Below are 131,881 nucleotides of genomic sequence, written 5' to 3'. Positions count from 1 at the left end.
CGCGAACATTCCGAGAGTAATTTAAATAACGCAACGTTCCAGGAACAATGGTCGAGTTCCGCAGAATAATTTAAATAACGCCAACATTCCGAGAACCATGGGAGATTTCCGCAGAGTAATTTAAATAACACCAAGATTCCGAGAACAATGGGAGAGTTCCGCAGAGTTATTTAAATAACGTCTACATTCCGAGAACAATTGGAGAGTTCCGCAGAGTTATTTAAATAACGCCAACATTCCGAGAACCATGGGAGATTTCAGCAGAGTATATTAAATAACGCCAACATTCCGAGAGTAATTTAAATAACGCCAAATAACGCCAACATTCCGAGAACAATTTAAATGACGCAAAGATTCCGAGAACAATGGGAGAGTTCCGAAGAGTATTTTAAATAGCGACAACATTCCGAGAACAATTTAAATATTGCCAACATTCCGAGAACAATGGGAGAGTTCTGCAGAGTAATTTAAATAATGCCAACATTCCGAGATTAATTTAAATAACGCCAACATTCTGAGAACAATGGGAGAGTTCCACAGAGTAATTTAAATAACGCCAACATTCCGAGAACAATTTAAATAACCCCAACATTCCTAGAAAAATGGGAGAGTTCCGCAGAGTATATTAAATAACACCAACATTCCGAGAACAATGGGAGAGTTCCGCAGAGTAATTTAAATAACGTCTACATTTTGAGAACAATGGGTGAGTTCCGCAGAGTAATTTAAATAGTGCCAACATTCAGAGAACAATTTAAATAATGTCAACATTCCGAGAACAAAGGGAGAGTTCCGCAGAGTAATTTAAATAACGCCAACATTCCGAGAACCATGGGAGATATCCGCAGAGTAATTTCAATAATGCCAACATTACGAGGACAATGGGAGAGTTCCACAGAGTAATTTAAATAACGTCAACATCCTGAGAACATTGGGAGAGGTCCGCAAAGTAATTTAAACAACACCAACATTCCGAGAACAATGGGAGAGTTCCGCAGAGTAATTTCAATAACGCCAACATTCCGAGAACAATGGGAGAGTTCTGCAGAGTAATTTAAATCACAATAACATTCCGAGAACAATGGGAGAGTTCTGCAGAGTAATTTAAATAACGTCAACATTACAAGAACAATGGGAGAGTTTCGCAGAGTAAATTAAATAATACCAACATTCCGAGAACAATGAAAGAGTTCCGTAGAGTAATTTAAATGACGCCAACATTCTGAGAACAATGAGAGTTCCGCAGAGTAATTTAAACAACAAGAACATTCTGAGAACAATGAAAGAGTTCCACAGAGTAATTTAAATAAGGGCAACATTCCGAGAACAATGGGAGAGTTCCGCAGAGTAATTTAAAGGGAACCTGTCACCTGAATTTGGCGGGACCAGTTTTCAGTCATATGGGCGGGGTTTTCGGGTGTTTGATTCACCCTTTCCTTACCCGCTGGCTGCAATATTGGATTGAAGTTCATTCTCTGTCCTCTGTAGTACAAGCCTGCGCAAGGCAAGATTGCCTTGTTCAGGCATGTACTACGGAGGACAGAGAATGAACTTCAATCCAATATTGCAGCCAGCATGCAGCCAGCGGGTAAGGAAAGGGTGAATCAAACACCCAAAAACCCCGCCCATATGACTAAAAACTGGTCCTGCCAAATTCAGGTAACAGATTCCCTTTAAATGATGCCAACATTCCGAGAACAATGGGAGAGTTCTGCAGAGTAACTGAAATAACGCCAACATTCCGAGAACAATGGGAGAGTTCCGCAGAGTAATTTGAATAACGCCAACATTCCGAGAACAATGGGAGAGTTCCGCAGAGTATTTTGAATATTGCCAACATTCTGAAAACAATGGAAGAGTTCCGCAGAGTAATTTAAATAACGCCAATATTCCGAGAACAATGAAAGAGTTCCGTAGAGTAATTTAAATACAGCCAACATTACAAGAACAATGGGAGAGTTCCACAGAGTAATTTAAATGACGCCATCATTCTGAGAACAATGAGAGTTCCGCAGAGTAATTTAAATAACAAGAACATTCTGAGAAAAATGGGATAGTTCCGCAGAGTAATTTAAATAACACCAACATTCTGAGAATAGGAGAGTTCCGCAGAGTAATTTTAAATAATGCCAACATTCCGAGAACAATGGGAGAGTTCCACAGAGTAATTTAAATGACGCCAACCTTCCGAGAACAATGGGAGAGTTCTGCAGAGTAATTTAAATAACATTCCGAGAACCATGGGAGATTTCCGCAGAGTAATTTCAATAAAGCCAACATTCCGAGAACAATGGGAGAGTTCCGCAGAGTAAATTGGATAACGCCAACATTACGAGGACAATGGGAGTGTTCCACAGAGTAGCTTAAATAACGTCAACATCCTGAGAACATTGGGAGAGGTCCGCAGAGTAATTTAAATCACAACAACATTCCAAGAACAATGGGAGAGTTCTGCTGAGTAATTTAAATCACAATAACATTCCGAGAACAATGGGAGAGTTCCGCAGAGTAATTTTAATAACGCCAACATTCCGAGAACAATGGGAGAGTTCTGCAGAGTAATTTAAATTACAATAAAATTCCGAGAACAATGGCAGAGTTCCATAGAGTAATTTAAATAACACCAATATTCCGAGAACAATGGGAGAGTTCCGCAGAGTAATTTCAATAACGCCAACATTCCGCAAACAATGGGAAAGTTCCGCAGAGTAATTTAAATAATGCCGACATTCCGAGAACAATGGGAGAGTTCCTCAGAGTAAATTGGATAACGCCAACATTACGAGGACAATGGGAGTGTTCCACAGAGTAGCTTAAATAACGTCAACATCCTGAGAACATTGGGAGAGGTCGGCAGAGTAATTTAAATCACAACAACATTCCAAGAACAATGGGAGAGTTCTGATGAGTAATTTAAATCACAACAACATTCTGAGAACAATGGGAGAGTTCCACAGAGTAATTTAAATAATGTCAACATTCCGAGAACAATGGGAGAGTTCTGCAGAGTAATTTAAATAAAACCAACATTTCAAGAACAATGGGAGAGTTGAGCAGCGTAATTTAAATAATGCCAACATTCCGAGAACAATGGGAGAGTTCCACAGAGTAATTTAAATCACAATAACATTCCGAGAACAATGGGAGAGTTCCGCAGAGTAATTTCAATAACGCCAACATTCCGAGAACAATGGGAGAGTTCTCCAGAGTCATTTAAATTTCAATAAAATTCCGAGAACAATGGCAGAGTTCCATAGAGTAATTTAAATAACACCAATATTCCGAGAACAATGGGACAGTTCCGCAGAGTAATTTAAATAACGCCAACATTCCGCAAACAATGGGAAAGTTCCACAGAGTAATTTAAATAACGCCAACATTCAGAGAACAATGGGAGAGTTCAGCAGAGTAATTTAAATAACGCCAACATTCCGAGAACAATGAGAGTTCCGCAGAATAATTTAAATAAGACCAACATTACGAGAACAATGGGAGAGTTCTGCAGAGTAATTTAAGTAAAGTCAACATTCCGACAACAATGGGAGAGTTCAGCAGAGTAATTTAAATAGTGCCAACATTCCGAGAACAAAGGGAGAGTTCCGCAGAGTAATTTCAATAACGCCAACATTCCGAGAGTAATTTAAATAACGCCAACATTCCGAGAACAATGGGAGAGTTCCGCAGAGTAATTTCAATAACGCCAACATTCCGAGAACAATTTAAATAACCCCAACATTCCGAGAACAATGGGAAAGTTCAGCAGAGTAATTTAAATAACGCCAACATTCCGAGAACAATTGAAATGACACCAACATTCCTAGAACAATGGGAGAGTTCCGCAGAGTAATTTAAATAGTGCCAACATTCCGAGAACAATTTAAATAACGCCAACATCCCGAGAACAATGGGACAGTTCCGCAGAGTATTTTAAATAACGCCAACATTCCGAGAAAAATGGGACAGTTCCGCAGAGTAATTTAAATAACGCCAACATTCCGAGAACAAAGGGAGAATTCCGCAGAGTAATTTAAATAACACCAAGATTCCGAGAACAATGGGAGAGTTCCGCAGAGTAATTTAAATAATGCAAACATTCCAAGAACAATGGGAGAGTTCCACAGAGTAATTTAAATAGCGCCAACATTCCGAGAAAAATTTAAATGACGCCAACATTCCGAGAACAATTTAAAAAACGCCAACATTACAAGAACAATGGGAGAGTTCCGCAGAGTAATTTAAATAGCGCCAACATTCCGAGAAAAATTTAAATGACGCCAACATTCCGAGAACAATGGGAGAGTTCCGCAGAGTAATTTAAATAGCGCCAACATTCCGAGAACAATGGGAGAGTTCCGCAGAGTAATTTAAATAGCGCCAACATTCCGAGAACAATGGGAGAGTTCCGCAGAGTAATTTAAATAATGCCAACATTCCGAGAACAATTTAAATAACCCCAACATTCCGACAACAATGGGAGAGTTCAGCAGAGTAATTTAAATAGCGCCAACATTCCGAGAACAATTTAAAAAACGCCAACATTACAAGAACAATGGGAGAGTTCCGCAGAGTAATTTAAATAGTGCCAACATTCCGAGAACAATTTAAATAATGCCAACATTCCGAGAACAATGGGACAGTTCCGCAGAGTATTTTAAATAGTGCCAACATTCCGAGAACAATTTAAATAATGCCAACATTCCGAGAACAATGGGAGAGCTCCGCAGAGAAATTTAAGTAACGCCAACATTCCAAGAACAATGGGAGAGTTCTGCAGAGTAATTTAAGTAATGTCAACATTCCGAGAGTAATTTAAATAAAGCCAACGTTCCAGGAACAATGGTCAAGTTCCGCAGAGTAATTGAAATAACGCCAACATTCCGAGAACAATGGCAGAGTTCCGCAGAGTAATTTAAATAGCGCCAACATTCTGAGAACAATTTAAATAATGCCAACATTCCGAGAACAATGGGAGAATTCCACAGAGTAATTTAAATAATGCCAACATTCTGAGAGTAATTTAAATAACGCCAACATTCCTAGAACAATGGGAGAGTTCAGCAGAGTAATTTAAATAACGCCAACATTCCGAGAACAATGGCAGAGTTCCATAGAGTAATTTAAATAACACCAACATTCCGAGAACAAAGGGAGAGTTCCACAGAGAAATTTAAGTAACGCCAACATTCCAAGAACAATGGGAGAGTTCTGCAGAGTAATTTAAATCACAATAACATTCCGAGAACAATGGGAGAGTTCTGCAGAGAATGGCAACATTCGGAGAAAAATGGGAGAGTTCTGCAGAGTAATTTAAATAAGACCAACATTCCGAGAACAATGGTCGAGTTCCGCAGAGTAATTGAAATAACGCCAACATTCCAAGAACAATGGGAGAGTTCTGCAGAGTAATTTAAATAACACCAACATTCCGAGAACAATGGGAGAGTTCCGCAGAGAAATTTAAATAGTGCCAACATTCCAAGAACAAAGGGAGAGTTCCGCAGAGTAATTTAAATAACGCCAACATTCCGAGAGTAATTTAAATAACGCCAACATTCCGAGAACAATGGCTGAGCTCCATAGAGTAATTTAAATAACACCAACATTCCGAGAACAATGGGAGAGTTCCGCAGAGTAATTGAAATAACGCCAACATTCCAAGAACAATGGGAGAGTTCCGCAGAGTAATTTAAATAGTGCCAACATTCCAAGAACAAAGGGAGAGTTCCGCAGAGTAATTTATATAACGCCAACATTCCAAGAGTAATTTAAATAACACCAACGTTCCAGGAACAATGGTCGAGTTCCGCAGAGTAATTTAAATAGCGCCAACATTCCAAGAACCATGGGAGATTTCCGCAGAGTAATTTCAATAACGCCAACATTCTGAGAGTAATTTAAATAACGCCAACATTCCGAGAACAATGTGAGAGTTCAGCAGAGTAATTTAAATAATGCCAAGATTCCGAGAACAATGGGAGAGTTCCGCAGAGTAATTTAAATAATGCAAACATTCTGAGAATAATGGGAGAGTTCCTGTCATGATCTCTGCAGGCAGAGATCATAGCAAGCCTATAGAGGGACAAGCTCTCGGAAGATGGAACTATACTGACCATGAACTAAGCCTGCCGCGCAACTAGAAATAGCCAGGTAGCATTTCCTATTTATCGCTAGATGCCCAGCACTGGCCTAAGACCTAAATAGCTAGCAGAGGGAAATATAAGACCTGGCTCACCTCTAGAGAAATATTCCAAAGAAGACAGTAGCCCCCCACATATAATGACGGTGAGTTCAGATGAAACAACAAACGCAGCAGGAAAATAGTCTTAGCAAATTTGAGGTCCGCTTACTAGATAGCAGAAGACAGATAGTATACTTTCATGGTCAGCAGAAAAACACTAACAAAACACCATCCAGAGATTACCTTAAACTCTGGCATTAACTCATAACGCCAGAGTAGCAATCCCTGATCAACGAGAGCTTTCCAGACACAGTAACAAAACTTCAGCTGTGAACTGGAACAAATAGGCAAAACAAAACATGGACAAAAGTCCAACTTATCTAGTAGTTGTCTAGAAGCAGGAACAAGCACTGAGAGGCATCAGATAACATTGTTGACCGGCAAGAAACCACCAGAGAAATGAGCTTAAATAGCGACACCCACTACTGATGGAACCAGGTGAAACAGGAAAGAGGATGACAAGTCCAATACCACAAGCGGCCACCGGGGGAGCCCAGAATCCAAATTCACAACAGTACCCCCCCCTCAAGGAGGGGGCACCGAACCCTCACCAGATCCACCAGGGCGACCAGGATGAGCCCTATGGAAGGCACGAACAAGATCAGAAGCATGAACATCAGATGCATTGACCCAAGAATTATCCTCCTGGCCGTAACCCTTCCAGTTGACCAGATACTGGAGTCTCCGTCTGGAAACACGAGAGTCCAAAATTTTCTCCACAACGTACTCCAACTCACCCTCAACCAACACCGGAGCAGGAGGCTCAACTGAAGGTACAACAGGTACCTCATACCTGCGCAATAACGACCGATGAAAAACGTTATGAATGGAAAAGGACGCAGGGAGGTCCAAACGGAAAGAAACAGGATTAAGAATCTCCAATATTCTATAAGGGCCGATGAACCGAGGTTTAAACTTAGGAGAAGAGACCCTCATAGGGACAAAACGAGAAGACAACCACACCAAATCTCCAACACAAAGCCGAGAACCAACACGACGATGACGGTTGGCAAAACGCTGAGTCTTCTCCTGGGACAACTTCAAATTGTCCATAACCTGCCCCCAGATGTGATGCAATCTCTCCACCACCGCATCCACTCCAGGACAATCCGAGGATTCCACCTGACCGGAGGAAAATCGAGGGTGAAACCCCGAATTACAGAAAAACGGGGACACCAAGGTGGAAGAGCTGGCCCGATTATTGAGGGCGAACTCTGCCAATGGCAAAAAAGCAACCCAATCATCCTGGTCAGCAGAGACAAAACACCTCAGATATGTCTCCAGGGTCTGATTAGTCCGCTCGGTCTGGCCATTAGTCTGAGGGTGAAAAGCAGATGAAAAAGACAAATCTATGCCCATCCGAGCACAGAATGCCCGCCAAAATCTAGACACAAATTGGGTACCTCTGTCAGAAACAATATTCTCAGGAATACCGTGCAATCGGACAACATTCTGAAAAAACAGAGGAACCAACTCAGAAGAAGAAGGCAACTTGGGCAGAGGAACCAAATGGACCATTTTAGAGAAACGGTCACAGACCACCCAGATGACAGACATCTTCTGGGAAACAGGCAGATCTGAAATAAAATCCATCGAGATGTGTGTCCAAGGCCTCTTAGGAATAGGCAAGGGCAACAGCAGTCCGCTAGCCCGAGAACTACAAGACTTGGCCCGAGCACAAACGTCACATGACTGCACAAAGACTCGCACATCTCGTGACAGGGAAGGCCACCAGAAGGATCTTGCCACCAAATCCCTGGTACCAAAAATTCCGGGATGACCTGCCAATGCAGAAGAATGTACCTCAGAGATGACTCTGCTGGTCCAATCATCCGGAACAAACAGTCTATCAGGCGGACAACGATCCGGTCTATCCGCCTGAAACTCTTGCAAGGACCGCCGCAGATCAGGAGAAACGGCCGACAAAATTACTCCCTCCCTAAGGATACCTGTGGGTTCAGAATTACCAGGAGAGTCCGGGTCAAAACTCCTAGAAAGGGCATCTGCCTTAACATTCTTAGAACCCGGTAGGTATGACACCACAAAATTAAAGCGAGAAAAAAATAAAGACCAGCGCGCCTGTCTAGGATTCAGGCGTCTGGCAGTCTCAAGATAAATCAAATTTTTGTGGTCAGTCAATACCACCACCTGATGCCTAGCCCCCTCGAGCCAATGGCGCCACTCCTCAAACGCCCACTTCATGGCCAAAAGCTCCCGATTCCCAACATCATAATTCCGCTCTGCGGGCGAAAATTTGCGAGAAAAGAAGGCACAAGGCCTAATGACGGAGCAGTCGGAACCTTTCTGCGACAACACTGCCCCAGCTCCGATCTCCGAAGCGTCAACCTCAACCTGAAAAGGCAGATTCACATCAGGCTGACGCAACACAGGGGCAGAGGCAAAACGGCGCTTAAGCTCCTGAAAGGCCTCTACAGCATGAGGGGACCAATTAGCAACATCAGCGCCTTGTCTGGTCAAATCAGTCAGTGGTTTAACGACATCCGAAAAACCAGCAATAAATCGGCGGTAAAAGTTGGCAAAGCCCAAAAATCTCTGAAGACCCTTAAGAGAGGAGGGCTGAGTCCAGTCACAAATAGCTTGCACCTTGACGGGATCCATCTCAATGGAAGAGGGAGAAAAAATATACCCCAAAAAGGAAATTTTCTGGACCCCAAAAACGCACTTAGACCCCTTCACACATAAAGAATTAGACCGCAGAACCTGAAAAACTCTCCTGACCTGCTGGACATGAGAGTCCCAGTCATCAGAAAAAATCAGAATATCATCCAGATATATTATCATAAATTTATCCAGAAAATCGCGGAAAATATCATGCATAAAAGACTGGAAAACTGAAGGGGCATTAGAAAGACCAAAAGGCATGACCAAATACTCAAAGTGGCCCTCGGGCGTATTAAATGCGGTCTTCCACTCATCCCCCTGCCTGATCCGCACCAAATTATACGCCCCACGAAGATCAATCTTAGAGAACCACTTAGCACCCTCTATACGAGCAAACAAATCAGTAAGCAATGGCAATGGGTATTGATACTTAACAGTGATCTTATTCAGAAGCCGATAATCAATACATGGTCTCAAAGAGCCGTCTTTTTTTGAGACAAAGAAAAACCCAGCTCCCAAGGGAGAAGAAGATGGACGAATATGTCCCTTTTCCAAAGACTCCTTTATATATTCCCGCATAGCAGCATGTTCCGGCACAGACAGATTAAACAAACGACCCTTTGGATATTTACAACCCGGTATCAAATCTATGGCACAATCGCACTCACGGTGCGGAGGTAACGACCCAAGCTTGGGTTCGTCAAAGACGTCTTGATAATCAGAGAGGAACTCAGGGACTTCAGAGGGAATGGACGACGAAATAGAAACCAAAGGTAAGTCCCCATGAATACCCTTACATCCCCAGCTCAACACAGACATTGCTCTCCAGTCCAAGACTGGGTTGTGAGACTGCAACCATGGCAATCCCAGTACCAAATCGTCATGTAAATTATACAGCACCAGGAAACGAATAATCTCCTGGTGATCCGGATTGATACGCATGGTTACTTGTGTCCAGTATTGTGGTTTATTATTAGCCAATGGGGTGGAGTCAATCCCCTTCAGAGGAATAAGAGTCTCCAAAGGCTCTAAATCAAAACCACAACGATTGGCAAAGGACCAATCCATAAGACTCAGAGCGGCGCCAGAGTCAACATAGGCGTCCGTGGCAATGGATGACAAAGAGCAAATCAGGGTTACAGACAAAATAAACTTAGACTGAATGGTGCCAATGGAAACAGACGTATCAAGCTTCTTTGTACGCCTAGAGCATGCTGATATAACATGAGTAGAATCCCCACAATAGAAACACAATCCATTCTTCCGTCTAAAATTCTGTCGCTCGCTCCTGGACAGAATTCTATCACACTGCATACTTTCTGGCGTCTTTTCCATAGACACCGCCAGATGGTGCACCGGTTTGCGCTCCCGCAGACGCCTATCAATCTGAATAGCCATTGTCATGGACTCATTCAGACCTGCAGGCACAGGGAACCCCACCATAACATCCTTAACGGCATCAGAGAGACCTTCTCTGAAAGTTGCCGCCAAGGCGCACTCATTCCACTGAGTAAGCACAGACCATTTACGGAATTTTTGGCAGAAAACTTCAGCTTCGTCTTGCCCCTGAGATAGTGCCATCAAAGTTTTTTCTGCCTGAAGTTCCAAATGAGGTTCCTCATAAAGCAAGCCCAAGGCCAGAAAAAACGCATCCACATCGCGTAACGCAGGATCCCCTGCTGGCAATGAGAAGGCCCAATCTTGAGGGTCACCCCTGAGCAAGGAAATCACAATCCTAACCTGCTGAGCAGGGTCTCCAGCTGAACGAGACTTCAGGGACAAATAAAGCTTACAATTATTTCGGAAATTCTGGAAGCTAGCTCTATTCCCTGTGAAGAACTCCGGCAAAGGAATTCTCGGCTCAGATACCGGAGCATGTACCACAAAATCTTGTAAATTTTGTACTTTCGTGATGAGATTATTCAAACCCGCAGTTACACTCTGGAGATCCATTATTGTCAGGTGCACACAGAGCCATACAGAGATTAGGAGGAGAGAGAGAAAAAAGACTGCAGCAAGGCAGACTGGAGGGAAAAAAAAAAAAAAAAAAAATTCCAGCAGACTTCTTATAACTCTCCTTTCTCAACCTGGGTCTTTAACACTTTATTGGCCGGTCAAACTGTCATGATCTCTGCAGGCAGAGATCATAGCAAGCCTATAGAGGGACAAGCTCTCGGAAGATGGAACTATACTGACCATGAACTAAGCCTGCCGCGCAACTAGAAATAGCCAGGTAGCATTTCCTATTTATCGCTAGATGCCCAGCACTGGCCTAAGACCTAAATAGCTAGCAGAGGGAAATATAAGACCTGGCTCACCTCTAGAGAAATATTCCAAAGAAGACAGTAGCCCCCCACATATAATGACGGTGAGTTCAGATGAAACAACAAACGCAGCAGGAAAATAGTCTTAGCAAATTTGAGGTCCGCTTACTAGATAGCAGAAGACAGATAGTATACTTTCATGGTCAGCAGAAAAACACTAACAAAACACCATCCAGAGATTACCTTAAACTCTGGCATTAACTCATAACGCCAGAGTAGCAATCCCTGATCAACGAGAGCTTTCCAGACACAGTAACAAAACTTCAGCTGTGAACTGGAACAAATAGGCAAAACAAAACATGGACAAAAGTCCAACTTATCTAGTAGTTGTCTAGAAGCAGGAACAAGCACTGAGAGGCATCAGATAACATTGTTGACCGGCAAGAAACCACCAGAGAAATGAGCTTAAATAGCGACACCCACTACTGATGGAACCAGGTGAAACAGGAAAGAGGATGACAAGTCCAATACCACAAGCGGCCACCGGGGGAGCCCAGAATCCAAATTCACAACAAGTTCCGCAGTGTAATTTAAATAACAATAACATTCCAAGAACAATGGGAAAGCTCCGCAGAGTAATGTAAATAACGCCAACATTCCAAGAACAATGGGAGAGCTCCGCAGAGTAATTTCAATAACGCCAACATTCTGAGAACAAAAGGAGAGTTCCACAGAGTAATTTAAATAATGCCCACATTCCGAGAACAATTTAAAAAACGCCAACATTACAAGAACAATGGGAGAGTTCCGCAGAGTAATTTAAATAGTGCCAACATTCCGAGAACAATTTAAATAATGCCAACATTCCGAGAACAATGGGACAGTTCCGCAGAGTATTTTAAATAGTGCCAACATTCCGAGAACAATGGGAGAGCTCCGCAGAGAAATTTAAGTAACGCCAACATTCCAAGAACAATGGGAGAGTTCTGCAGAGTAATTTAAGTAATGTCAACATTCCGAGAGTAATTTAAATAAAGCCAACGTTCCAGGAACAATGGTCAAGTTCCGCAGAGTAATTGAAATAACGCCAACATTCCGAGAACAATGGCAGAGTTCCATAGAGTAATTTAAATAACACCAACATTCCGAGAACAATGGGAGAGTTCCACAGAGAAATTTAAGTAACGCCAACATTCCAAGAACAATGGGAGAGTTCTGCAGAGTAATTTAAATCACAATAACATTCCGAGAACAATGGGAGAGTTCTGCAGAGAATGTCAACATTCGGAGAAAAATGGGAGAGTTCTGCAGAGTAATTTAAATAAGACCAACATTCCGAGAACAATGGTAGAGTTCTGCAGAGTAATTTAAGTAAAGTCAACATTCCGAGAGTAATTTAACGCCAACGTTCCAGGAACAATGGGAGAGTTCCGCAGAGAAATTTAAATAGTGCCAACATTCCAAGAACAAAGGGAGAGTTCCGCAGAGTAATTTAAATAACGCCAACATTCCGAGAGTAATTTAAATAACGCCAACATTCCGAGAACAATGGCTGAGTTCCATAGAGTAATTTAAATAACACCAACATTCCGAGAACAATGGGAGAGTTCCGCAGAGTAATTGAAATAACGCCAACATTCCAAGAACAATGGGAGAGTTCCGCAGAGTAATTTAAATAGTGCCAACATTCCAAGAACAAAGGGAGAGTTCCGCAGAGTAATTTAAATAACGCCAACATTCCAAGAGTAATTTAAATAACACCAACGTTCCAGGAACAATGGTCGAGTTCCGCAGAGTAATTTAAATAGCGCCAACATTCCAAGAACCATGGGAGATTTCCGCAGAGTAATTTCAATAACGCCAACATTCCGAGAACAATGGGAGAGTTCCGCAGAATAATTTGAATAACTCCAACATTCCGAGAGTAATTTGAATAACGCCAACATTCCGAGAACAATGGGAGAGTTCCGCAGAGTAATGTAAATAGCGCCAACATTCCGAGAACCATGGGAGAGTTCCGCAGAGTAATTTAAATAACGTCAACATTCCGAGAGTAATTTAAATAACGCCAACATTCCGAGAACAATGGGAGAGTTCCGCAGAGTATTTTAAATAACACCAACATTCTGAGAACATTGGGAAAGTTCCGCAGAGTAATTTAAATAACGCCAACATTCCGAGAACAATGGGAGAGTTCCACAGAGAAATTTAAATAACACCAACATTCCGAGAACAATGGGAGAGTTCCGCAGAGAAATTTAAATAGTGCTAACATTCCAAGAACAAAAGGAGAGTTCCGCAGAGTAATTTAAATAACGCCAACATTCCGAGAACAATGGCTGAGTTCCATAGAGTAATTTAAATAACACCAACATTCCGAGAACAATGGGAGAGTTCCGCAGAGTAATTTAAATAGTGCCAACATTCCAAGAACAAAGGGAGAGTTCCGCAGAGTAATTTAAATAACGCCAACATTCCGAGAACAATTTAAATAACCCCAACATTCCGAGAACAATGGGAGAGTTCCACAGAGTAATTTAAATAACGTCAACATCCTGAGAACATTGGGAGAGGTCCGCAAAGTAATTTAAATAACACCAACATTCCGAGAACAATGGGAGAGTTCCGCAGAGTAATTTCAATAACGCCAACATTCCGAGAACAATGGGAGAGTTCTGCAGAGTAATTTAAATCACAATAACATTCCGAGAACAATGGGAGAGTTCTGCAGAGCAATTTAAATAACGTCAACATTACAAGAACAATGGGAGAGTTTCGCAGAGTAAATTAAATAATACCAACATTCCGAAACAATGAAAGAGTTCCGTAGAGTAATTTAAATGACGCCAACATTCTGAGAACAATGAGAGTTCCGCAGAGTAATTTAAATAACAAGAACATTCTGAGAACAATGAGAGTTCCACAGAGTAATTTAAATAAGGGCAACATTCCGAGAACAATGGGAGAGTTCCGCAGAGTAATTTAAAGGGAACCTGTCACCTGAATTTGGCGGGACCAGTTTTCAGTCATATGGGCGGGGTTTTCGGGTGTTTGATTCACCCTTTCCTTACCCGCTGGCTGCAATATTGGATTGAAGTTCATTCTCTGTCCTCTGTAGTACAAGCCTGCGCAAGGCAAGATTGCCTTGTTCAGGCATGTACTACGGAGGACAGAGAATGAACTTCAATCCAATATTGCAGCCAGCATGCAGCCAGCGGGTAAGGAAAGGGTGAATCAAACACCCAAAAACCCCGCCCATATGACTAAAAACTGGTCCTGCCAAATTCAGGTAACAGATTCCCTTTAAATGATGCCAACATTCCGAGAACAATGGGAGAGTTCTGCAGAGTAACTGAAATAACGCCAACATTCCGAGAACAATGGGAGAGTTCCGCAGAGTAATTTGAATAACGCCAACATTCCGAGAACAATGGGAGAGTTCCGCAGAGTATTTTGAATATTGCCAACATTCTGAAAACAATGGAAGAGTTCCGCAGAGTAATTTAAATAACGCCAATATTCCGAGAACAATGGGAGAGTTCCAAAGAGTAATTTAAATAATGCCAACATTCCGAGAAAGGGAGAGTTCCACAGAGTAATTTAAATAACGCCAACATTCCAAGAACAATGGGAGAGTTCCGCACAGTAATTTAAATAATGCCAACATTCCGAAAACAATGGGAGAGTTTCGCAGAGTAAATTAAATACCAACATTCCGAGAACAATGAAAGAGTTCCGTAGAGTAATTTAAATACAGCCAACATTACAAGAACAATGGGAGAGTTCCACAGAGTAATTTAAATGACGCCATCATTCTGAGAACAATGAGAGTTCCGCAGAGTAATTTAAATAACAAGAACATTCTGAGAAAAATGGGATAGTTCCGCAGAGTAATTTAAATAACACCAACATTCTGAGAATAGGAGAGTTCCGCAGAGTAATTTTAAATAATGCCAACATTCCGAGAACAATGGGAGAGTTCCACAGAGTAATTTAAATGACGCCAACCTTCCGAGAACAATGGGAGAGTTCTGCAGAGTAATTTAAATAACATTCTGAGAACAATGGGATAGTTCCGCAGAGTAATGTAAATAACGCCAAAATTCCGAGAACAATGAAGGAGTTCCGCAGAGTAGTTTAAATAGCGCCAACATTCCGAGAACCATGGGAGATTTCCGCAGAGTAATTTAAATAACACCAAGATTCCAAGATCAATGGGAGAGTTCCGCAGAGAAATTTAAATAATTCCAACATTCCGAGAACAATGGGAGAGTTCCGCAGAGTAATATAAATAGTGCCAACATTCCGAAAACAATTTAAATAACGCCAACATTCTGAGAACAATGGGAGAGTTCCACAGAGTAATTTAAATAATGCGAACATTCTGAGAACCATGGGAGATTTCCAGAGCAATTTAAATAACGCCAAGATTCCGAGAACAATGGGATTGTTCCGCAGAGAAATTTAAATAATGCCAACATTTCGAGAACAATGGGAGAGATCTGCAGAGTAATTTAAATAGTGCCAACATTCCGAGAACAAAGGGAGAGTTCCGCAGAGTAATTTAAATAATGCGAACATTCAGAGAGTAATTTAAATAACGCAACGTTCCAGGAACAATGGTCGAGTTCCGCAGAATAATTTAAATAACGCCAACATTCCGAGAACCATGGGAGATTTCCGCAGAGTAATTTAAATAACGCCAAGATTCCGAGAACAATGGGAGAGTTCCGCAGAGTTATTTAAATAACGTCTACATTCCGAGAACAATTGGAGAGTTCCGCAGAGTTATTTAAATAACGCCAACATTCCGAGAACCATGGGAGATTTCAGCAGAGTATATTAAATAACGCCAACATTCCGAGAGTAATTTAAATAACGCCAAATAACGCCAACATTCCGAGAACAATTTAAATGACGCAAAGATTCCGAGAACAATGGGAGAGTTCCGAAAAGTATTTTAAATAGCGACAACATTCCGAGAACAATTTAAATATTGCCAACATTCCGAGAACAATGGGAGAGTTCTGCAGAGTAATTTAAATAATGCCAACATTCCGAGATTAATTTAAATAACGCCAACATTCTGAGAACAATGGGAGAGTTCCACAGAGTAATTTAAATAACGCCAACATTCCGAGAACAATTTAAATAACCCCAACATTCCTAGAAAAATGGGAGAGTTCCGCAGAGTATATTAAATAACACCAACATTCCGAGAACAATGGGAGAGTTCCGCAGAGTAATTTAAATAACGTCTACATTTTGAGAACAAAGGGAGAGTTCCGCAGAGTAATTTAAATAACGCCAACATTCCGAGAACCATGGGAGATATCCGCAGAGTAATTTCAATAATGCCAACATTACGAGGACAATGGGAGAGTTCCACAGAGTAATTTAAATAACGTCAACATCCTGAGAACATTGGGAGAGGTCCGCAAAGTAATTTAAATAACACCAACATTCCGAGAACAATGGGAGAGTTCCGCAGAGTAATTTCAATAACGCCAACATTCCGAGAACAATGGGAGAGTTCTGCAGAGTAATTTAAATCACAATAACATTCCGAGAACAATGGGAGAGTTCTGCAGAGTAATTTAAATAATGTCAACATTACAAGAACAATGGGAGAGTTCCGCAGAGTAATTTAAAGGGAACCTGTCACCTGAATTTGGCGGGACCAGTTTTCAGTCATATGGGCGGGTTTTTCGGGTGTTTGATTCACCCTTTCCTTACCCGCTGGCTGCAATATTGGATTGAAGTTCATTCTCTGTCCTCTGTAGTACAAGCCTGCGCAAGGCAAGATTGCCTTGTTCAGGCATGTACTACGGAGGACAGAGAATGAACTTCAATCCAATATTGCAGCCAGCATGCAGCCAGCGGGTAAGGAAAGGGTGAATCAAACACCCAAAAACCCATATGACTAAAAACTGGTCCTGCCAAATTCAGGTAACAGATTCCCTTTAAATGATGCCAACATTCCGAGAACAATGGGAGAGTTCTGCAGAGTAACTGAAATAACGCCAACATTCCGAGAACAATGGGAGAGTTCCGCAGAGTATTTTGAATATTGCCAACATTCTGAAAACAATGGAAGAGTTCCGCAGAGTAATTTAAATAACGCCAATATTCCGAGAACAATGGGAGAGTTCCAAAGAGTAATTTAAATAATGCCAACATTCCGAGAAAGGGAGAGTTCCGTAGAGTAATTTAAATAGTGCCAACATTCCGAGAACAATGGGAGAGTTCCAAAGAGTAATTTAAATAATGCCAACATTCCGAGAAAGGGAGAGTTCCGTAGAGTAATTTAAATAACGCCAACATTCCGAGACCAAAATGAGAGTTCCGCAGAGTAATTTAAATAACGCCAACATTCCGAGAGTAATTTAAATAACGCCAACGTTCCAGGAACAATGGTCGAGTTCCGCAGAGTAATTTAAATAACGCCAACATTCCAAGAACAATGGGAAAGTTCTGCAGAGTAATTTAAATAACACCAACATTCCGAGAACAATGGGAGAGTTCCGCAGAGAAATTTAAATAGTGCCAACATTCCAAGAACAAAGGGAGAGTTCCGCAGAGTAATTTAAATAACGCCAACATTCCGAGAGTAATTTAAATAACGCCAACATTCCGAGAACAATGGCTGAGTTCCATAGAGTAATTTAAATAACACCAACATTCCGAGAACAATGGGAGAGTTCCGCAGAGTAATTTAAATAGTGCCAACATTCCAAGAACAAAGGGAGAGTTCCACAGAGTAATTTAAATAATGCCAACATTCCGAGAGTAATTTAAATAACGCCAACATTCCGAGAACAATGGCTGAGTTCCATAGAGTAATTTAAATAACGCCAACATTCCGAGAACAATTTAAATAACCCCAACATTCCGAGAACAATGGGAGAGTTCAGCAGAGTAATTTAAATAACGCCAACATTCCGAGAACAATGGCTGAGTTCCATAGAGTAATTTAAATAACACCAACATTCCGAGAACAATGGGAGAGTTCCGCAGAGTAATTTCAATAACGCCAACATTCCGAGAACAATTGAAATGACGCCAACATTCCTAGAACAATGGGAGAGTTCCGCAGAGTAATTTAAATAGTGCCAACATCCCGAGAACAATGGGACAGTTCCGCAGAGTAATTTAAATAACGCCAACATTCCGAGAAAAATTGGACAGTTCCGCAGAGTAATTTAAATAACGCCAACATTCCGAGAACAAAGGGAGAATTCCGCAGAGTAATTTAAATAACGCCAAGATTCCGAGAACAATGGGAGAGTTCCGCAGAGTAATTTAAATAATGCAAACATTCCGAGAATAATGGGAGAGTTCTGCAGAGTAATTTAAATAACAATAACATTCCGAGAACAATGGGAAAGCTCTGCAGAGTAATTTAAATAATGCCAACATTTCAAGAACAATGGGAGAGCTCCGCAGAGTAATTTAAATAATGCCAACATTCCGAGAACAATTTAAAAAACGCCAACATTACAAGAACAATGAGAGAGTTCCGGTGGCAATTCACGACCAAATAGTGGCCTTACAGTCTAACAGCTCTAGTAATCTGTTCAGAAGTTAGAGGCATTTAGGTGGTAAAAATACACATTTTCATTTCTGTCATACCACTTTGCATTAATTCCTGTAAAGCACCTGAAGGGTTAATAAACTATCTGACAGCAGTTTTCAATATGTCTAGGGGTGTTGTTTTAAAAATGGTATCCCGTTTGGGGGTTTCCCAATATATTAGACCCCTAAAGTCACTTCAAACATGGATAAGTCCCTAAAAAAATAAATTTTGTAAATTTCCTTGAAAAAATGAAAAACTGCTGCTACATTTTTAAACCTCCTAAAATGCTAACAAAATAAAATAACATTTTAAAAATGGTGCTGATGTAAAGCCGACATGTGGGAAATGTTATTTATTAATGGTTTGCTGTGGTATGACCATCTGGATTAAAGGGATAATCATTCAAATTTAGAAAATTGCTAAAATTGCTAATTTTTTTTACATTTTTCTCAAATTTTTGTTATTTTTTTTTATAAATAAGCACAAAACATATTGATCTAAATTTACCATTATCATAAAGTATAATGTGTCATGAAAAAACAGTCTCAAAATCACTGGGATTTGTTGAAGCGTTGCGGAGTTATTACCACATAAAGTGACACTGGTCAGATTTAAAAAAATTGGCTCCGTCACTAAGGGGTTAAATAACGCCAACATTCCGAGAACCATGGGAGATTTCCGCAGAGTAATTTAAATAACGCCAACAACATTCCGAGAGTAATTTAAATAACGCCAATATTCCGAGAAAAATGGGAGAGTTCCGCAGTATAATTTAAATAACGCCAACATTCCGACAACAATTTAAATAACCCCAACATTCCGAGAACAATTGGAGAGTTCAGCAGAGTAATTTAAATAACGCCAACATTCCGAGAACAATTTAAATTTAATTAAATTTAAATCCTCAACTTGTGCACAGACCCTTAAGGCGCAGTGCAAAGCTCATTAGTGAAGTAGTGCCATATTACAGTGCAGATTTTTCTGCACTGGTTTGAGGGCGCCATATCACATTGGCAAAGCCCCCGAGGGGCCAGAACAGCAAAACCCCACAAGTGACCCCATTTTACAAACTAAACCTCTCAGTGGGTGCAGTGATTGTATTGACACCACAGGTGTCACAGAATTTTGGGCAGTGAATAATTTCCATTTTTTACCACCAGAAAATTTGTTAGCCTCAAATTTTACATTTTAATACTGGGAAAACAGTAAAAATGGCACCAAAATCTCTCCCACAATTTCTGCTGAATGTAAAAATACATACCCCATATGTGGCTGTATAGTATTCTTTAGCTATACTGAGAGACTCCTGGAGCGCAGATTTTCCTAGAATAGTTTGCAGACTCCATATGCAGTGCGAGAAAAGCAGAATCCCCCCTTGAGTGAGCCCAATTTGGAAATTATACCCCTTTGAGAATTTATCTACAGGTGTAGTGACAATTTTGAATCCATGGGTGTTTTCCAGAAACAAGCAGCAGTGGATGTTGCGGAGTGGAATTTGCAAACTGCCGTTGTAGTGACCAGTATGCTGTTGTATGTTGTAGTGACCAGTACATTATGCCCTGCCTGTGCTTCTAGAGGCATGCACCCATAAGTTAGGCGGGCTCTCACTTCAGAAATGCCAAATGTGGACGCAATATGTGGTTTAGTCACAATGTGGGGCTCAGAAGGGAGGGGGGTATTTGAATTTGGGAGTGGAGAATTTGGTGAATTTCTTTTGGTGGGTGAGGAGCCATTTAGCTTTTCCAGAGCCTTTGTAACATGGAAGCCCCTATATTTCCGATAACAGATGGCAGACCTGAGTGAGGGCTTGATTTTTAGTGGATTGATACACCAATAATTTATCCTGTATTATGGCCATATATTTGTACCATATGGTGCTTTTTAGGGTAAGCACATATGTATTAATTTCACTTTACCATTTTAGCTAATGTGTATATTATTTTTAATCTAATCACCACAGTCAGAGCCACATTTGGCATTCACTATTTTATTGTTGTCTTTAACTTAGTTTTAGTCCAAATTTTCCCTTCACTTCACTATATAGGTATGTATCTTAACACTTCACCTTTGTTTCCCTTTATTTATTTCCTTTAAAATCCCCATTCTTTATTTATCTTTGTCACTAATTTTAAGGCCGGGGTCACACTTGCGAGTGCAATGCGAGAAACTCGCATGAGACTCACATCAATACCCAGCACTGCCGGGGGCGTGGCCTATCTGCTCATGGAGTAGGTCGCACAGTGCGGGAGCTCCGTATGCAGGAACCTTAAAGCGGCTCTAACCTTCTCCCTCACAGCTCCTCCGCTCCAACAAACCGCCGGTGCCGGTACCTGGTTCAGTGGTGAGTGTATGGGCAAGTCTAAGACCGGCTCCTGCAACTCCTCCAGGCGCATCGTGGACTTTTTTGCGGCCTCTCCTCAGCCGCCCCGAAGTCCCAAGATGGCGCCGTCCTCTCCTAGGGCATCGCGTGCTGCGAGCAGAGCCTCGCAATCATCATCATCATCAGCGGCCGCTGCTGTGCTCCCAGATGCCCCTGTCACGGCGTCCCTTCTTAAAGGTATGCTGAGCGACCTTCGCTCTTCCTTAAAGGAGGATATGCGCTCCATGCTGGCGGATCTGAGGGGCGAAAATGGCGGAGCTGGTTGCTTCCCACAATGAGCTTTGGGAGGCACATGATAACCTTCACCTAATGGCTTCCAAAATGCACGCTAAGACTCTGGATTTAGAGGACAGATCCAGGAGAAATAACATTAAGCTTAGGGGCATAAAGGAGGCAGTTTTGGCGTCGGACCTGAAAGGCTTTCTCCAAGACTTTATACTTGCAGTCCTCCCACATCATGTAAAAACGGATATCGTAATTGATCGTATTCACCGTATTCCTAAGCCGCCGAACTTGGGACCCTCTGTTCCCAGGGACGTTCTGGCCCGCATCCATTTTTTTGAAATGAAGGAAGATTTCTTACAAGCATTGAGAGCCGGTCCTCCTCTACTGGATCCCTTCGCTAATATTGCAGTGTTTCCTGACTTGTCCCCGGGCACCCTGGCCTTACGCAAAGCGTTCTCTCCTTTTACTTCATTACTACGTGAAAAACGCATACTATACCGCTGGGGGTTTCCCACCAAACTTCTTATCCGGAAAGATGGCTCGATTACCACCTGTCTAACACCGACGCAGGCGGCGAAGGCTTTGTCTAAATGGGGCCTGGCGCCTCCTGGCTCCCCCTCATCTACGGCTTCTCCTGGATCTGAAAAGAATGGGAACGGCAGGCATCGCATTGACCCGGAGTGGAGGGTTGCTTGACGATCTCCGCTACAATTGTTCCTGCTCATATTCCCGCTTTTGAGAATTTTGTTTAATTTGTTTTTTGCTGAATGTCTATGGCTGGATTGACTGATTGTTGTTTTCTTATCTGGTCAGCTTCAGCATTTTGCCCCACAGGTGAACGGTTTTTTCTTCTTCACCTAAAGGACTCAGGTTTTTCCTGAATGGTTCTTTTTTTCTTGTTGATTATTTGTTTGTGGTGTCCTCCCTTAACCTTTACTCCCCCCCCCCATTGGTTATTTTTTTTCTTCTTTTACAGCTTCTTATATGTCAGAAGCGCCTAGTTGCCTGCATTGGAGGTTTCATACAGTGTGTTCATTTATATATGTTTTTAAATTTTGTCCATGAGTATTTCTTTATATTCCATTAAGGTTAATGGTTTAAACTCTCCGGGCAAGAGATCGGTTGTTTGGCGTCAATTAGCTAAGAGCCACCAGGACATTATATGTATCCAAGAAACGCATCTGGTTGAGCGTGATAATGGGAGAATGCATTCAGGTTTATACCCACACTAATTCTTTGCTAACGGCTCCACGAAAAAAGCTGGGGTGGCTATCTTCTTTAGCAAAGGTAACTCTTTTCAACTGATTCGCTGTGTGTCTGACCCCATGGGCAGATATGTTATAGTCTTGTGTCTGATTAACAATGCCCCTTACACTATTGCTTCTATCTACGCCCCTAACTCCGGTCAGTTAAAGTTTCTTAACGACTTTTTTCAAATTTTCGGCCCCATCCAACATGGTCATAAACTAGTAGCAGGAGATTTTAATGTCCCTATGTCTAAACATTTTGATTGCTCGGTTTCCTCTCACTCCAGAGGCGAGGCGAGTTCGCTCGTCAATTCTTACCACCTTCATGACATCTGGAGATATCTACATTGCAATGAGAGACTACACCTTTTTCTCGCCCCGTCACGGCTCTTATAGCAGAAATGACTATGTGCTGGTTGATGATGTTGCCCTCCCCCATTGCATTTCAGCATCTATAGGTAACATCACGTGGTCGGATCATGCCCCAGTGTCACTGTCTCTGAGAGACCCTCTGGCCATCAGACCTCCCTCGCAGTGGCGCCTCAACGACCATCTTTTGGCGGATTGTTCCAATTCGCAACTCATTGAGAAAGCTCTGCAAGAATTTTTTGCCACTAATGATTCTAATGAAGTAGCTGACGATACGCTGTGGTTCGCTCACAAGGCTGTGACTCGTGGTCTTTTCATTAAAGGGCCACTGTCACCCCCCCCCCCAGCCGTTATAAAGTAAAAGAGCCACCTTGTGCAGCAGTAATGCTGCAGTCTAACAAGGTGGCTCTTTTAGTTTTTGATTCATTTATTACCTCAATAAAGCGTTTTAAAAATTGGCCACACATACCAGATATTGTACCAGGAGGCGGTCCGAATCGTCCTCTATCAATCTTCCAACTGCCGTCACTCTTCTCTTCAGGGCCGATGGTACCCGCCTCCTTCGCGTTGTTGCTTCTTAAATCCGGCGCCTGCGCTGTGCGTGCCTGCCTGTGGCCTGCGCAGTGTTCTTTGTCAGTCACATCTCAGATGCCGGGTGCCTGACTGCGCCTGTGCGGGCAGTGCGGCCGCCCTGTTACTGAATCCCCGCCCCGCACTGTGTTATTCATTATGCACAGTGCGGGGCTGGCATTCCTGGGCATGCGCACTGCGCTGTTCAGGCGCTCCCCCATCTCGGACGCTCTCCCATCTCTGACGCTCCCCCGCCTTCCCAGGAACCCCAGCCCCGCACTGTGCATAATGAATAACACAGTGCGGGGCGGGGATTCAGTAACAGGGTGCAGTCAGGCACCCGGCATCTGAGATGTGACTGACAAAGAACACTGCGCAGGCCCCAGGCAGGCACGCACAGCGCAGGCGCCGGATTTAAGAAGCAACAACGCGAAGGAGGCGGGTACCATCGGCCCTGAAGAGAAGAGTGACGGCAGTTGGAAGATTGATAGATGACGATTCGGACCGCCTCCTGGTACAATATCTGGTATGTGTGGCCAATTTTTAAAACGCTTTATTGAGGTAATAAATGAATCAAAAACTAAAAGAGCCACCTTGTTAGACTGCAGCATTACTGCTGCACAAGGTGGCTCTTTTAGTTTATAACGGCTGGGGGGGGGGGGTGACAGTGGCCCTTTAAAATGGCTGCATTAGCCAAACGAAAGAACAACCTGGCTTTACAACTAGCTTTAAATGAAGTAACCCGCCTTGAAGCGGCCCATAAAGTATCTCAGACCCACATTCTACTTTCTGAGCTTACCAATGCCCGCCTTCGGGTTCGTCAGCTGCTTCTTCATAGAGCAGAGAATGGCCTGAAAAAAAGCCAAAGCTAAATTTTACTCTATGGGTGATCGTGCGGGGGCTATGTCGGCCAGACGTGTCAAAAAAGAGAAGTCCAATCTAAAATCCCATTCCTAATTAAACCTGACGGTTCCCGTATCTATAGCCCAATTTAGATTGCTGAGGAGTTCGCTTCATATTACCATGCCCTTTACAATCTTAAATTAGACCCGGATACCCCCCAACCTTCTCCGGACTTAATATCTGCTTTTCTGGCCAAGGCTAATCTCCCTGCGGTTAATGCGGAACAGTTGTCCTTTCTTAATGCCCCAATTGTAGAGTCCGAAATCTCGCAAATAATTAAAGAGGCTAAAAAACGTACATCCCCAGGACCAGATGGCTTTTCTTTTCCCTATTATGCCCAATTTTTCTCCATTCTTTCCCCCTTCCTTTTACATTTATTTAATTTTTGGTTGTCGGCCGGAAGTATCAAACCTGAAGGTTTGGAGGCCTCTATAGCAACGCTCCCTAAACCGGGGAAGGCCATGACCTTGCCTCGGAATTTTCGTCCTATCGCCCTTTTGAATTGTGATGTAAAGATATACGCTAAAATTTGGGCTAACAGACTACAAACTGTGCTTCCCTCACTTACTCACCCTGACCAAGTCGGGTTTGTTCCGGATAGGCAAACCAGAGATGGTACAAGACGGCTGGTAGACCTGTTGGATGTGGTGGAGAGGGGGAGCCTCCCCAGTGTATTCCTGTCTCTTGACACCTAAAAAGCTTTTGACAGGGTACACTGGGGATATATTGAACTAACTTTGGGAAGATTCGGTCTAACTGGTCGGATTTTTTCAGCTATTATGGCTTTGTATTCTAACCTGTGCGCCTAGCTGGCTTTAGGTCCCGTCTGTTCCCTATCTCTAATGGGACTCGCCAGGGCTGCCCCCTCTCATCTTTGCTCTGATTATGGAGCCTCTGGCCGCCATGGTCCGTCAATCCTCGGATGTGAAGGGTGTGATGGTGGGGAGCACCGAGCACAAGATAGGCCTATATGCGGATGACGTAGTATTGACGTGTTCTAGTCCTCTTGACTCCCTGAACGCAGTCTACTCGATCCTTAACCAGTTCTCTGCGGTTTCCTATTACAAACTCAATTTAACCAAATCCACAATTTTTCCCCTATTTCTTCCGGTCCCTCTTCAGTTGCAGATTCAATCTAGTTACTCTTTCATTTGGTCCCCTCTGGGCTTTTCCTATTCAGGCATTCAAATTACTAGGTTAGCGGATATTGTCCGCCTTAATTGTGAGACTCTCCTCCTGGACATCAAAAAATGTTTAGACCAACTCTCCACCTCCTCTTTGTCTTGGATGGCGAGAATTCAAACATCCAAAATGCTAATTTTACCCAAAATTATTTACCTATTCCGCTGCCTGCCCCTGTCCTTCCCCTCCAAATTTCTGTCTGCCTTTCAAACGCTCATTGACGGTTTTATTTGGAACAAAAAGCCTCATAGAATTAAATGCCAAATTATGTCTCTCCCTTACTCAGAAGGTGGGATGGGTGCCCCTAAGGTGCAGGCCTACTACAGGGCCGCAATCTTGGAACCTTTGAAACTGTGGTGGGAGGGGTCTTCCCCTCTCCCTTGGTTCATAATTGAAGCACACTATGCCCCCAAACACTCCCTTAAACTTCTTCTTGAGCTTCAGCTTCTCCAGATACCCTCGAGGGGTCTGTGTCTTGGAACAATGAAAACTGCTCTGAAACTTTGGTCGACCCTTAGCCCTACTCATTTTTCATTTTTGTTTCACGATGTTTCTCTGCATGCCTTGGAAATCGCGATAGGCAACATTTCTCTCACTTCTTGGAGGGCATGTGGCCTGCTGCGGGTGGCAGACCTCTATGGCTCGGAGGGTTTATTTCAATTCGCTGAGCTATGTGCTCGCTGCTCCCTGTCCCCCAGAGAGTTATTTAAATATTTCCAAGTGCGTAGTTTTTTGAGGCCTCGCAAATTGCTGGGCACTCCGCTTCTTTTACCAGAATCTCCGGCACATCGATTTTTTAGACCTGGTACTGTTTTATCCCACGGCATCTCTATACTATATAAATCGCTCCTGACTTGTGGTGCGTTGGACAAGCTTCCCTTCATGGTCTCCTGTGAGTCTTCCCTTGCCTTTGAGGCCTCTTGGGACGATTGGCATTATGCTATGACTCACCCTTCTAAATTTTCCTCATGCCTTGGGCATCTCAAGCAATATAAAAAGATTCAGCTCCAATGGTATATTACTCCCGTTAGATGGGCCAAATTTAATCACGCGTCCCCTCCACTTTGCTGGAAGGGCTGTAGTTCAATGGGTTCCCTTGCCCGTTTGGTGGAGCTGTCCGCGCATCCGAGCCTTTTGGAGCCAGGTTGAAGCCATTATTGCCGAGGTGATCCGTCTTCCTATTGTTTTGACAGGCCCCCTCGCAGTTCTCGGCATTTCCTTGCTAGACTTCCCTCCCCCCCTCCAGCCTATAATTTCTAATATCCTGGTGGCAGCCAGACTTTGTATTGCCAAATATTGGAAATCGCCCACTGTTCCCTCCAGGAGTGAACTTGTATCTAAAATTAACCTCCATTTTAGCTACGAAGCTATCACCGCTGACTGTCTTACAAACAAAAACAAGGTTCTATCATGGTGGGATTTATGGATCTCTTCGTCCTTTGCCTCTCCTCCTGTTTCGTCTCATGATTACTAATGTGGGTTCTTTGTTTTCTTGTTATTGATGCCTCTGTGGGTGTGACATTGTGGGCGCTGGCTTTATTACTCGCTAATTGCCATTTTATGCCCCCCCCCCCTTTCCCTTTTTTTTCATCTGTACCTTTCCTTCCCCCTTTATTTTTTTGTTTCCTTGGTTGGAAATGGTTTTCTTGTATGTCTTTTTCCGATATAATAAAAATTTTAATGGTTAAAAAAAAAAAATACCCAGCACCGCCGCCCGGAGCGTGCGGCTGCATGTATTTCTATGCAGCTGAACGCATTGCACTCGCGAGTGTGAACCTGGCCTAATACATTGCCAACTTTAGCAATATGGATTTACCAATTACCATTTGTTTGTTGCACTGTCTCTGCTTCACAGACAGTAACCATGAGCGACATTGAGTTTCCACGTGCGTCCTGTCTCCAGGAAGTAATAGAACACTAATGCTCACGCGATGATACACCAAGCCGAGATCACCCCCTCAACACGTGATAACATCAGGACCAGTGGCATTTCCATGGTAACGTAATCACTGCACTGCGTGTCACCATCTCACATATTTGTGGCATCACACAACCCGGAAATGTTAGCGATCTGTTGCATAACGTGTGGCCAGAAGTGATACATCGCGCTTGCAGTGCCTCGACCATAATTAAATTCCGGACCCACATGGAGCTCCTCAAAACACTAGTGGTTGTTGACACCTTAAATAAACCATCTGGCCAGCACCAAAACCACCCCAGAACAAAGAATTTCATTGCGAAACGTGCGTCAGGTGTGGTGGGTCCCCAGTTGTCTTCTACTAACCATGTACCATGTACTCTACTACTTAATAGTGCCTGTACTCCTTTGCATATTCTCTCTGTACATAACTGGCAACTCTGCATGTTACTTATAGCACTTTGTTACATGGCAATTTTGCCTTTTATTACTGTACTTAGATATTTAGGTATAGTCGCCAGTTTTTTATAAATACATTCTATATATGTCACTATATACGGTTAGTGTCGTGGTCTTTTTTTCTTATGTTGATTAGCAACAATTGTTGTACTCTTTGTGGCCGATGGCATTTTTATGCAATCCTAAAAAGATGGACACCGCTGACTCACAGGTCCTATGGCGTCCACAGTGCCTCCATCTGCCTCATTATAGGGAATCTTCTGCCAGAGGTTCCAACTGAATCACATATTTCAGAGACTTACATGGAAACTCTAGTGAAAGCACTCTACGCAGAGCGCCGGATAAATATGCGCCGAGCCTTACTGCGATCTTTGGGAGGCAGAATGGAAGAAACCAACAGCATGTGAATAATTGGTTTTATTTTTTGTGCCATTCCTAAGTGATTAGGCGACTTTATTCTTCGGATTGGTGCGATTACAGTGATAGTGCACCATCTTGGGTGTCAAGTCTAAGCATTCCTACATGAACAGTTTCCTGGAAAGTGGATTGGTCGTCGTGGGCCAGTTGAATGGCCACCAAAGTCTGCTGATCTGACCCCCTTAAACTTTCATCTTTGGGGTCATCTGAAGGCAATCGTCTATGCTGTGAAGATACGAGATGTGCAGCATCTGAAACAATGGATACTGGAAGCCTGTGCTAGCATTTCTTCTGCGGTGTTGCTATCAGTGTGTCAAGAGAGGGAGAAGAGGGTTACATTAACAATCCAACACAATGAGCAGCACTTTGAACACATTTTATAAGTGGTCATAAACTTGTAAATAACTCATAAAAGAATCAAGTTACGTTAAAACCAAGCATACCATTGTTTTTCTTGTGAAATTCTCAATTAGTTGGATGTGTCACATGACCCTCTTCCCATTGAAAAAAATAAAGTTGGATCCAAAATGTCCGACTTCAAAATGGCCACCACCCATCTTGAAAAGTTTTCCCCCTCCCATATACTAATGTGCCACAAACAGGAAGTTGATATCACCAACCATTCCCATTTTGTGTATCCATATAAATGGCCCACCCTGTAGTTTTTTTCTAGGTTTTGGCGCTTTTACACAAAAAAAATGTTATCGAAAAAAAATATTTTTACATCCCTTTATTCTGAGAGCTATAACTTGTTTTCTGCTGATGGAGCTGTACGACGGCTTTTTTTTTTTGCAGGACAAGATGTTGCTTTCAGTGGTACCATTCTTATTTATATTCGTCTTTTTGATTGTGTTTAATTGCACTTTTTGCTCAGCAGTATGATAAAAAATGAGACAAAAAGCAATGCTTTATTTTTTTTTACGGTATTCACTGAAGGAATTAACTAGTGGGACAGTTTTATAGAGTGGGTTTACGGACGCAGCAATACCAAATATGTGTACTTTTGTTATTTATATAAATAAATGTATTTACTGAAAGTGTGATTTTTCTTTATTTGGGGATTTTGTAAAAAATATTTAACACTTTTTAATATATATTTTTTACATTGTCCCATCACTGATCTGATGTTCTGCAATGCATCTGCACTGCAGAACATCATAGAAGCGACTGACAGGCAGGGAAGGAGGCGGTCTCAGTTCCTGCTCTCAGTAGGCACTGGGAAGCCACCTTCCCTGCAGGACACGGAAGGACCCTGCAGCCATTTTGGGACCGGAGGTCTCCATGGAGACCATCAGGATAACGTGATCGCATCGCGTTGTCCTGATGGAAGCGCGCAGGAAACTCATTCCCTGCGCGATGTGCATCTATGTCGCTGTCACTGACAGCGGCATCAGAGGGGTTAAATGCCCGCGATGGGCATTGCTATGGGGTGTCAGCTCTCACACAGAGCTGACACCCACACACGATTGCCTCGGCGCTCTGCGTGAGGCCACGCAATCGTGCCGCCGTACATATACTGCTCTTTGCGGGAACACAGCTCCCATCCCGCAGAGCAGTACATGAACAGCGCATGTCGGGAAGGGGTTAAACACATGTGCTCAATACAAAGAACTGGCACATTAGTTATTCATGTCAGGTACTTACAAGGGCCATTACATGTGGAAGAAAGGCAATCCCAGCATCTAAATAGGAAAGGCTTCCTTACAGTTAGAGCAGTCAGACTGTGGAATGCCCGACCACGAACTGTAGTAATGGCAGACACTATACTCTGCCTCATTGAAATTGCAACGCAAAGAAGGAAAAGAGGACGTGTGAAAATCACAAGGTCAATAAACATGCTGTTGATATGAAAATAATGAAAAAAAAAATGAATACCCATTTTCAAACAATCTTATTTATTCAGTATTGCATATGATTACCAGATGCCATTATATACCAAGTGGCATGCTATTAGTGAATAACAAACGTAGTCAGATAACGTGTTATCTGAGCATCGCTCAAATAATATATATATTAGTCCCTGCGACTGCATGTTTTACAGTTGTCTAACAATCACAACACATGGTATAGGCCATGCAGGCTGCTCACAATAGCATGAGTAACATGTGCTCTGGCATTGTTGTGTATCTTAAAAACTCAAGCGAAACAGTTGTACAACTAGTTCCCTGACCAAATTAATATAACCCTGAACTGATGATATTCGTGGAATGTAGACTAGAGGTATCCGGTTACCCCACACCATAATTACAAGAGTAGGACTGGTAGGACATTACCTTGTGAAGGTCGGTTTATGGCATTGCCACTTGGGTCTCCAAGCCAATCTCCAAATATCATTGCATCAACACCAAAATGAGACTCCTTGATGAAGAGGGTAGTCCTCCATTGCGATCTTGCTGTGCACCATGACAGCCTTGAAAAGTGTGTGTCTCCGTTAGGCGTATACTCCCAAAAGTGATGTACAGATGTACAGCAGAGAACGTTGACTCTGTTGGCACCAGTATAGTCTATGGTCAGCGCATACACCCGAATCCCATTTTGTGGGGGGTTTGGGCACAAGCTCCGACAGGCTGAATGAATATGGGCAAAAACGCAATGTGATGGGAGCCTAATACACCAGCCAAGTAGCCCATTAAGACCTATGCATTTTGTGGTGGTGTGTGCTTAAGCACTCCTGAAGAGGACCGTGCCAGGATGCTTGGGGTAAAACACCTGAGGCTGTTTATATGAGGCCTTCATCTAAGCCCAGCTTGGAGAATAATCTTCTGACATAAATGAAGAGCTGGGATTGTGGACTCAGTATTTCCATGCGCAACAAAAGACACAGACTGCTATTAAGTATACAGATTTACTTAATCTTTACATTTATGAAAATGATAGATTTACATTTGAGAAAATTCTCTACAAAGTAATAAAGAAAATAAAACCCAATGCCCAATTGTTGTACAGAAACAAAACTTCTGTAAAAATAAAGCAGTATATAGCTAAACACCTTAATCTTTTCACATTTCTTTGCTTGCAAATTGGAGGTAGATTTTCAATAAAGCAACACTGCTGCAGGGTGTGCAAAGGAGAAGATTGGAGAACATGTGACATACATTGCAATGGGTCAAATATATGCATTTTGGGTGGAAATAATGATTTAGAAGACAAGCGCTTGTTAGGTGAATGTTAGCTTGGTTGGGAGCCGATGACTGATCGTGAACACTCGCAGACCATTGTGTGACACATTGGTAAATAGCGGAAGCTCAACAACCTGTGGATGCCCAGGTAGATGAATCAACGGCCACATAGGACTATAACATTTTATATTGCGTTACAACACTTTCATCTGACTATTTCTTTGAGTGTATTTTATCCATACCATACCACATACTCTACAAACCTTGCTGCAGTGGTTTCCTCAAGCACAAGATCTAACATGCTTTTTAGAAAGGAGTCTGTCCATGCAAGATGACTGTTTAAACCAAGCTTGGTGCACTCTTGGAGTGGCCACATAATTCACGTCACCTTCCCACCTACTTGTTTTCCCATCTATCACCACCCTCTGTAAAGCTACGGCTGTCAAAGAAAGGGGGCAGAGACAAAACAAGGAAGGTGCACAGAACTTGAATAGCAATTCCACCGAGCACCTGTGCTTGGTTTGAAGAGTCACTTTTACTGACAAACGCATCATTGATAGCCACTAGTGATGAGCGAGTGTGCTCGCTGCTCGGGTTTTCCCATGCATGCTTGGGTGTCCTCCGAGTATTTCGGCGTGCTCGGACATTTAGTTTTCATCGCCGCAGCTGCATGATTTGCGACTGCTAGATAGCCTGAATACATGCGGGGGTTGCCTCTTTGTTAGGGAATCCTCACATGTATTCAGGCTGTCTAGCAGTTGCAAATCATGCAGCTGTGGCGATGAAAACTAAATCTCCGAGCATGACAAAATACTCGGGAGACCACCAGAGCAACAAGTATACTCGCTCATCACTAGTAGCCACATGTATGTTTCACTGGCCACTGCCATGGGGCAAAAAACATTGCCCCTGAGCAGAACCTGATTAACAGTTATTTGCATAAACTGATGCAGCCACAGTATTTAAATGGAATGTGTAATCAATCAGAACATGTTTAAATCGAAGTTGTCAGGTTGATTTTTTTTGTTCAAAATTGGATTTTAACATTTTTTCTAAAAAATAAATATTAATCAGAAATGGTGTAATTTTCACACAGGCCAGTAGACCAAATAGTTGACTTATACTTCAAACTCATTTTAGAGGCCACATGGAAATAAGCCCCAATAGACTGGTTTTCTGATCCTCTAGAATTGTATACAAGTATTGATTTGAGCAAAGGGTATTGTGTTGAGAAGGGGGGGAGGTGTGCTGTGACATCACCTATGACGAATCCTGTGTTATATAGGGAATACAGATGTTTCACTTTTCTTTGTAATCATGTCTGTGATGATAATGAGACTACTGAAAAGTCTTAAAAATATAAATCTATTATAAGGTCTAGTGAGACAATTCTAAAAATTCAGAACTAGAGGAAAGCAGCAGCACTTGCAACTTGAAAGAGGAGGCACACGCAACTATGGACTTGATCCAACAGGAACCAGCAAACAAACATGGGAGAACGAGGCAGCACATCCAGTGAAATAAACCTTTTACTAACCTATGCGATGTTTCAGCTCCTGTGAGCTTTTCTCAAGCACCATTCATGGGTTAAGAACAGTTTAATGTCACTGGATGTGCTGCCTCACTTTCCTCATATATTAACATAAATCCAAGATTTAAAGGGTACTTCTTCTCAAGCAGGAATGCACCGCACCCAGTCTCCCTGGTTGTTGGGTGGGCAGGCGCTCCTGCTTGAATGACCGCTCAGGCCAGTAGAATTAACACAACGTTGGCCTGATTACTGCACACTTCTGATTCTGCTCTATGAGGCAGGCTTGCCACTGCAGTATCGGGAGGGCAGTGGGCTAGAGAGGCAGCCACAACGCGGGGTTAGCCATGTGTTCCAGCCACCCTCAGTGCAAAGCTTCTAAAAGCACTAAGTGTTCGGCCAGCTCTCCTAGAACACAGTTGAGCTGGTCTCCTTGTAAATTTAAAAAAAAAAAAAAATAAGCTAGTGGAAGACCATGGCAAATTAAATACAAAAATTGCAAAGGTTTTTAATTTTACAAGCATTAATAAAACATGCACAAGTAAGAGATCAGCATGGTGGAAGCTAGCAGTTTCAGATTTATCTGAAAGTCTATGACCAGCGTTCTCAACCTCACAGAACAAGACATGATACTTCTGCAGCAGAAAGTTTTATATGGCAAGATACAAGAGACTGGTCAGTATGCCAAAGTCATAGTCTACACACAATAACACAAGCATCTACCTCCCATATAAGTGGTCATACAATTGACAGTGCTATACTTCTTGAAGGAAGGCATTAGTAGAGCAGTTTTCATCCTGACGTAAGAATTGATTTAACAAGGCGCCTGTAATTTGGGTTACTTTACATGGTTTAAAAAATACATTTTATTGCGGACTATAGTCCCATGTGATTTACAGAACTATTAATATATAACCATTGATTTTTCAGTGTACCTGAACTACAGGGAATAAAGTACAAATAATAAATGCAGGATCACCAAGTTTAATTCCAGCTAATGCTGATCTGTCACCGGATTTCAAAATAAAAACTATAGATCATTACAGGGATATTAGACCTGATGTGGTTGCTGTACTTACTTTGAAAATCCATGTCAGAATGCTGTGGATTATTTTTTGAATGTTTAACTCAAATTCTGCTCATCTAGCCTGACTGACAGCTCCTCTGTGTCCCTCCTCTTTGCTGCTGCTATCTCAATGCTCAGCGCAAGCTGCAGAAGTCATGCAAGGTGGGCCTGAGACTGAATCTACTTGGACTCATGAGCTTTTTCTTTCTTTAAAAATGCTCTTATTAATATCAAGATTACACAGCCATTCTGACAATGATTTTTCAAAGTACTGTAAATACACCAGTCTAATCAATTCTAAGATTTATTTAATAATGTACAAATATGTACTTTAATGCCTTCTTATGGGCACAGCTGCTTTAAAGGCCTGATAAGCCTAGCCAAGCATGTGAACCAGGAACAGATAACATTACTTTCTATTTAGGGGCCAGTTGAATATTAGAAAAGTGAAATTACACAGTTTGAGCCTCGGCCTTTGCAAAGAAGTCACCAAAAGTTATTACATATTGGCAAAACTTTCCAAAACCTAGATTTTCCTGAGTACAGTGACATATGTGAATATTAAAACTGCAAAATAAAAAAAAAATCATCCTAGAAAGTCATTACTCAGAATAAAGTGCTGTACCCTGTTCCCGAAAAGATTCATGTTTTTTATGTCAATTTTAGTGGCCATTTATAGCAAATGAGACGCATGATTGAGAACATTGACTATACAGGCAACATAATATCCTGCAACTGGATAGGGCATGTGAAAGATAACTAATCATAGGGAGGCCAAAGCAATAAAAGTGCAATTAGGCTCACGATACACTGAGTAAGGTTGAAGAAAACAAATGAGTCCTCTTACTATATGATGTATTAGGGGGGTATCACACAAAGCAGGTTTTATTCTTGCAGTTTTTGAGCGCAAACCAGAAGTGGAGCCTGCAAGAAGGAAAAGTATGTTTTTCCTTTTAATAGAAAATATATATTGTATGTCAAAACACTAACAGAGGTCATGTGCAATTATGAAGATATCAAACACCTCCTATTGAAATAACTATATACATCCATTATTCCTATATAATGGATATACAAGTCCATCTTCAGTTCGCTTCCTCTAGTGACAACCTTGACTTGTAGAAATTAATATATTTAGCCAATCCTGCCTATGGGATCACACACATCCGATCATGGAGAGCAATCCATGGACTGGCTGTGTGTCTCCTGACCAAAGCAGGACCGCTTCATGTATTCCTCGGGTCAGTAGATCTGCAGCCAGTTTGTACAGTGTGGTCCATGATCGGACCGAGATCCATGGACATCTGCATGAGCCCTTAAAGGGAACCTGTCATCCCCTCCCCCCCCCGGCGTTTGTAACTAAAAGAGCCACCTTGTGCTGCACTAATGCTGCATTCTGACAAGGTGGCTCTTTTAGTTCGGGTCCCTGGCACTGCCGCAATAATCGCTTTTGAAATTTGTTCCTCATACCGTGAAATCGCCAGGGAGGCAGGTTTAAAAGAGCCACCTTGTCAGAATGCAGCATTAGTGCAGCACAAGGTGGCTCTTTTAGTTACAAATGTGGGGGCGGGGGGGTGACAGGTTCCCTTTAACCTTTGTTAAATATTAAGTACTGTACACAAAAATTTAGGCAGGTGTGAAAAAAATGCTGCATAGTAAGAATGCTTTCAAAAATAGAGGTTACTGCATTTTGCATTTCATTAATTGTTAAAAATTGGTGAGCCCAACCTTTGTCTTCAAAATAGCATTAAAATGAATTTGTCAGCAGGATTTCACACCCAAACTATTTTTATGCACATGTAGTGTAGCTCTTTTAAAGACAAGTATAGCAATACCTATACATGTCCAGTCCGTTCCTCTGTTACTGAGAAATTAGTGTTGGAGTTGATTTGAAAATGATAATGTGGATCTGAAGCCTCTGTCACTCCAGCTCTATTCCCCACCCAGTGCCTCCACCCACCTCCTGCATGAACGACAGCCGCTATGCTGTGTGACTTCAGGCAAAAGAACAGTCAAGTCAAGTGGGAGAAAGCCGCACTGGGTGTGGAATAGAGATGGAATGACAAAGGCTTCAGGTCTACAGTAATTTGCACATCAATTCAATTGCCAATATCTCAGTAACAAAAAAACGGACTGGCCATGTAAAAGTATAGCTGGAGTTCTCTTAGAATGAGCTACATGTTTGGGTGTGAAATCATTCAGATAGACTCCGTAAACGGAAATCTATCAGTAGGACAAACCCTCCTAAGCTTTCTATAATGGCCTGTAGGTCATAGGAAGCCGAATAAAATGATACCTTGATATCTGCGATTTTATTTCTTATTTGCAGCATAAACTCTCACATCTCTCACATGGCTCTTTGAATATGATGAGGGGAAAAAGAGAAAAAAAAATTGCAAAAAATAAAAAAGGTAGCCACTGTGGGGAGGGTTTACCACTTTATGTGGGAATAACTCTGGAATGCTTAAATGGATCCCAGTAATTCTGAGACTGTTTTTTCATGACACATTGTACTTTATGATAATGGTACATTTAGGTTGATATGTTTTGTGTTTCTTTATAAAAAAAATATATCAGAAATGTGACAAAAATGTAAAAAAAAAAAAATTGCAATTTCAAACTTTGTCTGATTATCCCTTTAAGGCCTGGGGTCACACTTGCGAGTGTGCTGCGAGAAACTTGTGCAAGTCTCTCGCATCAATACCCGGCACTGCTGCCGGCACTCGGGACTGGAGAAGGCGGCTATATATATTTCTATGCAGCTGCATGCTCCGGTCCTGAGTGTCAGCGGCAGTGCCGGGTATTGATGCGAGAGACATGCGCGAGTTTCTCGCATCACACTTGCAAGTGTGACCCCGGCCTAATGCAGATAGTCATACCATAGCAAAACATTAATAAATAACATTTCCTACATGTCTGCTTTAAATCGGCACCATTTGTAGAACGTTATTTTATTTTGATAGCCTTTTAGAAGGTTTAAAAATGCAGCATTTTTCCTTTTTTCCATGGAAATTTACTAAATTATTTTTTTTAGGGACCTATCCAGGTTTGAAGTGACTTTGGGGGTCCTATACATATTGGAAACCCTCCAAAAGTGATACCATTTTAAAAACGGCACCCCCTGACATGTTGAAAACTGCTATTAGGTAATTTATTTACCCTTCAGGTGATTTTCAGGAATTAATGTAAAATGACAGGACAGGAATACCAGGGGTGTCAAACTGCATTCCTCAAGGGCTGCAAACAGGTCATGTTTTCAGGATTTCCTTGTATTGCACAGGTGATCATTTAATCACCTGCACAGAATGATTCCAGCACCTTGTGCAATGAGAAGGAAATCTTGAAAACACGCATTGGTTGAGGCCCTCGAGGAATGCAGTTTGACACCCCTGCTTTAGGTGGTATTTTTACCACCTAATGGTCGGTAACTTCTGAACAGGCCACTATAGCCGGCAGACTCTAAGGCTGCTATTTGGCCGTGAACTGTCATGGCAAACACGTGGGCAATATGATCATGATCTCAGGGTGCCAATGAGGATAAAGATGGAAGCCCCCACACTCTTAACCATTTATATGATGTAGTCATTATTGACAACAGCATCTAAGGGGTTAAACAGATATGGACGGTGCTAACACTGATCGTGGCTCATACAGTAAGTTGTCAGCTATAGTGGACAGCCGAAAGCTGCTGGATTGTCACCTGTATGGGGATGCTATTCTCATATCTCATGTTAGTAAAAAGACGTATTGGCGGTCATTAAGGGATTATAGGGCTTTTTTTCCTAGAATCAAAATATATCACCTATCCAGAGAATAGTAATAAGTGTTTGATTGTTAGAGGCCTCATCAGCTACTTGATCTGGGGTCTTGCATGCCCCATTTCTCCTCACTACATGACCATAATGAGGTAGTGTTTGAATATCTACAGCATCTTGAGGACAGGTGATAAATGTTTCTATCACAATACAGTATTAAAATGCTAGATGGTAACTGCAACATTCATTTATCTAATAAAAAGCAACAATACACAACTATCGGAAATCCTAAATTTTATATTGGCATGTCTTATAAATCAAGGTTTGAAAAAGAAAGTTCATCAATGTAGATCTCTCAATAATTTACCTCTTCCATGCTCATATGTCTATTCCATATACTGTTTGTTTCATCTCATTCCCATATTGAGTCATGAGTTTATAAGAAGCAGGCCAATAGAGAAAAGAACAACTGTTTACATCCCTGCACTTCCCAACTGGGATCAATCTGCACATTTCACACATCGTGTACTTCCCAGCAGTTCAGCCTCCTTTTTGTTTCCTAGATTTCATCCTTATTATCCCAAATCATGTGGCAAGACTTGTACAGTTGACTTTTAGGATTGCCACATCCAATAAGTGGCATAAAAGCCACCTATTTCCTTATGAAGAGGCAATTTGCATATTTAGATTTCATCCTGCATATTGGCTGTGTGCTCTGCTATCAATCTCAATCCCATGATGAATCAGCACTACATCATATTGGGCAACTAGAGCCAGTAACATCTTTGCCTGCTGTGGTGCAACACTGATTATCCTCCCCTATATCCTCCCTAAATAAGTTATTATGTGTATAGTTAGCGAGGCTGAACTGCCATTTCCTCATTATGACTGTGACAGATGCTGTCTAATCATCATCAGTTACTGCGATAGGATTTTCTGTACCATTCACTGAAGAACACTCCATGCAATTTCATTATACAGGAAGTTCTGGTCCAAGAGATGATGAACTCCTTAGGAAATCACAAAGCCATGTAATTAGAAAGTAACAACAACATAAGGTCATACTAGATTAATTATGGGTATTGGGGGACTAGTAGCTGAATGAATTAAAAAAATTATATCACTGGACTGCTTCTTGTAGTATTTTTACTTTCAAGGCCACCTGGAAGCAGAGCTGCATCTCCACATTAAGATATTTTAATTTACCTCCACTAAGAAAATTAAAGGCTAATCCTGGTAGGTGCTCACTTATCAGATAAGCAGCCAAAATGCTGCAACAGCTACCGATAACCCCTAAAAATATATTTCAATAACCATGTCACATTTTTTTTTACATGCCAAAAATAATCTGGTAATTATCAATTTACCGTAATATATGAATAATGAAGAGATCACACTTTGGAGTGCCCTAATCATCACTTGAGGCTACCTAATAATTTAACAATTTCACATTCAAGGATATGTGATGGGGATAGTTACAGCCCTGATTACAATTTTATGCAGCTATTTTATAAATCCATCTCCTAAAAAAGGCAGATCCATGCAAAAATACATGATATACGGTAGATCCTGGACATCTGAAATATTTACGACAATATACCCATGTAGTGAATTGATAATTCAACAGAAGAAAGTATCAAATTCTAACAAAATGGATGTAAATTTCTATAAATGTTCCCCCCCCCCCCCATTATCTAAAAACTACGTTTGTGCGAACAATATCATCTTTTCTGATCTGTAGTCTTTCATGTAACTATATAGATAGAAAAGACAAGACACAATACCTGGTATTCCTGTCCTGAATTTGTCCCCTACATGGCATGCGGGGTCTGGAACATGCACTCCCCCATTATAGAGCACATACAATGACATGGAGACAGATGTCAGGCATGAATGTGACAAAAATTCTATTAGACTCTGTGAAATTGCTAGGAAGCTTTATGTACCACTTGTATTCCAGTAGTCCTAAGAAAATACAGATATGGTAGAAAAAAGTAAGAAATTTGTCACCACAAAACAAAATTACCACCAACAAAGTTATACACAAAAAATATATATGTATATTTTCCATATATACATGTTTGTGTATCTGTATATTAGAGTAATGCCTGCATGTTAGTCAACAGAATGAATGCCAGAAGGTGGCCCCGTTGAAAGAGTTTCTTGCACAAGAATCTGTTCCTCGGATAATGAGTGTTGAGCGACGGGCTGAATTCCAGAATCTTTTCCCTCTGTGATTACATTCATTCCCTCCGACGATTCCTCTGCAGAGTTTGTCTCTAATGAGTCTCCATTTGCCACATCATCGTCTAGTACGGTAACCTGATCTTGAAGAACCTCTATCTTCTTGTTGAGCTCATTGCGCTCAGTCTGGAGGGCCCGACAAAGCTTCTCCAGGCGGTCAAGCTTGATATGCAGTGCTTTGTGCTCCTTATCCCTAACAGTTTTCTGAAGAGGAAAGGAGTTAAAAGAAAACTGAATTTCTGTAACACTATTAGCCCTCTCTCATTCACAGAAAGAATTTTAGTACATAATGTATGTATGCAGCACTAGGCTCTAAAGTAAGCACTTGTTCACTATGATCTAAGGATCGACGAAGAATAGCAGAAATTCAATTTCAAAGTGAGGCCAATAAGTGCGAACAGGATTACTCACTTTTCTATACAGCGAAGTAAGACCATACGTCAAAAACTGATCACTCAGAGGACAGGTGTTACAAACTGATCTTGCAGTAAAACAATCAACGACCAGTGTTAATACCCCCCATACACATTAAATGAATATCAGCCAAACATACATTTTAAAGGGACCCCCTGGCCATTTAATATGATGGAAGGGTTTGATATGCCACGGATATCGGGAGAGAAAGAATGATCAGGCATGATTAATTTCAATATGCTTTAAGCCTTCTATTCTCATAGTAGATTAGCTGCCACTAGGTGCGCATATTATTGAAAGACGCCAAACTAAGCGCATATGTGTATGGTTGAGGGTTCAATTCTGCTCCCCAGTAAGATTTGTAAAAACTAGTCTTACCTCTTCAGCCATCTGTAGTAGGATTTTATTGTTATTTTCCCACTTAGTCCGCCAGACGACGGTTTCTTTTTCCAGCTTTTTTATTTTCTTGGTCATCTAGGGAAAGAGAGCTTTATAATTAACAACATTTTTAAAAGTTAGATCTTTTCAGTACAACTGTGCTATCCAAGACCCTTAATGCATCCAGAAACCAAAGCGCTCGTCAATAACCAAAATGATTATAGCCATAAAGTCCAACTATTTACTTGAATTTCACAGAGGAGCCAGAGTAGGCGCATTTTAGACCATAAGAAGCAGCAGGACCATTTTTCAGGTCACCTACTGAACAGAACGTTAAACCCCAGTTTGGTAATACAGTTCTTGATGCATACAGCTTGGTGAGGAAGAGGTTATTACTTCGATTAATATTAAGTATTGAAACAAACCTTCTCCATTTCTTGACGAAATGTTGTGAAAAGTTCGTTGCTTTTCGCCATTGTGGTCTGAAATTCCTCAAACTTGTCCATGTAAAGAGACAGCTAAATGGAAACAGATTGTTAAGCTGAGATAAATCTTATTATAGAACCTCCAAAAATCCCAAAGGAATGACTGGCAATTTTATTTTATGTATGAAGAACCCGAGATGGAGACAAGACTAGGCCTCATCTTTTCGGACTTATGACACCATACAAACAGGCAGATTATTTTTTATTTAATTTACTTATAGACCTTTATCATCATTGTCCCCATGAGGACTCCCAACCTAAATTTCCTATGTCCACAGTATTACGGGCCACAGACACCTACTTATTAGTGATACAGATTCCTGCTGGGTAGTACAAAAGGAAATGATGAAAGTCAGGAACCTATGCTAAAATATCCCAGGCAAAAGCAGAAAAATGTAAAGCTGGCATGGTGACAAGTAATGCGATGCAGGCCCCCAGCACTGAAAAGCAACAGTGCTAACCACTGAGCCATTGCGCTGCCGATGTTCTCATGTTGGTAAAGTCACTTTTTGTAGGTGTGCATGAGGTTAATGAGAAGAACCCATTCTGAAGTGTGCACAGTGAGCTGACATTTTTAGCATTTGCCTTCTTGGCATCTTGCAGAATTTCTACAAGAAGGGCACAGCCTTAGTTGACTTGGTACCAATCATTTTGACCTCTGGACATATGTGCCGGGTTTGCATATAGCCCAATGCTTTTGTCTAAGCTCCAATAAATCGTATGGGATGCAAGGGACTTTCCATTTTCAAATAAGCTTTCTACTGGGAAATGCAAGGGAAAGCTACTGGGTAATTGTGGTATAGCTTTCTGACCACAGCCAAGATAACACATCTGACAGGAGCAGTCAACAGATAATATCATTGGGAACAAACAAATCAAAGGAAAAGCTTTCTTTGGCCTTTTTTAGTCAATCAAGGAGGCCAAGAGAAATAGAAAAAAAAACAAAAACAACACTATAAAAGAAAAAAAAAATACACAAAAAAATAGAAATCTCAGCAACGCTTCCCTCTCCTACTATCATTTGATTCTAATATATTGCAGACACTACTAAAAAAAATATCCACTACTGATTCTGGCTTTAAAACTACTAGCTACAAAGGAGCCTTCAACCACTGCTCTATCTGCAACAGAGGCCAGCGGACATTAAATCCATGGACACCTTTGTCAACAAAATGCGATTTTTACTATGTTATTGGTTACCTTTAATAAAATTGCAAAGCTAAAAATGGAAGAATGCAGAAGGAAAGTAAAACCTATGATCTCTGCAAGATTTTTCCTGGAGCAGACATAGAATCTTGAAGACTAAAACACTGTGGACCGATTCTATTCTCTGCTTAGTCTCTTTTCTTGCTGTAGTGTTCCATTGAGAGAAAGTTCACTATAAGGCCGGGATCATACATACGCGAGATACGGCCGAGTCTCGCAGGTGAAAACCCTCCTCTGGCGCCGGCACTCCGCAGCAGAGCGTGCAGCTCCATGCATTGCTGTGCGGCTGCACGCTCCGCTCCGGAGTGCCGGCACCAGAGCTAGGTTTTCACCTGCGAGACTCGGCCGTATCTCGCGTATGTGTGATCCCGGCCTAAGGGTATGTGCACACGATCAGTAAACGCTGCGGATTGGATAATGAGTACTTGAGCAGCATCCAGATGTTACAGCATAGTGGATGGGATTTCAAGAAACCCTATGTCCACTATGCGTGCACGGACGCCAGCAGCTCACCTATGGATCTATTTACCTTGCAAAGACGCGAGTCTCCAAAAGATAAATGTTACCCATACAATGTAATGGATGCGGTGAATCTGCACAGTTCAATGAATACATGGGAAGTCACCTGCTTTAACCCCTTAAGCCCCGAGGGTGGTTTGCACGTTAATGACCGGGCCAATTTTTACAATTCTGACCACTGTCCCTTTATGAGGTTATAACTCTGGAACGCTTCAACGGATCTTGGCGATTCTGACATTGTTTTCTCGTGACATATTGTACTTCATGTTAGTGGTAAAATTTATTCGATATAACTTGCGTTTATTTGTGAAAAAAACGAATATTTGGCGAAAATTTTGAAAATTTCGCAATTTTCCAACTTTGAATTATTATGCCCTTAAATCACAGACATATGTCATGCAAAATACTTAATAAGTAACATTTCCCACATGTCTACTTTACATCAGCACAATTTTGGAACCAAAATTTTTTTTTGTGACGGAGTTATAAGGGTTAAAAGTTGACCAGCAATTTCTCATTTTTACAACACCATTTTTTTTTAGGGACCACATCTCATTTGAAGTCACTTTGAGGTGTCTATATGATAGAAAATACCCAAGTGTGACACCATTCTAAAAACTGCACCCCTCAAGGTACTCAAAACCACTCTGAAGAAGTTTATTAACCCTTCAGGTGTTTCACAGGAATTTTTGGAATGTTTAAATAAAAATGAACATTTAACTTTTTTTCACACAAAATTTATTTCAGATCCAATTTGTTTTATTTTACCAAGGGTAACAGGAGAAAATAGACCCCAAAAGTTGTTGTACAATTTGTCCTGAGTACGCTGATACCCCATATGTGGGGGTAACCCACTGTTTGGGCACATGGCAGAGCTCGGAAGGAAAGGAGCGCCATTTGACTTTTCAATGCAAAATTGACTGGAATTGAGATAAGACGCATGTTGCATTTGGAGAGCCCCTAATGTGCCTAAACATTGAAACCCCCCACAAGTGACACCATTTTGGAAAGTAGACCCCCTAAGGAACTTATCTAGATGTGTGGTGAGCACTTTGACCCAACAAGTGCTTCACAGAAGTTTATAATGCGGAGCCGTAAAAATAAAAAATCATATTTTTTCACAAAAATGATCTTTTCGCCCCCAATTTTTTATTTTCCCAAGGGTAGGAGAAGAAACTGGACCCCAAAAATTGTTGTGCAATTTGTCCTGAGTACGCTGATACCCGATATGTGGGTGTAAACCATTGTTTGGGCGCAGGGCAGAGCTCGGAAGGGAAGGAGCGCCATTTGACTTTTCAATGCAAAATTGACTGGAATTGAGATGGGACGCCATGTTGCGTTTGGAGAGCCCCTGATGTGCCTAAACATTGAAACCCCCCACAAGTGACACCATTTTGGAAAGTAGACCCCCTAAGGAACTTATCTAGATGTGTGTTGAGCACTTTGACCCAACAAGGGCTTCACAGAAGTTTATAATGCAGAGCCGTAAAAATAAAAAAATCATATTTTTTCACAAAAATGATCTTTTCGCCCCCATTTTTTTATTTCCCCAAGGGTAAGATTAGAAATTAGACCACAAAAGTTGTTGTGCAATTTGTCCTGAGTACGACGATGCCCCATATGTGGGGGTAAACCACTGTTTGGGCGCATAGCAGAGCTCGGAAGGGAAGGAGCGCTATTTTACTTTTCAATGCAAAATTGACTGGAATTAAGATGGGATGCCATGTTGCGTTTGGAGAGCCCCTGATGTGCCTAAACATTAAAAACCCCCACAAGTGACACCATTTTGGAAAGTAGACGCCATAAGGAACTTATCTAGATGTGTTTTTAGAGCTTTGAACCCCCAAGTGTTTCACTACAGTTTATAATGCAGAGCCGTGAAAATAAAAATTCTTTTTTTTTTTCACAAAAATGATTTTTTAGCCCCCAGTTTTGTATTTTCACAAGGGTATCAGGAGAAATTGGACCCCAAAAGTTGTTGTCCAATTTGTCCTGGGTACACTGATACCCAATATGTGGGGGGGAACCACTGTTTGGGCGCATGACAGAGCTCGGAAGGGAAGGAGCGCCATTTGGAATGCAGACTTAAATGGATTGGTCTGCAGGCATCACGTTGCATTTGCAGAGCCCCTGATGTACCCAAACAGTACAAACCCCCCACAAGTGACCCCATATTGGAAACTAGACCCCCCAAGGAACTTATCTAGATGTGTTGTGAGAACTTTGAACCCCCAAGTGTTTCACTACAGTTTATAACGCAGAGCCGTGAAAATAAAAATTCTTTTTTTTTTTTTTTCACAAAAATGATTTTTTAGCCCCCAGTTTTGTATTTTCACAAGGGTAGCAGGAGAAATTGGACCCCAAAAGTTGTTGTCCAGTTTGTCCTGAGTACGCCGATACCCCATATGTTGGGGTAAACCCCTGTTTGGGCACACGGGAGAGCTCTGAAGGGAAGGAGCACTGTTTTCCTTTTTCAACGCAGAATTGGCTGGAATTGAGATCGGATGCCATGTCCCGTTTGGAGAGCCCCTGATGTGCCTAAACAGTGGAAACCCCCCAATTATAACTGATACCCTAATCCAAACACACCCCTTACTCTAATCCCAACAGTAACCCTAACCACACCCCTAACCCAGACACACCCAACCCTATTCCCAACCGTAAATGTAATCCAAACCCTAACCCTATCTTTAGCCCCAACCCTAACCCTAGCCCCAACCCTAACTGTAGCCCCAACCCTAGCCCCAACCCTAACCCTAATGGGAAAATGGAAATAAATACATTTTTTTTAATTTTTTTATTTTTCCCTAACTAAGGGGGTGATAAAGGGGGGTTTGATTTACTTTTATAGAGGGTTTTTTAGCGGATTTTTATGATTGGCAGCCGTCACACACTGAAAGACGCTTTTTATTGCAAAAAATATTTTTTGCGTTACCACATTTTGAGAGCTATAATTTTTCCATATTTAAGTACACAGAGTCACATGAGGTCTTGTTTTTTGCGGGACGAGTTGACGTTTTTGTTGGTAACATTTTCAGACACGTGACATTTTTTGATCGCTTTTTATTCCGATTTTTGTGAGGCAGAGTGATCAAAAACCAGCTATTCATGAATTTCTTTTGGGGGAGGCGTTTATACCGTTCCGGGTTTGGTAAAATTGATAAAGCAGTTTTATTCGTCGGGTCAGTACGATTACAGCGATATCTCATTTATATCATTTTTTTATGTTTTGGCGCTTTTATACGATAAAAACTATTTTATAGAAAAAATTATTATTTTGGTATCGCTTTATTCTCAGGACTATAACTTTTTTATTTTTTTGCTGATGATGCTGTATGGCGGCTTGTTTTTTGCGGGACAAGATGACGTTTGCAGCGGTACCATGGTTATTTATATCAGTCTTTTTGATCGCGTGTTATTCCACTTTTTGTTCGGCGGTATGATAATAAAGCGTTGTTTTTTGCCTCGTTTTTTTTTTTTTTTTCTTACGGTGTTTACTGAAGGGCTTAACTAGTGGGCCAGTTTTATAGGTCGGGTCGTTACGGACGCGGCAATACTAAATATGTGTACTTTTATTGTTTTTTTTATTTTATTTAGATAAAGAAATGTATTTATGGGAATAATATATATATTTTTTTTTTCATTATTTTGGAATATTTTTTTTTTATTTTTTTTTACACATTTGGAAATTTTTTTTTTAACTTTTTTACTTTGCCCCAGGGGGGGACAATACAGATCGGTGATCTGTCAGTTTGCATAGCACTCTGACAGATCACCGATCTGCGAGAAGTGCAGGCTGCTTCACAGTGCCTGCTCTGAGCAGGCTTCTGTGAAGCCACCTCCCTCCCTGCAGGACCCGGATCCGCGGCCATCTTGGATCCGGGTCTGGGGCCTGCAGGGAGGGAGGTAAGACCCTCGCAGCAACGCGATCACATCGCGTTGCTGCGGGGGGCTCAGGGAAGCCCGCAGGGAGCCCCCTCCCTGCGCGATGCTTCCCTGCACCGCCGGCACATCGCGATCATGTTTGATCGCGGTGTGCCGGGGGTTAATGTGCCGGGGGCGGTCCGTGACCGCTCCTGGCACATAGTGCCGGATGTCAGCTGCGATAGGCAGCTGACACCCGGCCGCGATCGGCCGCGCTCCCCCCGTGAGTGCAGCCGATCGCGTATGACGTACTATCCCGTCACCAGGAATTAAGTCCCAGGTCACCTTGACGGGATAGTACGTCAAACGGGATTAAGGGGTTAATAGCTTGCAGTGCATGTCATATCCTAGTCTTGATCAAAAGTCCAATGGAGTAAGATGAGCCCAACTCATTACGAGGCTTCTTAAAGGGAATCTGTCACCAGGTTTTTACTATGTAATTCGAGAGGTGCACGATGTAGGGGATGAGATCCTGATTTCAGCGTTATGTCACTTATTGGGCTGCCTAGTTTAGTTTTGATAAAATCACTGTTTTAATCAGCAGCAGGTTATCACTAGAGGACTAGTAAACCTGCTGCCATGTAGTCAAGCCATGGCCATTAGCTCTGTATGGCCCTGACCCCACCACCGATTGGCTGCTTCCTGTGTATATTGTAAATAGACAGAAAGCAGCCAAACAGTGGTGGGGTGGAGTTATACAGTGCTCAATATTCAGAGAACTGCTAGATCTGCCGCAGATAAAACAATGACCCTCAAAATGATAGCCCAGTAACTGACACATTGCTGGGATCGGGGTCTATGCAACTACATTAGTTGGGGTAGCAAAAACCTGGTGACAGATTCCCTTTACTCATTCTCGTGAATCAGCCACTGTCAAATCTACACCAGCTATGAGCTAAAGTAGATTTCTATAATGTCTCTTTTTGGCAAGAATTCTAATGAATCTGTCAGGCCATGCTTGTCTACATCTCCTCCTGCTAGCCTCCAAGAGGCAAAATAATGATCTTTTACGCACCTGCTGCTTTAGCTGAGTTTCTTGTTGTTTCAGCTCCTCAAATTTTTGTTTGGTTTCCGTGGCCTCATTTAACAACTAAAAAGGAATAGAAGTCATTTATTGGTGCAACGTGCCAGGAATCAGACTCTATTCAATGCTTGGCTTTCCCACATATATTAAGTTGCTGCTCATAAAGAAAAACACTATATCCTATTCCAGAAAAAAGAACGTAATGGTGAATAGGTCCGATTACGTCGGAAACATCTTGTATTTTAGAGAAACATAGAAGTCAGATTTAGACCATAGAGGAGCCCAGCATAGGTTACACACCAACAATCCTTTTCACAGTAAATTTCAGATACATAGAAATAGAAAACTGCCAATAAAAAGGAATATGGCATTCATGTATGACTATGTTAGGAACTTCCTAGGTGGTAAAGCAACTAGAATCTTTTAGGGGCCAAAACCCCACGTACAAACATAACTGGTGGCAGTTCGACTTCGCTACAGTGGCTTGCGAAAGTATTTGCTTTTTGGCTGTTGATTTTTTACATTACAACCCGTGTTTAAATATTTTTTGTAATACGATTCGTGTGTGGAGGATTAGCACTAAATAGTCAAAGTTGGTGAAGTAATAAAAATATAGACATAAATTAACTTTATAGGATCAAATAACTAAAAATTGGCATGTGCATAAATGTCTGCTGCTAGGAATTACCTTCATAAGTCACATGCTTAGTGAAAGGAAGTCCACCTGTGTTGCAAGCTAAGTGTTACATAGGCTCTCAGTATATACACACCTTTTCTGAAAGGCCACAGAGGCTGCAACACCATTAAGCAAAAGGCACCACTAACCAAACAACACCATGGACACCAAGGAGATCTTCAAACAAGTCAGAGACAAGTTGTTGAGAAGTACAAGTCAGGCTTGGGTTATAAAAAAAAAAAAAAAAAAAATCCCAATCTTTGATGATCTTCTGGGGTACCATAAAATCCATTATCATCAAATGGAAAGAACATGGACCACAAAAAATCTGCCAAGAAAGGGATGCCCACCAAAACTCTCATACTAGGCAAGGAGGACATTAATCAGAGGCAGCACAGAAACCGGAGTATATTTCCATATGACCACAATTAGCCATGCACTCCACAGAGGTGGTCTTTATGGAAAAGTGGGAAGAAAAAAATAGGGATTTTTGTGTTACTCACCGTAAAATCCTTTTCTCCGAGACGCTCATTGGGGGACACAGGACTGTGGGGTGTATGCTTCTGCCGCCAGGAGGCTGACACTAAGTAAACTTGAAAAAAAAGTTAGCTCCTCCTCCGTCGTATACACCCCGACACTGGCTACCGGAGAATCCAGTTTGGTGCAAAAGCAGTAAGAGAACAAAATACAAGAATTAATATAAGAGCATAAATACAGAAAACTTATGTCTAGAAAAGATCCTACTGACTAATGAAATCGAATATAGCCGAAACAGCCATAGGCTACCAGGGAGGGAGCCGTGTCCCCCAATGAGCGTCTCGGAGAAAAGGATTTTACGGTGAGTAACACAAAAATCCCTATTTCTCCTTCGCCTCATTGGGGGACACAGGACTGTGGGATGTCCTAAAGCAGTCCCTGGGTGGGAAATTAACTCACCAGTAATAATCATCCAGATAACGGTTGCCTGTAAATGCGCTACTGCCGCGTGAAGAATCCTTCTACCCAGACTTGCATCTGCAGAGATCTGGGAGTGGACATTATAATGTTTGACAAACGTATGCAGACTAGACCAGGTCGCCGCCTTGCAAACCTGCTCTGGTGGTAGATCGGCCCCTGAGATAGAAGATCCGGCCGGTCGGGGAGCCGCCATGGAACCCCGGCGAGAAGCTGTACTAGGTCTGCATACCAGGTCCGTCGCGGCCAATCCGGGGCGATCAGAATAGCAGGTACTCTCTCTGTTTTGATGATCTTGATTACTCTCGGGAGCAGTGCCAGAGGAGGGAACAGATAAGGATGAAATTGGTTCCAAGACAGTACTAGCGCATCCACTGCGATTGCCTGTGGGTCTCGGTACCGAGAGACAAATCTGGGTACCTTGGCATTCTCCTTGGACGCCATTAGATCCACGTCCGGAGTCCCCCAAAGATGACATACCTGTCGAAAAACCTCGGGATGGAGAGACCATTCCCCGGACGCTAGACCCTGACGGCTTAGGAAATCTGCCACCAAGTTTACTTCGCCCGGAATGTGGACTCCTGATATCACTGAGTGATTTCTCTCCGCCAAGAGCAGTATTTGTTTTACTTCCTGCATGTCTGCCTTGCTGCGGGTGCCCCCCTGGTGATTTATGTAGGCCACTGCTGTGGCGTTGTCCGATTGAATTCGGACAGGGCGACCCGCCAGAAGATGGTGGAAATGTTGCAAGGCTAGCCGAACTGCTCAAATCTCTAAGAGATTGATGGGGAGATGTGATTCCCGAGGAGACCAGCGCCCTTGAGCTGTGTGGTGAAAAAATACCGCTCCCCAACCCAGAAGACTGGCATCTGTTGTAACCACTAGCCAATTGGTTGGGGGAAAGGGCTTCCCCCTGAGTAGGGATGAGCTGTTTAACCACCAAGAGAGGGCCTGCCTGACCCGGAGGGACAACCGAAATCTGCGGTTGAGGGAGAGTGGATTTCTGTTCCACACTGCTAGGATTGCCTGTTGGAGAGGCCGAAGATGTAGCTGTGCAAATGGAACTGCCTCTATAGTTGCAACCATCTTTCCTAATACCCTCATGCAGGACCAGATGGTATGAGAGTACGGTTGCTGAAGATTCCTCACCTCCCGCCGAAGGGCTAGGACCTTGTCTTGGGGAAGGATTGATAGGGCTTGAGAGGTGTCGAAGATCATGCCTAGAAATGAGATCCTCCGAGATGGTTGTAGGGATGACTTCCTTAAATTTACTAGCCACCCTAGACGAGAAAGGGTGTCCAGAGTGATGCCGACATTTTCCCTGCAAGAATGAAAAGTCGGTCCCTTGATCAGCAGATCGTCTAGGTATGGCAAGACAACTATGCCCCGGGAGTGCAGAATGGCCACCACAGTTGACATAACTTTTGTGAACACCCTGGGAGCGGAGGCCAGCCCGAAGGGTAAAGCCGTGAACTGGAAGTGTAGATTGTTTAAGGCAAACCGGAGAAATCTTTGATGAGGCGGAAAAATGGGAATATGTAGGTAGGCATCCTGAATGTCTATTGAGGCCAAGAACTCTCCCTTTTCCAGTGAGGCGATGACTGACCGGAGTGATTCCATCCGAAAGTGACGAACGCGGACAAACCTGTTTAAGAGTTTTAGATCTAGGATAGGCCTTACTGTACCCGTCCTTTATGGATACTACAAAAAGATTGGAATAAAACCCTTGAAACCTTTCCTCCCTTGGAACAGGAGAAATGACTCCGCTGAGACGAAGGGACTCTATGGAATTGTATAGGTCTTGTCGAAGGGACACGGACCTGGGAAGACGGGATGGGAAGAACCGGGGTGGAGGCAGCCGTACCAGCTCTATTTTGTAACCTGACGATACGAGCTCTCCCACCCACTGGTCGTGGATTACCTGAAGCCAGACTTGGCGAAACAAAAGTAGACACCCGCCTACTCTGTTGGAGGCACTCCGAGGAGGCCTCCAGTCACTTAGCCGAAAACCTTTGAGTCCTAGATCCTCTGGATCTAGTTGACTGGGAACGCATTCTTCCCCCCTGGTTGGCCGTATAAGAGATCCGAACGTCTCGGTCCTGATTGGGTCGACCCTGCGCAGCAGAGCCCGATGCTGGGGCCCATCTAGCATTGCGAAAGGTTCTAAAACGGGCCTGAAAATGGCGACGAAAAGGCTGTCTAATCCTCTGCTGAGGAAGAAACTTACTCTTCCCTCCTGTGGAGTCAGAAATAAGCTGATCCAGCTTCTCTCCGAACAAACTACCTCCCTGATACGGTAGGGATGTAAGCGATTTTTTAGAGGTAGAGTCAGCCCGCCATGATCTTAACCAGAGAGCCCTTCTGATAGCAATAGAGTTAGCCGCAGCCGAAGAGGCACAATCTGCAGCATCAAGGGATGCGTTAATCAGATAGCCACCAGCAAGTGCTATCTTAGAAGACATTTCTGCCAATTCTGCTGACAGATCACCTTCCTGGAGAGCCCTTGTTAAAGGCTCTGACCAAGATACCATAGCCTTGGCAACCCAAGTTGCCGCAAAAGAAGGAAAAAGAGCCGAACTTGAGGCCTCAAAAACGGAACGAGCCAAGCTCTCTATAAGACGATCCGTAGGGTCCTTAATTGATGAACCATTAGGGAGAGATAGCAACGTGCTAGAGGCTAAACGGGACACCGGAGGGTCCACAGAAGGATTTTCTGCCCATTCACTACAAAATTCAGTAGCAAAGGGATACCTAGCCTTCAGAGCCTTTTGCCCCGAAAAACGCTTGTCCGGGTGCTCGCGGTTACGCCGGATCAGGTCTTCGAACTCAGGGTGAGAGGAAAACACCCTATGGGCCCGTTTGGCCCGCTTAAATGAGACCTTATGATCTGAGGATAAGGCGAGCTCGTCCTCTATCCCCAGAGACTGATTGACAGCCTCAATAAGGCTATCTACCGACTCCTGAAACCCAGGATTCTCAAAATTAAGGGACCCTTCTGACTCGTAGTCAGTCTCAACTTCCCCGCTTTCTGCAGAAGGAGAACGTGATACGGACCTCCAGGATGCAGAAGCACATGAGGGTCTGGGCGACGCTGTGCGAATCCGTTTTCCACGCATCAGTCTAGTACGAGCGCGGCCCCTGCAGGCCAAAGGCTCCTGAGACCCCGAGGCCCTCTCCAAGACCGAAGGACTGCTGACCCTGACCGCCGGGGTCTGAAGGGATTTGATTGCTTCAGTAAGAGACGCCATGGATTGCGACAAGGACGTAACCCATTCCGGCGGAACTGCCCCAGTCTCTGCTGGAGCAGGAGTCAGAGAGATTGCTGGGGAGCTGGCAGGGGGGCGGGGGCTCCTGGGCGCGTTCAGAGTTGCAGACCTCGCAGAGGCGATTACTCTGGGCTTGCGGAAATGGGGCATGACAAGCTACACAACCGGTAAAAAGGACCGTGTGAGTTTTAACCCCTCTAGACATAGTGATCCGTAAATGCTATACCCAGGGCCAGGAGACTGGGGAAAAAATAAAAAAATAAATAAATAATGCTTCTGTCAGCAGGAGGGAGAAGCACCTACCCCAGTCCTGTGTCCCCAAGATTACAGCGATGGATCCTGAACGCATGATGCGGAGCCAAATGAGCTACCTTTTATCCCCAGGCAGCCTCAGGGGGAGGGACCGCCATGAAGCGATGCAGCCTGCAGTAGGCCCGAAGCCGGGGCCTCAATTTTTCCCCTCTCATCTCGATCCTGAGAGAGGAAAGGCGGAACCGGAAGGGACGCACTGGAGGGGGCGGGGCCTCACAGCGCGGTCTGCTGGGCGGAAGTTCGGGCTCAGGACTATCCGGGAAGTTGCCCCATGCCTGCAGGAGGCCAGGCAGAGCCTGAAGCCTCTAGAAGATAGCGGCGCCGGCCGCACAATACCGCCGCAGCGCCGGCCGCCGAGACAGAAACGGCGCTGGCGGCACCACACCAGGAGCCCCCCTTGCCCCTCCAGTGTATCCAGCGAGGGGGAAGCAAATGACGGTGCAGGAGCCCTATCTCCATTATCTGTCCAGGATAAGGAGAGGGACCGTCCACCACCCCAGCTATCACCGCAGCAGAGCAGGGGTGTAGGAATCAGGGGGGAACACACGGACATCTAAGGGCACCTGTACAGCCTTGGGTCTAAATCCCTCAGGGTGGTCAGGGCCAAGTCCGGTGAGGGATCCCACGTCGCGGGGAAGGATACGTGGAGGAACTCAAACGTGCTTGCCCGTTGTTGGTTTGGGGAGATCGGACCCTCAAAAGGGTCCATCGCCCCCTCAATCCATAGATGTAGAGATGAAAAAATAGAGTCCAAAGGATCCAGGACCCAGAGGTGTGCCTCCTTCAGACACTAAGCATAAACTGGATTCTCCGGTAGCCAGTGTCAGGGTGTATACGACGGAGGAGCTAACTTTTTTTCAAGTTTACTTAGTGTCAGCCTCCTGGCGGCAGAAGCATACACCCCACAGTCCTGTGTCCCCCAATGAGGCGAAGGAGAAAATGATTTACTTGCACACAAAAATTGTACAGCTCGTTTTGAGTTTGTCAAAAGACATGTGGGAGACTCCCCAGATGCATGGAGGAAGGTGCTGTGGTCAGATGAGACCAAAGTTGAACTTTTTGGACACCAAGGTACGCGCTATGTCAGGCACCAAACCAATACAGCTCATCACCCCCAACAAAACCATCCCCATAGTGAAACATGGTGGTGACAGCATCATGCTGTGGGGAGGTTTTTTGGCAGCAGGAAAAATGGTCCAAGTCAAGGGAAAAATGGATGGTGCGAAATAAAGGGGATATTCTGGAGCAAAACCATTTTCAGTCTGTCCGTGATTTGAGACTGGGACTGAGGTTCACCTTCCAACAAGACAATGACCCAAAGCATACTGCTAAAGCAACACTCGAGTGCGTTTGAGGGGAAATGTGTAAATGTTTTGGAGTGGCCTAGTGAAAGCCCCGACCTTAATCCAATTGAGAATCTGTGGTCAGACTTGAAGATTGATGTTCACCAGAGGAAATCATCCAACTTGAAGGAGCTGAAGCAGTTTTGCCAATGGGCAAAAATTCCAGTGGCAAGATGTGGAAAGCTCAGAGATACTTATCCAAAGCGACTTGCAGCTGTAATTGCTGCAAAAGGAGGCTCTACAAAGTACTGACTTTAGCAGGGTGAATAGTTATGCACACCAAATTTTCAGTTATTTTGTCCTATTTGTTTCACAAAAAAGAAAAAGAAAACCATTCACAATTGTAGGCATGTTCTTTACATGAACTGATGCAAACTCTAAAAAAAACAAAACAAAAAAAAACAAGAGGGTGAATACTCTTGCAAGCCACTGAATATGAGGCCCTGATCTCAGCAAGTACTCTAGTTCTCTGCTGTAAACCCTGCTCATTGCCTCCACATTGCCTGTGATTGACATCTCTACTTTGCTGCAAAGTCACTGTTTCCATTCAGACGCATGCACGTATTCTCACTGCAGGGCAACATTGTCACTGACGTACATGCATGGAGGGAACGCACAGTAGACAATAACGGCAGAGGAATCAAAGTCAAGGGGACTTAATCTCGTAGCTGTGAGCAATGGAGAGAGTCCCAAGTCAAACTGCAGTAAGAAAGGGTTGTTTGCAGAATGACTTCCTTTCAAGGGTTTGTCCAGGTTTCGCACAAAAGTCTGCAATCATTCTATGTGGCTGCAGTGCGAATATTGAAAGTTGTCAGGATTCTCCGGTGCCGGGCTGTCATGTCATTTTAGGTATGAGATATGTATACTCTCGGCCACATTCCAACTAGACGTTTGTGGCCTCACTCAATAGACGTTAATTCAGTGAGACAGCACACATCTAGTTGGAATGTGGTCTGAAGTATGTACATCGCATACATGTAGTCACATCACCGCTCACTCCCGGTGATGGAGAATCCTGAAAGGGCACAATGTGCATGCTGTGGGAATTCATAAGCCTGGACAACCCCTTTAATAAGGTTGACATGGATAACTGTATCTAAACATTATCCCCAAATGGCCTCAGCATCCCACCGACAAAATCTCAGCCCAGAGCTCAGATCAGATCATAGAAAGTATATCGCTATGCTAATTTATAGGAGTAAACAATGGAAGACGTACAAGATCCATGTACAGAAACTGCTTAGTCTTTGCACTTACAAATTCTCTTTCTCGCTGGTGACGTTCCTCTGCTTCCTTCATTAGCTGAGTTATCCGCTGAAGTTTTGCATCGATTAGTTGCTGTCGTAGCTCCTTATGCTTGAAAACTTTGTCAATGTGCTAGAATAAATAAAACCACAAAGTTTTATTTATAATCTTCCATGTTTTAAACAAAAAGGAGATTTTTGTGTACTCACCGTAAAATCCTTTTCTCCGAGCCAATCATTGGCGGACACAGGACCACAGGTGTTATGATGCTGCCACTAGGAGGACACTAAGTAAACACAGAAAGAATAGCTCCTCCCCTACAGTATACAACCTCCTGCTGGCTCTCAGTGAACCAGTTTGATAACAAAGCAGTAGGAGCTTAATATTTAACAAAGGATGAACTATGTCAAAACCAAGTTAACTAAAAAAAACAAACAAAGCCAATAGGCTAACAGGGTGGGTGCTGTGTTCCCCAATGATTGGCTCGGAGAAAAGGATTTTACGGTGAGTACACAAAAATCTCCTTTTCTCCTACGCCTCATTGGGGGACACAGGACCATGGGACGTCCTAAAGCAGTCCCTGGGTGGGAAACAATTAACTGCAATTGCGGCTTGTACCCACAAGTTACAGATGCGGCCCAGCCGCCTGCAAAACTCGTCTGCTGATGGTCGCATCTGCCGAGGCCTGAGAGTGAATATGGTAATGTTTTGTAAAGGTATGCAGGCTGGACCAAGTCGCAGCCTTACAAACTTGTGCTGCTGAAGCTTGGTGCCGGATGGCCCAAGACGCACCCACTGACCTCTGACTCGGTAGGACTCTTGAATAGCCGAATGGATCCATTTGGCTATTGTCACCTTGGAAGCGGGAAACCCTTTCCTCGGTCCTTCCGGGGGCATGAATAGGGCATCTGACCTGCGGAAAGACGCTGTCCGCGAGATGTATCTTCTAAGAGCTCTCACTAAATCCAGTGTGTGAAGGGCCTTCTCGATGCGATGGACTGGTGCCGGACAGAGTGACGGTAAGACAATCTCCTCATTGAGATGAAAAGAGGATACAACTTTCGGTAGAAAAGTCCTCAAAACCACCTTATCCTGATGAAAATTCAGGAACGGAACTTGAGAGGACAGAGCCGCCAGCTCAGAGACTCGTCTAATAGAGGTGACCGCAACTAGAAAAGCAACTTTCCATGAAAGAAGAGACAGGGAAACCTTCTGTAGAGGTTCGAAAGGAGCCTGTTGCAAAACTCCGAGGACCAGATTAAGATCCCATGGTTCCAACGGCATCCTATAGGGGGGCGCCCGATGGGAGACTCCCTGAATAAACGTCTTGACCTGTAATCTGTTGGCAATCCTGCGTTGGAAGAGAACAGACAGGGCCGAGATCTGCCCCTTGAGAGAACTAAGGGCGAGACCCAAGTCCAAACCCGTTTGTAAGAACTCGAGAATGGAAGGGATGGAAAAATGTAGAGGAGAACGTCCTCGGTCGGTACACCATGAAAAGAAAGTCTTCCAAGTGCGATGATAGATACGCTTAGACGTAGGCTTTCCAGCGCTGATCATGGTAGCTATGACTTCTGGAGAGAAACCTGCCTGGGTTAGGACCCAGGACTCAACGGCCATGCCGTCAAACACAGGGCCTCAGTTCTGGTGGTAAAAGGGGCCTTGAGACAGCAGATCTGTGCGATTCGGTAATCGCCAGGGAACGTCGGCAACTAGTTGAACTAGTTCCGCGTACCACGCCCGGCGCGGCCAATCTGGCGCAATCAGGATTACCGGTACCCTCTCCGCTCTGATTTTCTTGATGACTCTCGGCAGGAGAGGAAGCGGGGGAAATATGTACGGAAGCCGAAAATGATGCCACGGGAGTACAAGAGCATCTGCCCCGATGGCGGCCGGATCGTGGGACCGAGCCATGAAGTCGGGAACCTTGGAATTCAGCCGTGAGGCCATCAGATCCACATCCGGGGTTCCCCAACGACAGCAGATCTGGTGGAAGATCTCCGGATGGAGAGACCACTCCCCGGAGTCAAGGCATTGCCGACTGAGGAAGTCTGCCTCCCAATTGTCCACTCCCGGGATGTGAACCACAGAGATCATTGAGAGGTTTTCCTCGGCCCATCGGAGGATGTGGCCTACCTCTGTCATAGCCGCCCTGCTGCGGGTTCCCCCTTGGCGGTTGATGTATGCCACCGCAGTGGCGTTGTCGGACTGAATCCTGATTGGGCGACCTGCTAGGAAGGGATGGAACTGGCGAAGTGCCAGCCTGATCGCCCGGGTTTCCAAGATGTTGATTGGAAGGCGTGATTCCTGGGGGGACCAGCGGCCCTGAGCAGTGTGATGAAGGAACACCGCTCCCCAGCCTAGAAGACTGGCGTCTGTCGTCACAACCAGCCAGTGTACTGGAAGAAAAGACTTTCCTTGATTCAAGGAGGATTTCAATGTCCACCACCTGAGAAACTGTCTGACTCGCTGGAGAAGCAGGAACCAACGGTCTAGGGAGAACGGGTTCCTGTCCCAAACAGCCAGGAGGGCATGCTGTAGGGGACGGAGGTGTAGTTGGGCAAATGGAACCACCTCCATAGCTGCTACCATCCTGCCGAGGACTCTCATACTGAAGCGCAGAGAGTGAGAGCGAGGCTGAGAGAGCTTCTGAGCTTCTCGCTGTAAGACAGATCTTTTCCGGGGGAAGAACCAACCCCCGGGACAAGTCGAATATCATTCCTAGGAAGGAAATTCGCTGAGCCGGTACTGGGGAAGATTTTTTGAAGTTTATCTTCCAACCCAGGCGAGAAAGGGTATCTATTGTGATGGCCACGGCTTCCTTGCAGGAGCGGAAAGAGGGGCCTTTGATGAGGATATCGTCTAAATACGGGAGCGCCACCACTCCTCGGGTGTGGAGTATGGCCACGGCAGCCGCCATGATCTTGGTGAATACCCTGGGAGCGGTGGCGAGGCCGAAGGGCAGAGCAACGAATTGGAAGTGATCTTCCTGAACTGCGAAGCGAAGAAACCTTTGGTGAAAAGGCAAAACAGGAATGTGGAGGTATGAGTCCTGGATGTCTATAGACTCCAGGAACTCGCCTTTTTCCATGGAGGCAATGACAGAACGAAGCGATTCCATCCGGAACCGTCGCACCCTGATGAACTTGTTCAGCAGTTTTAGGTCCAATATGGGCCGTACTGTACCGTCCTTCTTTGGAACAATGAAGAGGTTTGAATAAAAACCTTGAAACCTTTCGTTTTGAGGGACCGGAATAATAACTCCGTCTTTTCTCAGAGAGCTTATAGCTTTGAAAAACTCTTATGCTTTTGCCCTGGGAGGTGAGATAAGAGATCTATCTTGTATCCGGAGGACACTAGACCATGGACCCACTCGTCGTGAACGACTGAGAGCCACGCGGCACTGAAGGAAAGCAGGCGGCCGCCTACTTTGAAGGTGTCCCCCGGATACCGCAGTGAGTCATTGTGTGGAAGGTCTGCCCGTTCTGGCGCCTCTGGATCCTGGCTGCCTTGGCCTGCCTCTCCATGAAGGGGGAAGGCTTAAAAGAGGCCTGAGAACCTCTTTCTCCATGTTGTGCCCGGCCGGAACCGGGAGATGTGGAAGTAGAGGACCAGTTTGAGTTGTAACGAAAAAATTGGGACCAAGCCTGTGGTTGCGGGTTCCGAAATGGCCGAGAGGGTCTCTGTTGTGGAAGAAATTTACTCTTCCCTCCTTTTCGCCAAAAAGGCGACTGCTCTGATATAGGAGAGAAAAATGACTTTTTAGTAGTAGAATCCGCACGCCAGTCCCTGAGCCATAAGGATCTCCGGATGGTGATGGCATTGGCTGCTGCTTGAGAAGCGCAGTCAGCGGCATCCAGGGACGAGGTCACTACAAAATCTCCAGCTCTGGCTATCTGAGTAGCGAGGTCTGCTATCTCGGGGGGAGGATTGGTATCCAGTACTGCTGAAGACAAGACCTCAGCCCAGTGGGACATAGCCTTAGCCATCCACGTAGCGGCAAAAGATGGAAAGAGTGAGGTCGCTGAGGCCTCAAAAGCTGAACGCGCCATATTGTCGATCTGACGATCGGTTGGATTTTTAATAAAGGCGCCTTCCGAGGAGGATAAAACAGATTTCGTAGCCAGGCGCAATACCGGAGGATCTACTGGGGGAGATTGTGACCAATCTTTTCTTAGATCCTGGGCAAAGGGATATTTGGATTCCATGGGCTTCTGCCCTGTGAATCGTTTATCTGGACGGATCCAGTGAGATTCAACAATTTGCTTAAACTCGGGATGAGTGGCGAACACTCTGTGAGCTTGTTTGGTCCTCTTAAAGGACACAGCATGATCCATTTTAGTTAAGGGTTCCTCCTCAAGTCTCAAAGCCTTATTCACTGACTCAGAGTCGAGAGTCTCCTGATCGTGATGAAATTCCTAATCTAGGGACGTGTCAGAATCGTCCTCTGAAACAGGTTCTCTACTAGCCCCAATGGAAGGGGAGTGAGAAATGGAGCTCTCAGAACCCGAAAAAAGGTGATGGTCTGGGGATATGGCATGAGTCCTTTTCCTGGAAGAGTGAGAACTCCTTGGCAAGGTACGACCCCTGGTGTACGAGGGGTTCTGACCATCGTAAGCATCGTCCGTATTAGTGCCCTGGTTAGAGGAAGGGTCTCGGAACGAGTCTAACGCTTTTGCCAGGGATGCCATAGACTGGGAAAGGGAGGTAGCCTCACTCAGGGGGACTAGGCTCACTGGGTTCAGTATCAGCAACAGGTGGTTCCTGAGCCGTCACCGGTTCACAAGCTGTGCATAATGCAGTATTGTGACCCCGGGGTAATGATACCTTACAAGAGGTACACGCAGCGAAAAATACAGTGTGGGTTTTCCCAGACTTTTTGTGAGGCTTTGGTTGAGACATAGTAAAGCGTGGAGGAAAGCGCTTACTAGCAGGGAAAGGGTTAAGCTATGCTTCTGCAGCTTACTCAGGTCCTGTGTCTTGAGTCCCCAGGGCAGGTCCGCCGAGTAGGCAGAGAAAAACGCTAGTCCTGAGGGCTGTGATAGGAAACGCTGGAGCAGTGCTGCAGCATCAGAGCTGTGGGTGTCCCAAGATGGCCGCCGAGACCAGGAAGTGGGATCTCATCACAGGGAACGAGAAGCGCCAGGGAAAGTGGGCAGGGCTAACTCCCGGTGGGCGTGGCCAAAACTCCGGTCTGTATTGAGGGAACATTTTTTTTTTATTTTTTATTTTAAACTTTTCTGCGGTTGCGGCCTGCAGCGCCGCGAACGCTATTAGCGCCAACATTAGCTGCACTCCTTCGTGGGGTTGCCACACTACGGACCACCCACGGACACAGGCTTAAGGTGCGGACCTCCCATACCCCGGGGACCAGGACCCCCCAGCGCCTCGGCCCCCGCAGTGTACTCACGGTAGATGAGGTGGGCCGGTGCTCAATCCACCGTCGCCATAGTCAGGGAGGGGGTGGAGAGCTTCTGCCGCCATGCGTCATCCGTTATATCAGTGGTGATGCAGAGGGGGGCTGCACGGATGCCATACATATTATGTCCGGCTATGCACCTGGCTCCAGGAGAGGTAGATGGAGGGCTACTCCATGTGGTCGCCTGCTATGGAGGGGGGAGATCGGAACGCGAAGGAACCGTCGCCCGTAATATGAGCTCAGGGCTGGCATCCAACGTTGCAGGAAAGGATACGGGAGGGACGCTCCACGTACTTGCCTGTTGATGGTTCGGGGGAGATCAGAACCTAGAAAGGATCTGTCGCCCCCATTCGCTCCGTTAAGGAAAAATAGAATAAAAAGTAAAAAGCTAAAATAAAAACGGTGGGGTCTGAAAGCCCAAGTGCCTCCTACAGACACTAAGCAAGAACTGGTTCACTGAGAGCCAGAAGGAGGGTGTATACTGCAGGGGAGGAGCTATTCTTCTGTGTTTACTTAGTGTCCTCCTAGTGGCAGCAGCATAACACCCATGGTCCTGTGTCCCCCAATGAGGCGTAGGAGAAAATAAATAAATAAATAAATGTACCAACACTTACATTATGGGAAAATGCAGTAATTTTGCCAGGAAGATACGGCTGTGTAGAGTTTCAGTTAATAAATGCATACATGAAAGGTAAACTAACATCAGTCTCATAGCTAATTCCCGGGAAGCTCACATGTGCTTATCAGAATATTATTTCATAGAAATGGTAGAAAAAGCAGCACGAGGATGAGCGACTTGTCTACAATAAGTGCAGGAGAAAACAGAAATGGGGGGAGGTAGTGACTACACATAAATGTTAGCCAAGCATATCACTTCCAGTTGCCATCCCTCCTCCCAGGAAAAAAAGAAAAAGATTGGACATATTCAATTTCAATATGCACAAATCATTTGTTCCCAAGGGGAATAAGAAGAGAGGAGATGGCTGTAGGCCAAATCCTATGAATGGCTGGCTTCAGGAAGAGATGAAGAACATGATTTGTAGAACCCTGCCACAAAGGCTTTAACAGGATGGAAGGCCCACAAATCGCCTCCTTCCTGCCCCTTAGTTAGATGGCCTGGTGAGACATCATCATTACGGCGTGACATACACACCAGGCCGACTAATGAAAAGGAGTGCCAGGAATTCTGGCAGGTAAGAGGTGGTTCACAGGATTCCTGTCCAGGGCCCACAGAATACTAAAGTGGCCTGTGGACCAGGGCCCAGAAAATTCATTTGCTCATCTCTAGTTTCAAACGATCTAGAAGATCCTGGCATGCCTAGGGAGATCGTCACACAGAGGTCTGCCTTCAGGGAAAGCAAAAATCCAATGTATGTCAGATCTTTGGTTTCTCCCCAAATAGAGAAGCAACAAATGTATCCCCTCACAAACAGTGGAGCAGCTAGATGTACATTAACTGGTATAAGTACGGTAGATATTATACGGTATAGTACACAGATTTGTTGCAGAAACTTCTATGACTGTCTCATTCACCTGAATGCAAAATATTTTTGTTGCCAAAATAGAACAGATTTGTTGTCGCAGAAGTTTCTCCAACAAATCTAGTGCCGACAAATATACCGTAACCTTCACGTTATGGACGAAAACTTTGCCTGCATCTACAGGAATATTATTATCTCTTTGCTGCTAAATAAAAGTACCTCTTCACGCAGCGCATACTGTTCAATAAGTTTCTTTAGCTTATCTCCCAGTTCTACATTCTCCTGGCGGAGTTTCGCATTGTAGACATCATGTTGCTCCATCTGTGCTTGGATTTCATTCAGGGTCATCTGGAAATGTGCCGTGGCCTCTTTGCGCTCTTCCTCATATTCACGTGCTTGATGCAGATTGTCTTCCTGTGTTCCAAAGAGTTTACATTCATGGACACAAATGAAACATTTAGGACATCAGTATGAGAGCTGCAGCTTATATTCTGAAGATGGACACTAAGCAAGAAAAACAACCTCTTTGCACTTAGCCTGACGCTGACCTTTAATGTCTTGTTGTGCCTCTGGAGCTCTCGGCACAGGGACTCCAGCTTGCTCCGTGCTAGAATGGCTTTGCTGTGCTCGCTCTGAAGGTGAACCTTTTCTTTTATCACTTGTGACTGCTTCTTCTGCAAAACTTTCATCTGTTTTTGAAAATTCCGGCTTTCTTCCAGCTAAAATCAGATATGAAAAAGGTTCCAGGCTTGTTACACAGTACACACAGATTGTATCACTTGAAATGCTACGGAATAAGAACATCTGGAGAGTGAAAACTAAATCAAATGCAAACAGGCTCTGTCACAGTTTGGCATTGTCAGTGTGCAGAGGCCTGTGTACTTGGCAATACAAATCATGAAGTGCTTCCCAGAAAGAGGGCAGTCTTAAAGGGAATCTGTCACCATGTTTTTGCTACTCTGAGAGCAGCATTATGTAGGGACAGAGACCCGGATTCCAGCGATGTGTCACTTATGTTACTGGGTTTTGATTTTCATTAAACACTGCTTTCTCTGCTGCAGATCCAGCAGTTCTCTGAATGCTGAGCTCTGCATAAAACCCTGCCCACACCACTGATTGACTGCTTCTGTCCATATACAGTGTATAACCACTGCCTTCCACTGACTGACTGCTTTCTGCAAGTACTTTGAGCAGGCTCATTACAGCAGAGGCAGAACTACAATGACTGATAACACCTCTATGCACAGCTGAAAACACAGGATCCACCAATCGCAATGGGCGAGGTCACAACTGACCCTAGTACCTCTCCCTTCACAATGACCTTAGCACCCACTCATTACAAAAGATAGCCACAATGGTCAAATCCTGACTGTATCTTTATGTGTTGCTTCCTTAAAACAAGAGGAAGTTAGAAAAATACCCAATGTGAAAATTGCCTTAAAAAGGGGTTTCCATTACTTGGACAGCGCCCCCTATGTTTCCCCCTAGTAAAATAATGCTTATATGCACCTTCGATGCTGTTCCAGCAGAGTCGGCCCTGGCTGTTCCGGGCCTCACGAGACATTGTGTCACGTGATCCCTGCTGGCTATCAGCACTGAATTCCCTCTCCCTTGCTTCAGACAAATCAAAAGATATGGAGAATGTGACAGCTGCCGCAGCTTTCACTTCCCCCAGATTTCAATTTTGTCCGTAGGAGAGGAGAGCGAAGCCAACGCTGAGTGGACGTAGGAATCACGTAAAATAATATCATGCTAGCCCCAAGAGAGCCAGTGGTAAAACCGGTGGAATGGCGTTGGCACTGCAGGGCAGTACAAATATTTTTTATTGGGGAAACAGTGATTAAGATGAAGAGGAAGTAAGGCCCAGATTCACCAAAGGAGTTTACGTCAGAAATCTGGCTTAAAACACTTAAGAAATGTTGCACTTTTTGCTCAACGAGAGGTTGCGCACAAGTTTTGCAATTTTTCCCATTTTCACGCCAGTTTCAGTTAGCTCAGCCAACATGGGTGGAGTTGGAGTGGGACAGGCCATGGCACGGCTCGCTCATCTAATCGATGGTGGGTTGTACCCCAATTATCACCCCAGTCCCTGACTAGAGTAAGAGATGGGGGTGAGGTGCACACCATATCTAGGATGCACCTGATGAGGTGTGCCTTAATTAAGAAGCCTCTTAATTAATCAGGCGCCTCTGACTACAACATGTCCCCCTCAACAGAACTGGTGTAAACAATGGTACTCTTCATGAATAAGTCCCAGTGGCCAATGTGAAAATTGTCCTATTTTTTATTTTTAAAACAGATTGTGATACAGGGAAAAGAGCCAAAATTAAAAAAAGTTACACAAGACACAAACAGGATTTAAACAATAGATCACGCTCTGATTATAGCTTCCTTTTAAAAAGGAGGCGTCTCAAGTTCTTAAATTGTTAAAGGGAACTTTACTGATCCTTACGGTTCGGACTACGGGCAGCATGAATCAAGAGTCCAGCTCTATCAAAGACACCGACGCAGCTACCACCACTGCAATACACTGAGTGGGGGTTGTAAGCACACCCTGGCACTGACAGCCAGCTGAGCAATAACTCAGTGCAAAGCTTGCTGTCAGTCAAAGTGCCAGGGTGCGCTAATAGTCACTGCTCACAGTATAATGAACAGTGAAGGCAGTTGTGCAAAAACGCATGTAGGTCTGAAAGTCGTCAGATCTCGGGATGAAATACGTTTTGTTTCTCCTGGTACCGCAGTTTAAAGGTATGTGCACACGTAGAATGGTCCACTGCGGATTTTTCCGAAACGGATTTCATAAATCCGCAGGGCAAAAACACTGCGTTTTTCCTGTGGATTTACCACGGTTTTTGTGCGGATTCAACTGCAGTTTTACACCTGCGGTTTTCTATTATGGAGCAGGTGTAAAACCGCTGCGGATTCCGCACAAAGAATTGACATGCTGCGGCATGTAAACCGCTGAGTTTCCGCGCGTTTTTTTTCCGCAGCATGTGCACTGCGGATTGCGTTTCCCATAGGTTTACATTGTACTGTAAACGCATGGGAAACTGCTGCGGACCCGCAGCTGCGGTAATGCTGCGGATCCGCAGCAAAATCAGCAGCGTGTCAACATAGCCTAAGTGTGGTGTCTGGGTATCTTCGTAACGCTATTAACCTGCAGATTATGTCTGCAGGTTAATAGCGTTATCCATGGTGACAGGTTCCCTTTAAAATTACAAACAATTAATACTGTTGGGCCATACAATACTGCCCATGCATTGTGTCTATGTATATTTGGATGATGTCATGTTTTCTTTGGGCACGTTAAACTGGTTACACATGTTCTAAAGCTCAATTAATCTGGAAACCACTAATTTTATAAATGCAATGTGAAACAAAACTAGATAACCCCTTCGATACGGTGTCATACATACAAGATCAGCATATTTCTTGCAGAGAGCAGCCAGTTTTTCTTCTGGAGTTCTTAGCGTGTTCAGAGCCTGCATCAAAAGTAGCACTTCTTTACCTGAAGTCCAAGTAAATAACAATCAGTCAGAGGAATGCATGAGTTGAACATTACATTTTGTATTGTAGTATTTGCTTACAGCAATTTCTGCAAGGTTTCTGCATCTCTTGGCAGGAAAAAACGCACGTTTTTGCAGTGTTTTTTTGTATGCGTTATTGCATGCGTTTTTTTACAGCAATGAAAGCTTTTTTGAGCTAAATATATATTTTTTTAAAGTTTTGTGATGCAATTTCTTTGTTCAACACCACCTTTTTCATGCTGAAGTATTAGCATCAGGGTAATGGGATTAGGGCTTGGTGTCAGCAGCTGTCATTGACACCTTGCTCTAGGCTTAAGGTACCGTCACACTAAACGATATCGCTAGCGATCCGTGACGTTGCAGCGTCCTGGATAGCGATATCGTTGTGTTTGACACGCAGCAGCGATCAGGATCCTGCTGTGATATCGCTGGTCGTTGATTAAAGTTCAGAACTTTATTTGGTCGTCAGATCGCCGTGTATCGTTGTGTTTGACAGCAAAAGCAACGATACCAGCGATGTTTTACAATGGTAACCAGGGTTAATATCGGGTTACTAAGCGCAGGGCCGCGTTTAGTAACCCGATGTTTACCCTGGCTACCAGTGTAAAATGTAAAAAAACAAACAGTACATACTCACCTTTGCGTCCCTCGCCGTCCGCTTCCTGCACTGTGTCAGCGCCGGCTGGCCGTAAAGTGAAAGCACAGCACAGCGGTGATGTCACCGCTCTGCTGTTAGGGCCGGCGCTCAGTCAGTGCAGGAAGCGGACGCCGGGGGACGCGAAGGTGAGTATGTACTGTTTGTTTTTTTACATTTTACACTGGTAACCAGGGTAAACATCGGGTTACTAAGCACGGCCCTGCGCTTAGCAACCCGGTGTTTACCCTGGTTACCCAGGGACCTCGGCAGCGTTGGTCGATGGAGAGCTGTCTGTGTGACAGCTCTCCAGCGACCAAACAGCGACGCTGCAGCGATCGGCATCGTTGTCTGTATCGCTGCAGCGTCGCTTAGTGTGACGGTACCTTTAGTAATGAAAAGGTGTCAGCTCGACACCCTCATTACTAAGCCGATATGTAAAACACACACACACACACACACACACACACATTGTCACCAGCCTATATAGGAGTGTTAACAGAACAGAAGTACACAGGCTATAATCAGACAACTGTTCGTTTAAAAAAATAAAACACAAAAATTGCATGGGCTCCCACATACTTTTAATAACCAGCAAAGGGAAAGCTGACAGCTGAGGGCTATTAATATTCTGGGAAGGAGCCAATAGCCATAAAGGTTTCCAGGCTATTAATATCAGCTCACAGCTGTTTTCTTAAGATTTTACTGGTTCGCTTACAGGGGGACCCCAGAAAATTTTTTACATAGGGTCCCCCTATAAAATTTAACCAGGAAAGGCTAGGCAGACAGCTGCAGGCTGATATTAATTAGCCTATGAAGGGGCTATGGATATTGGCCCCCTCCCAGGCTAAAAACATCATCTGTCAGCCACTCCAGAAAAGGCGCATCGATAAGATGTGGCGATTCTGGCACTTAGCCTTGCTCTTACCACTTGCCCTGTAGTGGTGGCAAGTGGGGTTCATATTTGCGGGGTTGATGTCACCTTTGTATTGTCAGGTGACATCATGCACACAGGTTAGAAATGGAGAAGTGTCTATAAGACACCTCTCCATTACTAACCCCATAGTGATATTGTATAAAAACACAGACACACAGAATAAACTCCTAAATTTTAAATAACAGACTGCTTTAATAATTTTAATTAAACCATCCTAACTGAACGCCTAATCCACAAAAGCCACCGTCTCCTTCAACAAAAATAAAATAAACCACAATATTCCTCACCTGTCCGCTGAGAAGATAATCCATAATGTCCCATGACAATTCTGATCATTTTTAGAGCAGTCAGATCACTGATGTGACTGCTCTCAAAGACAGCCGGCGATAAACTGACAGGAGGTAATTGCTCCCGCAGTGTATCACTAAGCCGTCGTGAGAGAGTTCACAGGAGTTCATCAGCTGATCAGCTCCGGTGATCTCCCTTACAGCACCACTGCTGTTTGGGAAAGTTCTCAAGCAGAGGTGCCGTAAGTGGGAGCATCGGAGCTGATGATCTCCGGTGAACTCTCACGGCAGCTCAGTGATACACTGCGGGAGCGATTACCTCCGGTCAGTGTATTGCCTGCGGCCAGGTAGAGCGGTCACATCTCCCGATGTGACTGTTCTACATGCGAGATCGCCGTGGGATACTCTGGATTACCTGGACTACGGCAGACAGGTGAGTACATGTTGGTTTATTATTTTACATTATTTCTAGGAGATGAGGGCATCAGGGATTTGGTGTTAGTGAGTATAATGGGTTTTTTTTTCAAGTTTTATTTGAATATGTATGTAATTTAAATTAACTGTGAGCACAGCTTGTGGCAGATGAGACTACGTCTCCCATCAGCGGCACATGCTGACACTGTTATCAGTGACAGCAGTAGTCTCATCAGCCCACGCCTGCGAGTTACAGATGCGGGGTCACGCTGACACCTGACAGTGATTTCTGCTATTCATAGCAGTAACGAAGTACACTCCATCCTCTGTGGCTAACAAAGTTCAGGTATATAATATACAGTGGGGCAAAAAAGTATTTAGTCAGTCAGCAATAGTGCAAGTTCCACCACTTAAAAAGATGAGAGGCGTCTGTAATTTACATCATAGGTAGACCTCAACTATGGGAGACAAACTGAGAAAAAAAAAATCCAGAAAATCACATTGTCTGTTTTTTTATCATTTTATTTGCATATTATGGTGGAAAATAAGTATTTGGTCAGAAACAAAATTTCATCTCAATACTTTGTAATACATCCTTTGTTGGCAATGACAGAGGTCAAACATTTTCTGTAAGTCTTCACAAGGTTGCCACACACTGTTGTTGGTATGTTGGCCCATTCCTCCATGCAGATCTCCTCTAGAGCAGTGATGTTTTTGGCTTTTCGCTTGGCAACACGGACTTTCAACTCCCTCCAAAGGTTTTCTATAGGGTTGAGATCTGGAGACTGGCTAGGCCACTCCAGGACCTTGAAATGCTTCTTACGAAGCCACTCCTTCGTTGCCCTGGCGGTGTGCTTTGGATCATTGTCATGTTGAAAGACCCAGCCACGTTTCATCTTCAATGCCCTTGCTGATGGAAGGAGGTTTGCACTCAAAATCTCACGATACATGGCCCCATTCATTCTTTCATGTACCCGGATCAGTCGTCCTGGCCCCTTTGCAGAGAAACAGCCCCAAAGCATGATGTTTCCACCACCATGCTTTACAGTAGGTATGGTGTTTGATGGATGCAACTCAGTATTCTTTTTCCTCCAAACACGACAAGTTGTGTTTCTACCAAACAGTTCCAGTTTGGTTTCATCAGACCATAGGACATTCTCCCAAAACTCCTCTGGATCATCCAAATGCTCTCTAGCAAACTTCAGACGGGCCCGGACATGTACTGGCTTAAGCAGTGGGACACGTCTGGCACTGCAGGATCTGAGTCCATGGTGGCGTAGTGTGTTACTTATGGTAGGCCTTGTTACATTGGTCCCAGCTCTCTGCAGTTCATTCACTAGGTCCCCCCGCGTGGTTCTGGGATTTTTGCTCACCATTCTTGTGATCATTCTGACCCCACGGGGTGGGATTTTGCGTGGAGCCCCAGATCGAGGGAGATTATCAGTGGTCTTGAATGTCTTCCATTTTCTAATTATTGCTCCCACTGTTGATTTCTTCACTCCAAGCTGGTTGGCTATTGCAGATTCAGTCTTCCCAGCCTGGTGCAGGGCTACAATTTTGTTTCTGGTGTCCTTTGACAGCTCTTTGGTCTTCACCATAGTGGAGTTTGGAGTCAGACTGTTTGAGGGTGTGCACAGGTGTCTTTTTATACTGATAAGTTTAAACAGGTGCCATTACCACAGGTAGTGAGTGGAGGAAAGAGGAGACTCTTAAAGAAGAAGTTACAGGTCTGTGAGAGCCAGAAATCTTGATTGTTTGTTAATGACCAAATACTTATTTTCCACCAGAATATGCAAATAAAATGATAAAAAAAACAGACAATGTGATTTTCTGGATTTTTTTTTCTCAGTTTGTCTCCCATAGTTGAGGTCTACCTATGATGTAAATTACAGACGCCTCTCATCTTTTTAAGTGGTGGAACTTGCACTATTGCTGACTGACTAAATACTTTTTTGCCCCACTGTATACCATTCATATTTTCAGTATTTATCACTATGGAATTTGCTGCTCATTTCACATTTCTCAATTGCAATGGCTTAAGTTTGTGGAAAAAAAAATCTGCCTCTATTTTGATATGATAATTGGCAGTATGTGTTTCACTCCCTATAGACGTCATTCTAGAGCATGGAAATGGGGTTTGTAGTCTAATGCGTTACACTATATTGTTGCGGAGGCCGGTAACTGCTATATGACTCATACCCAGGGTTTTCTCTTTATTATTCTCACTTCCTGAGTCTTGTTGACCATCTGGCGGTCCCAGTCTGGCGTCTTCTCTTCCAGGGGTTTCCTCACGGGATGCTTTAACCAAGAAGTTTGACATCACGTTGTCTTCAAGGTTTGTGCTCTGTCTTTTCTCTAGACATCGGGAACTGGAAAGGTCTTTTCCATTCTCCATAGATAAAGACAACCTGGCGCTCACCAAGAGGTCAGAGCTCTCTGCAGTCTTTAATTCACTTTCACCCATCACAATCTAAGAAAGGAAACACATTGAGAAGGAAACAGAATAAATGAAGCGCAACGATCTATAGTAACATTATTTTGTGAATTTGTATGAAGTCAAGATTGGGAAAAATAATGATCTGCACAAATATTAACAATACTATATAGAGAGCAGTATTTCCGCAAGGATTCACTCTTTACTCAAACCCACTCAGGGTTAGACACCATACTTAATTACTTCTTTTACTTGCATATATAACCCCATTAATTCTGCAGCGCTTTACAATCATTGCTGTCCCCATTGGGGCTCACAATCTGTATTCTCTATCACTGTCTGTGGGAGGAAACCGGAGAACCCGGAGGAAATCTGTGTAGAACACCGGGAGAACATACAAACTCCTAGCAGATGTTGTCTTTGGTGGGATTTGAACCAAGGATCCCTGTACTGAAGGCTACAGTGCTAACCACTGAGCCTCTGTGAACTTGTAATTATAATCCAAGATGTGAGAGAGCTAATGCAATGTATCACAAACACTACCTCATCAACACTAAGTATGTTGGAGGAACGTACTTTAATATGTAAATCATGTTGTATAAGAATCCATGCACCCTTCCAGTCTTTACCCAAACCCGCCAGAAAGACCGATTAGAAAAAATGGTTACTAAAGCAGTATGCAGTTTTACCACAATCAACGTGGTTTTGGAAGGCTTCTTTAGATCCAAAAGTGTTTTCTTTTTATATGAAACTGCTGTCTTAAGACTATAATCACACATTGCGTTTTTTTGTTTTTTTTTCTGCAGGCAAAACCTGCTCTCTTGGAAGTAAAGACGATGCTTACAAAAAGCAGGCTTTGCTGCATTTTTTATTGTCCCTTGTGCATGCTGATAAAGATTAGATCCCCCCCCCCACCCCCACAAAAAAAAATACATGACAAAACTTCCCTAGATTTCTGCATTAACCCCTTTACCCCCAAGGGTGGTTTGCACGTTAATGACCAGGCCAATTTTTACAATTCTGACCACTGTCCCTTTATGAGGTTATAACTCTGGAACGCTTCAATGGATCACGGTGATTCTGACATTGTTTTCTCGTGACATATTGTACTTCATGATAGTGGTAAAATTTCTTTGATATTACCTGCGTTTATTTGTGGAAAAACAGAAATTTGGTGAAAATTTTGAAAATTTTGCAATTTTCCAACTTTGAATTTTTATGCAATTAAATCACAGAGATATGTCCCACATGTCTACTTTACATCAGCACAATTTTGGAATCAACATTTTTTTTTGTTAGGGAGTTATAAGGGTTAAAAGTTCACCAGCAATTTCTCATTTTTACAACACTATTTTTTTTTTTTTAGGGACCACATCTCATTTGAAGTCATTTTGAGGGGTCTATATGATAGAAAATACCCAAGTGTGACACCATTCTAAAAACTGCACCCCTCAAGGTGCTCAAAACCACATTCAAGAAGTTTATTAACCCTTCAGGTGTTTCACAGGAATTTTTGGAATGTTTAAATAAAAATGAACATTTAACTTTTTTTCACAAAAAATTTACTTCAGCTCCAATTTGTTTTATTTTACCAAGGGTAACAGGAGAACATGGACCCCAAAAGTTGTTGTACAATTTGTCCTGAGTACGCCAATACCCCATATGTGGGGGTAAACCACTGTTTGGGCGCATTGCAAAACTCGGAAGCGAAGGAGCGCCATTTGACTTTTCAATGCAAAATTGACTGGAATTGAGATGGGACGCCATGTTGCGTTTGGAGAGCCCCTGATGTGCCTAAACATTGAAACCCCCCCACAAGTGACACCATTTTGGAAAGTAGACCCCCTAAGGAACTTATCTAGATGTGTGGTGAGCACTTTGACCCATTAAGTGATTCACTGAAGTTTATAATGCAGAGCCGTAAAAATAAAAAATCATATTTTTTCACAAAATTGATCTTTTCGCCCCCTATTTTTTATTTTCCCAAGAGTAAGAGAAGAAATTGGACCCCAAAAGTTGTTGTCCAATTTGTCCTGAGTATGCTGATACCCCATATGTGGAGGTAAACCACTGTTTGGGCGCATGGGACAGCTCAGAAGGGAAGGAGCGCAGTTTGACTTTTCAATGCAAAATTGACAGGAATTGAGATGGGACGCCATGTTGCGTTTGGAGAGCCACTGATGTGCCTAAACATTGAAACCCCCCACAAGTGACACCATTTTGGAAAGTAGACCCCCTAAGGAACTTATCTAGATGTGTTTTGAGAGCTTTGAACCCCCAAGTGTTTCACTACAGTATACAGTACAGTATAACGCAGAGCCGTGAAAATAAAAATTATTTTTTTTTTTCACAAAAATTATTTTTTAGCCCCCAGTTTTGTATTTTTCCAAGGGTAACAGTTGAAAATGGACCCCAAAAGTTGTTGTCCAATTTGTCCTGAGTACGCTGATACCCCATATGTGGGGGGAACTACCGTTTGAGCGTATGGCAGAGCGCGGAAGTGAAGGAGCATCATTTGGAATGCAGACTTAGATAGATTGGTCTGCAGAGCCCCTAATGTACCTAAACAGTAGAAACCCCATATTGGAAACTAGACTCCCCAAGGAACTTATCTAGATGTGTTGTGAGAACTTTGAACCCCCAAATGTTGTACTACAGTTTATAACGCAGAGCCGTGAAAATAAAAATTCTTTTTTTTTCCCACAAAAATTTTTTAGCGCCCAGTTTTGTATTTTCCCAAGGGTAACAGGAGAAATTGGACCCCAAAAGTTGTTGTCCAATGTGTCCCGAGTTCGCCGATACCCCATATGTTGGGGTAAACCCCTGTTTGGGTGCACGGGAGAGCTTGGAAGGGAAGGAGCACTGTTTTACTTTTTCAACGCAGAATTGGCTGGAATTGAGATCGGACGCCATGTCGCGTTTGGAGAGCCCCTGATGTGCCGAAACAGTGGAAACCCCCCAATTATAACTGAAACCCTAATCCAAACACACCCCTAACCCTAATCCCAACGGTAACCCTAACCACACCCCTAACCCTAATCCCAACCCTATTCCCAACCGTAAATGTAATCCAAACCCTAACCCTAACTTTAGCCCCAACCCTAACCCTAACTTTAGCCCCAACCCTTACTGTAGCCTTAACCCTAGCTCCAATCCTAACCCTAATGGGAAAATGGAAATAAATAATTTTTTTTTATTTTTTAATTTTTCTCTAACTAAGGAGGTGATGAAGGGGGGTTTGATTTACTTTTTTAGTGGGTTTTTTAGCGGATTTTTATGATTGGCAGCCGTCACACACTGAAAGATGCTGTTTACTGCAAAAAATATTTTTTGCGCTACCACATTTTAAGAGCTATAATTTTTCCATATTTTGGTCCACAGAGTCATGTGAGGTCTTGTTTTTTGCAGGACGAGCGGACGTTTTTATTGGTAACATTTTCGGGCATGTGACATTTTTTGATCGCTTTTTATTCCGATTTTTGTGAGGCAGCATGACCAAAAACCAGCTATTCATTAATTTCTTTTGGGGGAGGCGTTTACACCGTTCCGCGTTTGGTAAAATGGATAAAGCAGTTTTATTCTTCGGGTCAGTACGATTACAGCGATACCTCATTTATATAATTTTTTTATGTTTTGGTGCTTTTATACGATAAAAACTACTTTATAGAAAAAAAAATAATTTTTGCATCGCTTTATTCTGAGGACTATAACTTTTTTATCTTTTCTTTGATGACGCTGTATGGCGGCTCGTTTTTTGCAGGACAAGATGATGTTTTCAGCGGTACCAAGAAGTAGAAAGAACAGCGCTCCAACCGGGTGTTATTATCCAAACAAGAGAGTCTTTATTCCAGCCATGGTAAAATAGCAACGTTTCGGCCGAACATCAGGCCTTTTTCAAGCGGTACCATGGTTATTTATATCCGTCTTTTTGATCGCGTGTTATTCCACTTTTTGTTTGGCGGTATGATAATAAAGCGTTGTTTTTTGCCTCGTTTTTCTTTACGGTGTTCACTGAAGGGGTTAACTAGTGGGACAGTTGTATAGGTCGGGTCGTTACGGACGCGGCGATACTAAATATGTGTATTTTTATTGTTTTTTTTATTTAGATAAAGAAATGTATTTATAGGAACTATATATATATATATATATATATATATATAGTTATATATAGTTATATAGTTATATATATAGATATATATATATATAGATATATATATATATAGATATATATATATATAGATATATATATATATAGATATATATATATAGATATATATATATATAGATATATATATATATATATATATATATATATATATATATAGATAGATATATATATATATATAGATAGATAGATATATATATATATATATATATAGATAGATATATATATATATAGATAGATAGATATATATATATATATATAGATAGATAGATAGATAGATAGATATATATATATATATATATATATATATATATATATATATATATATATATATATATATATATATATATATATATATATATATATATATATATATATATATCCATGTAGAAAAGAAGAAAAGTCGGACCGCACCAACAGTCTGCAGAAAGTATGGTGGGAAACCGCTCACCTGCACTTAGCTGGCCATAGTCTCCAATCCTGGGTGCCGAGCTCCACGGAAGAAAACCAGTGATGAATATCGATGAAGATGGAAGAAGGAACGCACTCACAGGAGGTCCAATGCAGGTAACTTTTATTGAAACGTGTGATACATCTTCACGGCCGGGGGTGCTGGAAGGGGAGTGTGGCTGTGCTAGTCCAGCACTTGTTGCTTTCTATGGGTGAAAAAACGCTGAAAGAAGTGACATGCTGCAGTGAAAAATGCAGCAGTCTTCCAATTCAGTCAGGAAACAGAAAATATATGAGTTCACGAGATTTCTGAAATTTCGTAGCTTTTGCTAGTACTGTAAAACGCAGCTTAAAATTTTCATAAAAAACTACAGCAAAAAACGCAACGTGAACATAGCATTAGGTTATGTTCACACTGGGCGTTTGGTTGCTTTTTTATGCTAATTTTCAGCTGCTTTTTTACAGTACCAGCAAAGCCTATGAGATTTCAGAAATCTCATGCACACACATTTTTTTGTCATCAGGATTTTGTGCTTTACAGCATTTTTTTTGACATGGAGCATGTCACTTCTTTCAGCGTTTTCCACCCATTGACTTGAATGGATGGTGAAAAACCGCTGTGAATACGCAAGTTGACTTTTTTGCAGCGTATTTGCTGCAGAAAAGTCAAGGACCGCTGGATGTGACAGTCTGCTCCGCTACCTCTAGATGGCAGGCTGCATGATGCATCCATACAGCCTGTCATCCAGCAGAGCAGACCTGAACCCCATTCACTTGAATGGGGGGCCTGACAATACAGTGTGTGACACGCTGTCACATGCATGACAGCGCAGCAAACAACGCTTCTGATCGGCGGGGAAATCCTCCCCGCCTGTCAGAGAGCCGCGGCTCCCACGCTGTCAGAAGACAGCGGGAGCGCTCAGCTGTGATCGGAGGTGTACAGTTTACCTACGGTCACTGGTGTCAGCTAATGGGACAACTGCTCCCATCATCTGACACCTACAGTCTCTAATAACAGCGAGAGCAGGAGCGACTGATTGGAGTATCCAGCAGTTGCTCCTGTGCTGTAAATAAATTTAAAAAAACACATGCGTAGGTTCCCCACTTTTTATAACAATCCAGGCAAAACTCACAGTTGAGGGCTGCAACCCTCAGCTGTCAGCAAGACTGGATATCAAGAATAGAGGGGTCCACATTGCCGTATTTTTTAAATTAAAGGGAACCTGTCACCCCCCCAGGGCATTTTTAAGTATAACAGCCACCTTCAGCAGCACTAAAAGGCTGCATTCTGTGAAGGTGGCTCTTATGTTTCTTATCCCTAGGAACGCAGAAATACAGACTTTTATAAATTGCCCGTGATATCTCTATTGTGCGCCGGAGGTATGTTTTCTCCCCTGGTGTCAACCGCCTCAAAGCCGTCAATCATCTCCCTCTTGCGTCTGTGTTCCCCACCTCCTGTGTTCCTGTTACGTGCCCGGCGACTGCACTCTGCCAACATTTCTCGGGCAAAAAAAAAATAAAACTACAGAACATACAGTACATACTTACCAAACACCTAGTCCCCGAAGCCCTCGATTCTCCTGTAATAAAAACATAATAAACCAACCTATACTAGAGAGGTTACTTTTAGTTCATTCACTCACCGGCAACGCTGTGTGAGAAAATTCCCATGCAGCATTGCCATACAGTGAGAGAATGAACTAAAGTAACCTCTTCAGTGATGCACTGCTGGAGCCATTGTCTCATGTCAGTGTATCACTGGAGGCCCTATAGAGCAGTGACATCACCCGAAGTCACTGTTCTATAGGGGAGATTGTCGTGGGACACTCGTTATTAATTGGACTACGTCGGACAGGGAGTATACGGTAGGTTTATTTTTATTTTTTGCAGGAGATCGATGGCTTTGGAGAATTAGATGTGATTGTAAGTATGGTGATATTAAGAATAGTAAAATACTTTTTTCTGGCTGTGTTTTTTTTTTTTTTTTAACTTTTTCACTACTACTAATCACTAAGATTAGTAATGAATAGGTGTCTTATTGACACCTCTCCATTACTAACCGGGTTTGATGTCACCTTACTATACAAAGGTGATATTAACCCCTTATTACCCCATATGCCACCAACACAGGGCAGTGGGAAGAGAGGCAAAGAATTGGTGCATCTTAGTCTACGTTCACATTAGCGTTCGGCGCCGCAACGTTGGGCGCCGCCGCATGCGTCATGCGCCCCTATATTTAACATGGGGGCGCATGGACATGCGTTGTGCTGCGTTTTGCGACGCATGCGTTTTTTTGGCCGCAAGTGTTGGGCGCAGATAACGCAACAAGTTGCATTTTTTTTGCGTCCAACTTTTGGCAAAAAAGGACGCATGCGTCGCAAAACGCACCGTTTTAGCGTGCGTTTTTGTTTGCGTTGTGCGTTGCGTCGCCGACGCTGCAGCGCACAACGCAAATGTGAACGTAGCCTTAGAGATGCACCATTTTTGTGGAGGCTGTGTGCTAGTGCTTGTAGCCGGGGGGCAATATCCATGGCCCCTTCCTAGGCTATGAATATCAAACAGCTGTATGCGTAGTCTTTCTGGCTATTAATTATAGGGGGACCCCATGTCATTTTTTTTGGGGGGACCCCTATTTTAATAGCCAGTAAAGGCTATGCAGGCAGCTGTGGGCTGATATTCATAACCTGGGAACATTAACCCCTTCCTAGGCTATAAACATTGGCCCCCAGTTGCTGGCTTTCCCACTCTGGACTTGAAAATTGCGCGGGAGCCCACGCAGTTCTTTTTTTTTTTTTTTAAATTAAACAGATATTGCGTCTAAGGCCGAGTCACACTTCCGAGAAACTCGCACGAGTCTCGCACCTCAATACCAGCCACTGCCGCCAGCACTCGGGACGGAGTGTGCGGCTGCATGTATTTCTATGCAGCTCAACACTCGGAACCGAGTGCCGGCTGCAGTGCCGGGTATTGAGGTGCGAGACTCATGCCAGTTTCTCGCAAGTGTGACCCCGGCCAACGCAGAGTGTGTGTGTGGGGTGTGTGTGTGTGTATTTAACTATGTACCATTTTATATTTATTACTAAACATCGGGCTTTGTATTATCTATCGATATATCTACAGTACAGAGCAAAAATTTGGACACACCTCATTTAAAGATTTTTCTGTATTTTCATGACTGAAAATTGTAAATTCACAGTGAAGGCATCAAAACTATGAATTAACACATGTGGAATGATATACCTAACAAAAAAGTGTGAAACAACTGAAATTGTGTCTTATATTCTAGGTTCTTCAAAGTAGCCACCTTTTGCTTTGATGACTGCCTTGCACACTCTTGGCATTCTCTTGATGAGCTTCAAGAGGTAGTCACCAGAAATGGTTTTCACTTCAGGTGTGCCCTGTCAGGTTTAATAAGTGGGATTTCTTGCCTTATAAATGGGGTTGGGACCATCAGTTGTGTTGTGCAGAAGTCTGGTGGATACACAGCTGATAGTCCTACTGAATAGACTGTTAGAATTTGTATTATGGCAAGAAAAAAAAACAGCCAAGTAAAGAAAAACAAGTGGCCATCATTACTTTAAGAAATGAAGGTCAGTCAGTCCAAAAGATTGGGAAAACTTTGAAAGTGTCCCCAAGTGCAGATGCAAAAACCATCAAGCGCTACATAGAAACTGGCTCACATGAGGACCGCCCCAGGAAAGGAAGACCAAGAGTTAGCTCTGCCTCTGAGGATAAGTTTATCCGAGTCACCAGCCTCAGAAATCGCAGGTTAACAGCAGCTCAGATTAGAGACCAGGTCAATGCCACACAGAGTTCTAGCAGCAGACACATCTCTACAACTGTTAAGAGGAGACTTTGTGCAGCAGGCCTTTGTGGTAAAATAGCTGCTAGGAAACCACTGCTAAGGACAGGCAACAAGCAGAAGAGACTTGCTTGGACTAAAGAACACAAGGAATGGACATTAGACCAGTGGAAATCTGTGCTCTGGTCTGATGAGTCCAAATTTGAGATGTTTGGTTCCAACCACCGTGTCTTTGTGTGACGCAGAAAAGGTGAACGGATGGACTCTACATGCCTGGTTCCCACCGTGAAGCATGGAGGAGGAGGTGTGATGGTGCTTTGCTGGTGACACTTTTGGGGATTTATTCAAAATTGAAGGCATACTAAACCAGCATGGCTACCACAGCATCTTGCAGCGGCATGCTATTCCATCCGGTTTGCGTTTAGTTGGACTATCATTTCTTTTTCAACAGGAAAATGACCCCAAACACACCTCCAGGCTGTGTAAGGGCTATATGACCAAGAAGGAGAGTGATGCGGTACTACGCCAGATGACCTGGCCTCCACAGTCACCAGACCTGAACCCAATCGAGATGGTTTGGGGTGAGCTGGACCGCAGAGTGAAGGTAAAAGGGCCAACAAGTGCTAAGCATCTCTGGGAACTCCTTCAAGATTGTTGGAAGACCATTTCCGGTTACTACATCTTGAAGCTCATCAAGAGAATGCCAAGAGTATGCAAAGCAGTCATCAAAGCAAAAGGTGGCTACTTTGAAGAACCTATAATATAAGACATAACAAAAAAGTGTGAAACAACCCAACTTAAGTATATAATTCCACATGTGTTAATTCATAGTTTTGATGCCTTCAGTGTGAATGTACAATTTTCATAGTCATGAAAATACAGAAAAATCTTTAAATGAGAAGGGGTGTCCAAACTTTTGGTCTGTACTGTATATATGTACATGCAGCGCCCCAGAGTCCTGGTCGTTGCAGTACTGTGGCTCCGCCACTAAGGGGAGCTATGGTACGTCTGATGGCACTGAAGGAGTTAATCTGACCAGGTATCACAGACACCAATACATTTCACAGCCGGGCCACCAGGGGGAGCTAAGGGTTCTATTCATTAGGCCACTCCTCACATACTGGTAAAACTGGGGGTCAGGCAGGAAGTTAGAACAGAAAGCTGACTGGGTTGGAACCAGGCAACACCTTGTGGCAGAGGGTGTTGTGGGAGAAGATTCGGTAGGGTCCCTGTCAGGGGTGGGATCCTGACAGAGGCCTGGCAACTTGAGCGAACGTAACGGGACCGTGCCTGCTCAGTATAGCGGCGGTGCCCAAGGAGGGATTGGAAGCGAGATAGATTGTGCTGAGTGAGAAACGAGATCAAAGCAAGAAGGAGAATACCAGTAGGAGTCGTGCTGTGAGACCGAGGCAACATCCTACTGAGGCGCACAACCGGCGGCCGGAACGCCGAGGGAGTATTACAATATTCAGCTTCAGGCAATACTCTAAACCAGCGGCAGGACAGTCAGTCTAAGGCGGGCTGTCTCACCTAAATCACCTATGCAGTCTTGGGGGGCAACCTGCGGAGAGGGGCGACTCTAGGGTCCCGGAAGAGCTCCGAGCCTACCCGTCATACGGGTGCCGTCCTAACCGTAACATCTGGGAGGGACGGAGGATTAGCAGAACATCATCTAATCGAGTTGTGAGGGAACTTAAGAAACGGACACAACAGTTGTGGGGACTTTCCGTAAGCACAGCAGGGAAGGACCGCAACACCTAGCGCTAGAAGGAAGGCACAGATTTCCACCTGCTAAGAGAACTCTAGAGGTGCCATTGGACCGGCCGGACTTGCGCAGCCTGGTTATCCGGATTCCGGACTGAGGACCCAGAGATCTTCAGTAAAGAGGTAAAGAGACTGCAACCTGGTGTCCTCGTTATTTGTTACAACCTACACTGCACCGCAACATCACCATCTACATCTAATCACTGTACGCCCCTCGGCAGGGTCACGGACCGGGCCTAGCCACCGTGACAACCCCAGAGCAGAGACTCAGAGGCCCGGTACCGGGTACCCCTCGGCCCTGCGGCAGTGGAGGCGCTACATACATACTGGGGGGGGGGGGGGAATAAAACCCTTCTGCAGCTACGTGCCACATGCACTGCAGCATAATCCGCATATGTACGGTGTTAATAATACATGTACTTTATGTTATCCTGATCGTATAGAAAAAAAAAAAAAAACATTTGAAAATGGCCCCCGCTGTGTCTGAGCAGTAGCAGCTATCTGTGCATATAGAGGTGGTCCGATAGCTGCCACTGCGCAGGCGGCGCCATCTTGGAGGAGGAAATGTTTTTTTCTCTAGCAAGATGGTGCCGGCGCAATAAATAGCAGCCAACAGCGATCACCTCTATATATACTTATAGCGGCGCGGCATTTTCAAATGGATATATATACACACACACATACATATACATATATATATATATATCTATCCATCCCGATTCTAACGCATCGGGTATTCTAGAATATGCATGTAAGTATGTATATAGCAGCCACATAGTACATAGCACAGGCCACGTAGTATATAGAAGCCATGTAGCATATAGCAGACAAATACTACGTGGCCTGTGCTATATACCATGTGGCTGCTATATACATACATACATATTGTAGAATGCTCGATGCGTTAATACAGGCCACGCAGTATATAACAATGGCCACGCAGTATATAACACAGCCCACGTACTATATAACACAGCCCACGCAGTATATAGCAGCCATGCAGTATATAACACAGGTGACGTAGTATATAACACAGGCCACTAACACAGGCCACGCAGTATATTACACAGGGCACGTAGTATATAGCACAGCCCACGCAGTATATAACAGCCCACGCAGTATATAACACAGCCCACATAGTATATAACACAGGCCACGCAGTATATAACACAGGGCACGTAATATATAGCACAGCCCACGCAATATATAACACTGCCAATGCCGTATATAACACTGCCCACGTAGTATATAGCAGCCATGTAGTATATACCACTGCCCACGTAGTATATAGCAGCCATGTAGTATATAACACTGCCCACGTAGTGTATAGCAGCCATGTAGTATATAACACTGCCCACGTAGTGTATAGCAGCCATGTAGTATATAACGCAGCCCACAAAGTATCTAACACAGCCCACGCAGTATTTAGCAGTGTGGGCACCATATCCCTGTTAAAAAAAATTATTAAAATAAAAAATAGTTATATACTCACCCGCCGGGATCCAGCGAAGCTCTGGCGATGCGCGCGCGGCTGCCATCTTCCGTTCCCAGGATGCATTGCGAAATTACCCAGATGTCTTAGCGGTCTCGCGAGAGCCTGCTAAGTCTTCTGGGTAATTTCGCAATGTATCTCTGGGAACGGAAGATGGCGGCAGGCGCGAGCGCATCGTCGGACTACATAAGGTGAGAATAGCAGGTTTTTTGTTTTTTTATTATTTTTAACATTACATCTTTTTACTATTGATGCTGCATAGGCAGCATCAATAGTAAAAAGTTGGGGACACACAGGGTTAATAGCAGCAGTAACGGAGTGCGTTACCCGCGGCATAACGTAGTCCGTTACCGCTGGCATTAACCCTGTGTGAGCGGTGACTGGAAAGGAGTACGGAGCGGGCGCTGACGGCTGGGGAGTAGGGAGGGACTAATCGGACTGTGTCCGTCGCTGATTGGTCGCGGCAGCCAGGACAGGCAGCTGGCGAGACCAATCAGCGACGCGGGATTTCCGTAACGGAAGTTGCCGACAGAAAGACGGAAGTACCCCTTAGACAATTAGAGAGAAAAATATAAATAAATATATATATATATATATATATATATATATATATATATATATATATATATATATATATATATATATATATATATATATATATATATATATATATATATATATATATATACACACATACACATATATACACACATACATATACACATACACACACATACATATTCAAAATATAATCAGGATAACTTCAACCACATTAATTATAAACACGATAATTATGCGCTTATACTGCAGCTCCGTTGCCACGGTTGGCACCTGCCTGCAGAATTTTTTTTTTTCTTTTTATCAGTATGTATACAGGGGTTGGACAAAATAATGTAAACACCTAACGTTTTGGCATCATAATCTTCGAACATGTGATAAACATGCAAACCGTGACATATGGTAATATTTTGTAGTAGATTATTTGTGTTATGTGATATGTGAATGTAAATTAACTGTTTGTTTTGCATAATTGTAAGAACATTGATGAAAACCTGATACCAATGGCAGACCTCTCGGATTGTCAAAGAGGCCAAATTGTTGGTGCTCGTATGGCAGGCGCTAGTGTAACAGAAAGTGCCCGATTGCTTGGCGTGTCAAGAGGTACTGCCTCCAAAGTAATTACTGCGTTTGAAAGAGAAGGAAAAAAGTCCGCAGCAAAGCACAGGTCTGGCCGAAAGTCAAAGTTGACTGAGAGAGACCGTCGGACTCTAAAGCGAATTGTGAGAGAGGATCGCAAGACCACGGCTCCGAAAATCACTGCTGAGCTCAATGAACACCTACAGAACCCAGTTTCCACGAAAACTTCGTTGGGAGCTGCACAAATCTGGATTCCACGGAAGAGCTGCAATTAGAAAACCGCTGCTCTCAATGACAAATGTTTCCAAGCGTTTAAAGTGGTGTAGAAACCTCCAGAATTGGTCCCTCGAGCTGTGGAAACATGTGATATTCTCAGACGAATCATCGTTTACCCTATTTCCGACCTCTGGCTGAGTGTACGTTTGGAGACAGCCGAAAGAAGCATTCCATCCAGACTGCCTTCTCCCAACCGTAAAACATGGCGGAGGTTCTGTGATGATCTGGGGTGCTATTTCGTGGAGATCCGCCGGGCTAATGATATCCCTTCATGGAAGAATTAACAGCCGAGATTATTTAGGCATTTTGGGCAACCAAGTGCATGCAATGGTTCAAGCACTGTTCCCGGAGGGGAACGCCATCTTTCAGGATGATAATGCACCAATTCATACAGCTAGAATCGTTAACGCATGGCACAAGGAGCATTCTAATGAAGTTAAGCATCTCATCTGGCCCCCACAATCCCCAGACCTCAACATTATTGAGCATTTATGGTCGATTTTAGAGATTCAAGTTAGACGTCGATTTCCGCCACCATCGTCGCTCAAAGAACTGGATGGTGTTTTAACTGCAGAATGGGCTAAAATTCCTTTGGACAGAATTCACACCTTGTATGAATCCATACCTTGGAGAATTGAGGCTGTAATCGCCGCAAAAGGTGGACCTACACCATATTAAACTAACTTTTGTTGATGTTTGCAGGCGTTTCCATTATTTTGTCCAACCCCTGTATATTCATCATGTTAACTAGGGGACAGGTCACAGAGATCATGTGCGGATGTAATGTAGACATGTGGGAAATGTTACTTAAGTATTTTGTGTGACATCTGCGTGATTTAAGGGCAAGAAAATTCAAAGTTGGAAAATTCAAAATTTTCAAAGTTTTCGCCAAATTTTCATTTTTTTTCACAATTGAATGCATGTAATATCAAAGAAATTTTACCACTAACATGAAGTACAATATGTCACAAGAAAACAATCTCAGAATCACCGAGATCCATTGAAGCGTTCCAGAGTTATTAAATCAAAGGGACAGTGGTCAGAATTGTAAAATATGGACTAGTCATTAACATGCAAACCACCCTCGGGGGTAAAGGGGTTAAACAACAACTACAAGACGGATTTCATGAAGCAAGCTATAATTTTAATCAGTGTAACAGCATGGACCTGACAGTGACTGTGGGGTCCCTTTAAGGGGTTAAAAGGTGATTTGTTTTGTTATTTTACCCCCTGTAGTGCAACTGGCAGGATTTTTACAGTTTTGACAGGTCTAAACAAAGGTTTAAGCACAGTATAAATACACACCATCAAGCTAAGAGAAAAAAAATGCTTATAAACAACCAGAAATAGAATACTCCAGTGATCTGCAGCCAAGGCCCTGTACTACTAATGGGTACCAAGTCCTAAATCCCAAAAAATAAATAAATGTTAACCACATGTGCCTTGCATGAAGTAGAATCTCAAATGCAATTTCCTTCATAAAATGATGCCAAAAGCCCAAGGAGAGAAAGAAGAGGTGATAGAAAGAGAATGGTGAATTATGACGTATTTGAAGATGATCAACTAAAGTCACTTAAGAAAATGCCCGCATTTTTGTATGTACCGTAGTTAAACTATGGCTATGGCTATATCTGCTGTGGATTTTGAGCTGGCCACGCAAAAGAAATAACTAACGGCTGAAAGCTTGTTCAGTAGACAGATATTTCCACAGACTATTATAAATGTACATGTTTCACTGGGCGGACAATAAGGTGCTACCAGAACACACCTGCAGGAGCAATTTATCAGGCATGTTGAAATCCAACATGTCCAACACATCCCTGCCAGTAGTCATTTGTGAGCATGCCTAGCACACAGCGTGCACAAAGCCTCTGAACACCAGCGGTTTCTGGAGCTTGCGCAGACCGAAAGTGAAACTGGGGATGTAACCCCAACTTCAGTGCCCAAGGAGCTGGCTGTCACTATGCAGGTGTGGGATTTCCTATGACAGGGCCGTGACGTTGGAGCCGTTCAGAAGAAATAAGGTACCGTAGTTAATGAAAAGGAGACTGGGGATGATGGCAGAATCAATAACTGAAAACACAGCAATGCTTATTTACATGGGGTGACCTATTTGAAAAGGAATGAAAGTATTAAAAGAAGCACTACTCATCAAAGTTCTTATCCTCTTAATCTATTGCAGTCATCATATTATATAGCATTCTGTACTTACAATTGCTCATTTTGCCTTTCTACCCAGTTAATCTCTTTTCTGCTCTATGTAGAAACAGGAAGTCTCTTCCCCGCATTAATCATTTCCATCTTCAACTCCTGACCCAGCTGCTCTGCGTCTCCCTCTGCCATAGACTTTTGCTGTCCCTTATGACTCATATATTAAATCAGCCTGTTGATCCAATCATAATTAAGGTGCTGTCAACAATCATGAAATCCGTCCGTAACACCTATTGCTTATAAAAAGCAGTGTAACAGAAATAGCACAAACTCATCTATAGTATAAAATATTATTTTATTATGACAATTAAAATTTACCACTTAAGTTTTACAAACTTTCCCTATGTACCTCAGACGTGAGGGACCTGCAGGTTACTAGTTACATCACATTCAGTAAATGCGCAATAAATCCGGTCACAACAAGTATTGCATTATTGCTTAACAATGGTGGCCTGATATTGGCCCACACTGAATGCACAGCCCGGATATAGCGTCTATTGAACTGGCTAATTAACAATGAAACTCCCAACTATCGCAGTACTGGACATGCACTATTACCATAAAGCCCTCATAAATATATGGGAAAGACTAATGTACAAATGCCAGGTAAGGAGATCAGGTAAGCCACTGCAATACTTACTGAGCGTGTAACAAGTGCCCGGTCCCTCTGCCCCGACGCGCGTTTCGTCCTCTTCTTCAGGGGGCGAAGAAGAGGACGAAACGCGCGTCGGGGCAGAGGGACCGGGCACTTGTTACACGCTCAGTAAGTATTGCAGTGGCTTACCTGATCTCCTTACCTGGCATTTGTACATTAGTCTTTCCCATATAGGGCTTTATGGTAATAGTGCATGTCCAGTACTGCGATAGTTGGGAGTTTCATTGTTAATTAGCCAGTTCAATAGACGCTATATCCGGGCTGTGCATTCAGTGTGGGCCAATATCAGGCCACCATTGTTAAGCAATAATGCAATACTTGTTGTGACCGGATTTATTGCGCATTTACTGAATGTGATGTAACTAGTAACCTGCAGGTCCCTCACGTCTGAGGTACATAGGGAAAGTTTGTAAAACTTAAGTGGTAAATTTTAATTATCACCCTTATGACTCATGCAGGAAAAATGGACCTCCTGTTTCTCCACAGAGCTTAGAAGGGTTCAGCTAGTCAGTTTTTAATCACATGATCTCATAGACCTAATGGAAAAAAGAAAAATTAGCTGGGTAGAAAGGCAAAATGGGCAATTGTAAGTGCACAGTGGTGTATAAGATGATGACTGCAATATATTAAGAGGATAAACACTTTGTAAGGGTTGCTTCTTTAAGTATGGGGGATATAAAAAAAAAAAAAAAAACCCAACAACAATTAGAGGAATAAGTATGATTATTTTAGGCTAGATGGCTGTCATAGCTGATTGGGGAATGAAAACAAGATCAAAGGTTGCATTCAAAGTCCGAGCATTCCCAGAAATCAACCAGAGAAGGGCATGTTAGAAAATGCAGTTAGCATAATGTCAAATTTTGCTGAGTATTTGCAAGTAAAAACAGATACCCACAGGCACGTACAAGTTCACTGAAAGCGCTCAGAGCTAGTAAATGACCCTGATGAAGACAAGGATAAAAAACTGCAATGTCATACATGCTGCTGGGGCTCTCACATTTCATTAGGTCACCCTTGTATGAAGAGAAGAACAGGGAATAAAGCAGAACTGAGTCATCCCGATTGCAACATGCGGACCAGCTCACAGAGCAAGATCTGGCTTAGGCAATCACCAGACAGGACCTCAAACATGAACCAAGCTTTCTGCACTCCGTATACTGCTAATAAAATATGCTTTAGCACACTACTGCACATAGTAAAAAGCAAAAGCTACCAATCAGGGTTAGAATGTGTGTACACGCTAAGGATTAATAGCAGAAAATTATGCTGCTGTGTTGGCAGGAACAACACTTAAAGCAAAATATGTTTTGTTTTTTTAACATGCGTTTTTGTATGGGTGAAATCTTCAGCAAAAACAACTAAAGAATTGACATGTTGCAGATTTATGTCTGCTGCTAATCTGCAAGGAAAAAATAAGCAACGTGTGCTCCAGACTTGTAGAATCTCAGTCACTTTCTTGGTACTAGGTAATCTCTCAGGATTTGTGAAAAAACGGAGCAGAAATCGTAAGGTATTGCATACAGTAGTACATGTGGTTACATCAAGAACCCATAAACCTGTGTGCTGTTTGAGCTGGAACGTTGGCTTTGAGAGCATGGACTGCACCCATGAGTGGAGGGCAATACATGGTCACATTTTAGCACTGTATGTACGATACTAAGCAAGTCTCGCCTTTAGGAGTCCTCGGAAAAGTACGCCTTTATGTTTCTCACTATGCATATTTGTATGTTGCCTACAAGATTATGGAGAGTCTCATGAAGCGTCAATAATAATAATAATAATAATCAGGTTCAAAATTACGCAATCTAAAAAAACGGGATCCCTCCCGAAAAATGTTCATTTGTTAGAAGTTTTATCAAGTTACAAAAATAAATTATGGAAGTATTATGGAACGTAGAAGACAATAACCTTTGTATTGGATATACAAAGCCAGTCCTGCTTTTACAGTAACACGCTAGAAGCAATAAAGTGTCAACAGCATATAATTATTATTATTAGAATACTGGGTGACGCTAATTGGAGGGTGGAAACTGAAGAGCGTTAGGCCAGAAATAAGACTGTAACCCGGTTAAGTCGTCCTCCTTTCACACAAGTACAGTAATTGCATATTACTTCCATAGTTTTATCCTCTGGTTACTCATGAAGACTTGCCAATCAAAACACCATTTCATCTTCTGGTCTGGGATTCTTTTCCTTATATAATTATATTACAGTATATGCTAAACTGTAAATATGGCCCAAACAGTATATACAATATACGGTACATGTGTATGCAGTGGCATGTGAAAGTTTGGGCACCCTTGGTAAAAATTACTCTTATTCTGAACAGTTAAGAAAGTTGAAAATGAAATGATCTCTAAAAGGCCTAAATTTAGGTTGTCTGCTACTTTTACGTTGATGGCCTATCATTAGGATAGGCCGTTTGTGATGGTGTGATATGCTATGTGGGTATCATTTTGTGTATATTTCTATTTTACTTATTTTCATCTCTCCACAGGGTCAGTGAATAATGTTGTTTGCTAATATGCTAATGACATGTTGACCTAGCTTGTTGAAACAATGAGCCCCTGCGACCCACCCCCCTAACCTGTGAATGGGGAGGTGAGACACAGACCAGTCTTGTTTGGAACTATGAAGTGAACACAGCACATCAGAGAGAGAAAGAAGGGAATATGGACTGTTATCCTCTGTGCTGGATTGTTGGACTGTTGTATCCTCAGTGTAGTGGATTATATGGACCTTTCGTGTTTTTGCCTAAATAAAGGTTCTGGAATTGTTCACTATTCTCTTGCTCTGTTGATTGTGTGATACCGGAGAAGGAACCTGTGACAACTGGTGGCAGCGGTGGGATCAACAGAGCGTAACCTAATGGAGAACCACACACAGAGTGAGTACAGAAATTGGACTGTATCCAGTTTACAGGAGAGAGCCAGAGACTTGGGCCTGAACTACCAGGGACTGACTAAAGAGGCCTTAATTGACCTACTGGTGGGTGCCAGCCCGGCCACCTCCTCCCATATGTCTGAAGGACGAGCACTGGAGACAAGGACCCCCACCCCAAAAAGCCAGTGGGTGGTGTGGTACAAAGAAGAGATGGCGGTTCTGGGCCCAGACGTCTCTCAGGAGTACAAGGAGGAGGCTGCCCGCCGGGCACAGTGGAGACAAGTAGCAATGGAGCTTGAAAGAGGGAGTAACACAATGTGGAATGTAAACCAAACGAGCCGGGAGCCTGTACGGATCACCCGGACAGAGTTTAAGCCATTTGATGAGGCTTCCGGAGATGTGGAGGGTTCTTCAAGGACTTTGAGCAGCAGTATGCTGTGATGGAGGTGCCCCACTCTGGCTGGATGCGTTTGTTAGTGGGACTCCTGAACGGTAGCCTGGCGGAGGCTTACCGAACCATTGACTCACAGCGGAACCGGGATTATAACATTGTAAAGCAGACTATCCTGGATTACCATGCTATCACCCCAGACTCATATAGGGCCAAGTTCCGAGACCTCCCATGCACTACGGGGGGATCGTTTAGGATATATACACATAAGATGTCCCAGGCATGTCGGAGATGGCTGGAAGCAGAAAACGCCTTTACTGTGGAAGATGTTATACAGGCGTTCCTTATAGAACAATTTCTTGCCAAGTGCCCTGCAGAGGTACGGCAATGGGTCCGGGAGCGCACGCCGTGCACCGTGGATAGAGCTGCAGCCCTGGCCGATGAAGCCCTTACTATCCGACCGCAATGGAGGAGGCTTCTCGACAATGAACCACGGCCTTATCCCGTGTCCCGTCCCCCTCCGATTATATCTGCCCCTCCACCCAGCCGCAAGCCGATGACAATCACAGCTCACAATCCTGGGCCCCAACAGTTCCAATCACGACCTGGGGGTATCACAGAGAGGAGATGTTACGGGTGTGGGCAACCTGGACATTTGCAGTCTGGCTGTCCCTCAAGGATTCGGAGGGAGCCCCACGCAGCCCCACCTCGTCCAGTGCATCTTGTGCACTCCATCCCGCCTGAGGAAGAGCTACCACAACCCCAACCGGAGTGGACTACTGACCACGGCACCATAGATACCCCTCCTGGAGTTTATGGACTCCGGCCTTTGTCCATCAGAAATACACAGCAACGGCATTGCCACCTGCAGGATGTTTTAATTGATGGATACAAAGTGTCGGGATTTAGAGACACGGGGGCATTCCTGACTATCGCTGACCCCCGTGTGGTTCGACCCGAGGCAATTCACCAGGGCCCGGGAATTCCCATTGTCCTGGCGGGGGGTGTCCGCAAATATATACAGAGAGCTTTGGTACGTTTGGATTTTGGTTTTGGAGAAAAACTGTGTTGGATTGGAGTTATGGGAGGACTTCCTGCAGATATCCTCCTTGGAAATGACATTGGGGAGTTGCAAAGTCATTTTGTGGGAGCAGAAGGTCCGTGTGCCTCTCCTTATGAAAGAACAATCGGAGGGAGATATCGCAGATACCGTAACGCCCATCATTCCCTACGTTCTAGAGTTCAGAGACTGTCTCGCCCAGCTAGCTACCTTGGTTAATGAACATCAGCGAACGGCCCAGTCCAGTCAAAAAGCCTGGTATGACCATAAAGCCAGGACCCGGAAATTTATGGACAACAAGTGCTCATGATTATTGCAATCCTTGCCATTGTACAAGGAACTATAAACAGTGGAGCAAAGTGGACTAAAGTGAGCAGGCTAGAGGTCTGTGTAGACATAATGGTGTGCTCACTTATTATGAGGGGGGAGAGGTTGTGATGGTGTGATATGCTATGGGGGTATCATTTTGTGTATATTTCTATTTTACTTATTTTCATGGTGTTGAGTTATTTGCCATCTGATATTCTCCCCACAGTTCTGTATTGTTATCTCTCCACAGGGTCAGTGAATAATGTTGTTTGCTAATATGCTAATGACATGTTGACCTAGCTTGTTGAAACAATGAGCCCCTGCGACCCACCCCCCTAACCTGTGAATGGGAAGGTGAGACACAGACCAGTCTTGTTTGGAACTATGAAGTGAAGACAGCACATCAGAGAGAAGGGGAAGCATATGGACCTTTTTTTATCCTCTGTGTGCTGGATTGTTGGACTGTTGTATCCTCAGTGTGGTGGATTATATGGACCTTTCGTGTTTTTACCTAAATAAAGGTTCTGGAATTGTTCACTATTCTCTTGCTCTGTTGATTGTGTGATACCGGGGAAGAAACCTGTGACACCAATAATGTCTGATCAGCCTGGGTCTGACACCCCTGCCAAAAGTACTTCCTTGTTCTGGAAGTTTACTTGTAGTGGCTGCCGCAGGGTACTACATAAAAGCGCCCTATTCAAATCAATAGGAGGTGGATGTGTAGTACCTTGCAGTAGCCACTAAAAGTAAACTTCCAGCACAAAGCAAGTACTTTCAGCCACCACCAACACAGATAACAGCCGATTGGCGGGGATGACGGGTGTCGGACCCTAGCTGATCAGACATTGATGGCCTATCCTAAGGATAATCAATCAATGTAAAAGTAGTGGTCAACCACTTTAAGGATGACACATTTCCTTTGGATTTTAGGCAAAAAAAGTAATCTTTTTACAATATTAAAAATTACAAAAAGGAAAATGGGATGATGCAAAAGTTTGGGCACCCTGCATTTTCATTTTAGTAATTTTTAATATGTAAACAATGAAAAAATATATATACAGTACAGACCAAAAGTTTGGACACACCTTCTCATTTAAAGATTTTTCTGTATTTTCATGACTATTAAAATTGTACATTCACACTGAAGGCATCAAAACTATGAATTAACACATGTGGAATTATATACTTAACAAAAAAGTGTGAAACAACTGAAAATATGTCTTATATTCTAGGTTCTTCAAAGTAGCCACCTTTTGCCTTGATAGCTGCTTTGCAAACTCTTGGCATTCTCTTGATGAGCTTCAAGAGGTAGTCACCGGGAATGGTCTTCCAACAATCATGAAGGAGTTTCCAGAGATGCTTTGCACTTGTTGGCCCTTTTGCTTTCACTCTGCGGTCCAGCTCACCCCAAACCATTTAGATTGGGTTCAGGTCAGGTGACTGTGGAGGCCAGGTCATCTGGCGTAGCACCCCATCACTCTCCTTCTTGGTCATATAGCCCTTACACAGCCTGCAGGTGTGTTTGGGATCATTGTCCTGCTTAAAAATAAATGATGGTCCAACTAAACGCAAACCGGATGGAATAGCATGCCGCTGCAAGATGCTGTGGTAGCCATGCTGGTTCAGTATGCCTTCAATTTTGAATAAATCCCCAAAAGTGTCACCATCAAAGCACCCCCACACCATCACACCTCCTCCTCCATGCTTCACGGTGGGAACCAGGCATGCAGAGTCCATCCGTTCACCTTTTCTGCGTCAAAGACACTGTGGTTAGAACCAAAGATCTCAAATTTGGAGTCATCAGACCAAAGCACAGATTTCCACTGGTCTAATGTCCATTCCTTGTGTTCTTTAGCCCAAACAAGTCTCTTCTGCTTGTTGCTTGTCCTTAGCAGTGGTTTCCTAGTAGCTATTTTACCATGAAGGCCTGCTGCACAAAGTCTCCTCTTAACAGTTGTAGAGATGTGTCTGCTGCTAGAACTCTGTGTGGCATTGACCTGGTCTCTAATCTGAGCTGCTGTTAACCTGCGATTTCTGAGGCTGGTGACTCGCATAAACTTATCCTCAGAAGCAGAGGTGACTCTTGGTCTTTCTTTCCTGGGGCAGTCCTCATGTGAGCCAGTTTCTTTGTAGCGCTTGATGGTTTGTGCCACTGCACTTGGGTACACTTTCAAAGTTTTCCCAATTTTTCGGACTGACTGACCTTCATTTCTTAAAGTAATGATGGCCACTCGTTTTTCTTTACTTAGAATGTGTATTATGGCAAGAAAAAAGCAGCTAACAGTCTATTCAGTAGGACTATCAGCTGTGTATCCACCAGACTTCTGCACAACACAACTGATGGTCCCAACCCCATTTATAAGGCAAGAAATCCCACTTATTAAACCTGACAGGGCACAGCTGTGAAGTGAAAACCATTCCCGGTGACTACCTCTTGAAGCTCATCAAGAGAATGCCAAGAGTGTGCAAAGCAGTCATCAAAGCAAAAGGTGGCTACTTTGAAGAACCTAGAATATAAGACATAATTTCAGTTGTTTCACACTTTTTTGTTAAGTATATAATTCTACATGTGTTAATTCATAGTTTTGATGCCTTCAGTGTGAATTTACAATTTTCATAGTCATGAAAATACAGAAAAATCTTCAAATGAGAAGGTGTGTCCAAACTTTTGGTCTGTACTGTATATATTTTTTTTTGCATACACTACAAAGGAAATGGGTCATTTAATTTCAGCACTTTTAGAGATCATTTCATCTTCAACTTGCTTAATGGTTCACTATAACAGTAATTTTGCACAGGGGTGCCCAAACTTTTACATTCCACTATAATATGGCCTAAACGTTCGATATATTGAGAGAAGGTCACTGGTAAAATACTGGAGGGGAAATGTGTCACTAAGGATGTTACTCTCAGAGATATGAACCCAGAAGTATGCTCAAACACGTTATGTGCGGTGAGGGGTTAATCGGCCATAATAGGGCTATGTTTTGGTGAACAGCTGAAGAGTGGGTGGGAGGCTGTTTAACATATCTCCACCCCAGAGTGTGTTCCAGAAGGTAAATGTGGAGCCTCTGGACGCCTTCAGTTGAACCCTGTGTTTTGTTTGTTTTTTTTCACCCTGAGCGGGCAAACCCCGGAGCCACACACACACCACATTGTATGCCATTTTTGTTTTCTCATTATTCCCAAAGGGCCATGTTTAGTTACCTAAATAGAAACCTTAAACAAAGTGTTCCTGTGACTACCTCTGAGTAGCTGAGTGAGCCAATCTACCACAATGTGTATATAATAAGGCCTAAACAGCGAATATTTAACATAGCCCAAACGGTATACAGCTCTGGGAAATATTAAGAAACCACTGCACAGTTTTATAAAAAAAAAAATCAGCTTTTCTACATGTGCTTCTGAATAGGTAATCACCTGAACCAAATCTTATTTAACAAAGGAAAGTATAAGGCCATGTTCACACATTGCGGTTTTTACCGCGGAACCGCAGCGATTTTGCCACTGCGGGTCCGCTGCAGTTTCCATTGCGTTTACAATAACATGTAAACCTATGGAAACCGCAAACCGCTGTGCACATGCTGCAGGAAAAAACGCGCAGAAACGCAGCGGTTTACATTCCGCAGCATGTCACTTCTTTGTGCGGAACTGCAGCGTTTCTGCACCCATAGAACTCCATTGTGAGGGTCAAACCCGCAGTAAAACCCGCAGAAGAAAAAATATCTGCGGGTTTTCTGCGGTTTTGGTGTAGAAACCGCTGCAGCAGGAAGTGCGGGGAAGCGGGAGGAAGTGCGTGGGCGGAAGTGCGTGGGCGGAGTGTGACCGTCAGCATGGAGGCATGTATGTGAATGTGTGTCTGTGTATATGTGTGTGAAGTCTGTGTGTGCGTGTGTGTGCGTGTGCGTGTGTGTGTGTGTGTGTGTGTGTGTGTGTGTGTGTGTGTGTGTGTGTGTGTCCCCACGCGACGATAGTGCCACCCAATTGTGCTAAGTCGCCGTATGGGATTACTACTCCCATCCGATATTAGGATGGGAGAGTTGTCCCTGTGTCCGGCGACTTAGCACAATTGTCAGTAAAACACAAAACACATACACATACAATACACATACAATAAACGTAACATACATGACAGACATTACATACACCATATAACAGAGTATATACTCACCATACAGCACACTGGTACGCGAAGCCCTCGGTCCCCTAGGGAAAAAGTCCAAAAATAATAAAACAAATCCATACTCCCTGTCCGCAGAATCTAATAACGAGTGTCCCACGCCGATCGCCTGCTCTCCGGCGATACACTACCAGGAGCGAAGCTCCTGGCAGTGTATCGCGTACTTTACCGGAGTTCAGCGGCTCCGGTGTCTCCATTTACGGCAGTACAGCTGCGTGTGAACTTTCCCACGCAGCACTGCCGTAAAGCGAGAGTACCGGGGTTAATGAACACCAGTAAACTCTCGCGCATGCGCAGTTTACACACCGACAGGAGCCGGAGCTCCTGTCAGTGTGTTGCTGCAGCCGTGGAGAGCAGACACATCTCCGGATGTGTCTGCTCTCCATGGCAGATCGTCGTGGGACCCTCGTTGGATTTCTGCGGACAGGGCCAGGGAGTATGAATTTGGTTTGTTTTTTAATTTTTTTTTTCAGGTCGAGGGTTTTCAGATGGATTGAGCGTATAATAAAGGCTTTGTCAAAAAGTGGGTGTCTTTATTTCATTAAAATATTTTTTTCTAGTGTGTTTTTTTTAACCCTTTAATAGGATTAATAATGGATAGGCGTCTTATTGACGCCTCTCCATTATTAACCGGGCTTAATGCCACCTTACAATAGCAAGGTGGCATTAACCCCTCATTACCCCATATTCCACCGCTACACGGGAATGGGAAGAGAGGGGCTAAGTGCCGGAATTGGCGCATCTTTTTGATGCGCCTTTTCTGGGGCGGCTGCGGGCTTCTATTTGTAGCTTTGGGGGCAAATATCCATGGCCCCTTTCCTAAGCTATGAATATAAGCCCACAGCTGTCTGCGTAGCCTTTCTGGCCTAAAAATATAGGGGGACCCCAACACTTTTTTTGGGGGGCTCTCCCTATATTTGAGAGCCAGAAAGGCTACGCAGACAGCTGTGGGCTTAATATTCATGGCCTGGGAACAGCCATGGGTATTTTAACCTCTTCCCAGGCCACAAATATTGGCCCACAGCTGTCTGCCTAGCCTTTCTGGCCTAAAAATATAGGGGGACCCTACGCAATTTTTTTTTTGGGCCCCCCTGTAGTTTAGAGCCAGAAAGGCTACGCAGACAGCTGTGGGCTAATATTCCTAGCCTGGGAACAGCCATGGGTATTTTAACCCCTTCCCAGGCCACAAATATTGGCCCACAGCTGTCTGCCTAGCCTTTCTGGCCTAAAACTATAGGGGGACCATACGAAATTTTTTTTTGGGTCCCCCTATACATTTTTTTAACCTTTTAATAGGATTAATAATGGATAGGCGTCTTATTGATGCCTCTCCATTATTAATCGGGCTTAATGCCACCTTACAATAGCAAGGTGGCATTAACCCCTCATTACCCCATATCCCACCGATACACGGGAGTGGGAAAAGAGGGGTTAAGTGCCGGAATTGGCGCATCTCATTTTGATGTTTTCACAAAATGGAGGATGAAAGAAGAAGGGGTTGGACAAGGAAATGACATCATGTGGTTTGTTTTTTTTTCCCCACTGCAGTTCAAGCTTTGTGTCAAAAACACAGACAATCTGCAGGGAAAAACGCATTAAAAACCACACTAAAAACCGCATCAAAAAACGCACCAAAAATCGCACCTGCATTTTCTGCCAAGATCTGCGGTTTTTAGTGCAGAAAAATCCGCAGGAGAATCTGCAACGTGTGCACATAGCCTAAAAAAAACCCTGCTGAGGTGTTCAAAGTCCTCTTGCAATAGGAAAAGCTGAATGGCAAAACAAGTGCTAGTAATATCCCAAAAGTAATATGAATGGAAAAATATAACTTAACCATGCCAAATGAGTTGAAAAGAAAAGTCTTGAGTGAGGAAAGGAAGGGCTCAATTCTGGCTTTACTAGCAGAGGGACACAGTGAGCATCATGTTGCCTCCATCCTTAAAATTTCTAAGACGGCAGTCCATTACAACAATGTCAAGCAGCAGACATTGGGGACAACAGAGCTACAGACCAGCAGAGGGAGAAAACGACTCCCCACTGACCGGAATGACAGTCATCTTATTCGAATGTCACTCAGCAACCGCAGGATGACATCAAGTGACCTACAAAAGGAATGGCAGCTGGGGTGAAATGCATGGCAAGAACAGTTCGTAACAGGCTCCTAGAGGCAGGGCTCAAGTCATGTAAAGCTAGAAAAAAGCCTTTCATCAATGAGGAGCAAAGGAGAGCCAGGCTGATGTTTGCCAAAGACCATAAGGATTGGACCATAGAGGACTGGAGTAAGGTAATCTTCTCTGATGAGTCTAATTTTCAGTTTTGCCCAACACCTGGTTGTCTAATGGTTAGACGGAGACCTGGAGAGGCGTACAAGCCACAGTGTCTTGCACCCACTGTGAAATTTGGTGGAGGATCGGTGTTGATCTGGGGATACATCAGCAAGGCTGGAATTGGGCAGGTTAATCTTTGCGAAGGACGTATGAATCAAGCCGCATACAAGATTATCCTGGAAAAACAGTTGATTCCTTCTGCTCAGGCCGTGTTCCCCAACTCGGAGGACTGTTTTTTCCAGCAGGACAATGCGCCATGCCACACAACTAGGTCAATCAAGGTGTGGATGAAGGACCACCACATCAAATCCCTGTTATGGCCAGCCCAATCTCCAGACCTGAACCCCATTGAAAACCTCTGGAATGTAATCAAGTGGAAGATGGATAGTCACAAGCCATCAACCAAAAGAAGAACTGCTTAAATTTTTGAACCAGGAGTCGCATAAGGTCACCCCAAAACAGTGTGAAAGGCTGGTGGAAAGCATGCCAAGACGCATGAAAGCGGTGATTAAAAATCATGGTTATTCCACAAAATATTTATTTCTGAACTCTTCCAGAGTTAAAACATTAGTATTGTTGTTTCTAAATGATTATGAACTTGTTTTCTTTGCATTATTTGAGGTCTGCAAGAACTGCATTTTTTTGTTAATTTGACCTTTTCTTATTTTCTGAAAATAAAAACAAAATTTAGAGCTTAGAAATTTTAAGACATGTTGTCAGTAGTTTATAGAATAAAAGAGCAATTTACATTTTACTCAAAAATATACCTATAAAGAGAAAAATTATACAAACTGAACAATTTGCAGTGGTCTCTTAATTTTTGCTAGAGCTGTGTACATGTACAGGTGCTTCTCACAAAATTAGAATATCATCAAAAAGTTAATTTATTTCAGTTCTTCAATACAAAAAGGGAAACTCATTTTGTAGAATCATTACAGAGTGATCTATTTCAAATGTTTATTTATGTTTATGTTGATGATTATGGCTTACAAAGCCAATGAAAACCCAAAATTATCTCAGTAAATTAGAATTAACAAAAAACACCTGCAAAGGCTTCCTACGTGTTTAAAAAAGTCTCTTAGTCTTTCAGTAGGCTCCACAATCATGGGAAAGACTGCTGACTTGACAAAGGTCCAGAAGGCAGTCATTGACACATTCCATAAGCCACAAAAGAAGCTGGCTGTTCACAGAGTGCTGTATCCAAGCATATTAATGGAAAGCTGAGTAGAAGGAAAAAGCGTGGTAAAAAAAGGTGCACAAGCCACCGGGATAACCACAGCCTTGAAAGAATTATTAAGAAAAGGCTATTTAAAAAATTGGGGGAGATTCACAAGGAGTGGACTGCTGCTGGAGTTATTGCTTCAAGAGCCACCACACACAGACATATCCAAGACATGGGCTACAAGTGTTGCATTCCTTGTGTCAAGCCACTGATGACCAATAGACAATGCCAGAACCATATTACCTGGGCCAAGGAGAAAAAGAACTGGACTGTTGCTCAGTGGTCCAATGTGTTGTTTTCAGATTAAAGTAAATTTTGCACTTCATTTCAAAATCAAGGTCCCAGAGTCTGGAGGAAGAGTGGAGAGGCACACATTCCAAGCTGCTTGAGGTCCACGCCCCCTGAGGAAGCGGTAACTATTGAATGCGAAACGCGCGTTGGGGTACGTGACCAGGATCCAGACGGGACATCCATACTATATGGGTAATTAACCTTTTTTCTTTTTTTTACTGCATTTTTTGTACATGGATTTATGGCGTTTATAGCAGCACTGATAATGCGCTCACACTACTAGGTTATGTCGCCATACATTGGTTGTTATTAACATGCATTTACTGGTAGCATGCTTGCTACGTTTACTAAATAACCACTACTCCAGTTACTGTCCCGGACTGTGTTTTTAGGTCACCATATTGTATCTATGGATTTAGCCACAAATTTCTAACTTTTTATATGATAATACTGTATACATGTAAATTATGTGTTTTCAATAAATTTCATATTTTTTGGTTACTTTCTTTGGCTATTTCTGACTCATGGTCCTCCTATTTTGTACTATTGATGGTTGAGTCGCCATATTTTTTCTTTTTGAATTTGATTTACGGCTGATGCTCATTTATGTTGAGGTCTAGTGTGAAGTTTCCACATTCAGTGATGGTTTGGGAAGCCATGTCATCTGCAGATGTAGGTCCACTGTGTTTATCAAGACCAAAGTAGTGCAGCCGTCTACCAGGCAATTTTTGAGCACTTCATGCTTCCCTCGGCTGACAAGCTTTTAGAGATGGAAATGTCATTCTCCAGCAGAACTTGACACCTGTCCACACTGCCAAAAGTATCAATATCTGGTTTAAAACCAACAGTATCACCATGCTTGATTGGCCAGCAAACTCGCCTGACCTTAATCCCATAGAGAATCTATGTCAAGATTGTCATCTATGGAAGATGAGAGACACCAGGCCCAACAATGTAGACGGGCTGAAGACTGCTATCAAAGCAACCTGAGCTTCCATAACACCTCAGCAGTGCCACAGACTGATCGCCTCCATGCCACGCCACATTGATGCAAAAGGAGCCCCAACCAAGTAGTGAATGCATTTACTGAACACATATTTTAGTAGGCCAACATTTCGGATTTTAAAATCATTTCTCAAGCTGGTGTTATAAAGTATTCTAATTTACTGAGATGATGACTTTTGGATTTTCATTGGCTGTAAGCCATAATCATCAACATTAACAGAAATAAACACTTGAAATAGATCACTCTGTTTGTAATGACTATATTATATATGAGTTTCACTTTTTGTATTGAATAACTGAAATAAATTAACTTTCTGATATTCTAATTTTGTGAGAAGCACCTGTATATTGGATGGGGTGAGCTGCATCTACAAACTTTCCTATACTAGATGTAACAGGTTAACTGAACCATATATATATTGCTTAACAAGATCATCACTGACAGTTGGGATTTGAAGTATTCAATGTGGTTTCTCTACCTCTCTTATGAATGTCAGGCCTAAAAGTAAAGGCAGTCTAGGGTTTTTAGGGATTTTTTGACATTCATATAACAGCACTGCAGGACTTTCAGGGAATGCACTGAAGGATTTGTCACAGGAATGAAAGCTCATCCACGTTGTATTTTTTAAATAATCCCATGGAGGCAATAGCTGTAAGAACTTTATGTCGAATTTTAAAAGCCATAGGTTACCAAAAAAACTCAACCTATCTTATATCTGTTGGTATTGTCACAAGCATAATATCCCAAACTGGTGGTTCCATTTCTGGAATCGCAATGATACCACCCTACCAAGAGTAACCTATTGCACAGTGAGCAGGCACATCTATTCTAGTGTGCACACAGGGTATAGGAAAAGAGATACTGACATTTGGGTTATGATGAAGTTGAATAGTTTTGTCCTTGAAGTAAGAACAGATCAGAGTGCGCAGTAAATTCCACATAATCTCGAGAGCCAGATGGCATAACAAATTAGGATTATCTGAGGTTATCTAGTGTGGGACTTTACATCGTTCATCACTTCATTCAGTGTAATCTTCACAATCATAGGAAACATGAAGCATGTTAAGCAAAATTATTTTTGGGGAAAAAAAAATAATAATAATTAGGATATATAATGCATTATAGAGATTAGAAGGGCAAATGGAGTCATGGATACAAAGCTTTCTTTAGACCCAAGCATACGATTCAATTTTCAAGAGAAAATACAACTGGAATTATGGCTACTGTGAATACAAAAAAAATTTAGCGTAATTTTTAATTTTTTTAATCAATAACGCACATGAAAAGATATATTACATAGTCTCCTATCAGAGAAATTTGCTTCCTTCAACTCTAGAACTGATCAGTCTAAAAACTGAAATGTGTATTTAGCGAAGACAGGTTTTGCCATTAAAAAGATAAAACAGTTGGGGCTCATAAAGTTCTATGAATTAGGAGGGGAGTGAGATCAGTAGAAAAGCACAGACATTCTATGACGGTTTTCCTGAAACAATTGTTCCACTTAAAAAAGGGTATTCTCAAGTTTGGAAGTGGTCTCATAACTCATAACTTCCCGATCCCGAGAATTGGGGAGGAGGTAAAGCATGTGCACTACAGCTCCATTCCTTCTTATGGGACTGAAAGACAACCTGAGCACAACAGTCTGCTACTGTATCTCCAATGGTGCCATCAAGAATGAGTGCATATGATCAACATAATTTACGAAAGCCAAGTGGTGCAAAAAGGAGACAGCCCAGTACGTTTTCAAGTGGTAAGGCCTCCGTCTTTGGGACATTTATGGCAAATGCTTAAACTACGTAATCAATTTGTATAATTACTATTGTAAGGGGAAAGGCTTTTTTAAAAATAACAGGAGAACGGTAGCACACTAGAATATCAGAGACTGGATGTTAGCGGTCATTTCCAGTGGGTACCTCTGAAGAATAGATGCCTAAAGACAGTAAGTGAAAATAAGCCAATAAAGTCTCCATTTCAAAAGTCATTTTTGGTTCATGAGACTGGCAATTACATGTAGTTTTTACACACACAATCCAATAGAAATAAGGGAGTTTTAACAACAATTATAAAAACACTTAAAAAGTGGAAAGACATTATCTTCACTGTCCGATCACCAGATATTGAGGACCTATCCTTAAGACAGGTCAACAATATCAGATCCGTTGGGGTCCAACACCTTGTAGCCCCACCTATCAACTCAAACTAAGGCAGCCAAGAAATACCGTAAACACATTGAATGGAGCTGCACAGTGCATTTTAATTGTGTAGCAGCCACTGCCAGGTACTGCAGAACAGCTCCTTCCCACACAAGGAAAGAACAGCTCCTATTAAAGTACCTGCTGCCAGGTAGTGCAGAACAGCTCCTACTCAAGCGGTCGCTGACACGTACTGCAAGATAACTTCTAATTAATAGAGTAGGAGCTGTTCTGCAGTACCTGGCAGCGAACAGTACATTGAGCAGAGTTCCATTCAATTTGTTTACATCCAGCACGGCTGGAGTTTAGAACAGCTAACTAGTAGGGGTTCTAGGTGTAAGACCCCACACTGAACTGAAATTGCGGACCTATCCTAAGGAGCAATTAATCCAAATGAAGCAGATTTGGCCTCTTCGTGGAACAAATTGATTGTTGTTGGACAGGTGAGGAATATGGTTTTATTATTTTTACATTAATAAATGGGAAAAAAAAGAGGATGAGTTGTGTTTATTTTAAATAAAGGAGTTTCTGTGTGTGTATTTAATTTTCACTATGGGGTTAGTAAAGGGAGCGTCTTATATATGCCTCTCCATTACTATCCCCTGGGCTTGATGTCAGCTGACATCAACCCCACAAATATTGCCCCGCTTGCCATTGCACCAGGGCAAGTGAGAAGAGCCAGGCAAGGCACCAGGATTAGTGCTTCCAATAGATGCGCCTTTTCTGGGGTGGCTGCGTGCTGCTATTTTTAAGCTGGGGACTGCCAATATCCATGGTCCCTTCCCAGTCTGAGAATACCAGCCCCCAGCTTTACTTGTGCTGCTTAGCAAAATTATAGGGGACTGGACTTTTTTTTTTTTCTTTTGTTAAACAGTGTGCCTCAGCCAATTACAGTCATGCCAATACTTGTCATTGCTGTGATTGAGCCGGAAGTGCCCACATCGGCGAAGCCTTTCAACAAACTTCATTCGACCTGCCGAACCTGAATGGTAATACAGACTTCTAGAAGTCCCTGTTCAGGATCCGTGCACGGACACTAGGTGTTCAATATGGACCCCGAACTTTACTGTTTGGGTCCGCCCATTCCTAGTCACAGCTTATAAGAATTATGGTAAATTATTGAAATCCCATATAAGACTTTCAAATCACATGACTTGCGTGTGGGGAAAGAAAAGGGTGTATAAAGTTCCATTCCCCCCTCAAAAAAAGCTTTATTGATCCATGAAAAGATGCAAATAAAAAAAAACAACCACCCAAAAAACAGGACTTTCTGAAAAAAAATCTGACACGTTTTCAACCTATAAATATGTACAGTTCTATCAGGGCCAGAAAAAGGGATAGGCAGGTTAGGCAGCCACCTAGGGCTGGCAGATAAGTGGGCGATGTCACTCACACCACTCACCCCTCTCTGTTCAGCGCCCTGGCCGTTGCTCTCTCCTTGCCCTGTTGGAGATGGCCACAATATGATTACGTCATTGCGCCATCCAGCGTCCACATCTGCATAAGAAGAAAGACGAGACTGCGATGGCGTGATACTGGGAGCTGGGAATAAGGCTAGTATAAGCATTTTTTTTGCCAGCAAATGGGGACATATAGTGGGGAAAATAAGTATTTGATACACTGCCGATTGTGCAAGTTTGCTCATCTACAAAGAATGGAGAGGTTTGTAATTATTATCATGGGTACACTTCACTGTGAGAGACAATCTACAAATAAAAACCAGAAAATCACATTGTATGATTTTTACATAATTAATTTCTATTTTATACAAAGTGATTTTCTGGTTTTCATTTTCAGATTCTCTCAGAGTTGAAGTGTACCCATGATATAAATTACAGACCTCTCCATTCTTTGTAGATGAGAAAACTTGCAAAATGGGCAGTGTATCGAATACTTATTTTCCCCACTGTATGTGGGGCTGGCTGCAGGATTCATGACAAGAGGGATTGCGGGGACATTAAATAATATATCTGTGGGGAACATTATTTATGGGCTGAGGAGACATCAAACTATATAGGATATGTGGGGGGCATCACTGTATACTGGGCTGTGGAGTACATCATACTGTATATTGGGGGATGTTGTGGATATCACATTGTATGGACGGCTGTGGTCACCATCATACCGTGTAAGGCAGTGTTCCCCAACTCCAGTCCTCAAGAGCCACCAACAGGTCATGTTTTCAGGATTTCCTTAGTATTTCACAGGTGATGGAATTATTGTCTGTGAAGGTGATGCAATTATCACCTGGGGAATACTAAGGAAATCCTGAAAACATGACCTGTTGGTGGCTCTTGAGGGCCGGAGTTGGGGAACGCTCCTGTAAGGGAATATTGTGAGGAGTGGTTATTGTTTGGAGAGGACAACGTGGGCAGTAAGCGGGCATAGCGTGATGAGGGGGCACAGAATGGATATGGAGAGGGGGCAATGTGAAATGAGGGCACAGTATAGAGAGACTGACATTGTGGGGATACAGTGTGGAGATATAGAGAGTGTAAGGGAAAACTAGACACAGGGCAAGCATGGTATAGGACAGGGGTGGGAATGTTTTTTCTGCCAAGGCCATTTGGATATTTATACCATCCTTCGGGGGCCGTACAAACTCCGCCCACGAAGTACATCCTGACTCTGGCCATGGTTTCAGGACGTAATCTTTCATTGTATGCCCTTCAGTGTTCAGTAGTGAACACTGCGCGTGTGTGCTAACAGAGCAAGAAGAAATTAATGAGCTTGTTATAATCAAAATACACCAACCTGCCCGAGAATGCAGTCCCTGAGAATCTGCTCGGGGGCCTGATAAAAGGTCACCAAGGGCCGTAAATGGCTCTGAGGTTCCCCACCCCTGGTATAGGAAGTGGTTCATAAGGGCAGATAGTGTAGTGGTTATAGCTGATAATGGCAGACAGTGTGGCAGGTGTAGCTCATTAAGGCAAGAAAGTGTGGAGGACATATACTATAGGAGGCTTATTTAGGTAATCACGGTGGTGCAGTGGATAGCACAGCAGCCTTGCAGCGCTGGAATCCTGGGTTCTAATCCCACCTTGGACAACATCTGCAAAGAGTTTGTATGTTCTCTCCGTGTTTGCGTGGGTTTCCTCCGGGCACTCCGGTTTCCTCCCACATTCCAAAGACATACTGATAGGGAATTTAGATTGTGAGCCCCATCGGGGACAGTGATGATAATGTGTACAAACTGTAAAGCGCTGCGTAATATGTTAGCGCTATATAAAAATAAAGATTATTATTATAATAAAGATTATTATCATAAGGACATATTTTTACGCAGAGGGCATTTTAATAACACTGTTATTTTTAACCCCTTCACCCCCAAGGGTGGTTTGCACGTTAATGACCGGGCCAATTTTTACAATTCTGACCACTGTCCCTTTATGAGGTTATAACTCTGGAACGCTTCAACGGATCTTGGCGATTCTGACATTGTTTTCTCGTGACATATTGTACTTCATGATAGTGGTAAAATTTCTTTGATATTACCTGCGTTTATTTGCAAAAAAAAAATGGAAATTTGGCGAAAATTTTGAAAATTTTGCAATTTTCCAACTTTGAATTTTTATGCCCTTAAATCACAGAGATATGTCACACAAAATACTTAATAAGTAACATTTCCCACATGTCTACTTTACATCAGCACAATTTTGGAACCAAAATTTTTTTTTGTTAGGGAGTTATAAGGGTTAAAAGTTGACCAACAATTTCTCATTTTTACAACACCATTTTTTTTTAGGGACCACATCTCATTTGAAGTCATTTTGAGGGGTCTATATGATAGAAAATACCCAAGTGTGACACCATTCTAAAACTGCACCCCTCAAGGTGCTCAAAACCATATTCAAGAAGTTTATTAACCCTTCTGGTGCTTCACAGGAATTTTTGGAATGTTTAAATAAAAATGAACATTTAACTTTTTTTCACAAAAAATTTACTTCAGCTCCAATTTGTTTTATTTTACCAAGGGTAACAGGAGAAAATGGACCCCAAAAGTTGTTGTACTATTTGTCCTGAGTACGCCGATACCCCATATGTGGGGGTAAACCACTGTTTGGGCGCATGACAGAGCTCGGAAGCGAAGGAGCGCCATTTGACTTTTCAATGCAAAATTGACTGGAATTGAGATGGGACGCCATGTTGCGTTTGGGGAGCCCCTGATGTGCCTAAACATTGCAACCCCCCCACAAGTGACACCATTTTGGAAAGTAGACCCCCTAAGGAACTTATCTAGAGGTGTGGTGAGCACTTTGACCCACCAAGTGCTTCACAGAAGTTTATAATGCAGAACCGTAAAAATAAAAAATCATATTTTTTCACAAAAATTATCTTTTCACCCCCAATTTTTTATTTTCCCAAGGGTAAGAAGAAATTGGACCCCAAAAGCTGTTGTACAATTTGTCCTGAGTACGCTGATACCCCATATGTGGGGGTAAACCACTGTTTGGGCGCATGGGAGAGCTCGGAAGGGAAGTAGCACCGTTTGACTTTTCAATGCAAAATTGACAGGAATTGAGATGGGACGCCATGTTGCGTTTGGAGAGCCACTGATGTGCCTAAACATTGAAACCCCCCACAAGTGACACCATTTTGGAAAGTAGACCCCCTAAGGAACTTATCTAGATGTGTTTTGAGCGCTTTGACCCACCAAGAGCTTCACAGAAGTTAATAATGCAGAGCCGTAAAAATAAAACAAAAATTTTTTCCCACAAAAATTATTTTTTTAGCCCCCAGTTTTGTATTTTCCCGAGGGTAGCAGGAGAAATTGGACCCCAAAATTTGTTGTCCAAGTTGTCCTGAGTGCGATGATATACCATATGTGGGGAGAACCACTGTTTGGGCGCATGGGAGGGCTCGGAAAGGAAGGAGCGCCATTTGGAATGCAGACTTAGATGGAATGGTCTGCAGGCGTCACATTGCGTTTGCAGAGCCCCTAATGTACCTAAACAGTAGAAACCCCCCACAAGTGACACTATGTTGGAAAGTAGACCCCCTAAGGAACTTATCTAGATGTGTGGTGAGCGCTTTGACCCACCAAGGGCTTCACAGAAGTTTATAATGCAGAGCCGAAAAATTAAAACTAAAATGTTTTCCCACAAAAATTATTTTTCAGCCCCCAGTTTTGTATTTTCCCGAGGGTAACAGGAGAAATTGGACCCCAAAAGTTGTTGTCCAATTTGTCCTGAGTGCGCTGATACCCCATATGTGGGGGGAACCACCGTTTGGATGCATGGGAGGGCTCGGAAGGGAAGGAGCGCCATTTGGAATGCAGACTTAGATGGAACGGTCTGCAGGCGTCACATTGCGTTTGCAGAGCCCCTAATGTACCTAAACAGTAGAAGCCCCACACAAGTGACCCCATTTTGGAAACTAGACCCCCCAAGGAACTTATCTAGATGTGTTGTAAGAACTTTGAACCCCCAAGTGTTTCACTACAGTTTATAACGCAGAGCCGTGAAAATAAAAAATCTTTTTTTGTCCCACAAAAATTATTTTTTTAGCCCCCAGTTTTGTATTTTCCCAGGGGTAACAGGAGAAATTGGACCCCAAAAGTTGTTGTCCTATTTGTCCTGAGTACGCTGATACCCCATATGTTGGGGTAAACCCCTGTTTGGGCACACGGGAGAGCTCGGAAGGGAAGGAGCACTGTTTTACTTTTTCAACGCAGAATTGGCTGGAATTGAGATCGGACGCCATGTCGCGTTTGGAGAGCCCCTGATGTGCCGAAACAGTGGAAACCCCCCAATTATAACTGAAACCCTAATCCAAACACACCCCTAACCCTAATCCCAACAGTAACCCTAACCACACCTCTAACCCTGACACACCCCTAACCCTAATCCCAACCGTAAATGTAATCTAAACCCTAACCCTAACTTTAGCCGCAACCCTAACTGTAGCCTTAACCCTAGCCCCAACCCTAGCCCTAAACCTAATGGGAAAATGGAAATAAATACATTTTTTTTTATTTTTCCCTAACTAAGGGGGTGATGAAGGGGGGTTTGATTTACTTTTATAGCGGGTTTTTTAGCGGATTTTTATGATTGGCAGCCGTCACACACTGAAAGACGCTTTTTATTGCAAAAAATATTTTTTGCGTTACCACATTTTGAGAGCTATAAATTTTCCATATTTTGGTCCACAGAGTCATGTGAGGTCTTGTTTTTTGCGGGACGAGTTGACGTTTTTATTGGTAACATTTTTGGGCACGTCACATTTTTTGATCGCTTTTTATTCCGATTTTTGTGAGGCAGAATGACCAAAAACCAGCTATTCATGAATTTCTTTTGGGGGAGGCGTTTATACCGTTCCGCGTTTGGTAAAATTGATAAAGCAGTTTTATTCGTCGGGTCAGTACGATTACAGCGATACCTCATTTATATCATTTTTTTATGTTTTGGCGCTTTTATACGATAAAAACTATTTTATGGAAAAAATAATTATTTTTGCATCGCTTTATTCTCAGGATTATAACTTTTTTATTTTTTTGCTGATCATGCTGTATGGCGGCTCGTTATTTGCGGGACAAGATGACGCTTTCAGCGGTACCATGGTTATTTATATCTGTCTTTTTGATCGCGTGTTATTCCACTTTTTGTTCAGCGGTATGATAATAAAGCGTTGTTTTTTTGCCTCTTTTTTTTTTCTTACGGTGTTTACTGAAGGGGTTAACTAGTGGGCCAGTTTTATAGGTCGGGTCGTTACGGACGCGGCGATACTAAATATGTGTACTTTTATTGTTTTTTGTTTTTTTTTATTTAGATAAAGAAATGTATTTATGGGAATAATATATATATATTTTTTTTCATTATTTTGGAATATTTTTTTTTATTTTTTTTTTACACATTTGGAATATTTTTTTTTTACTTTTTTACTTTGCCCCAGGGGGGGACAATACAGATCGGTGATCTGTCAGTTTGCATAGCACTCTGACAGATCATCGATCTGCGAGAAGTGCAGGCTGCTTCACAGCGCCTGCTCTGAGCAGGCTTCTGTGAAGCCACCTCCCTCCCTGCAGGACCCGGATCCGCGGCCATCTTGGATCCGGGTCTGGAGCAGGCAGGGAGGGAGGTAAGACCCTCGCAGCAACGCGATCACATCGCGTTGCTGCGGGGGGCTCAGGGAAGCCCGCAGGGAGCCCCCTCCCTGCACGATGCTTCCCTGCACCGCCGGCACATCGCGATCATGTTTGATCGCGGTGTGCCGGGGGTTAATGTGCCGGGGACGGTCCGTGACCGCTCCTGGCACATAGTGCCGGATGTCAGCTGCGATATGCAGCCGACACCCGGCCGCGATCGGCCGCGCTCCCCCCGTGAGCGCGGCCGATCGCGTATGACGTACTATCCCGTCGGTGGTCATACGGGCCCACCCCACCTCGACGGGATAGTACGTCAAATGTCGGGAAGGGGTTAAAGGGCACAGTGTCTGGATGTGCTGCAGAAGACCAGATAAGGCTACTTTCACACTAGCGTCGGGCTCGGCTCGTCGCAGTGCGTCGGGCCGAGGTTACCGACGCTAGCGTTCTCTGCGCCACACAACGGGGGCAGCGGATGCATTTTTCCAGCGCATCCGCTGCCCCATTGTGAGGTGCGGGGAAGTGGGGGCGGAGTTACATGTAACGTTTTTTGCTCCCGACGGTCCGCCACAACACGGCGCAACCGTCGCATGACGGTTGCGACGTGTGTCAATGCGTCGCAAATGCGTCGCTAATGTTAGTCAATGCAGAAAAAACGCATCCTGCAAGCACTTTTGCGACGTATTGCAGTTAACGCTAGTGTGAAAGTAGCCTAAGAGGGAAGTCTGCAGAGAAGAGTTGTGGATGTGAAAAGTCATCATGGTGTCTGACAAGTTGGAGACAAAAAGACTCAATCAGATAAGAGGTCATCTATAAGGTATCTGGATGTAAAGGTACCTTCACACTAAACAACTTTACAACGAGAACGACAACGATCCGTGACGTTGCAGCGTCCTGGATAGCGATCTTGTTGTGTTTGACACGCAGCAGCGATCTGGATACCGCTGTGATATCGCTGGTCGGAGCTTAAAGTCCAGAACTTTATTTGGTCGTCAGGTCGGCGTGTATCGTCGTGTTTGACAGCAAAAGCAATGATGTCAGCAATGTTAAACATGGAGCTAACGACCTGTGAGAACGATAAGCGAGTCACTGCTACGTCACAGGATCGCTCCTGCATCGTTCTGGAGCTGCTGTGTTTGACATCTCTACAGCGACCTAAACAGCGACGCTGCAGCGATCGGATCGTTGTCTATATCGCTGCAGCGTCGCTGAGTGTGACGGTACCTTAAAGGTTTACTTGTTGGTACTGACTATGTCTTATCAGTGCTAGTGCTGTGGTTCCTGTATGGTCCACAGTCTGGTAATGACTGATATAACCTCCCAGCAGATCTTTACCATTGTTAAGGAGATACTGGGAGTTGTAGGTTCATGAGATATAAATGTATATGGGTCTGACTTAGAAGGATTCAGACTGACAGTTTTTAATCACGTGATGTCACAGAGCTAATGGAAAAGGGAAGAATTAGCTGGGTAGAAAGGAAAAAAATAGCAATTCTAAGTACACAGTGCTATGTAAAATGAGGACTGCAATATATTAATGGGTTAACATTTTTAATTGGAATTTTTTTACGGGGTGTTCTGTACTCTAAAAATGTATCCCCCTATCCGGAGGAAGAGAATAATTTTGTGATCACTTGGGGTCCAACCGTCATGGTCCCCACCAATATCGAGAACTGGGGCTCTAAAGAGCCAAAGCTGAATGGAAAGTGGGTCGATCATGCACACTACCACTCCATTTATTCTTAAAGGGAGCACCGGTGATTGCTAAGCGTAGCGCTCAGTTGATCTTCAGCACTCCTATTAGAATGAATGGTAAGGCGGTGCGCATGATCGACCTCCGCTCAATTCAACTGGGCCTGTTCAGAGCCCTGGTTCTTGGGACCATGATGGCCACACCGGTTGCACCCCCAGCACTTGAGAACACTCTTTTAAGGGCAGGTTCACTTACATATAATAGGAAGCAACATAAATTCCCATTCCCCAATAGATACTGTAAAGTCACTGTAGCTGCAAATTGCCTTTTTCATGCAAATTGGCAATCTAGCTGTGAAAGTTAAGGTACCGTTACACTAAACGACTTACCAACGATCACGACCAGCGATACGACCTGGCCGTGATCGTTGGTAAGTCGTTGTGTGGTCGCTGGGGAGCTGTCACACAGACAGCTCTCTCCAGCGACCAACGATCAGGGGAACGACTTCGGCATCGTTGAAACTGTCTTCAGCGATGCCGAAGTCCCCGGGTAACCAGGGTAAACATCGGGTTACTAAGTGCAGGGCCGCGCTTAGTAACCCAGTATTTACCCTGGTTACTATTGTAAAAGTTAAAAAAAAAAACACTACATACTCACATTCTGACGTCTGTCACGTCCCCCGCCGACAGCTTCCCGCACTGACTGTGTCAGCGCCGGCCGTAAAGTAGAGCACAGCGGTGACGTCACCGCTGTGCTCTGCTTTACGGCCGGCGCTGACGGCGGGGGACGTGACAGACATCAGAATGTGAGTATGTAGTGTTTTTTTTTTTTAACTTTTACAATGGTAACCAGGGTAAACATCGGGTTACTAAGCGCGGCCCTGCACTTAGTAACCCGATGTTTACCCTGGTTACAAGTGAACACATCGCTGGATCGGCGTCACACACGCCGATCCAGCGGGTGATCAGCGACCAAATAAAGGTCCTGATTATTCCCTACGACCAACGATCTCCCAGCAGGGGCCTGATCGTTGGTCGCTGTCACACATACCGAGATCGTTAGCGGGATCGTTGCTACGTCACCAAAAATCGTGACGTTGCAACGATATCGTTAACGAAATCGTTATGTGTGAAGGTACCTTTAGTCTAGTCCTGAACATTATCAAGTCTGATGTTTTTCAGGAAGGTGCATTAAAGCTCCTCACTGCTCCGATGTCAGCAGACACAGGTTTTCCAGGCAGAGAGGATTCTACTGTGACTCAGCAGTCAAGGGAAAGGAACCCAATTGTTTAAACCATCAGTGAACTTACAAGAACACACTCACTTGTGAAAGGAGCAATTTTAGGATTATTCCATAAACATATGGACCCTGTAAGGGGATACATTCAGTACCATTTCTATACAAAGTCATGGATTACATGGCAGGACATTCCTTCAAATAGCTGCCATGAAATACTAAAGCTCCAGGGCAGTGGGACATGTCTGGTCAGATGCTGCTTACCGGGGCAGGAACAGCTAATCACTGGGGATTGGAGAAGCTGAATGTGGGGCTAATTTCTGCTTTAAATAAGAAAGTATCTAAATGAACAAACTCCTGTAAAGGCGTTTCCTGTTCTTAGAGCATCAATGGCCTATTGTAAGGTGCAGTCTCTTCAATAGTCACATTGTCCACATACCTGTTGTCTACTCAGTAGTGGCAGGCAGGGTACTGAAGTTATGTCGCACTCTGCATCGCCCCTACCAAAATGGCACGATGTAGACATTGAAAAACTATAGAGCTTGCACAACCAAATAGCTCACTGTGGGGGTGCTGGGAGTCAGACCCCCACAATTTAATACTGATGAACATCAATATTTCAAACCTGTAACAAACCTGTAAACCCCTTCACAACATATGTGCTGAGCCCGCACATTTTCCGGCATATAACAGCTGATTTGATCAGCTGTCAAGTGTCCCTAACAGCCATGGGTGGAATCGTGATCCACCTGCAGCTGTTAACATGTTAAATTCCAATCTCTGACAGATGAATTTAACATGATTGGGCCGGAAACGAATCACTAACTCCGCCCATCGGCACCCGTCACATGATTGCAGGGTGCCGACGGGTTGACATGAAACCCAGAGTTCTGCAGGAGAACAACATGGTTGTCATTGCAGATCTGCTACACATACCAGGGCTGAAGTCCTGCCATGTGTAGCACAAGTGATCAGACGATCGCAGCTTCAAGTCTCCTAATAAGACTATTGAAGCAAGTAAAAAGTGTAAAAAAATAAAAAGTCTTAAAAAAAAAAAAAAAAAAGTTCAAATGTGCTTTTTTTTTTTTTATACCAACTTTAGATTTCTTTTCACCACTTAAATAAAAAAGAACCTATACATATTTGGAATCTACAAACTCGTAATGACCTGAATAATCATAATGGCAGGTCAGTTTTAGCATTTAAGGAACATGGTAAAAAAAAAAAAAAAAAGATTTGTGGAATTGCACTTTATTTGCAATTTCACTGCGCTTGGATTTTTTTCCCCTCAGTTTTACATTACATTACAGTGGGGCAAAAAAGTATTTAGTCAGTCAGCAATAGTGCAAGTTCCACCACTTAAAAAGATGAGAGGCGTCTGTAATTTACATCATAGGTAGACCTCAACTATGGGAGACAAACTGAGAACAAAAAATCCAGAAAATCACATTGTCTGTTTTTTTATCATTTTATTTGCATATTATGGTGGAAAATAAGTATTTGGTCAGAAACAAAATTTCATCTCAATACTTTGTAATGCATCCTTTGTTGGCAATGACAGAGGTCACACGTTTTCTGTAAGTGTTCACAAGGTTGCCACACACTGTTGTTGGTATGTTGGCCCATTCCTCCATGCAGATCTCCTCTAGAGCAGTGATGTTTTTGGCTTTACGGACTTTCAACTCCCTCCAAAGGTTTTCTATAGGGTTGAGATCTGGAGACTGGCTAGGCCACTCCAGGACCTTGAAATGCTTCTTACGAAGCCACTCCTTCGTTGCCCTAGCGGTGTGCTTTGGATCATTGTCATGTTGAAAGACCCAGCCACGTTTCATCTTCAATGCCCTTGCTGATGGAAGGAGGTTTGCACTCAAAATCTCACGATACATGGCCCCATTCATTCTTTCATGTACCCGGATCAGTCGTCCTGGCCCCTTTGCAGAGAAACAGCCCCAAAGCATGATGTTTCCACCACCATGCTTTACAGTAGGTATGGTGTTTGATGGATGCAACTCAGTATTCTTTTTCCTCCAAATACGACAAGTTGTGTTTCTACCAAACAGTTCCAGTTTGGTTTCATCAGACCATAGGACATTCTCCCAAAACTCCTCTGGATCATCCAAATGCTCTCTAGCAAACTTCAGACGGGCCCGGACATGTACTGGCTTAAGCAGTGGGACACGTCTGGCACTGCAGGATCTGAGTCCATGGTGGCGTAGTGTGTTACTTATGGTAGGCCTTGTTACATTGGTCCCAGCTCTCTGCAGTTCATTCACTAGGTCCCCCCGCGTGGTTCTGGGATTTTTGCTCACCGTTCTTGTGATCATTCTGACCCCACGGGGTGGGATTTTGTGTGGATCCCCAGATCGAGGGAGATTATCAGTGGTCTTGAATGTCTTCCATTTTCGAATTATTGCTCCCACTGTTGATTTCTTCACTCCAAGCTGGTTGGCTATTGCAGATTCAGTCTTCCCAGCCTGGTGCAGGGCTACAATTTTGTTTCTGGTTAATTAATCAGGAGAAAAAAATGAGTATATATTACCACAGTTCAAATCCAAAAATTGCTTTTATTAAATAACAAATTTTTAACATGCTCGTTAAATACATAGGTCACAATTACAATTTATGTGAATCACACCAAAGTGTTAAAAAGTAACACAAGGGGGAGCATATCAGACCCAGATAATTCAGTAGTTTTTTAGGGGGGATCAGTCTAATATTTATAGCTACATAGCATTGTGTCCAAATAGACTAAATACACCTCAGACTGCAGCTACTAAAATTTTAATCCCTACTTACTTATTACCTATTGGACGGCATTCATACCATCTGTTTGACGGATAGCCCAAGTATTCCCCAAAATACATAAAGGGTCAGCAATATTTACCCATAATAAGGTCCCAGGTCCGGCTCCTGACCTGTGTTATGAACCCCAACGCGCGTTTCGCGTATCGTAGTGTCGCTTCCTCAGGGGGCGTGGCGTTTCTGGTGTCCTTTGACAGCTCTTTGGTCTTCACCATAGTGGAGTTTGGAGTCAGACTGTTTGAGGGTGTGCACAGGTGTCTTTTTATACTGATAACAAGTTTAAACAGGTGCCATTACTACAGGTAATGAGTGGAGGAAAGAGGAGACTCTTAAAGAAGAAGTTACAAGTCTGTGAGAGCCAGAAATCTTGATTGTTTGTTTCTGACCAAATACTTATTTTCCACCATAATATGCAAATAAAATGATAAAAAAACAGACAATGTGATTTTCTGGATTTTTTGTTCTCAGTTTGTCTCCCATAGTTGAGGTCTAACTATGATGTAAATTACAGACGCCTCTCATCTTTTTAAGTGGTGGAACTTGCACTATTGCTGACTGACTAAATACTTTTTTGCCCCACTGTATATGGTAAAATCAATGATGTCGTTCAAAAGCACAACTAGTCCCACAAAAAGTCCTCACATGGCCATATTGAAGGGAAAAAAAAAAAAAAAAAAAGTTATGGCTATGGGAAGAAGGAGAAGGAAAAATGAAAACAAAAAAACGAAAATGGCCCAGGGGTTAAGGGTTTTTCTTAACACATACACTAGGGCATATCTACCAGATAAGCCATAAGTACACAAGTCAGCACTAACACTTCATGGCTAAAATTCTATGTGCTCAAAACAGAGAATATTGCCGTTTTGATTATGATTAGCTCACCATGTCATTCTATGTATTCAACACGATGAAACAAGGTCTCACACTCACATCACGTAACGGTGTGGGCCAATGCCTGCTCACATCCATTGTGACGTCCACTTAACACCTTGTGCAGTGTGCTACCGTCACACTCAGCGACGCTGCAGCGATATAGACAACGAGCTGATCGCTGCAGCGTCGCTGTTTAGGTCGCTGCGGAGCTGTCACACAGACAGCTCTCTCCAGCGACCAACGATCAGGGGAACGACTTCGGCATCGTTGAAACTGTCTTCAACGATGCCGAAGTGCCCCTGCAGCACCCGGGTAACCAGGGTAAACATCGGGTTACTAAGTGCAGGGCCGCGCTTAGTAACCCAATATTAATAAATACCGCGCTCCAAGGGTTTAAAAATAGTTGGAAATAAACCAAAAGTTAGATGCTGATTCACTTTGGACCGGTAAATTTAGCAGCATATAGGGGGAGTGTACAGCACTATTGTCAAAACAGCCGTTGGCTACAACCAATATAACCAACAGTTTGAAGTAGCTTACAGTTAATACGTGCCTTAAATACAATTAGAATAATCGGCTGATAACCCACATACCATACTGGTTTCGCTGCTTGCTTAAGGTGAAAAATGGTCCCAGATGTGTAAGGTGCTCTACCGCGGTGGACCGAGGGAGGTGGTCCTTTGGGAGCGGTGGCGATAAGCAGGAAGCACGCCGATACCGCTTATCCAGCGAGAAGACCGGGTACCGCTGCACAGTACAGAGCCAGGAACCGTCCCGGCCGGAGACGATCCTGGTTGTACTGGAATAATGGCCGGCGCTGCTAGGCAGCGTGTGACGTCACAGGCCTACGGAGTCTCGTTTGGGACACAAAGCAAACCAACGCGTTTCGGAGTGTACCGCACTCCTTCCTCAGGGTTACCGCCCCAACTGACTGACTCCGTATTAAAGCGCATCCAGCAGACACCCGCTGTGCGCCAATTGTTAACTCTGTACGTCCCGGTCTCTCTCAAGTGTGCATGCTGGAGTAATGACAAACCGCCCTTTATAATAAAAGTTAACTACGTGAGATACGTATTTTAGATTTGCTAAAGGAGGGTATGTCAATTTTACCCTATTATTATATATGTTTATTTATTCAATTAAGTTGGTCCTTTGTGGGAGTCAATGAGATTATCTCTTTAGCTCCTGCAAACAATGACTCACCAGTACAATGCCCCATGTAAAGTGGAGGTACTACTTATTATGATATTTTGAGGGCGGTTGGTCATTACTCCAGCATGCACACTTGAGAGAGACCGGGACGTACAGAGTTAACAATTGGCGCACAGCGGGTGTCTGCTGGATGCGCTTTAATACGGAGTCAGTCAGTTGGGGCGGTAACCCTGAGGAAGGAGTGCGGTACACTCCGAAACGCGTTGGTTTGCTTTGTGTCCCAAACGAGACTCCGTAGGCCTGTGACGTCACACGCTGCCTAGCAGCGCCGGCCATTATTCCAGTACAACCAGGATCGTCTCCGGCCGGGACGGTTCCTGGCTCTGTACTGTGCAGCGGTACCCGGTCTTCTCGCTGGATAAGCGGTATCGGCGTGCTTCCTGCTTATCGCCACCGCTCCCAAAGGACCACCTCCCTCGGTCCACCGCGGTAGAGCACCTTACACATCTGGGACCATTTTTCACCTTAAGCAAGCAGCGAAACCAGTATGGTATGTGGGTTATCAGCCGATTATTCTAATTGTATTTAAGGCACGTATTAACTGTAAGCTACTTCAAACTGTTGGTTATATTGGTTGTAGCCAACGGCTGTTTTGACAATAGTGCTGTACACTCCCCCTATATGCTGCTAAATTTACCGGTCCAAAGTGAATCAGCATCTAACTTTTGGTTTATTTCCAACTATTTTTAAACCCTTGGAGCGCGGTATTTATTAATATTGAGTGATTTATTTGCTGTGGCAGAGTGTGCACAGATCTGCCTTAATACCTGCAGCACTTGGGTTGGTCTTCTTAGTAGCGCCAGTGTGCTTTATTGTTGCGCTTAGTAACCCGATATTTACCCTGGTTACCATTGTAAAAGTAAAAAAAAACAAAAAAAAAAAACAGTACATACTCACCTTCTGATGTCTGTCACGTCCCCCGGCGTCCACAGGGTTACGCGCTGCTGCTCAGAGCTTCCTGTACTGACTGTGTCAGCGAGCAGAGCACAGCGGTAACGTCACCGCTGTGCTCTGCTTTACTGCCGGCGCTGACACATTCAGTGCAGGAAGTTCTCGGCAGCAGCGTGTAACCCTGTGGACGCCGGGGGACGTGACAGACATCAGAAGGTGAGTATGTACTGTTTTTTTTTTTTACTTTTACAATGGTAACCAGGGTAAATATCGGGTTACTAAGCGCGGCCCTGCACTTAGTAACCCGATGTTTACCCTGGTTACAAGTGAACACATCGCTGGATCGGTGTCACACACACCGATCCAGCGATGACAGCGGGTGATCCAGCGACGAAATAAAGTTCTGGACTTCTAGCTCCGACCAACGATATCACAGCGGGATCCAGATCGCTGCTGCGTGTCAAACACAACGAGATCGCTATCCAGGACGCTGCAGCATCACGGATCGTCGTCGTTCTCGCTGCAAAGTCGCTTAGTGTGAAGGTACCTTAAGAATTACTCTGTCCATAACCATTAAATAGCTCAGCTGACACTTCTCCCCTGACTGCACCATATACTGGATCTCACGGCTCGTCTGTGTGCTTGTCTTTTCAATGAGAGATCCAGTCACTGAATCATCTGGCAGCCACTTGTTTCTTTGCCAAACAAAAGGATCAGGCAACCGAACTCCAACATGCTCCACCAGTGGACAGCTGGGAGGCCAATATACACATTAATCGGTGGGTTCGGACCACTTCAATTGTGTACGAGTATAAAGAAGTGAAACTTGCTGCAGGAAATGTTCTAACATGAAAAGACACCTATTACACACCAGTACAACCTCACCCCCTCCCCACTGATCTACTAGACTCCATCAGCATTTTTGTTTCTGGCATGATAAGTTATATGTGGAGAAGCCAATCACTGGCCAACAAAGTGACAACGGCATATTTGGTACAAGACATTGATTCCACCAGTCGTCTCTTCCACTCCTGGCATAGGACGTCATGTGACTGCTGTAGCCAATCAAAACACATACTCTACTCATTCCTTCACACCACTGCCCATGGCTCCACTAGCCCGCTCTTCCGACGTAAGATGTTATGTGACCACAGAAAAATAAAGGGCGCTAGAGAGTCTCTTAGGCCTCATTCACAAGTCTGTGTTGCATACGTTTCTGTTACAGATACAAAACGTACCCATTATAGTCTACGGGGCTGTTCACATGTCCGTTTTTTCCCAGCTGCACTGATGAAGAGTCAAAAGAAGTCTATAGGTCTGTAATAGACAGGTACAGCACATGTGCCATCTGTGTTTAGCAGTAAAGAGGATAGGAGAAGCATATACCTATCTATCCGTGAACTACACTGACGACACACTGACGGTAAAACCGGACACAGACCGTACACTGATGGTAAAAACGGACACATGGACCCCATACTAATGACACACACACCCCACACTGATGACAGATTCGTCATGTACGTGTTTAAACACTCTTCATGTGAGGGCGACAGCAGAGGACTGGAAGAACAGTATGTAGGGCTTTCTTTAAGACTGCCATGGGCCCAGTGGTGGTCTTAAAGTAATAGACATCTCCTTTAACAGGCAAGGCATTTTTTCCTCTTTTTTCTAACGTTTCCTGCAGGTCTGGGCTAATTGCAAGCGACTCTTTACCCCTGGAAGACCCCCATAGTGACGAGGCCACTATCGCTTGGGCAGAACATTACACCGTGCTACTATGTGCCTTACAGGAGGGTCTGGGCTAATCGCAAGCAACTCTTTAACCCTAGAAGACCCCCATAGTGACGAGGCCACTATCGCTTGGGCAGAACATTACACGTGCTGCTACGTGCCTTACAAGAGGGTCTGCACTAATCGCAAGCGACTCAACCTCTGGAAGACCCCCATAGTGACGAGGCCACTATCGCTTGGGCAGAACAGTACATCATGCTGCTACGAGCCTTGCAGAGGGATCTGTGCTAATCACAAGCGACTCTTTACCCCTAGAAGACCCCCATAGTGACGAGGCCACTATCTCTTGGGCAGAACATTACACCGTGCTGCTACGTGCCTTACAGGAGGGTCTGGGCTGATCACAAGCGACTCTTTACCCCTGGAAGACCCCCATAGTGACGAGGCCACTATCGCTTGGGCAGAACATTACACCGTGCTGCTATGTGCCTTACAGGAGGGTCTGGGCTAATCGCAAGCAACTCTTTAACCCTAGAAGACCCCCATAGTGACGAGGCCACTATCGCTTGGGCAGAACATTACACGTGCTGCTACGTGCCTTACAAGAGGGTCTGCACTAATCGCAAGCGACTCAACCTCTGGAAGACCCCCATAGTGACGAGGCCACTATTGCTTGGGCAGAACAGTACATCATGCTGCTACGAGCCTTGCAGAGGGATCTGTGCTAATCACAAGCGACTCTTTACCCCTAGAAGACCCCCATAGTGACGAGGCCACTATCTCTTGGGCAGAACATTACACCGTGCTGCTACGTGCCTTACAGGAGGGTCTGGGCTGATCACAAGCGACTCTTTACCCCTGGAAGACCCCCATAGTGACGAGGCCACTATCGCTTGGGCAGAACATTACACCGTGCTACTATGTGCCTTACAGGAGGGTCTGGGCTAATCGCAAGCAACTCTTTAACCCTAGAAGACCCCCATAGTGACGAGGCCACTATCGCTTGGGCAGAACATTACACGTGCTGCTACGTGCCTTACAAGAGGGTCTGCACTAATCGCAAGCGACTCAACCTCTGGAAGACCCCCATAGTGACGAGGCCACTATTGCTTGGGCAGAACAGTACATCATGCTGCTACGAGCCTTGCAGAGGGATCTGTGCTAATCACAAGCGACTCTTTACCCCTAGAAGACCCCCATAGTGACGAGGCCACTATCTCTTGGGCAGAACATTACACCGTGCTGCTACGTGCCTTACAGGAGGGTCTGGGCTGATCACAAGCGACTCTTTACCCCTGGAAGACCCCCATAGTGACGAGGCCACTATCGCTTGGGCAGAACATTACACGGTGCTGCTACATGCCTTGCAGAGGGGTCTGTGCTAATCACAAGCGACTCTTTACCCCTGGAAGACCCCCATAGTGATGAGGCCACTATCTCTTGGGCAGAACATTACACCGTGCTGCTACGTGCCTTACAGGAGGGTCTGTGCTAATCATAAGCGACTCTTTATCCCTGGAAGACCCCCATAGTGACGAGGCCACTATCGCTTGGGCAGAACATTACACCGTGCTACTATGTGCCTTACAGGAGGGACTGGGCTTATCACAAGCGACTCTTTACCCCTGGAAGACCCCCATAGTGATGAGGCCACTATCTCTTGGGCAGAACATTACACCGTGCTGCTACGTGCCTTACAGGAGGGTCTGTGCTAATCATAAGCGACTCTTTATCCCTGGAAGACCCCCATAGTGACGAGGCCACTATCGCTTGGGCAGAACATTACACCGTGCTACTATGTGCCTTACAGGAGGGACTGGGCTTATCACAAGCGACTCTTTACCCCTGGAAGACCCCCATAGTGACGAGGCCACTATCGCTTGGGCAGAACATTACACGTGCTGCTATGTGCCTTACAGGAGGGTCTGCGCTAATCACAAGCGATTCTTTGTGGAGAACTGGTGACAATACCAGGGCACAGCAAGTGCTTGTCACCCCCAAAATGTGAGAAGACCCACATGCTACTTCCTGGGGCAGTGCAGGGAGTCCACCACCCTGCTGTCACAGCTCCCAACCACGTGTACAGTCAGCACGATGAGAAGTGTATGGAGGACGACAGGTGTGCGCATAGCCCGAGCTCCTCCTCGTGTGCCCGCCGCCGCCGGGACAGCAGGCACACACGTCCTACCTGCCATTACCTGCTCGGAGCCGTCCAGCCTCCCCGCGTCCTCACTTGCTGCCTCTACCTGGCACGACATAGTGTGACGCAGTCTTGGAAATGCCGCGCTCTCGCCAGCAGAGAAGTCCCTAGCGCAGCGCTCTCACACTCAGAACCCCGCAAGCCAGCAGCCAATCAGACGAAGGGCAACACTACTCAGCGCTGCAGCCTCAGCACACGTGACCGGCCGTGCAGGGAGGCGGAAGCACATTGGAAGCCATCTCTTAAAAGGGCAACCATGATACTAAAACTGCACTGGTTACAATTCGGCAGCTTACACCTCCCAGCCGTTATCACGAATCTATTTATCTTTTCTTACCTTATAATAATCAATTTTACACTGTCTGTCATGGCAGCACGCAAAGAAAATAAACTTCTAGTAGCACACAATAGTGTCTGTGTCACTGGAGTCTTCCTATTGCGTTGTAATAGGAAGGGCTTCACAAAAATGGCTCCCTCAAGCGAGCAGCACGCCAGTCGCTGGAGACGCTATGGTAAAACCGGATGTGACGACACGGCGCTCCGGTGACGTAAGTGAAGCGGTGCGCCGTGCTGTGGAGTGTGGACGTCCCTAGCGAGGAGGGAAACAAGCGCTTGGCACCAGGATGAACGCGCCGCCGGCCTTTGAGTCGTTCCTACTGTTTGAGGGCGAAAAAAAGTGAGTTACCGGAAAGTGAGCGCTGTCGTTATGTGTCAGGTTCCGAGTAGTCACTCACCTCAGAAGCGGGGAATTCTCTGCCCTTCAGTTCTGGGGGAAAAAAAGCTTGAATGGAGCCAAGTTCCCAGCTTTTTAACCCCTCCAGGACGGGGCCAGTTATTTTCCTCCTCTTCAGAAGTTTTTTTTTTATTTCCATCATTTTGTTTCTGGTCCTTGGCCTGAGGAGCCTTCTAGGCCCCTGTGCTCTGTATGATGCTGCGTACACTGCTGTACTCTGCGGCTTCTGAACTCTGCAGCTTATTCTCACGGTTAATATGCCCTTTGATTCTTCGGTTTTCCTCATTGACTTGTATGAGATAAGGAAAATCCACAGGTACAAAAGAAACGAGGATTTTTATTGTGTTTCCACAACAGAAATGCACTATAAAGGCACTTAACCCATACATGACCTTATTAATAAGATTTATCAAAGCGAAGTATTAGGAAGTATCCAAAACAAAGCCGCTTCATTTGCAACATGACCAAAAAGAGACTCAAGACGTGGCTGAAAAAATGCAATTAAAATTGGAATGAAAAAAAAGTAACTGAGTAGGTGCAGAAATGCTGCTGAAAATGTGCTGTGTGACTCCCTAACAAATGGAAACATTGACCAAATGTTTCATTTATTTCTTTTAAAGGGGTTGTCCACCAATTAAATAACTCTTCTACTCGCCACAGGAGCCGTTCCAGCATTGTCGGCACTGGGACTCTCGGGACATTATGCCACGCGATTCACTCTCCTAAGGATGCAACTGACATCCGCAGGAAGGCAGAGCTGCTGCTGTTCTCACTACTTCCGGATGTCTTGTTTGTGACTAGGAGAGGAGACTGAAGCCAGCACGGATTGGCCGCAGGGATCGCGCAACATAATGTCCCGAGAGCCCCAGTGCCAACACACGATGTGACGGTGTTTTTATTTTTGTCTTTTACCTGTTTTGCACCTTTTCACAGCAAACATTCACACGTTCCATTAAAATGTCTAATATTTGCGCTGAAAATTCTCCCATAGAAAATAAAATCATGCCACTGAAGTACATTTATACCAAACGTTTGAGACGTTTTAAAAAGTCACCATTGATGAATTGGCAGCAAACATGGAAAACAAAAAAGCAAATTCACAATGGCAAACATTAAATAAAAATAATCAGGGAGGTTGCAGAGTACTGGCCACTTTTGACCTGGCGATGAGTCCTGTTTAACTCCTTCCTGACATGGCAGTTTTTTTTAAGTAGCTTTAAATGCTGCTGCCGGAGGTTGAAAGCAACACTTATGGGACTAACGGCCGGAGCAGGAGCTCAGCTCCACACTCTGCTGTTAGATGCAGATGCTGATTGTGAAAATGTGTTTGAAGAACCTAGAATATAAGAAATAATTTCAGTTGTTTCACACTTTTTTTGTTGCGTATATAATTCCACATGTGTTAATTCATAGTTTTGATGCCTTCAGTTTGAATTTACAATTTCCATAGTCCTGAAAATACAGAAAAATCTTTAAATGAGAAGGTGTGTCCAAACTTTTGGTCTGTACTATAAATTATTACACATTTCAGGCTAATACAAATGTCAAGCTTTAATGTCATGTTCCTAGAAGACAAGTCTTTTATATGTGATATCCCAACCACTCCATTGCTTATAGTATGACAATCTCATTACATTTTTGTATATGTGATAAAATGACAAATTGTAATGCTTTTTATTTTTTCTGTAGGATAACAATTACGAAGGACACAAAAGTCCCTAATGCCTGTCTGTTTACCATAAACAAGGAGGACCACACAATTGGAAATATAATTAAATCGTAAGTCTTAATTCATGCTGCTATACAAAAAAATCTGATGAAAACTACTTGTATATTTAAGGCTCTGTTGCATTCCAAATTTATGCCGAAGGTATTAGTTGGGGAGATTCCCCAATATGTCCAATGGAAGTCTCCGATATATGCCACTGTAGGCATGTACTGCTCCTGGCTTGCCTATTCATAGAAAAGCATAGTCAATTATACCTTTCTGTGCAGTTTAAAATAAGGTACAATGATGTATGTTCAATTGGCAGCTGCTGAAAGGGAACTCCTGTGGCCTACACAAGGTGAAATGAGCCAATGGTTATATTGGGTGTCCACTGCTCTGATTTAGGTTTTAAGGGGTTGTCTCATCATATTAAATGGTTAAATGGCAAAGAACTTGTAAAAACAAGCAACTTTGGAACTTACCTCTTAGTAAAATATGTTTCCATTCTCAAGAATGGAGGGCTTTTAAATTCTATATTTTACATCTGATTGCGAAGCTTACAGACCATCTTCAGTATCCCTGTGCAGTTTGTGCTAGGGCCCAGTAACGCTGCCGGCTCAAACTCTGTCATCAGGAGCACACAGTTTCTTCATCAAGGAGAAAGGCAGGGGAGTGGGTGCGCTCCTGAAGATAGGATCTCGAGACATTTTTAATTTACGATACTTAGCCCATGTTATTGCTTCTAGTACATCAGTGATGGCACTTGATGAGCACCACTGATATAAAATCCATCTTAGAAAACCGGATTTGTATTAACTTGATTAAGTGTGTGTGCTCTTTTCTGTTATTTTGCAGGCAACTGTTGAAAGATCCCCAGGTCCTGTTTGCTGGATACAAAGTACCACATCCGCTGGAACATAAAATTATTATAAGAGTCCAGACAACGCCTGAATACAGTCCTCAGGAGGCATTTACTAACGCTATTACAGACTTGATTAGTGAGTTGTCTCTGTTGGAAGAAAGATTTAGAGTAAGTACTGATGTGCTAGAATGTGTTTTTTTTTGTTTTTTTATTGTTTTTTACGGCAATACATGTGCATTTGATTCATTGTTACCTGTGTTTTTTTTTTTACTATTAATTTGAATGGGCAAACAATGTTGCAAAAACACTTAAAGAATTAGCATGCTGCAGATTTGAATGAAACACTTGGGTGCAAATCCGCAAGGAAAAGAAAAAAATAGGTAGCATAAGGTTCAAAAAATCTCATTCACGTTTTTACCATAACTGAAAAATGCAAAAATCTCCGATCAAGATGCCAGTAAACATTGATGCACATATCTAGACATGTCCTGATTAGGCATAGTTAGTATTTAGATGTGTCAGGCTACGTTCCCATGATCAGGAGCTGCGTTCTAATCACGAAGGTAAAACCACATGTGTTTACTGAACGACGCAGATTTACCGCATCCAATACATATCTATTGTTGAAATAGTGTATCCGCAACAGAAATTGCCATGTAGCGGCTCGTAAACCTGCACTGCTGGTTAGTTTACTCTGTGTCAAATAGAAGCACAATGGGCATGGGATTTCAATAAATCCCATCCACCGTGCTTGTACTGTAAAAAGCAATATTTTGAATGCAGCACAAGTGCCCTGCTTCCAAAACACTGCTATTCATGATCATGGCCGTATACCTGAACTGTATTCATGATCATGGCCGTATACCTGAACTGTTCATCTTATTATTTTTGTAGTGGGACGAAAATCTCCATAAATGTAAGTCAGAGATGACCGTAACAGGTTTTGATAGTCAAAAAGAGTGTTAACTTTATGAAAAGTTTGTGTATTCTGTCTCCTGGGTTGACTGCAGGCTGCATAGAATCTTAATAATAAATCCTTCACAGTTAGTAAACAGTACACACTTTGATATGAGACACATCTCTGAATTCTGTGTCTCAGCCTCTATCTCCTGCTGTTTTCAGATTACATAGCAAAAACCTGCTGAAAGATTGCCTTTAACGAATCAGGAGCATCTGACTGTAGTATCCTCTTCATCAAGACCAGCATGAAAAACGCCGGGTTTAATTAATCTGGTCTTTAGTTTAACCCCTTAACCCTCGGAGCTTTTTTCGGTTTTGCGTTTTCGTTTTTCGCTTCTTCCCAGAGCCATAACTTTTATATTTTTACGTCAATATGGTCGTGTGAGGGCTTGTTTTTTGCGGGACGAGTTGTACTTTTGAACGACACCATTGGTTTTACCATGTCCTGTACTAGAAAAACGGTAAAAAAATTCCAAGTGTGGTGAAATTGCAAAAAAAGTGCAATCCCACATTTGTTTTTTGTTTGGCTTTTTTGCTAGGTTCACTAAATGCTAAAACTGACCTGCTGTTATGATTTTCTAGGTCATTACCAGTTCATAGACACCAAACATGTGTAGGTTCTTTTTTTTTTTTTTTTATCTAAATGGTGGGAAAAAAAAATTCCAAACATTGTTAAAAAAAAAATTGCACCATTTTCCCATACCCGTAGCGTCTATTTTTCGTGATCTTGGGTTAGGTGAGGGCTTATTTTTTTGCGTGCTGAACTGAAGTTTTTCATGATACCATTTTGGTGCAGATACGATCCCGTTATTGCATTTTAATTCAATGTTGCGGCGACAAAAAAAACCTTAATTCTGGTGTTTTTACTTTTTTTTTTTTTTTTTTTTTTCTCGCTATGCCGTTTAGTGATCAGGTTAATTCTTCTATTTTTTATTTTTAAAAACATTGGAGAATAGAAGCTGCCACAACCTGATCGGCTCTACTACATAGAGGCAATGTTCAGATCGCCTCTATATAGCAGATTTACTCACTTGCTATGAGCGACGACCACTGGGTGGCACTCACAGCAAGCCGGCACTGACAAACATAGAGGTTTCCAGCAGACCTCAGATTGTCATGCCAACACACCGGTGACCCGTGATCACGTGACACGGTCACCGGTGTGCGTATTTCCGGCGCGACAATTTAAATGACGCTGTCAGTTTAACAGAGGCATTTAACTGGTTAATAGCTGCGGGTGGATCACAATTCCACCCATTTCTATTGCGGGCACATGTCAGCTGTTCAAAACAGCTGACATGTCCCCGGAAAGATGTGGGCTCATCACCGGAGCCCACATCAAAGGGAGGGGAATCTGACATCGGCATACTATTATGCCCGATGTCGGAAAGGGGTTGAACATGTTGGTTAGCTTTGTACTAGAAATTCTAATTTTTGGTACATGTTACGCATTAGACAATACACTTTCTAGTTCACCATATCCCTTTTTAACTAGACAATGCTGGAGGGCAAGGTACAGAAAGTGGTATATGGTGTAAGGCCGGTTTCACACTTGCGTTCGGAGCAGCTGCGGAGGGCTGCGGACTTCCTCCGTGAAGCCCCGCCCTCCGCCGCTAGCTCCGCCTACTTCGGCATGCGGCCTGTGTACCTATATTTAACATTAGGTACGCAGGTCGTGTGGCTGTATGCGGAGGCTGCCGCATGCGTCGTTTTGACTCTGCGGATAAAAAAAAAATGCTACAGGCTGCGTCCTACGTTGGCCGCCGCAGCGTCAAAACGACGCATGCGGCAGCCTCTGCATACAGCCGCACGACCTGCGTACCTAATGTTAAATATAGGTACACAGGCCGCATGCCGGCCGCATGCAGAAGTAGGCGGCGCTAGCGGCGGAGGGCGGGGCTTCACGGAGGAAGTCCGCACCTGCTCCGAACGCAAGTGTGAAACCGGCCTAAGTCATGAAAGATGTTTGGCATATTTAGCTTGATAAATCCCCTCCATTGTATTCAGTTATGAATGCGCTGATCATTGCTAACTTGAAATGTGGAAATTGACAGTATTGGTTGTAGTTAAACAGGTTCCAGTCATACATGGCTACGCTGCCTACTACATGAACTAGTTTCATATGTTCATTGTTTTATGAAATTACTCATACTTTGCCGTGTCTATTTCTGCAGGTTGCCATTAAGGATAAACAAGAGGGAATTGAATGAATCTGTCTGGAGACTTTCTTGCTATAACTTGTTGCAGCTTCAACATTTCTCTGTTCTGTGGGGAACTGTGACTAGTGTTTGTGTGTGGTGTTGTTTTTGTTTGTTTTTTTATTAAATTAACTAACATAATCTTTCTTTTGTTTGAGTTTTTTTCTTCCAAATTTTTTATTAGAGAGTTGGCTCATAATTGGGTCACACTCTCTGGCAGCAGCTACAACCTATACTTCTGTATTATAATAACCACTCATAACTATGATTATTTGTCCACTGCAGAGCGGTGGTGTCAGTGCCTTTTCCTAGGTGAAACTGCCCATACGTATTGATAGTATCTATAGATGGAGAAGAGCAGAGGCCCTAGGACTGAACCTTGTGGGATTCCTGACAGATAGGGGGCGAGGGGAGGAGGTGGTGTGCGAGTGGGAGATGCTGAATGTCCGGTCTGTTAGGTACGACAAAATCCAAGATAAGGCCAAGTCAGTGATGCCAAGAGTTGAGAAGAGTTGAGAGGGTCTGTAATAGTCGGGAATTGTCCTCTGTGTCAAAGGCAGAGAACAGGTCTAGGAGGAGAACAGAGTAGTGTCGCTTGGCTTTGGCAGTTATGTCAGTGGTGTCCTTAGTTAGGAGAGTTTCAGTGGAGTGATGCTGCCGGAAGCCAGATTGAAAGCGGTCAAAGAGGGAGCAGCAAGAGAGGTGGGAGGACAGCTCAAGATGGACGTGGTGTTCCAGTAGTTTTGAGGCATAGGGGAGAAGTGATATGGGGCGATAGCTGGATGCAGAGGATGAGTCAAGAGGGCTTTTTGAGGATAGGTGTGATTGAGGCATGTTTAAAGCTTGAGGGGAAAACACCAGTTAGTGATAGGTTGAAGAGATGGGTTAGGGTTGGAATGAAGACTGTGGTGAGGTTTGAGATGAAGTGGGATGGAATCGGGTCGAGTGCACAGGTGGTGAGATGTGATCTTGAGAGTAGAGTGGAGAGTCGATCTTCTGTAATGGTGGAGAAGTTGGTTTTGGAGGAGGTGGGCTGGGCAGTTAGGAGAAAGGGCTCTGGGGGTTGTCGACCTAAACTGTCTCTGATGCAGTAGCGTAGCTACCCGGGGGCAAGGGGGGGGGGGGGGTCGCCCCAGGCCCGATGCTCAGAGGGGGCCCACCCGGAGCTAAGCTACTGTAACAGTTACATTCTGCGGCAGAGCAGGGAGAATCAATCTGCCGCGGGCCGCTATGGGCCTTTGAGTAGGCGGGGGGGGCAGTGCCAGCAGTGGGAACCCTGCCTGTCATCACAGGGTCATCTGTAAGGTAATGAGGCAAGGTGCACCGCCACAATACAGATGATTCTATAAATGATATCTAGTATCATACGGGGTGCAAGCCAGTGATAAAACAACTATGTTAAATGAAAAAGGAAACCAGTATCACTCCAATTATGCACACCACGTAGTCACAATAAAGCATAATGTTTAGAAAAAACACAGGATTTTATTGAAACACACTAATAAAACATTTAAAAACAGACAAAAGACCCCGTCCATGCCAGAAAAAAGGTAAACAGTAAATACAATGATATGTACATACAAAGTATTTTACCCCTGCCTGCATATAAAGGACTAATAGTCCGGTTCACTATGTAATTTCGCCGGAATTTTCTGGAGAGTTTCAAATATGTACATTTTTGGAAAGGCTATGGTATAAGCAATAAGAAAAACAATGTTTCCATTTGCCCCGAGTCCTAAGTGGCCGCCATCTTGGATTTTACAAAATGGCTGATTTACATCGATTTTCGTTAATATCTCAGCTTGTAAGTAACGTAAAACTTAAATTTTGACAGCTAAACATACATTTTGAGTACTAAGAAATGCAGTGGTATCCAAATAAATACTCTATATACGACTACAAATTGTATCGGTTTATATTTGAACAAATTTTCGAACTCGAAAAGCAGAGAGTTAATGTTTTTAACTTTTGAACAACCAGAGTGTCTTTACATATCGCCACCATCACTGTCATCATCAGTTTCATATTTGGTCTGAGTGTCCTCGTCATTCATACACTCGCTGTCACACTGACAAAGATCGGTACAGGATAAGTTATTTTTTCGGCACGAACACCTTGAAGAAGAACAGTCATGTTTGCATTGACAACTAATCATCTCGATTATTGCTTTTGGAGCTGGAAGAACATCTGTCATGGTTGGTTTCAACTGTCCATCCAACCCTTTGTGATAGCCATTCTTCTCGGGATCCAGCTGAGAATCCTGCAAAGCAATGTTAGCTTGTCCCCACACTCTGGCTTGGATATGGACTCTGAGGACATGTTGTTTTAGAGCTCCGAGTGTAGGAGGTAACCTGTCACTTTCTGCCATATGCTTGCAAAATAGATGCCATCGCAGTTCGGGAATATTCTTAATAAAAATGCCTTTTGGAGAGTAAGCAAAACATACGAAGGTAGCAAGAGTTGACAACATAGTTTCGCTCACTTCTTTTTCAGTCGAAAGCATCTGCAGAGAACTGATTACATCTGGTGTTGCGTTCATGTAAGCTTGCAGCCAGATTGCTTTGCCAATTCGAGAGAACCTTCCAGTTGTGTCAGCACCAGTGAATGCATGGAAGGCTGTCAAAGCCTTTGCTCTGTCTGCCCCTATGACTCGCCTTATTGGCTCTATCTCGATCATCCCAGAGACCATTGAAATCGATGTATTCTTCAGCATGAGGTCATAGTTAGCTATGACCAACACCAGTACATCGGTATCAGGGGAGAAGAAAACCATCCTTGCATCCGGTGGGTTTCGTTGTGTTGCCAAGACAGCTTGGTAGATCAACAGTGTGTCTGCTTCTTCGTGATTGTTGTCGTCGAAAACTAAGTTTTTGTTGCTCCTGGTACACCCTGAAGAACAAGTGATGACCAGTTTTTGTGATGAA

The 131,881-nt window shown here is 43.6% G+C and overlaps 2 protein-coding genes and 1 long non-coding RNA gene across 5 annotated transcripts; 1 reads left to right on the top strand and 2 right to left on the bottom strand.

Annotated features, from left to right (window-relative positions):
- Positions 1-39,758: 39,758 nt before the first annotated feature.
- On the bottom strand, positions 39,759-123,022 carry TXLNG (taxilin gamma). 3 transcript variants are annotated; one of them, XM_077296291.1, is made up of 10 exons: positions 122,834-123,022; positions 70,727-70,997; positions 66,145-66,236; positions 63,277-63,447; positions 62,948-63,142; positions 55,841-55,960; positions 48,024-48,098; positions 41,300-41,392; positions 40,875-40,970; positions 39,759-40,286 (listed from the first exon to the last, which is right to left on the bottom strand). In XM_077296291.1, the coding sequence occupies exons 2-10, from the start codon at positions 70,989-70,991 to the stop codon at positions 39,954-39,956; spliced, it is 1,440 nt and encodes a 479-aa protein (XP_077152406.1). In that variant the 5' UTR covers positions 70,992-70,997; positions 122,834-123,022; the 3' UTR covers positions 39,759-39,953. The 3 variants fall into 3 exon arrangements, with proteins under 3 accessions (XP_077152406.1, XP_077152405.1, XP_077152404.1); XM_077296290.1 differs by lacking the exon at positions 122,834-123,022 and adding an exon at positions 122,485-122,821; XM_077296289.1 differs by lacking the exon at positions 122,834-123,022 and adding an exon at positions 122,495-122,792.
- Positions 123,023-123,035: 13 nt separating this feature from the next.
- Positions 123,036-129,098, top strand: LOC143816196 (DNA-directed RNA polymerase II subunit RPB11-a). Its single transcript, XM_077296288.1, has 4 exons — positions 123,036-123,172; positions 124,919-125,008; positions 125,793-125,967; positions 128,934-129,098. The coding sequence occupies exons 1-4, from the start codon at positions 123,120-123,122 to the stop codon at positions 128,967-128,969; spliced, it is 354 nt and encodes a 117-aa protein (XP_077152403.1). The 5' UTR covers positions 123,036-123,119; the 3' UTR covers positions 128,970-129,098.
- LOC143818283 (uncharacterized) lies at positions 126,056-127,455 on the bottom strand. The gene is made up of 2 exons (XR_013224437.1): positions 126,665-127,455; positions 126,056-126,633 (listed from the first exon to the last, which is right to left on the bottom strand). It is a non-coding gene; the product is annotated as an uncharacterized LOC143818283 (long non-coding RNA).
- Positions 129,099-131,881: the final 2,783 nt, after the last annotated feature.

The sequence above is a fragment of the Ranitomeya variabilis genome, chromosome 3 (assembly GCF_051348905.1).
Source record: "Ranitomeya variabilis isolate aRanVar5 chromosome 3, aRanVar5.hap1, whole genome shotgun sequence".
Taxonomy (NCBI): domain Eukaryota; kingdom Metazoa; phylum Chordata; class Amphibia; order Anura; family Dendrobatidae; genus Ranitomeya; species Ranitomeya variabilis.
The sequence above is the reverse complement of the archived record's forward strand: the minus strand, read 5'-3'. Positions and strand labels throughout refer to the sequence as shown.

Coding starts and splice junctions, on each gene's coding strand:
- TXLNG (XM_077296289.1), bottom strand. CDS start 122,554: ATGTCGTGCCAGGTAGAGGCAGCAAGTGAGGACGCGGGGAGGCTGGAC. Junction 70,998..122,494: donor GGCTGGACGGCTCCGAGCAG/GTAATGGCAGGT, acceptor TTCCTTTCTTAG/ATTGTGATGGGTGAAAGTGA. Junction 55,961..62,947: donor AGTATGCGCTGCGTGAAGAG/GTACTTTTATTT, acceptor TATTTATTCTAG/CACATTGACAAAGTTTTCAA.
- LOC143816196 (XM_077296288.1), top strand. CDS start 123,120: ATGAACGCGCCGCCGGCCTTTGAGTCGTTCCTACTGTTTGAGGGCGAA. Junction 125,009..125,792: donor ATTGGAAATATAATTAAATC/GTAAGTCTTAAT, acceptor GTTATTTTGCAG/GCAACTGTTGAAAGATCCCC. Junction 125,968..128,933: donor TGTTGGAAGAAAGATTTAGA/GTAAGTACTGAT, acceptor CTATTTCTGCAG/GTTGCCATTAAGGATAAACA.